General features: G+C 41.9%; 3 protein-coding genes across 3 annotated transcripts; all 3 read left to right on the top strand.

Annotated features, from left to right (window-relative positions):
* The first annotated feature begins 16,460 nt into the window (after nucleotides 1–16,460).
* Nucleotides 16,461–75,260, top strand: LPGAT1 (lysophosphatidylglycerol acyltransferase 1). Its single transcript, XM_058021222.1, has 8 exons — nucleotides 16,461–16,518; nucleotides 17,110–17,368; nucleotides 44,056–44,174; nucleotides 49,273–49,368; nucleotides 51,454–51,727; nucleotides 60,330–60,456; nucleotides 67,663–67,769; nucleotides 71,217–75,260. The coding sequence occupies exons 2-8, from the start codon at nucleotides 17,131–17,133 to the stop codon at nucleotides 71,366–71,368; spliced, it is 1,113 nt and encodes a 370-aa protein (XP_057877205.1). The 5' UTR covers nucleotides 16,461–16,518; nucleotides 17,110–17,130; the 3' UTR covers nucleotides 71,369–75,260.
* A 30,103-nt stretch (nucleotides 75,261–105,363) lies between these two features.
* On the top strand, nucleotides 105,364–113,461 carry NEK2 (NIMA related kinase 2). Its single transcript, XM_058020981.1, has 9 exons — nucleotides 105,364–105,459; nucleotides 105,614–105,831; nucleotides 106,864–107,101; nucleotides 107,791–107,873; nucleotides 108,132–108,258; nucleotides 109,029–109,248; nucleotides 110,200–110,254; nucleotides 110,337–110,410; nucleotides 112,846–113,461. Exons 1-9 carry the CDS (start codon nucleotides 105,364–105,366, stop codon nucleotides 113,067–113,069), a joined length of 1,335 nt encoding a protein of 444 aa, XP_057876964.1. The 3' UTR covers nucleotides 113,070–113,461.
* Nucleotides 113,462–131,147: 17,686 nt separating this feature from the next.
* SLC30A1 (solute carrier family 30 member 1) lies at nucleotides 131,148–139,525 on the top strand. The gene is made up of 2 exons (XM_058021266.1): nucleotides 131,148–131,781; nucleotides 135,190–139,525. The coding sequence occupies exons 1-2, from the start codon at nucleotides 131,148–131,150 to the stop codon at nucleotides 136,098–136,100; spliced, it is 1,545 nt and encodes a 514-aa protein (XP_057877249.1). The 3' UTR covers nucleotides 136,101–139,525.
* The last annotated feature ends 4,216 nt before the right edge of the window (nucleotides 139,526–143,741 follow it).

Genomic DNA, 143,741 nt, shown 5'->3' on the forward strand with positions numbered 1-143,741 from the left:
AAGGAAGGAATGCCCTTTGGAGCAGTGTGAGTGTCAGTCCCTGCTCTGCAGCAGCTGAGGATGCTTGAGTGTGTCCTGATGTGCCAGCAGTGCATGAGGGCAGCAGCTCTCAGTGAGGAGCCATGACGGTTTCTGCCTCTCCTTGTTTCACAAAGTCCCATGGTGTGCAAAGGTCTGATTGCTGTTTATACCCATGATATTCCTACAGGAACACTTAGAAATCCTGGCTAAAGCTAGGCTTTTATCCCTTAGCCTGAAATCCACTATTTCCATAGGGACGTGTTTGCAGAAATTGGTCTGTGCAAATGACAGTGTCCAAACCAGATCAATTGTATTTGGAGGGAGGATCAGCTCACTGCTTACATACATCAGCTTCACTGATGAGTAGCAATAATTAGCTGTTTGTGGAGGGCTCCACTGTTCCGTGGAGGGCTATTTTTTTGTTTTCAGAAATTGGTCTGTGCAAATGACAGTGTGCAAACCAGATCACTGAGTGAAGTGGATGCAGACCTCTCAGAGCTGGTCACCCCCTGCAGACACAGGGGAAATTTCAGCAGTTGTAATAATTGACAAATGTCTGACCTCTTCAGCAGGTCTCTCCCTCATTCCACAAGGGAGGAGCAAAAGCAATTGTAATTAATTAGGCTCATTACTGCTACTTATCAGTGAAGCTGATGTATGTAAGCAGCGAGCTGATCCTCCCTCCAAAGTACAAACTCTAAAAGCTAATTTCCTTTATCTGTCTGTCACCTGTAGTGAACTGAGGTGCATTTTCACCCTTGCAGAGGAAAAGGTTTTCCTGACAGCAGTCTGTGCCATGTGAGAGAGATGCAGGAGGTTTCCTTGATTCTCCTCGTTGTAAGGGCTTAAGTTTTAGAGTGGACCAAGTCTTTGAGTTGGGTAGGAATTTCTGAGAGTATTAATCCTGACTACATCTGGGTAGTACTAGCCACATCACAGATCCACTGGAGAGATTGGTATTTCTGTTAGTGTGTGTAAATTAGGTCAAGAACAAAAATAAACACTGATTTTCATTTTTGGGGGGAGTGGGGCAATAAAGATCACCCAGAAGAACAGCTTGAAGGCTGTTAATTTAGTTGAATTTCGGCCTGACCCTAAAAGAAAGCTCCCAATTGTGTTGGTTTTCCTATTTTAAACAAAACAAAACCATATAATGGCAATAACAAGAGTCCTCAAACCCCCAGTTTTGTTTTGCTATTCAGAGTTTTAGGAATTGACTATAGTCATGGAAAATACTGTTCTGTTTTGTGGAGGGATATTTTTTCTTTTTGTATAGGAAAAAGGAGAACACAACCCCCATGACTCTTAATGCCTCCAGTAGTTCAATTTGGCAAGATAACAATACCAGTGCAGGACTTAAAAGGTAATTAATGAGAAAAAAAATTTTAAATGCCATGCTGATTAATATTTTTTTTTTTTTTTTTTTTTTTTTTTTTTTTGTAATTGAACCTTTTTTCAACAAAACCCAGGGTTGCAGATCAGGTACTCATGTTCAGGTCTGCCCTTCAGTGATGTGAGTGTACTAAATGGCAGATGGGAATGTTGATGATTCACTGAGTATATTTATGTGTCAACACTACCTCACCAGAAAACAGCTTACCCAGAGGGATATGGAACTTAAAATTTGTTTTCAGTGCAGCCTGCTCTGTAGTACAAATACAGGGAGCTCTTGCTGTGAGAGGACAGATGGGAGAGCCCTCTGTGATGCCTGTCTGAGCACCTGAGAGGGTGATCTTTGCCTTTCTGCTGCTCTCTGTGCATTCTGCCCTTGCAGCCATGGCTAATAACAGCACCCACAGGCTGTGCTGGTTTTGGACATCCACTGCCAAGTCAGCCTCTGTTCTCTGTGATGTGGTTTGTCTGACCTGGGAGTTCTCACCTGTGTGTGGCCACTTCCCTCCTCCTGGCAGAGATGAAAATATTCTCTGCTATGGAAAACTGCTGGGAGCTTGACATCCTCTTCCTGCTGTAAATCTTTGACCACTTCCAGCAGCTCCAAGGCAGCCCAGGGAGAAGTTGGCATTGACCACCTCAAATACTCTGCTATGCAATCTGAATAAATTTGAAAAATGCCACTTTTAATCTCTTGAGCTTTTCCTTTCAGCTGCTTCTCTGCAATCATGATGGCCATAAATCATGTTTAGCCTAATCTCATTCCTCATTTTTATTTTTAGTATATGACTCCAGGAAGTGTGGCTTAAAAAAATAATTTTAAAAAGAGCCAAATGCTCAGTAAAATCTGTCCTTCCAAAAAAACATCTAAAAATCTGTCTTTCCAACAGTATTGTTTAGCAATTCAATTAGTTTTGGTTGACCTTCAAATGCCCAGTCTTGCTGGGCTGTGCCTGACATTTTGCCATTCAAGGAGTAAAGGATTATCAGCACAGGAATTTAACGATGGCTTTGCAAGCCAAGTGGCTGCCACTTCATCCTATGGGTGGGACTGGGGCAGCACTTGTGTGACTTGCAGTCAGCAAAAGTTGATGGCAAATTACCAATTTAAAATTTTATCACTGTAATTATCACCTATTTTATTTCCTCATCTCCTCCCTTTAGAAGAGATAAAAAACCCAGCATTCTTGTTGTGCTCACAGAAATGATTACAAGTAATAATGTTATTTACTTAGTACAGTAGATTATGTAAATAGTGAGATGCATGTGAACAAAAACAGAACTCATTTTGTCCTTTATCTTTCCTTCAGGAAGACTTTGACCTGTAAGTTGTAAAGAAGCTGTGGAGCAGCCTGGGTCAGTCCCAGCAGCTCAGCTGTTGGAGCAGTGATTCATTTGTACCCATTCTCAGTTCCAGCTGTGGTGCTGATAATGAAAAGCTGACAGCTGAAGGGCAGAGGTGGAAAGGACTTTGTCCAGCAAGACAGCAGCAATCTGCAGCTGGGCTGGGCTGCTTGAGATGTAATTTGTTCACCAGTGATTTGATTACACAACAGTCTGCATGGAATCACAAGCCATTCACAGGACTTGAATTTCTAAACAGAATGTAGACAAAAGTTTCCTTTAATGTGAGACAAATCCCTGTAATGCTGTAGTAGGGGTGACACAGGGCACAGGATCTCTGCCACAGCTCTGTGTTGGGCTGCTGTTAAAATCAGGTGCATAATTCATGCTCAGCACAGGCAGTTGAGACCATGACTCATTTGTGCCTCTCTAAAATATTAAACTTCCAGGCCACTTCAATTACAAGCCTGGCAAGACATACAACCTGATACAGTAAAATATTTATCTGTGTTACCCAGGTAATGGCAAAAGAATCCAGCCATTACAAAGAATGCTACTTGTGATTAATTATTTAATTAGTTTCTTTAATCATTTTGGGCTGCCTAGGAGTAGAAAGAGCTGCAGTTGCATGGACATTTCACTTACTAAAGTATTTTGGAGATGGACAAAAGCTTTGCATCTTCAGGAATATAAACCTTTAAGGTATTTGTGCATGTGTAAGCAAGTGTTAGTCTGAAGGAGGGTGAAAGTTAAAGGAAACTGGACAAATTTAAACTTCTGTAATGCAAAGATTAAAGATGAATTCTCAAAGAGAATTTGAAAAAGATCTCAAGGTATTTTGAGTTTTGAGGAGGGGGAAATACTAACAGGGCATTTAATAAATGCACTCAAATGTTAAGCACATGTTAAGTAATGAAGATCTCCTGATGAGAGACTAATTTAAATGTTCTTGATGATTAGGTGTAATGTAACAGAATTAGTGCTTCCAAACGGCTAAAATGAGAACCTGGTCCATGAGCTTTCTTTTTAATCTAGATTGTAGCAAGAGCTAGATTTCACATCCATTGTATCACAGGTTCAAAATTCAATTTTTAGTGTTTATCTACGCAGCCCTGTAGAGCTCTGTGTGCAGACAACAGATGTACTTAGCAGTGGACTTTGCCTGGAACTGCATCCATGCAAATGTCTCTAAATGTGAAACTGTAGAGTGCACTGAAAAATCTGAGTATTCCAGCTCATGTTTCCCTGCATAATGAAGTCACTGACTAGCATGATCAGATTATAAAAAGTCATCTTTGGTGTTTATATAATTCCTAGGTTCAGCTGAACTATTTTTAATCAGGAATTCAATTGTTTATCTTGTATGTTCTTTTATATCCTTTCATCCTGCATTTACATACATTGTGATGACCTTTTGTGGAAACCCTGCAGGATTTTTATAACAGTTCAGCTGAAATTCAATGTGAACTCCATCAGCTGTTCCAGGCTGGGTAGGATCTCAGCAACACAGCTCACAGGGTGAAGAGCTTCTGTGAACAAGGGTACAGAGAGTTTTTCTGTGATACTCATTGCTTTTCTACTGGAACAGAATGTTCATCCATTTCTTTTGGAAGGATATTTCATTTTTCATCTGTTTTTAAAGATGGTGACCAGAGACTGTAGGGTTTTGGCAGCTGCTGATCTCTGAGCTGCAGCATTGCAAAACTAAAATTGCAAGATTTATCTTTTTGTTTTGAACATAAAGTCAAGTAGTGTTTTCTAAGGCCTCTGGCAAGTACTGTTGAGGAATGACTGCTCCTGGGTGTGTTGGTTACAGCAGAGGTTTGCAAATCTTCCTGATGTTCTGCAATGATTGAGGCTTCTACAGAGTGTATTTGAGCAAGCTTGATCAACTTTTCCCCCTGCAATCTATTGCCTTGATTTTGCAAATTCACCAGTGGATTCTACTCAGTTATGTCTTCACTCAGCTGCTAGCTTGCATTTTTTCATCCATCTCCTCAAGACATAATCCACAGCTTCTAACAGGTCATCCTGCACAGCAGTGCTTGTACCCAGTCCTTCCAAACGCCCCCTTGGATTCTTTCTGTAACTCCCTGAAGTTACCTTTGCAAAAGCTGTGATGGTCTGAGTTTCTGTCAGAGGAAGAGGAGCAGAATGAGCTGGGCAGTGCTGTTCCTGTGTCCAGTGCAGATCACCCTGGCTGCTTTACACTCAGAGGCAGCCTCAGCCTGACCATGTGTCAGGGCTGTTCCCTTCCCTCCTCACCTCTCACCTGGAAGACTTGGTGGCCAGGAGCAAGTGTGAAGGTGTCTGGCAGCATAATGAGTGGCAGAGATTCCTCACCTGGAATGTGAGCCTTTCTGCTGTAGATTTGGACACGTGTAATTAATGTTTGCTCACAGCCCCAGCTGCTGCCATCTAGGAGAGGGAGCCCAGGGAATGTTTTTGTGCACTCCTCTAACGACTGATGTTGGTCTAGGTTTGGGGTTGGTTGGCTGGGGGTGTTGTTTGTTTGTTTTTTATGTGCACCACATCCTTAGGGGAGAGATGATCAATATTTGAGGAATGTAACAACTCCTATATTACCTCCAGTTGGAGACAGAAGTTACCACAATAAGAGTGTGTGTTGTAGGGAGTGGAATGTGCAATATAATTTACATAGTCCAAATTACTGGCCTCCACCCCAACCTGAGACAGCAATAGCTGCTGTGGAACAAGAAGGTGTCAAGCCTCTGCTTCCATTCCTCCCTGCCTTCAGGAACAGAAAGAGCTTATCACTGGGCATGGTAGATACTCCTGGAATATCGGAGACATTGCCCTGGCCAGGGCTGCTCCCTGCCAGGTTGGCAGCTGGTAATCTCAGGCACCAAGATAGTCTGGAATTCAAATACCACCCCATGGTATGTCCTGTTTCTTCACCAGTCAAGCCTGAGAACCCTTACTAACAAGCTCTCACAAATGCAACATAATTTGTTCTTCAACTGTTGTTTATTTTTGAACTGGTGTTCATCTTTGGTAGCTTTGCCTTGAAAGAAAGAATCTAACTCAGTCATCACTAAGTATTAACAGTGGAAAAGAGGATGCAAGGCTGGGTTTGGGGGGCAAATTCCTTGGAATACACAAGAACAGAGAATAGAACATGAAAGAGTAGGTTAAATACTCAAGCCTACACTGCTGTATTGAGCTCTTTCTCCAGCATATCACTGCTTTGATCCACACTTACAGTTTGCCAATCAAGACACATTTTATGACAAGATAACATTTTGCTTACTTTTGCACATTCTTGGTCTGGCTGGGACTTTCTGCTTCTCTGTAAATGTTTGGCCTAAAAGGTTTGAATTAATGTCTTCACTTTAGACAGATGCTGCCATTTAGAAGTGTTATCTGAAAGACATGCAATTAATTCTTGACCTCTATTAACTCAGTACACCATTCTCAGAGCTGAGTATGATAAGCAGTTATGGTCCTATGATACTGAATTTGCTGTGATGTATCATTCAGCACTACCACAAGGCACATCTTGTTTGATAATTTTTCACAGCCTCAACACATCAGCCTGTTCTTTATTCTCCTTCCTCCTGGCTTCCAAAATTTGTAGTGGCTTCCACTGATGTCTCAGTCTTGACAATTTGAAGTGGAAGCAAGTGGGAAGATCTGAGTTCTGCCAATAATGAGACTTCATTTATCAATCTCACAGCTGAATTTAATGCCATTTTTCAAGCCCCAAAGCTGGGGATGGATCCCCACCTGAACAACATGGTGAGTGTCTTGCTCAGGGCCTCCAGTTTCCCTTGGAAACCTTGGGGCTGGAGAGCAGGGAGGTGACAGCTGGGACTTAAGAGAAACTGGCATTTCAGACAGTGTGGAATGAGGCACAAAACACTGTAGGTTGGTCAGCCTCAGCCTGGGCCACACTGGATTGACAAGGGGCAGCAGGGCTCCAGAGGAGCTCAGTGGAACTGGGACTACTGATACTTCCATATGGAGAAAAAGGAGTAAGAGTTGAGCAGATAGTTGAAAGGGTTTTTATCTTCCACTTGCATCACTTCTGTTTGACAATGGGAGTTTCTGTTATGCTTTTACTTTCCTCAATATTTTTTTTTAAATACATAACCTTACAAAAATAGTATTACAGTTACAGCTATCATTAGGAAACTGTATGATTTTGAAACCTTACTTTAGTTTCTTTGTTCCTTTTTGTTGATTTAGGCTGAACAAATCAAACTATGTAATCCCTTGTGGATTAATCCATGCCATTAGGATTGCTTTTCTTAGCCACAGTTAACAATGGTGTAATGGGTTTTACAACATTTTATTAAGTTGAAATGCATCAATAACACTAATGATAAATATTTGTGGTATTTCAGGAAGAACAATTTCCAGCTCTTACTGCACATGCCAACCTATGGAGCTTTTGGGCAGCACATGACTGTGTGGCATGAAAATAGGAAGTAATTGTCCCTTACAAACACGTTAGTGCTGTGGCACAGATTAAGGGAACTGGTCTTGGATGTCTGTGGTAAAAAATACATAACAGCATTTCTATCATCCAAATAAGAGCTCCTCTTTGACTGATGACTGTTGCCCAAGTCTGTGCTGCTGGCTGGTGTAAATCAGGATAAAGTGGTTTGGATTGGCTGTAGGGAGGACAGGAATGGGCTTTATTGTTGATGCCAGTCATAGGACAGGGTGTGGTGCCTCCTCCCTTCCTCTCCTGCTGAGCACATTGGGCCTGGCCAAGGCTTAGGGTGAAAAACTTAATATGAAACTACAGCTAAGGTGTATAAGGTTTTTCTGGAATCCAACCTTCTCCTGCATCCATGGAAAAAAGAAGACTTCAGTTAGGACCTAACTGTGGCCTTGCAGTACCTGAAGGGAGCCTGTGAGAAAGATGGACAGGGACTCTTCACAAGGGCATGCAGTGACAGGACAAGAGGGAATGGATTCAAACTAAAGACAGCAGGTTTAGATTGGATATTAGGAGGAAATTCTTTCCTGTGAGGGTGCTGAGGCTCTGGCACAGGCTGCCCAGAGAAGCTGGGGATGCCCCATACCTGGGAGTGCTCAAGGCCAGGTTGGATGGGGCTCTGAGCAACCTGGTCTAGTGGGAGGTGTCTCTGCACAGAGCAGAGGGGTTGGACTAAATGGTCTTTAAGGTCCCTTCCAACCCAGGCCATTCTGTGGTTCTATGATCTTTCCCTGTAGGGAAAAAAAACCACACAAAAACCCCCAAAACAGGTCACCTTTTAATGCTTAACTGATAGTGCTGTCTACCTTAATTAATGATTACTCATTAACTAGTGCCAAGAGTATCTTTAACTGAAGTTTTCCCAAAGAAATGATTAATTGCTGTTAACAGTGGACATCAGTATTCTGCGTTCAGCAGAGAGTCTGCAACTGTGTTTTTCAGGCAGGTAGCAAGGCTGCAGAGGATGTGGGCAGCTTGAATGCAAATCATGGTGTGACTTCTCCTTTTGGATTTCCGTGAGCTTGTGCAAAAACTGTATAAGCAGCTTGCACCATGGAAGTGTTCATGACCTTCTTTGGGTAACCAAGTTAAACATAGTCTTGAGGAAGCTCAGCAAAACAGTTGCAAAGCTGCATATGGCATCATAAGACAAGGAGGTTGCATGCTGTGCTAAACTGGGGGAGGGAAGATGAGGAGTATTTCAATAGATCTCTGTCCTAATCAGATTTCAGAGATGGTATTTATTTTACAATACTGGCTTCCTGGAAATGTACAGTGGACCTTGGATCAGACCTATTAGTTTGTCCCCAGGTCTTCAGTCTGCTCAAATAGGATGGATCTTTGTACTTTGACCAGTGCTGTTTGAAATCACTGGAATTCAGCACTTGGACAAACAGACTCCCCCACAAAGGCAGCTGTTGTTGTTACACTGAACTCCCTACTTTCTTTTTCAACTCAAAAATCACCACTTTCCTGAAACATCAATATTAATTTTAGATTGTACTGATATAGAATTCAACAAATGTAAGAAGGATAAAGTAGTGTGAATAACTCTTTTATTTTGTAACAAGCTGTTCACTAGGGATTGAAGTGTGATAATCACATTTAATAACAGCGATAAGTATTTATTTAGTTCTCTTGTATTTATGGTTTGATCTACAAACACTGACTTTCTATTAAGAGTTTACCAAACCCAAGTAGGTCCGTCTGGTAAATGCTGACTTGAAGTGAACTTGAGTGACAATAAGAGCCTCATCTGATCTTTATGCAACATATGAACTTTATGATCAGGACCATACAGCATAGTGCTTAGTTTGCCAGTACAGATGGAGAGAAATATTAGAGATTAATTCAGGGCTGTCAAATTCCTGTTTTTTCTATATATATATTTTTAAAATGGCTAATCACAAAACAGTGTGATAACTAGAAAATGTTAGGAGTCCCATCTGCCTAAAAACAGGTTGGCTTCATCTCTGTGTTTGTAGCAGGCTTCCTTATGCAAACTTAATGGGCTTACAAAAAAATCTTGCAAAGTGCAAGCTTATATATAATCAGCATGTTATCATTGCCTGAAGTAGTGAGATTCTGTAGATGGGATTGAATTAAATCCATGTTATGGACAAAAGATTTCATAACCAAGCAAACAAAGAGGTTAAAGATTAATTAGTTGGAGTAACTCTAGAGCTCCTTTCTTTCAAAAATGCCAACAAACCAACCCAAAACAAGATGCCACAAAATCAAAAGCAAACCCTCAGCTCAAACCTACCTTGGTGACAGCAGTGTCAATGGGGTGAAGAAAACACCCATGGAACTGAGATGAGGACCCAGCTTTGTTGTCAAAGCTGCCCACTGACTGACACACACGGAGCAAGGTTAAAAACATTCCACAGAGCAGCAAAGGGAGTGCTGCTCACTGACCACCTGGCTGCATTGTGCTGTATCTGTTACCCATCTTTAATAAGAGGCCTCTGTCAAAGTCTTCAGTTTTGCTTTAATGTGAAATCAGACACCTCAAAACACCTGTATTATTCAGCTCACAATTACAGGGGCTGCTATGGAGACTTTATTACAGTATGAAAAGGCATTGCAATAGCAGGAACAGCCTCTCTGGTTTTTAAGATTATATTGATTTGGCCAACTGTGAAATACATTGAGTAACCTTACCAGGTCTGCATATGAGTTACAGAACATGTAGCTGCAATATGAGGCCCTATATTAATCATATGCTGGACCAAGAGTAACCCCAAAAATGATAAATATGATGTGTACATCTTATGTAAAACAGATTGAAATGGAAAATCCAAGAGTGGCATTGTGTGAAGGTTAACAAGCTCTGCCTAAGAGGAAAATTATGAAATTTGCACAGAGCTGGTAGAAGAAAGGGAGCAATGGCTACATCTGCCTCACCTTCTGCTAGTCTTGACTAGCTGGCAAGTTGTTCCAATGGGATATATTCTGGGTTTTGCTGTCTTACAAATGGTGAAGGTTATGAACAAGATGACTGCACTGTTCTTAACAGCTCCAAAATTCCTTGATTTGCTCCTGTTATACTGCAGAAAGAATAAGTACATTCAGATATTAATGTGCCAAAACTCTTTTGGGAGATCAAGATAGCCTTCACTGAAACATCATCTGGCTTTGTCCCCCTCAGCAGCTTATCCTTAAGAGTGTCTTTAGATCCTCTGTGGTGGCAGTAGTACAGATGCTGGTTATCACACACAAAGGAAATAAATGCATCCAAAACCAGTTAAAAACAAACCCTTGACAAACATCCTAAATAACAGAGTACTTTTAAATATTAGAACATAATCTACACCTGAAAAGTTTATGAACTATCACTTTTTTATGTGTCCATACCCAGTAAATCTATTTTGACACTGCCTTGGACTCAGCAAACAATTGGAAAGCATGTGATAAATAAAAATTAGGTATTAAATGGGACAAAAATACCTTCCCATAGAGAATGCCCAACTATGCTGGCCAATTAAATTGAGCAGCAGCAATCCACCAGATGAGCTCCCTCTGAAATGCAGAGCAGGGAGGATGCAGTCCACGTTCTTGACAATCTCACTATATAAAGACCCAGTTTGATGCAGGGCTCAGTAGATGGAGTGATGGGACCACAGCCAGCCCCAGCATTAGACACAAGCAGTCTCTTCTCTTCACCAGCATTTTTGTACACTGGTATTTTTACATCCTGATTTTGTGTAGCTGTGTCTTCCATGTTGCATGGTGTCCTTGGCTTGGTTTGCTCTGAGAACACCCCAGAAGCTGTATGTCAACTTTAATTTTTACTTTATGTTGGACAGAGCTTCAAGCATTGCACTAGAGTTGCCTCACTGGAGCCAGAGTTTCTTCTTCTGTCTGTGTCTAACTGTATAAAATTCCCTTGGGCAAAATTACAAATGCAATAATGCCTGGTTATAAAATGTTTACTTGGTCTCATTTAGGCTTACAAAATTTTTTGAATGAAATATTAACTTAAAGAGCCATGTAACAATCCAACTTGCATCATATTTAATGATTCCTGGTTAAAAAAAAAAAAACAGCCAAACAAACAACATCCAAAACCCATTTCAGGTCAAATGCTGCTACTTCAATGCTTCAACTTTTTATTCACTCAGGAAAAAATACATTTTGTTTAGTCTGTCTTACACTAGAGATAAAAAATGGCCTTAAAACAACTCAAGACCTTTACCTGGCATCCTGCAGTCTTGTTAAATGAGCACTGTCTAAGATCTGATGTCAGCTGAAGCTAGTAGAAGGGAGAAGAAAAGTGTGCATTTATCAGGAGCCTGGAAGTTTTGGTCATGTTTGTGATGTTTCCTCTGAGGCCTATAATTTTTTTAACATGAAAAACTTAGCCTTTCACCCAAAGGTTTAAATATTAGAGAAAATGAGCAAAAATGACAACTCTGTGTGCTAGAGCCAGGGGAACTGGCAAGGCTGCAGCTGGCTCATCTTGGTGCAGGGATCTGGAAGTGCAAGCAAGGGAAGGGAACTTAGCAGGGGGCTGAGGTTCAGTTAAAGCCTTTTTGCATAAATTCAGGAATGTGAAATGTGGTAAAGTCATTGCCACAATTTACTTCCTTTTTAACTGCTGCTTCGTGTTACTCTGAAGTGTCCTTAAAAGAATTAGAGTACAAACAAAAAGCATCTTTGACTAAAAGGTCAAATAGGCTGATAACATTTACTTCCTGGAGAGAAATGACAAAAGGCGAGTGGCCTGGGTTTTATGTTTGTGTGTGATAAATGAAGGTGAGCCTTCAAAGGAACTTGTGTGTCTGAAAGATTACTGAAAATAGATCTTGTAAGAAGCATGGCTGCTGTTGGGTGACTGCAGGAAAGAACATGGGATCAGCTTGCCACTGAAGTTCAAGGGACTTGGACAAGCAGAGCTCCTCCTGAGGTGCAGCTGGTGGAGATGGAGTAACTGATACTGCCCTTTAAATCTGAGAATCTCCTTGGAGAATGGAAGGATCTTGCCTTTCTCACAGAGGTTGCAGTAGAAACTACTGTTACAGAGTATTTTGGAAGGTTTAACTGTTGTAATGAAAATGTTAAATGTTTTGAAGACAGTAATGCTAAAAATCCTTCACACTGGGGTATTTGACACTGCAAAGCAGCTCAGAATTGAAGGTTAAATGTAATTTATTTTTTTCCATATCCTAAAACTTCCTCCCTTTTGTGCTTTTGTGTGGCTTTATCTTTTTTCCCCTTTGTTCATTGCAGATTATAGAAAACATAGGTTCTTGATGCTTCTTTAAACCGTGACTTTTCCAAACCTAATGCTAACTACTTAATTCACTTGAGATACTTTCTGTATTTATGTTCCCTTGAGAATATTCCGTATTTCATATTATGCATCTTCCAGCAGCCTGTGCCCTGCATGTTCCCATCTCTGTAGTTCCTCATGGCAATTTAGTCTTCTTCCATGTTTTCTATCATGCTCTCTTTTTAAAATAAAATTTTAGCTAATTCCCCAAGTAGCCAGCTGTTTTTTTCTGAGAGGCTGGAAGCAGTAGCTGTTTTCTGCTCTGTAGAATTTCTGAGATTTCTCAGAAAATTTATTTTCTTGTCCTTGCTGTCTGTATGAGAGAGATTATGATTTGTAAAAGGCCATTTTGTTTTTACAGTTGTCAGCATGTGAGTGCACCCTCCTAACCCTTTCTGCTCCAACCACATGGCATCTGCAGCTTCAGTTTGCTGCAAAGAGAGCCAGCAGGGAGAGCTGATTGAATTTGGTCGTGACAAATGAGCAGCTTTTGATTTGCTCAGTCACTTCTGGAAGGGCACCCAGACATGAGACATGTTACCTTCTTCAAAGGCCTCTGAGGAGTTTGTGGCTGGCACCTGACTGGAATCAGAGCCAGAGCTCAGGGCCAGCCTGTGCAGTAAGCTGAGTGCTCCTCTGGACAATTGTTAAAGCAGCCAAACACAACAGATGTTTGTTTGTTTATTACTGTGTCACATCCACACCTCTAACATGTGCTCAAGCCCAGCCTTCTTCTGTGTTTGTGGCCTGTGGGTTTTTTAGAAAGGTAAGTGGGAGACAACTCCAATATTTATTTATCTGCTCCAGCAATTGTTGACATTGGTTAATGACCTAATTTAACCAATGTTCATATCCGTAGCACATTAAAATGTATTTTTACAATGATCAATAGTGACATCCCTGTCAGTATTTCTGTGAGGCTGAAAAGAGACGTTATAGGCAGGGTATTCAGTCAAAAAACATGTAAACTTTAGAGAAATTATTAAAAAGGCCATAAAGTGAGAGCTGCTTATATTAATACTTTGCCCTTTTTTTTGCATTTATAGTAGTAAAAAGACAAACTATATATAATGAAAGCTCAGAGATTGAGGAATGACTTCCAGAAAATAGAATTTATTTTTCTTAAAATCGAAACCAAAAATCACTTGTGATACTTCTGGGCTTCAGAGTTACTGACCAAATAAAAATTTGCTGCTTTTAGTTGTCTCCTTTTTGTTTGCAGTAATGGCACACATGTAACTTGGTACTAGAAAGGATTCTCCAGAGGCTCAGACTGGGTGGCACAGCTGCTTGTCCAGAGCAGTGGGGTTATTTCATTGTGCACACTTCCTAGGACTGGGCTGTCCATGGGAAGGCCAGGAAATGAGGAATAGGGGTGGGTCTCTGCTAGGAGCTCATTCAGCAGAATGCTAAACCACAGCTTCCTAAGCTCCAAGGCAGTCACTGACAAAGAATGAATGCTTTGTACAGCTGCTTCCCCATGTGCAATTCCTTTCTGCAGGATAAATTGCCTAATTCATTACTTGTCTAACATCATTTCTGCAGTCCCTCATTGGATGCATCAGGCTTCAGAATAGTGTTCCCAACTGTGCAGTGGGAATAAAATTAAGAGACTTTAAATTTTCTAAAAATTTATTATCATAAATATTTTTAATCTTGGAATGATACATAAACTAAGCTTCATTTTGCTGTTTGATGTAAGAAACCTAAAATGTATCCTTAATAAAAGCCTAAAAATTGTCCTTTTTTCTATCTGAGAATTTTGGAGCAAAATTTTGCTGAGAATAACCTCAAGTGTATGCCCAGAGTTGTTTGTATGAGATATATGGAAAAAAAAAAACCAAACCAACATAAAACTCAAGTTCTACTGATGCTGGTAGCACTTCAGAACAGCTCAAGCTGACTGCATAATGATTACTGAGCACAACTGTCAGGTTTAACCTAGGAATAAAAATAAGACAGGCAAAAAAACGCCCAGACTTGGAAACACTTATGCAAGATGTGTTCTTTTTGTCAAAAGGTCAGAAGTTTAGTGTTGTTTTGTTTTTCTCAAATAGAATATGATGGTATTATTTGGTTGTTTGCATTTTTAAGTTCTCAAATTAAATTTATCTGCAATAACAACTTTATTTGCTTCCTGGAATAGAGGTTGGGATTTAATTTTGTTGATGGTACAGTCATCTCTGAAGCCTCATTGTCTATGAAACAGTAGACTAGCTTTACACATAGTATGGGAAACTGATATGTTTTTCAGTCCACATATTACAATTTGAACTTTTTTTTTCTTTTTTCAGCACAAGAGACCTTCTAGCATATCTCCTTGTTAAGGTGTTTTCAGCTGCTGCTCTTCCTTAGAAACGCAAGCAGAGTTAAAATCACTTGCAAAGCCATTCTGCTCAGTGTTTTAACAGCTCAAGGAAGAAGGGGGAGCAGCCTGGTCAGGCCAGAGAGTTGATGGAAGTCTGTGCTCTTCCATGGCCTCTTCAGGGGTTACAGAGAGGACAGGAGCAGAGCTGTGTCTGACAGGCACAGCGAACAGACAAGAGGCACAGTCCTGTATCACCACAAGGGAAGATGCAGTTACACAGAAGGCAAAACAGCCTCACCCTGGAGTGGTTTTGTAAAGGTGCAGGTTCTCTGCATGGGGCTGTCAAGTCTCTGCCCTCAGCTGCTTCTGTGCTGGCATCAGGTGTCTCTGTAGGCTGGAGACCATCACAGAGTTGGTTTGGAGGTAGATGATGTTTGTGGCTGCTGGGCAGGGATGAGAGAGAAGGAAGAAGACTGGAGAAGTAGAGCTATAAAAAGCACACACAAGGCACTCAGGACAAGACAAAATGCACTGTTGCTGTCTGGGCCCAAAGGGCTTTTCTGGTGGTGCTGAGGGAACCTGTGGAGCATCCTCTTCTACCTTCCCCGATTGCCCAACTTTAACCAAACACCGAGGGTGGGGGGGAGTGGTGGGGCCCAGCCATGCTGCTGCCTGCTCACACAACCACAGTTATCCGGGATGCACAGCACTGGTTATCCCATCCAGCTCCCTGCCCTGCCCAGGACACCGCCGGGAGTCACCCCGTGTGCCTGCCTGGGAGTGTGCTCCGAACTCTGCTTGAGCTCTGCCAGGCTGGGTGCCGTGACCACTGCCCTGGGGAGCTGTTCCAGTGCCCAAACACCCTCTGGGTGCAGAGCCTTGTCCTGACATCCATCCTAAACCTGCCCTGACACAGCTTCAGGCCATTCCTCGGCTCGTCCCCGTGTCTCCCCGCCCGGCCCGGGACGGGCGCTGAGGGCAGCCGCTGCCTGTGCCCCCTCCGCGGAACGCGGGCCGGCCCGGGATGCGCTGCGGCATCCGTCCCGATGTCTGTGTGTCTGTCTGTCTGTGTGTCTGTGTGTGCGTCGGTGTGTGAGTGAGAGCGGGACGGCGCGGGGGGTGTGCGCTGCCCGGCGGGGGCGGCGCTCGCTGCAGCGCCAGCCCCGCTCCCGGGCGGTCAGGGCGGACGCGGCGGGGGCGGGGAGCGCGGCCGCAGCGCCCGGCATGAGCCCGCGGCGGGGGCTCGGAGGCGGCGGCGGTGCCGAGGTACGAACCCCCGCCCCCGGCAGGTGCAGGGTCCTCCCCCCGCCCGCGGCACCGCCTGCCCTTGCGGGGCCGGGGCTCGGCGCGGTCCCGCCCGCGGAGCGCCGAGCCGGCAGGGAGGGGAAGGGTAAGCGAGGGGAGGGGAAGGGAACGCAAAGCGAAGCAGAGCGAAGCGTGCCAGGCCCGGCCGCGGGCGCGGGAGAACCGAGGTGAACCCGCGGTCTGCGCCTGCCCGCCCGGCCCGGCGCTCCCGCCTCCCCCGCGCTCACGCCGCCCGCCCCCCTCTCCCTCCGCAGGGAGCCGCAGGGCGAGCAGCGCTGCCGCGGCCGGGCCAGCCTCCGCCGGGTCCATGAGCCGCCGCCAGCCGCCGCCGCCAGCCCACACCGCCGCCGGGCCCAGCTCCCCCAGCCCCGCCGCTTCCGCCGCCGCTCCGCCGCCCCGCCGGAGGTGAGTCCCGGGGCCGGGCCGCCGCCTCCCCGCCCCGCGGGCCCGGGCTCCTGTCAGCCGCGCCGGGGCGGGGGAGAGGCCGCCGGAGCGCCCGCCGCCTTTGCGGGGAGGGGGAGCTGGAGGGCGGCCGGGAGCACGCGTGAGTGCCCCGGGCCGGGAGTGCGGGCTGGGCTGCCCCGGAGCCCGGGCACGGAGGCGGCGCCGGCCGGAGGTCGCGCCGGAGCGTCCGTGCCTACCCCCGGGGCGGGGGTCGCTGCCTGCCCGGGGACCCACGGCCGGAGCGGGAGCGGGTTAGGGCCGGGGCCGGGCCGGGGACACCCGCGCCTCGCCCCCTCGGGCTCCGCTCCCCTGGCACCGTGTTGTGCTGTCCCCACTCAGGGAGAGCTCCCTGTGCCACCGTGGTTTTGCTGTCCCCTCTCAGGGAGAGCTCCCTGTGCCACCGTGGATTTGCTGTCCTCACTCGGGCAGCCCTTCCTGTGCCACCGTGTTTTTGCTGTCTCCACTCGAGGAGCGCTCCCCGTGCCACCTTGGTTTTGGTGTCACCACTCGAGGAGCCCTCCTGGTGCCACCTTGCTGTCCCTCTCTCCGCAGGACGGTCCCGCTGTGAAGAGCATGGCCGTGACTGTAGAGAAGGCCCAGAAGTTGGGCTACACCTGCCTCAAAGCACTCCTCAGGTTTGCTTTTATGGTCGCCAATAACCTGGTTGCTATTCCGTCCTACGTCTTGTATTTAATTGTGCTGCAGCCTCTCCGAATATTGGACAGCAAAAGCTTCTGGTATATCGAAGGAGTGTTATTTAAATGGCTTTTAGCTATGGTGGCTTCCTGGGGCTGGTGGGCAGGATACACAGGTAAGAATGTCTTATTAATTAAAACATACTAATGTGTTAAAAGACTGTTTTGATAAGGGGATGTATAGGGGAATATCTGAATGTAGTAAATATGCAGGATGTTCTTCTTTCAGTTGTCTTACAGATGTGTTTCTGGGTTGAGATGCTGTGTACTGAAACATTTTTTAAGTCATAGCTAGAAACTTTATATGTTTGAAGAGGTTTGCAGTCAGTATTTTGTGCTAGTGAAATGGGAAATATGCCTTCTCCTTAGTATCTTGATCACGTTATTTTACTGTTTCACGAAAAAGATACATCTCCTCAGAAGAGAGTTGGTTCGTACTATGCGTGTAGCTAGTAGAACTTTTCTTATATTAAGTGGGTGCATCTCTAAATCATCTCCCCTTAGAAACATCAGGAGCCAAGGCTGAGAAGTTGGACACAAAGCTCCTGTCAGAAGAGTAGGTCTTCTGCTCCTTGCAGCAGCGACTGTCTTTTGTGCCGTCTCAGAAGGGAGGGAAGCAGAGGGAACCTCTTTCATTCGAGTAGTGATACGGAATATTTCCCAACCCTATGACTCTTCATTTACTGTTAGCAGAGCTAATTACAGTATCTGTAGGGGTTTTCCCTCTGCATGCTTGCTTTGTGGTTATTTCTGAACTTGTTTTTGCTCGTTTAGTATTCATAGGCTCATCAAGGTGATGGACTGAACTGAAATATTAAGGAAGGCTCTGGTCTTGTCCTCGAATGCACTGATTTTCATCCTGGCTACTGCACTTCATGAAAAAACCAGCCATCAGTTCTTTGTACGAGCTTTGGAAAGGGAAGAAATGAATCTATTGAGTGCAAAGTGTGAGCAGCCCTCCTAAAATTCTTTCCTTCTCTTCTGCCCAGGCTGCGTCTGCAGGTCTTGTGTAAACAAGAAAAACAAGGAATGGCAGCAGCCAGCTCTGGAGTCTGGTCAGACTCCTGATTAGTCAGAAAGTCAGTGTTGGCCCAGACGGAGGCTTGTTAGGCAACGAGAGCTGACGCCTCAGTGCCACTGTGGCTTTTGGTGCCCTGTCCTGTGCCTTTCCAAGATGCACAGAGGTTCTGTGGATACTCTAGGTGAGCTTCCCATGCTTTTTAAGGACATGGTGGCAGCAGCAGCAAGCTGGACTCTGATCTGTCGGGCCAGAGCTGTTGCAGCATTGCACTGCTTCAAAATGCCTTGCCTGGTACGGCTCAAGCTTATCCAGAGATGCTGTTTAAAGGCCTTTTTATATGTTTGCTCATTAAAAGAAGTCCACATGGTGTTTGCAGTGGCAGGTACACTTGTAAAAGTCTGCTTTATGTCATAAAGCACACAGGCCTTCCAGCAGGAAGGACTGACTTTCAAGGTGTCTTGTGTACTATTAATTGGAAATGGGAAAGTTTATGGCCATAATGGTGATGTTAAAGTCATGCAGCTCCTGACCTCGAGGATCCACTATGTGTACTGAAGGTGCTGGTTAAAATTCATTGTCCCATGACAATTTTTGAAAGCCATTTCCTCAGGGTAGTTTCACTGCTGACTGCAGAACTGTGTGGTTTCTTTTGCCTTTTGCTTGGAGGGTGGTCTTAGCATGATTTGCATATCCTAGAATCTTCCTGAAGCATCTGTTGGTTGGTGTTACTGATTTGAAATCACTTATTTTATGGTCTTGAAATGTCTTAGTATATTTGTTTGAAGTATTTACAGACTGCTATGCAGAAGTGTTTTAAGGGATGGTGTACGGGTAAGGAGGCCCTTCTTTTTGCTTTTCACTATGAAGCATGGCTTTTGGGGAGGATTTTGAGCAAATGCTTGTATGAGAGTTTAGTTTAAATGCATTTTATTTGTCATTAGTGTGTTTTATACTGAAATTATATGAATTAGCAAGAACAGCTTCTTTCTTTGTCCTTTCTTTCACCTCATCAGTGCTCTCTACCACTTGCAGAACGGGCCTGGAAAGTGTATCTTTCTGGCTTCAAAATATGCAGACAGAGTAATCTGTGTCTTTTTCCAGATTAATGGTTTCATAAAAACCTGCCACTAGGTCCCCTGTTATTTATACAGTATGACATAACTAACTCAGAACTGAAATACTGTTTTATTGGAGTTGGTGTCCAAGACTTGCAGTGGTGCATCTGAAAGGGATATTGCTCCAGAATTCTTCTGTTCTAAATTCCAAAAAACTAAGTCAAAGGTAGGCTTCAGTATGTCCTATCTTTGCAAAAGTAAATACAAGACAGTAGATATGCATGGGTTCATTGAAAAGATTGAAGTTTTTGTCTTTTAGTAGTTGGTGAACGTTTTTTGTTGGTTTATTTGTCTTTAATAGGGTAACCAGATAAATAAGTTTACTTGTCTTTTAGTTGGAGGGCGTAGTCTGCTTCAGTTGTGTTGCAAGTATATTTTAGTTCTTTTGTTTTATTTATTTTTTCCCTTTCCAAGCTTGGGTCATCTCTTGGGTAAGAAGCGACATAAATAATTTGTAATTAAGGACTTAAACTGAGCCTGCAGAATAGATTCAGGGCAGACTTTTTTTGCTCCCGTAATTTGTGTGTAATGTGTAGGAGAAAGCTCGACACCAAATGAAGAGAATATGGTGAGTGCTAGCTTACCCTTCTGGGCTTTGCTGCTGTTGCATAATTGTTGGTATATTTTATTGAATATAGCTGGAAGAGCTGAGAAAGAACTCCTGAATCATGTCTGCCCTTCTCTTTTTCTGTCTAAACCTGGGGGTTTCTGTTAGGAACATAGAGGATTTATGATCACAGAAATTACCTGATCTGTGTCTGTATCAGTAGCTCTAATCTGTGCTTTTTGATAAAGGTAGGTGTTTCTGTTTGCAGATGCACTTGGTATTATGTAAAGAAATAGCATATGACTGGACAAGCAAATTAAAGAAGGGACTGGAAAAGAAATTGTAAAGGTCACTGTCATCTCCCTGATCTTTTTCTTCTTAAGATGCAAGTATGAGAGAGAACTTGTACATAATTGGTTTACTTTGATTTTTAAAGGGCAGAGTATGATAAATATCTCTGTTGTTCTCTTGAGCTCCATAGCGTTTCTTACAAAAATGAGAACTGGATATCTTTTTATGAAGAGTGTACAGACAGTCTAGCAATGTTATTTTATTTTTATATTATTTCATAAAGGCCTTCTTATAACTCTTCTAAATCTCCTTTTTAAAGGCATTTTTAATAAATGTATTGCTCTTGTAGGAGCTGTTCGGCCAGGGCACTTGGAATCTGCATATTAGTGTGATTTGAAAGGCACCTTTGAATAATACTTCTAAATATTTTCCTGCATTTGTTGGAAGATGCATTCTAAAAAAAGCAAACTCAAGAGTGCTTGATCCTTTGTTGGCAAGTACGTTTTCCCCCTGTACTATAATTTGTCATTTAATATATGAGTACACCAGATAGCACTAAATAGTGTGGTAGATGGGAGGGAGATGGAGCATATCTGTGGTGGTGAGTTCTGGCGATCTTTTGCTCGCCTACAAAACTAGTTTTAAAGCAGTCATCTTAGAGATTTCATCTTCATTGGTCAAGTATTGCAGACTAAGTGTAATATCCATGCACTTCATCGAATCACCAAAAATAGGACTGCCAGAGAGAAGCTTGCTCAATTAATTACACACAGAGGAACTGTGTTGTTGCCTCTGTGCAGTCAGAATGCAGGAGTCGGTCAGAGCCCGTGATGGTGGTGTTGCAGTGTTGCAGTGTGGAGTCTCTGGGACTCAGAGCACTCAGCTGGCAGTGCAGCCCTGGCACTGGGGATGCTGATGTTCTGCTCCAGTGTGCTCCACGCAGTTCATCCCACCGCGGGAGCGGGGCTGCTGCCTCTGGCTGTGGCTGGGGAGGGGCTGGCAGGGTGAGTTGTAGCTATGATATCTTCTGAAAAATCTTTTCTTTAAGATTTTTTTCTCTTGAGAAGCTGAGAAGCCTCAAGAACAAAATGTAAACAATGATTATCTGCTGCTGTGGAATGCAACAGGTGGATCTATGGTTGGTCTCATGTGGTTGTTTCTAATTAATGGCCAATCACGGCCCAGCTGTCCGGACTGTCTCAGTCAGTGACAAGCTTTTGTTATCATTCTTTTTCTATTCTGATGAAATATTTTCTTCTATTCTTTTAGTATAGTTTGAATATAATATATATCATAAAATAATAAATCAAGCCTTCTGAAACATAAAATCAACATTCTCGTCTCTTGCCTCACGCCAAGACTCCTGCGAACACCATCACAGTGAGTGACCTCTGGCTGCAGCAATCATCAGCTCTTCTGTCAGCACCAGGGGAGAAGCTGTGGGCTCTGCAGGCTTGTGTGCACCTGGGCAGGGGGTTTCTTCAGAACTGTGCCTGGGGTATTTCATACTCCAGCAGCAAAGAGGAGACCTTGACAAAACCTTGTGTTTCGGCCTCTCGGTGACACACAGAGCAGTATTGGATAGGTCAGTGCTGTGGGCAGGGGGAAGGGAGTAATACACCTGTTAATTCACACTAAAAACTATGAGTGCAGTGACTGTGCTGCTGGTATAATGATGCAGTGCTTAATTAAAAGTGGACCCATCCTGTGGTGTTACTGTTCTTTGTCAGCCAGGATGGTGACTAATTTTAAAGAGTGTCTGTAAGAATTGTCAGGTTTTGTCAAGTGAGGAGAATTTCTCTTTCTGTCTCTGTTCAGCCAAGTAAAGAAAAGCTGAGATTGAGATTTTGATTTTTAGTTGTCCCCATCTCTTCTCCTCCCAAGAGATTTAGCTTTTATTGGCTGATTTATACATGTGATTAGAATGAGACCACTCTATAATTTTTTCAGCAGTCATACTTTTTTTTTTCCTTCTAATGCAAAATCTTGTTTCCGTTTTATCAGTCAACAGTCTTAATTCCTCTAATCGTCTAAGAATGCAAATATTTTTGTCTTCCAGAGCTGTAAAAGACACAGGTGGAGTTGCTGTGACAACACTTCCTTGGTGCAGACAACATGTGCTGTCTGTGCTGCTTCTTGTGACAGGTTGGCCCCTCTCCTCGGGCAGGAAGTGCAGCAGAAGCTGAAGGACAGCAGATGAGATAAAGTAAATTTTTTGTCCCATACAAGGCAGGCAGTGTTATTTCAGGAGACCTGCCTCTAACCCTGCCATTGGTTCTGCTCTCCTCAGTTCCTAGGGTGTGATTTTTCACTGGCAGTGTTTTGCTTTTGGGTCTGGTCACTACTCTGAGGACTGGGCAGGGAGAGGCACAGGGGAACAACTTCTGGTTTGAGGTCAGGCAGTGTGAGAAATGGAGAAGGAAAATGGTTCTTGATAACATTTTCATAGAATGTGCAGAAGTACCTGATTTGACTCAGTAGATTTGGGTAGCAGAGTACTGCAGATAAACTTCTGGTTTATGCTCGGGGTGTGTGTTGAGTTTCTAGGCAATCTCTGACTTAAATTAAGCTTTTCCTTGATGTGTAGGTTATGCTGAGATCAAGCAGGAGTTTTTGCATTCATTTTGCTGTTTGTAAGAGGAAGTTTGTGTTTACCTTTGGAGCTGACTGGATAGGAAAAGGTCGGAGTTGGATGAGCTGGGGACATTGGAGCCGTTTCCACTGTGGCCTCGGAGCAAAGGCCCGTCCCAAAGGCAGCTTTGCGTAAGCGGAGGGAAGGTGTGCACTGAACTTGGTGCCATCTTCTTTGGGCTTGTCATGTGTCTGTGCAGAGTGCTGCACAAAGGCCCTTGTCCTTTTCTAATGGCATGAGAAATCACATCAGAAACTCCCCATATCTCCTTCTGGGGACATGGGTTACAGTTACCATACTTCTTTGTACTTCATCTAATGCCAGCAAATGTAATCTAATGTGTCAGAAGCAGTAAAGCTTGTAATTCATTTTTCTATTGTATCATTTCACTGTAAAGGGTCATTCCAAAAGATTAGATAATGAAATATTCTCTGAGTTGATTTTTTTTTTCAGGAAGCTGCTGCCTCCTGGCACAAAGCTTAGAGTAAAAGCTCACACTATTGTTTTTGTTGTTTGTTACTATTTAAGTACTTTTAAAATGTCTTGTCTGGGTTTTTTTTCCCCCTTTTTTTCCCCTTTTTTACAGCAGGTTAGTCTCTGTTCCTGTTTCACCTACTGTGGATAATACAAGAACTATTGCAAGCCTACCAAAGCATAGTAAAGATGAAATTATTGATGAATACATACACAAAAAGGTGTGATTCTATAATTTCAAGTCCAATGGCTGTGGAATGCTTCTAAATTAGCTCATATGCTCACAGCCAAAGGAAAGTGAAGTTTTAGCAATTCTGGCTTCCATTCCTCCTTATAGCTGAGTTTGCTTTTTTTAGCATGTGTTTTTATCTCCCCTAGTTCATCTGGGCCTTTGTTTTTAGCATATCTATTCACATTAGTCTTCCTATTTCTCCCTTCATTACTGAAGGGGTATGACTAAGAATACCTGAGAGATGTGTCTCTGTTCTCTTTAACTTTTGCTGTTCTTTTCCTTGATGGTAGGCTTTTAGGAATCATGTGAAATAATTACAGGAAAGCTTTTGTCCAGCTCTGATTTGGATAATCTTAGAGAGTTAAATATTTTGTCCACAAATTCTTTGCTGTCACTTTTTTTTTTGCACTTGAACAGTGTCATCATGTGTATTGAAACATGTGAGAAACGATGCCTTTATGTCAAAGATGCAATTTCTCACTCTCATTTAATGTAACTAAAGCATGGAAGTTTTGGAGGTTTTCAAGAAAGCTGGAGGAAAATAAAATTGAATTTTTCATGTGGAGAAGAAAACTCTTTTTCTCTAAAGTTTTATTCTGGGAAATTACTTTTTTAGAATGAGTAGCAGAATACATCACTTTCCCTTTTTCTGTCATGTGTGTGAGAGGGACAGAAAAGTCTTGCCAAAGGTTAGTTTGGCAAGGTTTGAAGGTGCTGAAAAATGGAAGAGTTGTGCAACTCTAATTAGACAGGGTAGTTAGTAAATCCTTTATGGGATATAATCATACTGCTGTAACTCTGCAGGGTGAGCTGAGCCCAAGTACAGCTCCAAGATATGCAATCTGCTGTGTGTGTTGGAGTGGGACACCAGCTCTGCTGCTGGGGATGACACGTCAGATGTGGGCTTGTGTAGGCACAGAACTGCCCTGCTCTTGCAGCCACACAGCTCAGTCCAGCCACTTATCTCAGTGCACTCACTGAGATAAATAAAGCTAGTATGTTTGCATTCCCCAAAATGTTCCATGACACCAGTGAGGGGTTCTGTGTATGAGGCTGTTCTGGGTTTTTCCTCTCCCTCCACAAAGCATTTCGAGCAGGGAGTGCCACAGAAGAAGGGCAGTCCCAGCCTTTCAGACTCATCCAACCACTGCTTCAGTTGTATTGGCCAAATATTTAATGATGTGTGGTGGTCTGGATCACAGCCAGCTCTGGCCTGTGCTAACACTACCCATCCTCCCCTTTTTTTGCTGGGTGACATAGAAGACACAGGCCCTAACCCAGTTCCTTTTGTGGGTGTGGTGAGAGAAAGTAGGTACAAACAGTGGAGAGAAAGGGGAAGGAAATGCGTCTTTTGGTGGCAGCAGCAGCTGTAGTGTAGTTTTTAAACTAGTGCTTATGGCCTCAATTCAAGAGAGCAGTCCCATGCAGGTCAGGGCTTTAGTATGTGAATGTCACTGAAGTAGATTTCTTCATATTTTCTTACTATTTTCTTAACTGGTTGATGTTGTTTAGACTGGAAGAGTGCCTTCTGCCAAATTCTTTTAGAGAAGAAAACTAAGCCTAGGGTGAGAACAAAGGGCTAGGATAAACTGAAAACTAGTTCATAAAGAAATAAGTTCTGGTGGTGGTTCTGGTGCAAACAGCAAGGGGGTTTCTCTAACGTTTTGTATGTGTACTATTTGAATTTGTCAGCTACAGAGACAGTTGTAGAAAACTTTAAAAGTACTTAAGCTGCATGAATAGCCAACACAATGCAGAAGTTGTTTGGTGTTGAACAATATAAAGAAATAAACATTTAAGTAAAGTAGCAGTTTAGGAAATAGATGAGTATCATGGTGGAGAGCTTAGGGAAACTTTTATCCCAGTAAACAACTATACCTTCTGTTACAAAACTTGTACAGAGCAGAATGGAGAATAATACTAAAAAAATATCAGTGGTTCACCTTCACAGTTCAGTAGTTTCATCTCAGTTGTTCTAAAGGTATTGAAAAATTAAGACCTCTGTAAGAGGGTCACCAGCCTCATTAGTGCAGGCTGAAATCAAACCAGAACCATTTCACTCACAGCTAAACTCAAGGCAGAACCAAATTGGACAACTCAGTGATTCTGCTTCCTGGGCAGAATGGAAAAGATTCAGTCTCCTTGACTCTGTGTAAAGGAGAAGGTAATTTTTAGTGACCCCATTAAAAGGTAGAACATTGCAAGTCTATGAGATTTAATAAGACAGCAGTACCTGGAGCTTATGTTTAATTTTTTCTTAAATACTTCCATTATACCTTTTCATAAATGCTTTTCCAGGTAATGCCAGTGGTGTTACTTCTTTTGATTTGTACAACATAACCGTAAAACTACTAGTTCAAATGTTACAGTTCTAAAAGTAAGGAATTGTCCTTTTTTAAGGAGTGTAATAGTTCATAGCTTAGAGGCTCACCTCAGTTTTGTAATTTAAGTAAAGGAGGAGAGGAAAGATTAATAGCTTTATTACTGCTTCTCACTTGTGTGGAACTAAAAATAGAAGTGGTGTGCTAAGAGCAAGGAGCAGAGCTGCTGCTGTTTGGGAGGACATGGCTTCAGGAAAATTGACTCTTTAGGACAGTGGCATGAGTGCTTGTGGATTTGGGGCTGTTTTGGTGGCAAAAGGGAGGACTTTGTCTGACTTTTCTTAAAATTTAGTTTAATTTGTTTTCTAGCATCCCATAGTTACAAGCATGTGGAGTTTCTGTGAAAGTCCATAGTGTCTATGTATGTTTGCCAGAAATGGGGGAGAAAAAACCCCATCAATATTAAGAACACATACTTTTGGTTAATTTAAGCACCAGTTATGTTTGAGTGTGGTGTTTAAGGTGGGCCATCAAACATCATTTTAATGTAATTTTCTGACTTGGGTGTTTATTACCCATGTAGATAAATGTGACCATGTTTAAGTATTGTTTCCTGATGAGATTCAGCTACTACTTGTTTAACAGCTATCCTTTCTCTCAGCTCTCCCACACTTCTGATTTGCTTCCTTCCAAATCTGTCTGCAATTGACCAGATGGTTCGGATTTCAGGCATAATTGTGTTCTCATGAGTTTTGTGAAAATTGACAGCTGAGCAGAGGGGAGAGACCCAAGTTTGTGCCTCAGCTGAGGGTGCTGCAGGCAGACTCAGCCACTGTATGTCTTGTTTGACATCTGCTGCTTGTTCAAACAGTGCATCAGTGATTCAGGGTCTGCCACAGTGCCAGCATATCTTGTCCACCCTGTTGGGAGAAGGAGGTTAGACAGTGGGTTTTTGGGAAATCAGCATTTGTTACTTCTGCTTCTGGAGCAACACATGAACCTGGCAGTGGCAGATGGTGCTGGGAGCAGCATCCTTTCCTGTGGGACCTTGCTTATCATAGTATTTTAGATCCAAAAGGCATATGCAGAAAACTCTTTACTCCTAATATTAGGAAAAAGGCTAACTGCTAAAAGAACTTAATATATTGAGGTTTTAATAGCTTGTACTCTGTATAAAACAGAAGTTCATGTAGCCTCCTAAAAAGAGGACTGGAAGGACATCAACCTCACTGAAACTCCATCCTGATTTTGGCTAGGATGGTGTTAATTTTCCTCTTAAAACCACATCAAGCTCTCAAGAAAGAGCAGTGATGCTCAGATTCCTGTAGGCAGGTCAGAGTCAAAGAGAAAGTCAGTTGTGAATCTGACCCAGGGACATGTAGAAACATGAAGGTCAAGGCATATTTGAGTATATTTGGGAAAACCAGGGAGAGAGCAATGGTGTGGGTTGTAAGGAGCATGAGAGTCTGTCAGGAGGGGTTCTGTGCCACCGTTGCACCACTCTTGAAGGCATCACATTAAAAGTGTGGCCTCTTGAGTTATGTTCCTGAGCCTGTCCTATTTTGATATGCATAAATATATATAGATGGCCTGGCAAATCTCCAACTCCAATAGCTGCCAGTTTGCTTTCCAAATGCATTCTTCTTTCTTACCCATTTTTATTTCTTGTGGTTGTCTCTGGCATGAAATTCAGTTGTTGTTGCTCCTGTCAACAGCATTACTTGGAAATAAATAGAACCATAGTCTGTGTATACATTAATAGAGAATGAAGGACCTGTGAGGTTCAGTTTACATTTGTAAAAATGTTTCCAGATGCAGGCATGGTTAATATAAATGTCTGTTAAACATCTTGCATGGAGTGGGTGATGTGAAAATGAACAGATGATTTTTTGTGTTTGGAACTCTTCTGTTTGTATTATCAGACCTAATACTTTGCTCTTCTAATGTAGTAACAGAGGAAGGGAATGGGACAACAGCAAGGCCTTTGCCCAGATAATTCTGTTGTCTTGGTTAACACATCTCAAAACTCTTAAGATCATTTGATGCCTATCTTGGGCTTCTCCAGTTTGACGAGATTTTTGCAGGCTGGAGGAGCCCTTCTGTTCCTCCTCTCCTTCAAAGGGAGCAAATACTGAAACATACCTTTTGTTTTCCTTTGTTGCTCACCTTCTCTGGTTTGTTTTAACATCCTACTGAACTTTAAAAGCTAAAATGCACTACTGAGTTCATGTAGCCATGAGTGGTGTCACTGTAGGAAGGCAAAGGGTTATCTTGGGTGGCTGCTGTGGGAAGGAACCCTAGCAGGTGGCCTTCTCCCTTCTTTTCCAGTCCCATTCCCACCCTTTCCTGATACTTTGCAAGAACTGTGTGGTAAATGCAAATCTGGCTGTCTGGTCACTCACTGTGTTTGATCTGAGACATTTTCTTTGTGCAGAGTATGGAGGATTTGGTTGGGTAGGTAGAATTCTGTCTTTGAATGGTACTGACCAAAGTTCTTACTCTGTGGGAGTGCTAGACTTGTGTAGCCTAATTTTTTTTTTCCTAGCTTTCTTTTTGTTTGAAGAAAAAGTCATTTGTAAGACTTCTGGCAAGAGTTTCAGGAGTAGGATAAGCCAAGGCACTAGTAGCCACATGTCATAAAAAGGTGCATTTAAAGTGCTTACAGTGCCCATTGCTACCCACAGACTTAAAAATATTCACATCAATAATTTAACTGTAAAGCAAAAGTTTGAGAGTCCTCATATCTTCTTTCATTTGTGGCACCCTTCTATATTTGAAATGGAAAAGCTTATTTCCACAGTCTCTTTCACAGCTCTGTTGTTCAACCCCTTTATGGGTGCCCTCCAGAGAAACTGCTCTGCACTAAAGTAGTTTTTAACTGAACTACTCTAAAGTCTGTTCTTTTTCTTTTTTTGTTCCCTAACATTTTTTCTGCTGTCATTTCCACCATTTGTTCTAAATCTATTGAAACTTTTTTTTTATTTGAGCTGTGAATTCTTCTTTAATGTGAGGAGTGAAAAGAGAAAAGAAGAGAAGCCTCAATTACTGTCATTGCAGTAGCATATTTCACAATTTGAGCCTGAGTATTTCATTGAAACGTGCATTCAGTACTGGTCTGTGCACCAAGCATGAAGGTGAGGTCTTGGAATCATCCACTCAGAATGTTTCAATAAATTTGTTTCTAGGAATTGACCATTTCATGTTAGTAAAAAGTATTGCTGAAGTACTTCCAAGTAGTGGCCACAAATCCAAGGTACTTCTTGCAGTTGTCAGCAGGTGTAAGAGGATTATTTGTTTTGTAATAGTAACATATGCTAGAGAGCCAAACTTTTTGTAAAATTAGGAGCAGTAAACTTTCTGCTGCTGCTTTGATGTACATCAGCAAGAATAATATAATGAGAGAGGCTGTTTTTTCCTGCTCATTGCTTAATTTGTGATAGCCTGACTATGCCATCAAAGGTATTACTTCTGATGTTATGGTGGGCTTCTGCTTACTGTCAACCTGAAACCTGGCCACACACTTAATTCTTAAAAGTCACTGAACTGGTATAGGATAACCTGGGGCAAATTTAATGAGAGGTTTTGTTCTCTTGAATCATTTGTTGTGTCATACCAACAAAAGTAATACTTAAGTTCCCAGCTAGAATTGGTATCATACACATTCCAGCATGCTTTTCAAACTTACTGTGGCCTCTTGCTTTAACAATGGGATTTGCATAAACAGAAACATAAAACTAAATATAGGAATTTGCTATTATATTCATTTGCATCATTAGCTTCTAATTGGTTTGTGATCAAATTATTTCATTAAATTTGTGGTAACTGAGCATCATTTACCGCAGCCTTTATAAAATCCATTATTTGGAAAAAATTACCCTGGTATCTAACAGGTCCAAGGAACAGTGTTTTCACAGTTCATGTTACAACTTCCTGGTTGTAAAGACTATTTTTAGATGAGAAGTTTTTTAACGTTCTTGAAACATAATGATGGAAACATTTAACACTTCTCTTGAAAGGTTTATCCTTTTTTCTTGCATTTGAATCTAGTTATTTTGTGATTCTTTGCAGGCCTTTCATTTTGAAGTGTGCCCCTCCGTGCTGCAGGCTGAGCATGTCCAGTGCCTGGCTGTGTTCTGTGGCACATGGCCACACTGTCCTGGTGGGGCTGGACGGTGGCACAGAGGTGTGTGGGTGGAGAGGAGAGTAATGCTGCAGCTGCTGATTGGCAGCCAGTTTTATGGCTTGGGGATATTGATTTTCAGATTATGCTACATCTGCATTCTCAGTGTTCTTGTGCTCATTCAGGTGCTCAGTAGCCATTTTTATTGTCCAGACAAAGTTGAAAAGATTTAAATGGTCAATGTCCTTCAAGTGGAGACAAGCTCCTCAGTTCTGAGGTCACTGTAAGGAGACAACACATAAATGCAGATAAGGGCCTTTTGCCTTTCACGTGTAGGCTGTTTGACCAAAGTAATCTAAAAGTACAGGATTTTCCTGGCACTGCTTTTGTGTGGTGATTATTTGTACTGGACAGTGAGCTGGGCTGAAAAACATTGGCTGTATAACAAGACATCATCATGTCTTGTTGTGGTAACTCAGGCAAGAACTGAAGAATATGAAGAGGTAACTGCAAGGTGTCAGCTTGGTTTAGGCAAACAGAAGGTAATGATCAGAGCTGGGATATAGGGTGGGCTTACCTCAGGTAGAATCTTGACTTCCACTAATAGTATTGTTCTCTTGACTTGAACCTTCAGCCAGTGATTAAAGTCATGCAATTTGCTTCCCTGAGGAAATGGTTTCCTTTCTTAGCAGTGTAATTAGATTTTTTAAAATGTAGTTTATATTTTGAAAAGCACAGTCCTTAGCTGTTGTCACTCTGGCAGCTTTTCTTGCTGTGTGCCCTCTTGCTGTAACCCTTGCCTGCCCCTGGTCCCAGTGGTGCAGTTCAGAGCTAAGCAGTTGAATGCTTGGGGCTGATCAGGCCTTTGCACCATGCTGTTAATTAGGGTTTCTATGTAGGGAGAGATTAATGCAAACTCTCACTTGGACTTCAGGCAAGTTGCACATCTTGTATAAAGAAAAAGCAATGTTTGCTCACTTCCAGTCTGATTGCAGTTTTCTGGTTCCTGTGTTTCATAAACCTCAAGGCACTTCAGAGATTTTCATGTCTACCAGAAAACCCTTCATGAGTTACCTCTCTAACTATTATGTAAGTGCTCTAGAATAGCTGTGTTTTATCAGTTTCCTGTGAGAAACTGGGTTGCAAGAAAGGAGAAAGCAATGACAGCTTCCTGCATTCTGCATGCCTTTTACCTCAAAGAGCCTCTTGGGTAGTGCTCTGAAAAGTTTGTAGTCCCACATCATACAGTAACTTAAAACTTCCAGTGAAAAATGTGAATGAGACTTACAACAAGTGTCTTTTCATTGCTGGCCACCCTCTTCAGTCCCCATGCAGGATGGAATAACTAAATTTGGCTGAGTTCTTCTGCTGTCCCCAGAAAGACTTGGTATAGCATGGCCTTGGGATATTTGTTGGAAAATTGCTGCATATGTCATGTCATTTCTACAGCTGTGTTTTTTGGGAAAAACATCTGAAAAGCTTCAAGATGCCCTGGTTTCCTTGTTATTATATTGGAAGCTTGCAATCTGCAAATCTGAAAAGGAGAGGAAGTGGCCATCTCTTCCTGGGCAGGTTCATTGCTATCTGCCACCAGTTACTTGTTCTTTAAAGCCCTACTTTTAACTGGGCTTACTGGAGGATCTGGACTAAGTGAGAGCAGAGTTTTCTGTATGGCTGGAACTGTGGCTTTCAAAATACCTCAACACTTTTTTTTTTATCCCCCAAGAGTAAAACAGCAATTTTTGCAGAACTTTGCAGTGGTAGAGCTTGCTTCTTCTTAAGTAACAATGAAAATCTTGTGCAGTCTTTATCAGGATTTGTTTTGAGCACCTCAGCAGTTATCAGCAGAATATACTTAAATTTCTGTAATAAATTCTTTCAAGTCTTATGTATTGCTCTCAGAAGCAACCAGGACTTGAATCTGTCCACTTCAAAAGCAGAAAAATCAAGTGTGGATTGCATCCACCTATTTACCTATCTATGATAATAGATGATTCTTATCTTTATTTCTTTATAGCCATCCGACTTTATAGCCATAAAACAGCTCATGTTTTATTTTCTTCTTGGAGCAGCATTACAGATTTTTTCCCAATTATTTATTTAAAGCCTTGTTTTTGCCTTGCCAAGTGCATTTTATTGCAATGAGTCTTTATCCAGTTTCCCCGTTATTTACATTATTCTGGACTACACAGTGCAGGCCCTGTTCTGTCATATAAAGAAGAGAATTTGATCCCAAACAGCATGCACCTCTGGATATGCAGCTGAACAGCTGAATGGGAGCAGTGGGAGTGTGCTGTCTTCCTGTACAGTGACTTGTTGGTTATTAGTTTTGGCCAGCTTGTTCTAGGCTGGCCAGTTTACATCAGGATTCCCAGAGTGAAGAGCTGAGGTTGCAAAGCAGGTTTCAGCCTTTCCCCCGCTTTGAAAGAGAGAGTTCTCTGTCTGGAGGAGACAGGCCTGCAATTTCACAAATTGTTTGTTATGCATAGACCATTTTTCACACAGATTTTTTGCACGTTTGGGTTAGATATACTGTTTTTTGGTGTTGATGGCACAATCTGAGGTGTATTCCTTTGCTCTAGGGCCGAAAACCTTGGCTCTCTTTTCTGGGCATTGTCTCCCCAGGCCCTGACTGGGTTTTGTCTGACTGCTTTATCCCTTATCTATTACCTTGTTAAGGCTGTATGATGTGTGGGCTGTGCTTTCTGAGCCACCTCAGCAGCTGAGGCAAGTGCAGTACCTTATGAATGAGTCTTTTTGGCATCAGGGGAGTTTCACATCTGGAAAGACAAGCAGCAGTATCAGATTAGTAATGCATACCATTGCTAGTGACTCAAAAGGAAACCGTAGTAATGGTGCTGTAGTTTTTGGTACTGCCTCTGGGTGATTTCTGCTGCCTAGTCTTTGCTGCTGCAAAGACAGCTCAGGTTATTGCTGGGATGCAGTGCTTTAACTGTGACAGAGGGTGTGCTTTCAGACTGCTCTCTTTGGGAGAAAATTTTTTCTTTGTTTTGCTTTCCCCAAACAAATCCAAAGCCCACTAAAAATTAAGCAGCCGTCACCCTGTCCCTGCCTTCTAAGTAGTGGCTCTGTATCTCTGCGACATATGGCTACAAAAATTTTGTACCAAGGATGTTTATCTTGTACATCAGCCTGCAAAAATGAGTGAGGAGGATGCAGGTTTTCAGCATGTTCTTTAAAAGAACAAAACTCTACACTTGCTATACTTTAGAGACCACAACATGCCTAACAAGTTTGTTTCAGAAGGAAATTCACAGCAATTTTGAAGGTAACCTGGGTGACTCGTCCTGATTGTGCTTTTCTTGTTGGGCCAACCAGACTTGCCCAGCAGGTCTTCCAGCGTGGCAAACCACAGTTCTGTAAGGATTCATCCTGGTTCAACAGGTGCTTGCTGCCCCATCATGCCATCTTCTGATAGCCCTGATTGTGCTGGCTTGCCCCTTCTGGTTTTGTTTATTTTTCCACCAGCACAGATTGTTCTGTGATGTTGCAGTGACTCTCTTCTGCTTCTCAAGTATAAGAGCAGCTTAGGTAACTATTTTAGATAAATATCTTGGATAAAGATAATGTGGGAAATAATTGGGGCCTTCTCACTTTACATGTTGGGGTTTTTTGTTTACTTGTTATTACTCTTAAGTTTTGTGTTTGAGTAGGTGTCACTAGCTGTATCTGAGTATTAAATAGTAATTTGAGTATCTTTAAGTTCAAGTAACTTAAGGTAGTTCAGTTTCAGTCTCGCTGCTTTCATGTGTAATGTTTGTCATGCAGACAAAACAGTCTCCATAGAGGAGTTCACTTTTCCATAAAGAGAAAAATACCTAAATGAAGATCTTCAGATGAAATTATCAAGACTTCCTAGCAGTGAACACAATAGCTTATTCTGAATGGCTAAAATGCATTGTTGCCTCCAGCTCCTGGGGTTGGTCCCACCTTTTTTCCTTTTTTCCTGAGTCTGATGATCCCAGATGAATAATATTCTGCTTCTTTCATATTAAGATTTGCACTATCTTTCAGATTTATATTTGCTGCAGTTCTGCAGCAGTAAGACAGAAAAATGCTGCTAGTTTTTATTTGCAATATGTGCTTTGTGATTGTAAAGGCTGTTCCTTCTCATGCTGCAAGGATGAAGCTGTAGGTTTTGTTGTAGCTGTGCATATCCACTAAGAGAGAGTTCTCTTAACACTGTGTTTTCCTCCTGGTATCAGGCTGTTAGAACTGTTTAGGTTGGAAAGGACTTCTGAGGATCATACAGCTCAAAGCCAGGTTAGTTGCAGAGGTTGCACAGGTTCATGTCCTGCCAGGGTTTGAACAGCTCCAAGGATGGACGTTTCACAACCTCACTGTGCAACCTGGAAACGTACTATAGTAAAGATGCTTTGGTGGTGTGGTTGTTGTGGGTTTTTTTTTTTTTTGCTTTGTGTTGAAGTGGGGTATCCTTTATTTTTTTATTTGTCCCTGTTACCTCTCAGCCTGTCACTGGACACTGCAGGGAAGAGTCTGCATAAGCCATCTTTACACTTCTCTCTGGGCCTGTGTCAGGTACTGACACATGGGTACAATTTTCCCTCTGAAGCCTTTTCTTCTTCAGGCTGAACAGTCCCAGCTCCCTCAGTCTCTTCTCCTGTGAAGATGCTCGGATCCCTTCATCATCTCAGTGGCTCTTTGTTGTGGTTTAACCCCAGCCAGCCCCCAGGCCCCACACAGCTGCTGGGTCACTCCCTTGCTAGCAGGATCTGCAGAGAATTGAAAGTGAAAGTGAGAAAACCCATGGGTTGAAGCCAAGTTTAATGGGGAAGGCAAAAGCTGGGCACACAAGCAAAGTAAAGCAAGGAAGTCTTTCTGCAGTTCCCATGGCAGGCAGGTGTTCAGCCATCCCTGGGAAAGCAGGGCTCCATCACACAAGTGTTTGCTGGGGAAGACAAGCACCATCCCTGCAAACATCCTGCTTCTTCCCTCTTCCCCCCACTTCATCTACTGAGCACGAAGTCATAGGGTATTTTCTGACTTGAACCCAGGAGGGAACAAGTTCTCCACTCATGCAGCAGATGGGTATTTTTTATAAGATAGCAGTAGTTTTTAAAGGGAAAATAAAGAGACCAGTGCCATAGCACTTATATTCCTGTCGGTGTTTGCTGAGTCAGAGCCTGTTTGTCAGCTCTGTTCCTGCTTGCTTAGTGGCACAGCAGTGATGGGGCAGATGAGCATGGGTAAAGTACTATGGCAACCTGCTGGGTTCGGGTCATTAAAAATACAGAGCCTCAGCCAACTGCTATTTGCTTGAAAGGGTGATGAGGGTAACAATAATACTTTGTATTTGTAGCCTATTTTCCTTACCCAGCAGCACTGGTATGTTGTTTTACCAGAGAAGACCAACACTGTTTTCTTCTCTCTTGCTCCTCTGTAGTACTTAACCTTTTGCAAAAAAGTGTGCTGGGAATGTTGTAGTGGTGTTGTATTACAGAATTGCTGCTTTCAAGGTAACTTTTATTTTTAATTCTAGAAAAGCCAGGCTGTTCTTCATAAAGCAGCTTTACAGATAGAGTTTTCTTTGCAATTAGGATATGGTTTGCATTGTAACCATAGTCAAATTACTGTCATTTCAATATACAGTACACTGAAAAGGACTTCTAAGGTATCCACTTAGGGTAGTCCAGCATCAAATTTGCCTCTTGTTAAAAGTAGACATCAGTGTTGCAGGTGAAACCCTGGAATGTTGACTCTTGCATTTTAAAACAATGGAAAAGTATTATATGGATTCAGTATTTAAACCCATGTGCTTAATTGGTGAGAATCCTTTTTCACTTGGAGAAATTATTCCTGTGGATAAAGAGACCAACATACAGGACCCACAGCCTTGTCTGACAACCAGGTCTAGTTAAGTAAGTGCTGACCTGTGTGATGGGAGGTAGTCTGTGCTGTTTCCATCATCTTCTCTGACCTTGGACTTGAATCACAAAGTGCTGAGTGGTAAAAAAAATTGTATGTCTTGACTGTCTCTTAAAATTTTCAAATCCATACTCTCTGTTTAAGGAGGAGTAAAACATCTCTGGACCGAAATTCCATGGGACCTTTTTTTCATAAGATAGGTCTTGTGATTAGTGATTGTCAAATGAGGTTACTTCCATTGTGCAGTCTTAGTAAGCTGCAAATCTTATCTTTGCACTGTGTAACAACTTAGCTGAGATCCTTCTATTCAGAACCTCTTGATATTTGTTTTTTTAAATGTGATTCTTTGCTTCCGTCACTTACAGCATTACAGCTTTTTGGTCATCCCCAGTATTTAGAGGCTTTTGACCAGGAAAAGGCAAAAGTTCTTCTTTAGCTTACATCCTTTTTTTGTTTTATGGTAATCTTAAAGACAGTCCTGTAAATTTAGTCTTTATTTCATGTTGGAAATAGGTTTTGAACATAGGTTGACATTATTTCTTTCCACACGGTAACTGGGAATGACCAGAATGGTGCAGGATTTCAGCTTTGCACATAAACTGAAGTGGTGGCAGTTAATCTAAACTGTGTTTACTCTTGGCTCAGGTTCATCTGCCTTTTTAGGGCCTTGGTGACAGTGTGCTTCTAACTAGGTAATTTTTGTATGCGTACTTTAAAACTTGTCAGGATCATTTTCAACTTTAAGGCCTAATCATTTGATTGCAGTATCCCTTAATAATCTTTACTTGTGCTGATTTTTTTATTTTGAAATATTCTTTAATGGTGAGAAAACTTGCTAGACTACCCCACTGTTTCGCTTCTCCTTCTAGACTTCAAACAAAACTATTTTTTTTCTCCTGGCCATTAAACCATCTGCAGTATGTAAGGTATTAAAGCTTTAGGATATTAGTTCATGAATGCATTGATGTTCTTGTGAGTGGTTAATGTATTTTATCTGTCACTGGGGAGGAATGTGCTGCTCAGCTCGCTCCTGGTGCGAGTGCTGTGACTCATGAGCGCGAGGTGCTTCAAAAGGATTTCAGCACTCCATCTCCTTCTTCAGTCTTGCAGTTGCTTTTCTAAGAATAGAAGCAGCAAAACAGACAGCGGGGTTCCTTCTCAGCTGCTACAGTTCATTACTGCTGTAGTCATGAAAGCTGACATTCCATCTTCACATCTCACGGTTCCTGTTTACCTGTGGGGCTGCAAACACTGTGACTTGTACTGCTGCTTGGGAGCAGACGCCACATCTACAGCTGGGCTTCCAGTGTGGATGATCAAAACTATGAGATACAGGAATTGGGTGCCTCTATGTGTCAGGCAGTTTTATGGGAGCAGCATGAGACCTCCAGAAAATGTGGGGGGTATGTCCAGTGCAAGACGTGTTCTTGTAATACTTAAGATAGATTGGAAATCTTCTTTAGATACCTGCTGCGGTCATAGCTTGTGTATTCTGACAGGATTTTTAATTTTAAAAGTTTTCTCATAATGTAAACTCCTTGCCTAATACAACTGCAAAGTGCTGAAGCTCTTGAAATGGTATTGGCAGAATTTAAGTCAGTGGAAGGTTTGCTTCCTTGAAGGTGAGCTAAGGTTTTGCTGTTTATTGATTCTCATTCACATATGGGTAAAAGGAGCCCTCTCTTCAGCCACAAGCGTCATCTCTTGTGCCAGTGAATTATAGAACTCAAGTAAACTGTACCCTTGAGGTCTTGAATGTGCACTCCAGGAAAATTAAGTCAATCTTCAAAAGCAGTCATTGCTAGAGCCTGTTTCCAAAAGGAGCTGCTGTGCTTTAGGAAAAACCTGGTTCTTGGCTTGGTTAGAAATGTGAGAGAGCCAGGGAATCCCTGTTGTAATTGTCTCCTGTTTTTAACCCTTTGGATTGTTGGTTAATTGAAGTAAGAGGGCGGGATGACTTAGGGTGACTACTGAAGTGTTCTTGTCCACAAAGCACATCTGACTTTAAACTGCAGGAGGGGGAGCGGAACAGAAGCTAAGAAGAACTGAGAGCAAAAAGAAATTTGTGTTGTTTCATACAATGAAGCATAGAGGTGTGCAAAATGGTTGGTCACAAAAAACCAAAGATGGTGACTGGGACATCTTAAACCCAGCCTTGGCTTATTAACATATATTGTAGGAATAACCTCCCTTTATTTGCAGCCTTCCCTTCCCTAGCTTCTGTTCCTACTGTGAATTTTCTATTTCAAGTATTTTTCTTCATTGAAATAAAGGGAAAAATTGTCACTGCGGTCAGTTTATCATCATAAAAATCTGAATCAAGTTATCTGTAAAGGATGCTCTTTTTGTTAGCAAAATCTGGTTTGAAATTGCATGTTTACGACCTAAAGATATGGAAATTGTGGTAGTCTTGAAATAAAAAAATCTTCTGTTAGGAAGAATACATTCTTTAATAGAAGAAGGATAGTATATGAAGTGAAGATATGTTTAATGAGATATGATATTGTATGTATGTTCTTTTCTTCCTTTCTGTGCTGTATTTTTATTCATGATCTGTACCTCTTATATGTGCTATTAAAAACATGATATGAAGCCTTCCTTGGCAGTAGGAATTTTGGAAGGAATGGGTGGGATAAGAAGAGCTATTTTTCTCTTTCAAGTAGTATAGGTCTGATTTTATGTAGGTGTTTTAAAATATATTCTGACCCTAAAATACATGCTTAGTAAGTGTAAAAGACTAACTGTGTGATAATTAGCTTAGTCCATTTTTTGTTTTCCTTTTTTTCACTGTAGACAAACAGTTCTCAGAGATAAATACCTTAACCTTTTTGTGAAGGGCAAAAAACCTCTAAGTAGTATTTAACCTTTGGCATCATTTCTGGGATTTCATAATGCTAGCTATCAAAGAATCCCATCTATTAAGGAGAGACAAATGAGTTGAACAACTGTACATGGTTAGTCCAGTTGAAACATGCTTTGTTTGTGAATAACAGTAAAGCAGGATTGCAACTTGCCAGACATAAATGCTTGACTAAGAGGGGAAATGTTTAAAACATAGAAACCTGGTTGTCAGGCATTAGTCACTGCTCAATACCTAACAATAACATTCTTTCTGCTAGATAGCTGTTGAGGAAGGCTGTTCCTCAATAATGCTATTTGTTTGTTGCTGAAGGTTTCCAAGTGATTGACTAAAGGTGGCTCTGTTCAGTTCTAACAGTTGCCAGTCTGCACCTTCTTGGAACAAGTTTTCATGAAGTCTTGTGACATGGATGCAAGTGATCAGAAGGGAAAATAAACTATGGATGGGTCTAAAAAGGCAGGGTCCTGTACCTGGGGAGGAGTAACCCTGTGCACCAGCAGCACAGTCTGGGAGCTGGCCTGCTGGAGAGGAGCTCTGTGAAGAAGAACCTGGAAGTCCTGGTGGACAGGAAGCTGTCCCTGAGCCAGCAGCACCTTATGCCAAGAAAGCCAGTGGTGTCCTGGGGTGCATTGGGGACAGCATTGCCAGCAGGTCAGGGGAGGTGACCCTGTCCCTCAGCTCTGCTCTAGTGAGGCCACATGTGGAGTGCTGTGTCCAGTTCTGGGCTCCTCAGTACCAGAGAGACGTGGAGCTATTGGAGCTGGTCCAGTGGAGGCCTGCAAAGATGATGCAGGGACTGGAACATGTGTCTTAGGAGGAAAAGATGAGAGAGGTGACTTGAGAGGTCACCTCAGAATCTCATCAACCAGATTCTTAGGTGTCTGAAGGGAGATGTCAGAGGATGGACCAGGCTCTGCTCAGTGGTATCAGGCAATAGGACAAGGACAATGTGCAGAAACTGATGCATAGGAATTTCCACCTGAATATGAGGAAGAACTGTACTGTACAGTGACCAAGCACTGGAACAGGTTGTCCAGAGAGGTTGTGCAGAGTCTCTCTCACTGGAGATGTTCAAGAGCTGTGTGGATGCAATCCTGTGCCGTGTGCTCTGGGATGGCCTGCTTGAGCAGGGAGGTTGGGCTGCATGATCCACTGTGGTTCCTTCCAGCCTTACCCATTCTGTGATTCTGCGCAAAGTTCTGGAGTGGAAGTTCTTAACTTCTTGCAGTTTCTAGAGAAAGTTGTGAATATTGTGTGGACTCAAGCCTAAGTAGCACATAAAGTGGATATCCAAATCAGTGACATGTTTACGTATATTGTAACATGTAGGTGATTTGTGTTTCAGTAGTGATGACTAGAATGCTTAAGGTGACTTCCCTGACCTTGCCATAAAATGTCAGTCTTTAAAACTCAGTGCCTTTTGAAATAATAAGTTAGGACTTAAGTTGTTATGAGGCCAAGGAGATCTATGCCAATTCTTAGGGGACACTGTAGTGAAGCTACTGACTATAACAAAGAAGAGATGCTGAAAGTTTCAGAGCATTTTTTAAGTTTTAAAATACAGTATGCAGAATGAAGTTGTTCATATTAATGTCTGGGCAGTTGCACAAATCAGTAGAGTGCCATTCTTCCAGATATATTCAAAACTATAAAATAAATCTAGTGAATGGTTAGTTAGGTTAGCAGTTCTTTGCTCAGCCTCCTGACATACTGTAATTGAAGTGCTTGAATATTTATTCATAGCATCACTTGCATGCAGACAGTTACATTAAGGACATGATTACAAAGTAGCCAAGTGTTCTGAGAACTTGAAATAACAAGTAATAGTTCAGTAAAAATATGGAAAAATTGTATTACTTTTGTTCTCTTCTTGGAGCTCTATAAGGATTAGGTCATAAAAAGCTAAGTCTGCAGCTCATTAAATGAAATATTTTCTTGATGTTGTACATCTTGTGCTTCTTTTTATGAGAGAAGGATAAATATTTCTGTCATGGGGCTCATGTAATTGCAAGTAGATTTGTCTTCATTTCTGGTGTAGCCTTTTGCTCACAACCTGAGGTCACAAGTGAAGTCTCTCTTTAAGCTAAATCACTTCTGTCTTGCCACATTAAAATGATTTCCTGCTCTTTACTCCCTTTATATTATTTTACTATGTTAAACTGCATTTGCAGAAATCTAACTATTGTCAGGCTGTAGACGCAGAACTGCTGTCTTTAAAAAATGTGCTCTGGCAGTAGAATGAAGCTGTGGAGGAAAGTTTGCTGGATCTCAGGACCTCAAGTAACAAATATTTGCCTTTGAGCTGTTTTTTGTCTTCTTACAGTGGAGCAAAGCAGTGTTGTTGATTCTGCTGCCATGCAGCTGAGGTTTTGATTTCAGTGTTTTCAGCTGCAGTGGAGGAATGTAATAGTTCAAGTATTTCTTAAAGCAAAATGTTCTCCTTTGTGTGGGGAGAAAATTGAAGATGAGCATTTATTCCCCCCACTGAATTTAAAGGCACACAGTGAACTTTAAACTCTAGAGATCTGAGGGTTTGGTTTTTTCTTCTTTATAAGACTGTAGTAATGACAGTGGTTTTTCTGCACACTTCTGTGGTTTGCTGTTCTCTTTTCAATCCAGTGAAGGATGTGGACAAAGTGATTCTGTTCTCCTCGATAATCAGGTCAATCAATTGACTATAGAGCGTGATGAAGCACAAGAGACAGCCTGGTTGCCTGAGGAGGAGTGACAGAGAGGGAAGAAGCAAGAGGGAGGCCAGCTGGAACCCTGGGATTTAATAACCCACTACCTGTCAGCTGAGCTCTTGGCTGGGCTGCTTGATAGGTGCAGTGAGTGGAGTCAATCAGCTTGAAGAATTAAATCAAACTTCATTTTACTTCACCTTGTGTTTGGAGTGGGATCACAGAGCTCACCTTTTTGTTACTTCTCAGCTGAAACCTGTTAGTGCATTGTGAGCTGCTTGTTTGTTTTATACCCTCTTGTATTTAACAACAGTAGGTAAAATTGGTAATGAGAGGTTTTTCCCCCTCTATTTCTTTGACTGGGCCTATCTGAAGTTTCAAAATCAGACATTAGTCTTCACCTAGTATGTTAAAAGTGTACTTTTTTATAGCAAATTGAGCTTCATAATAAGCTTCATAATAATAATAACAGCCTCCTCTTTAGCTGTTTTCAACTGTATGCTGCTTCTCATGGCTTGTATTTTTCAGTCATGACCTTCAGTTTAATCCATTGTGAAGTTAGATTTCTGAATCATTTTTGGAGAGGTTAATTTTAAACTGTTCTGCAATTCAAATTATTAGTATTAAATTGCTATGTTCCAGGGAAATATTTATAGTAAAGAAATGCATTTATTTTCTCTGAGTGATCTAGAAATTAAATAGTTTTATTTGGAAACAATTAGCTACTTGTGAGAAATGTGATTTTGTAGATACTTGATATATTTAGTACTTAATTTTTATTACTTTTAGAAAGCGACAGTTCAATAAGACTATTGTATATTAGCTACTTAATAGAAAAACTGAAGTAATAATTTCAAAGTTGGTATGTGGTTGATTCATTTCCCTTTAAAACAATTCTCTTTCATCTTAATTTCTTGCTCTGTGGGGTACTGCCATGGTGAGATATGTGGAACACTTGATAAGGAAGGAGCACATCGACTCCAGCTGCCGTGGCCAGGCATTTTCCAGCGTTCATGGAGTGAGAGAGGGCATTGCAGGGAATGTGCACACAGTGGGGAGGAGGGACAAAGGGGCTCTTCCAAGTTCATGGTGAGACAAACAAGGAAAGATCTCTGCTTAGCTTTCCCAGGGAAAGAAAAGGAGATTGAACATTATGGAATGAATAGTCCTCTTCACCCTCATGTCTCTACCCTGATTTTACCTATTTGTGACCAAACACAGCATTTTCTTTTTTTATTTTGTGGTCAAGTCTCAATTCAGTACTAATTTTGGAGCTGTAATAAAGTGGCAATTTTCAAAAGTGTGATACTAATTGATCTCTTCAAGGACGTGGAAGCTATGCATGGATTATTGCTTCTTGTCTTCAGTGCGCAGCCTATACCTTTGCATCAGTTAAACCATCTTTTAGAAGACAGTAATTAGCCTGTGCTGAGAGTTTTTCACTGCCTGAAGAACTTTTAACTATACAAAAGAGTCAGTAGTGCAGGTGAAATATTTCCTTTGTTGTCAGAACTGAAAATAATAGCCAGTAGGAACCTCTCAAGGTACAGAGCAAACACAGAAGAAGTTATGTCCTACATGCATGGGCAATGCATCTTAGTTTTCTTTTTGAACTTCACAGAGCTCCTCTGCCTGTCTCCATCATTTCCCTTAACCCTGCACTGCAGTGTCCATTATTGCAGTGTCCATCCCTCTCACTGAAGAAAGACAGACTCTACGCACTTGTCTCTTTGCCCCAGTAGCAGCATTAGACATATTCTGGTCTTTAGTTTACAGCACACATTTCCTGGTTCCCCATCCTGTTTTCTTTGGGAGGCAGTCTTCTCTTTCTCCACTTACTTCATGATGATGGGACTATCAATTTTAACCCCTCTTCCTTATCTCAGCATGGTTTTCATAGTCAGGTTAAGTGTTGGGTGATAATCAACTGTATCTTCCTTCTGACATCATTCTTGCCACTGGAGCATCTGGTCTGTAAAGTATTAACTAATAGATTCTGTCATCTGAGCAGCATTTTCTGAACCGCTTCCTTGCCTTTAGCTAACTTGTTTAGATTTGAATGAATGAGTTTGTTTAACGTAGCCTTTTAAACCTAGTGATCCAAATACAGATTTTTTTGGCTAGCTTTTACTGGAGTAGAATAATAATAGTGAGTGTGGAAATTAAAAGAACTTGCTAAATTTAAAAAAAAAACAAACAAGCCCAGCCAGCAAAACCCACAGCTGACAATATAATTTTCTTTTTAATCTAATGAGGTGAGATAGATGAATATGAAAGCTGGGTCAAAAAGCTTATGTAATTTTCAGACCCTAAATATAGAATGGTGTAATGACACAAAAAGATCAATCTCTGTGCACATGTTCTGGTAGAGTATTTTTGTTTTGTTGTTATTCTGCGCATGCAGTTTCAAACGAAGCTGGATACCCCGTGCTTGGATAAACACTCTTGCTAATATTCCTGCCCTATGCTATATGCCAATATAAATTGACATGTAGCATGTAAGTTTCTTTATGATTGTAGTCTGGGTGTGGGGTCGTTTTGTTGATAGAAAAATGTCCATGTTCTCATTGTTAAATTTACCTTTTTTTTTTTTTTAATATAGTAGTGGAATGGGGTGATGATGTCAAAGCAGTGTCAGAAGATGAAGCCATGGTGCTGGTGAACCACCAAGCGACGGGTGACGTGTGCACGCTGATGATGTGCCTGCAGGACAAAGGCACGGTAGGCTACAGCCGGGGCAGGGGTGGTGCTGGGTTCCCTGCTCTCATCCCTGTGCAGCCCTGATAACCCACCAGGGCACCTCAGCAGGGAGCTTTTTGTTTGGATTTGGTCCAGTGTGACAGCCAGGAGCTTGGAGCAGGTATAGACCCTGGACATTGTTTGGAGAAGGTGAGCTGTGAGCTGAGTCACTGTGCATGCAGTCAAGGTTAACACGGAGGGAAGCAGATCTCCTCACAAGCAATCCTGTGCTTGACTTTTCCCTCTCACCTCGTGCCTTTGTGCAGCTCAAGCCAAATCTGCTCACACCAGCACAGGTCAGGCTTCTTGCTTATGACTTTATTGCAGCATGGAATTTTTCTTAAAGTTAGAGCAAGCAGTGTATGGGATTTTGGTAGGATGAGGGCATGCCCAAGCTAAGCTACCTAGCTAAGGTCCAAATTGCTTGAGCTCTTATTTCACGAGCCCTTAAGGATTTCTTGGTGAGAAGTTTTAACTAATGTTAATTGTTCCATGCATTGCTGTTCAGAAAATTCACATCTGAGGAGTGAAAACAGAGTAGAGGATCTAAACAGGAGATGAGATTTCTGTACAAATCAGGAAGAAGGGCATGTGTGCATGATTAGGCTACAAAGAGTAGGAGGCATACCTGTCAAGCTGTAAAAATGCAGCAGCTGTATCTGTCTTAGTGTTATCTTCTTTCTTGAAGTGTCTTAGTGTTGATTCCTTCTTCAAACCCTGAAGAAACAAGGAAACAAGAACTGTTTTTTGTTGCATCTGCACAATTTGTACCTGGTACTGTTTTTCTTAGTGCAGATTAATAGAGTTATGGGTACACTTACCTTTATCAATGATGTAACATTATTTAAAAAGTTTTCCAGATCTTGCTTATGACAGCAAAGCTGATGAGAAAAAAAACCAAACCACAACTTTTAAACAACCCCACCTCACAAAGTATGAAAATGGTACTCAAGATGGAGCAGAGACCTTTCTTTCTTTCTACTCTAGGCTAGAGCAGGCTGTTGTAAAAGTACTTTTGATTGCTTTCATTTCTTTTGGAATTGAGGACATTTGGTATAGATGGTATTCTGTGCTGTACCCAGACGAGTAGAATTAGAGAATAAACTCTTTAATTTCCCTCATCAAAATCGTACCTAGGACAATCTTGTGGTAAAGATGTGACTGTGAGGGTGTAGTCCTGTGGGTATGTATGGCATATGATCTTAACCACTGGTTTATAGATATAAATCTAAGTCATGCTTATTCTGTTTGACCCCATAGCTCAAACATTTCAGTCAAGGCAGAGTAAGTTTCAGTGAATGTAGGAGATGCTAAAAATGAAGGAAGGCATTGAGATCACAAATAATCTTCACCATGGAAATTATTATGTTTGCATTTTTTCAGAAAAGCAGAAAATCCCTAAAATCCCTATTTTTTCCCTGAAGTAGTTGTAGTCATTGCTCTTGGAATGTGCATGTCCCCAGCTTAGTATGACTTTGATGTTTTTAGCTAATTAAGAAGAAAAACAATATGAGCTTCAATACATGCTTAAAATACAGCATGAGTAATACAAGTGGCTGAAAATAATGAGAAAGATCAGGATAGTTTATGTTTGCTAGAACTTGCTGGATCAGGTGCTTTTAAATAGCATGCTTTGTATTTCTAAAGAGAATTGTCTTTACTTAGTGTGACTTTGGAAGTACTGGAGGAAAAAAAAATAAACCTACCTGTCCAGAAATAGTCATTGTACAGTATGTAAATGCCTAAATTAGTCACCTTCCCTTAAAGCCTGTTTAAACTTAACATGGAGTCCTTCACAAGCTTGATACTAATCTATCAGCAAGACTGTAATTTTCAAGAATTTTTTTTGTTTAGGATGGTTAAGCTTGTGCTAGTCCAGAACTTCTTTTGCTTGCTTTAACTGCGAGTACAGACCAAAACCAGATGTAATCTGCAAGTACTTAGAGTTGAATGCTGTTTTTAAAAAAATGTTCATGCAAGACATCAGAAGTGTTCAGTTTAAAGTTCTGGATTTTTCTATGTAGTGAGGCAAATGCATGAGACAGTCTTGTAACTTGACAGTGTTTCCCAAGGGTGGTGTCAGGTAATTTTTTCCAGTATTTTATAAATCCTCATATACCAATCAGAGTGTAGCCTATCTGTTTTAAGTAAAATCAATCTCACAAAGCAGTAAGATAAAATACATGTGCTGAGATATTTCTGGTTTTTTAGATTCACTTGCATGAATAAGAAAAGAATGATCTTTAATCAGAGAAGTGGAACTTCATCTAAAAATTAGAATTTTAGTAGAAGGACACTGGATTGGCATTATTTGATTAATACATTATACCATAATATAAGCCAAACAGCAACATTTCAGGTGAACCAGAAGTGATCTAATTGCACTTTAATAAAAGTTTGAGAAATTGTTCCAATTTCTTTGTGAAAGTAAGAGTTAAAAAAATTAAGTAAGTTGTGGTCTCATAAATATTGAAGGTTATTTTTTATTACTATTATTATATTTATTATATATATATAATATATTATATTTATTGCTATTATTATATATTATATATTATATATTATATTAATTTTATTATAATATTATTTATTATTTTATTGAAGGTTATTTTATTTTTATTTATATTACCCTACAAAGAAGTAGGGTAAAATTCTGCTATTACTGTTTTCTGTCAGGATTAGGACTGATAAATGTGGGGGTTTTTTCTGATTTGGAACAGAAAGCAGTGCCAGGAAGGGGACAAAAGTGCAGCTTGCAGTGGTTTGTGTGCAGATTTCAAGTTGTGCTTTCTCAGGTTTCATTTTTAAGTTACAGGTGCTTGAAAGATGAAAGTCAGTCTGTCCAGGTTGCTTTGTTATGAAATCTGTGTAGGCTGAAGCAGGCCTGTGAATAGAAGGCACATAGATATTTTTTTATATAGTTGGAAAAAGCTTTTGCTAGCTTCTGAACTTACTTAACCAGGAAGCATTTAAGAAACAGGGCCTGAAGTGGCATCCAAAAATTCTTTGAAGCCATCAACAACTATTAATTTGTGTTCAGAATACTTCTGAATGTCTTTGTTTAAACCTCCTTGAAATGCAAGTGATAAGAGGCTCATCTCATAAGTGTTGTTTTATTCCTGAGGATGCCAAATAGAGGAGTCACTACATAGAAGAGTTACCAGCAAAATTTTGCAGTGTCCTCTATTCTGTCCTTGCTAGCAAAATAAAAGGAATATCTATTAATCTCATTTGCCTTTTGAATAGCAGACAAGAGAACTGTGTCCTATTATTTGAACTGCTTTTTGATTTGGTATGTTAGTATGTGTATATATATTGCTTCATACATAAAAATACTTTCTCTTTGTACTTCTTACCATTGCCTAGGCTCACAGGCAGATTTATGATCACTGGGCTCTGAAGTTTGTCTCTTTGTAGCCCACACACTGCAGACTGTGAGTGTCTCAGTTGTAATTTGTGTGTCACACTTACCTTTGGCAAAATCTCATCCCTCAGAAAGACTGGGGAGGCTCAGGGATGCTAGTTATAGAAGCCCTGTGGCACCTGAAACAAGGTGAGATGGACTTCAGACTTTGAAAAGCAGTGATCAACTTGCAGGATAAATCTAAATTAAAAGACAGGATCAGATGGTATGGTAGGGGAGAAGCTGTAGCACTGCTGAGCAAGGGTTCCTCATCCAGGATTGCCATGGAACATCTGGGACCAGTGCTGACTCCTCAAAAAACACATTTTCTTTCCAGCAAAGCAGAGTATTAAGCTTGCTTATCTCCTCCAGTAAAATAGATTGTGTTGGTTTAACTTCTGCTTGAGACAATAGAAGGTAGTTGTCAGAATGCCAGAGTAGTAGATGAACACTGGCAGGCCTGAGTACTGCTGCAGGCTAAATCATCATTAGTGAAATTTTGGTGGTGTTTCTATCAAAGGATGTGGTTCCCTACAGCAGCCTGTCCCCTCTGGGTGATGCATGGGCATGAGCTTATTGTGGTGCCTTGATGAGCAGTAACACCTCTGGTGATGCTTTTTTTGACTCTTGTCCTTAGGGCACACCCTTCTTTCTTGGTTTTTATTTTTTTTTTTGCATAAAGCTTTTTAGTTTACTGAAATGGAAAGAATGTTAATGTCTGCAGAGAAGAATTTTGGCTCACTTTAATTTAACACAGCCCAGAGATCACTGTAGGATAAACGATTTCACCAATATGAGTCTCAAGTAAGGATCTAGGAACTAATTTTTCTTTTGTCACTCACAAATACATAGTGTGCCTTTGGTCCTTTGGATGCATCTAGTAAGGAATACCACTGGCAGACAGGAAGGGATAGTAGCATGTTATCTTTATTTCTTAGGCTGCTTTCTTCTGTGTTTGCCTCAAAGTGCATGAGAAAGATGCAAAGCAGAAGGTGCTTGCATGATCCTCTGACCACCAGAAAAATGTCACAGTGCTTAATATTCTTTGTTGATAGTGGTAAATGGAAGAGTACAGGCTTACATGACTTCAGGCTCACTGAACTTGTGCCAACTGTGATGTGGGCTCCTTACCCAGGGAAGAGAAAAGGCAGCCCATGATTGAGAGCATGTAAGAGACACTGGGTGTTCCAGTTTGGGGAACCACTTCCTACCCCTCTCAAAAGCTACGTGTAGGAGAGATAGAGGAAAAAGATCTTGTAAGAAAAGAAGCTTTTTCCTTGCTGTTGTTTACTTTGTTGGGAGTAATTCTCCTAAGAAGCGATGGCCAAGTGAATTGATCTGCTCAACCTTGCTGGTTTTGCCTTCCCTGTGCTGCTTGACTGGGACAAGCAGCAGGCTTTGATTAAATTCTCAGGCATGCAAGTGGCTGCTCTGCCATGGCTAATGCTGTACAACTGTGTATTACATAACAAAAAGGCAACTATTTAATCCTACTCTCGAGGGAGAAGCATAGCACCTGTGCTGCTTTATATTTTGGGCATAAAGGACCTTATTCTATTTATTTGCCAGTTTTATTGCTGTTGAAAGAGTGACAAGAATGTGACCAGTATATACATAACTCATCATTCTCTGCACTTGATAATTCACTCATTTTTAAAATTTCTTTTTACTTTTCAGGTTGTCCGTCAGATGATGTGGCTGATGGACCATATTTTTAAGTATACAAACTTTGGCATTGTGTCTCTAATCCATGGAGACTTCTTTATAAGACAGGTAAATGGAAACACACAATACTGCTTTGATTTATCCTTATATTTGGAACATCATGGTGTTATGGGACTTACTTATCACCTTGTGGCTGGTTTGCATGATAAAATAGCTTTGCTGTGATGTGTATATTTGAGGAGGTCTTTGTTCTGAAGCTACTTTATTTTCCAAGCTGTTTTTATTATTTGCATAGACACAAATGATGATGGAATCCAGTTGTGAATGGAGCCTATTATGAGAGAGGTGTACAAGCAAAATACCTGGGCAGTCCTTTTTATCTCTGTTTCTGAGCACGCCTCTCATCTTTCCTTAGTGACCTTGAAGCCATGCAGGGAGTCTGTCTGGTTAGGTCACTCTTCTGGCTGCAGAGTTTCAAATTAGGACTGTCCCTTTTGATGGTGACATAGTAGTGGATCAATTTAAGGGGGTGATGGACCTGTGTAAATAATAATTAATTGGTTCTTGAAGGGTAATTATTATTTGAGCATTAGGAAAGAATGTCTGTTGAGCTCAACATCTGAAATATTAATGAATGAGACATTCAGATTATTTCATACAGCTTGGGTAAGGTTTTTTGTTGTGTGGTGGCTGTTGATCAAACTGCACTCTCCAAGTAGTACCTCCGGAGGCCAATGAAAAGCATGAACCTGTTTCCAGTTACATGAACTGCAACATCCATCATACATGTTTCTTTGCTCTCCTTATTCCTTTGTCTGAACATAAAATGTGCAGAGAGCCAGAGAGAATTAATGAATTTTCACATTGCAGAGAAGTTAATTTACCCAAAATGAAATAGAGAGATGCCTAATCACAGCAGGACACAGCTGAAGTGAGATTCACTAACACTACAGGCATGGTTAGAAAACAAAGGTCTCTAGAGGCACACAGCTGTGTATTGTGAGAGGATGGATGGAAGGAACAGGGTTGGATGCTGTGTAAAATATAAATCTGTTCCAATAGGTAGAATTTACAGTATGCACATTTTGAGGTACACAAGTCTGTCACCTTGTTAGTTAAAATTTCTAAGTGTGGAGTTGCAATTCCAGTCACGAAACCAAACCAGTTTTTTGCACTGAGCTGCAAAAACAAAGGCTTTTCCTCATTTTTGTAAAGTGGCTGACATAGACAGCATCACAGATACAATGATGTCATTGTGAGTCTAAAGATAAGCCAATTGAAAATATAATGTTTCTAGGCTGTCAGCCTTTGGGTGTGGCAAAATACTTCATTTGAGTGAGTAATGGTCCTTTGCCTAACTCTAGTAATATTTGGATTATTACTGTTCACTGCTCTTTTCTTAACTACTGTGCTATCCTGGAGTCCTGTGGTCTGATATAAGAAAGGACTGGTTTAACTGAGGACTTTTATGTTGCTTTATAATTGCATTAATATGAGCAGGCGAAGCCTTTTCCTTCCCTCTCGTGCTAAGTTGGAAGTAATTGCAGTGGGGAGACTTAAATGTAGAAGAAGCACTTTCACAAAACTCACTTTCAGTAAAATACTTTCATTGAACCCCACATGTTCCCTCTTCCTTCCTCTGACCAAAAAACCCAGCTAACCACCAAACAGTGCAATGTTTGTGGCAGTGTAGTTGACATTTCAGAGAGTTGAAATCACCTCTGCTGAGGAGAGCTTTAATTTTTCCCTCCTGTGTCTTTTGAGTGATTTGACAAGGTCACTTTGAAACACTCAAAAATGCTAATTAATGTAAAGAGATTCCACTGAAAATTTGGATAGCTTGGTGCATGCAGAGATGGGAAGAGGAAAGATTGTTCCTGAAGATATTTGTGCAGTAATTAAGGCTGTATCTTACTGTTCTTGAATGAAGAAGTTGTCCTAATGCACCAAAGAGGAGAAATGAGTGGGTCTTTGGAGCAGGGCAGATCTGAGTGAGGTCTGTGGTTCTGCTGGGCTAACCCAGCTGAGGTCCATAGGCCTCCAGCAGGTACTCCAAGGAGAACATTGCTTTTTATTGTCTCAGGGGCTTAATTTTATCTCTGAAAAGAGAGGAACCTTAGAAGTATAATAATTATGTCTGATGTTACCTCTTTAAAGCAATCATTTTATTTGGATAATGTTTTACCCTTTCAGGGGAGAACACACCGTGACCAGCAGCTCGTGTTACTCAAAGATCATCTAGAAAAATATTACAGGAGCCGCAATAGGAAATGGATTGTTTTATTTCCAGAGGGTGGCTTTCTTAGGAAAAGAAGAGAAACAAGCCAGGCATTTGCCAAGAAAAACAATTTGCCATTTCTTAAGCATGTCACCCTGCCACGTCTTGGGGCAACACAAGTAATTCTGAAGACGCTTGTAGCGCCACAAGAAAATGGAACTCCACCAGCTGGAGATGGTGTGAGAAGAGGTAAAGATCACTTCACTCTATGGGTATAAAGCAAATTAAATGTCAGAGACTTGAGTTAAAAAAGCATTGTGTAGAATTGGTCCCTGTAAATATCAAATACATTGTAAAAATATTTTCATAATTAGTTTTAGTTCACTGACTTTAGTTTTGATGTTGAGACAAAAGAAACCACCTTAGTTTTAATTTGATTTAGTTTGTGGTATGGCTGCATGACTGCTTGGCTTGGCTCACATGATGGGTGAAGCAGATACTGGAATAAGCACCCAGAGTGAGCAAGAAGGTGATCTACTCCTTTGGGTAAGATTGATGGTTTGCACTGGTTTGTGACAGCGTGGAACTATAGTAAAAGTATTTCTGGAATAGGCTAGCTGTGTTCATATTTTTATTCCAGGCTTTAGGAGTTTCTTTGCATCCACTGCTGTATACATTATTCCTCTTCTTGAACTCTTTTCCACTGAGTTCAGGTCCTTCTGTTCTGTACAGATCTTTGTGTTGCCTGTGCCCATTGTTTCTGGAGTTAACTGTCACTGGTCACTAGATTTGAAGGATTGTTTTGGCTGTCATGTCAGAACAGTTACGAGGGAATAAGAATATTCCTGCAACATTATTGTTCTGGGTGCCTGGGCTATAGGGGCGGGTATAGTTGGGATATAAATAATGCCTGTAGTTAACAGACATGGTGCTTTTGTCTCTTGGTTTTTAAAATTAACTTCTTGGCATGTTCAAGAGCAGGGTTAGATCTTTCTTAATTTCCTTGTGGATTTCTGTTACTTATTAAAGAAACAATGGATTGAGGGGTTGTGGTAGTTTCTTATTGATGGGTGGGGCTGGTGTTTCACAGCCAAATTCTGATAATCATTTAGCAATTTGAAACAAAGATCATTACTAATGAAGCCACATAGGCAAAAGACTTTGGATTATTTTCTGTCTGAAGTTCAACTCTTAGGGTTACCAAGAACCCTTGTACAGAAATTGCTTCCATGTTTTTAGTTTTGAAGTTATTCTTGTCAACATAGGAAATAAATTGAGATGATGTTCTTGGAGAAGTGAAGGTAGGATTTAAAATGAGATGAAAAATCAAGCTGTGGAATGCACCAGAGTGTTTCCTGTCAGGCTACATTCAGCAAAGAAAGGCTGAAGAAAGCTCTTGTCATAAAATACCTTAGGTTTAAAAGAGAAACTGAATACCCGGGTCCTTGTTAAAAAGTTTGGGTTTTTCTGAGGAGAAAAGTTTGGCCTGTTCCTGTTCTATTTCTTGCTGTCTTAAAAAGATATGGAGAGTAAGAATTTCCTCAAATTAATTATAAGTTGTCTGGTTCTGGAGGGAGGCCAAAAGTGCTTGTTAAATACCAATTTTATATTTCCCTATTCTTAGGTTGCTATCAACTTAGCTGAACATTGGACTTGGCTTCCTTTTTTTTCCCTCTGAGTGGCATCATTCAGACTCTAGAGAAATGAGCATTTGATAGTAGTGGACCTAACTGGGTACTAAAATAAAGGAATTCTCTCAGAAATAAAATGGAACCATATTGTCCATCCTACTCAAGAAAAGATAATTGGACAAAAATAGGAATGAAATGTGTGGGTTTAGCTGTCACTCTTTCATAGTAATGGACTTGAAAATGTACTAAAAGGGATGAAAAAGAAAAGTGAAAGTAAATTTTGTAGTACTAAAAGGGATGAAAAAGAAAATTGAAAGTAAATTTTGTATGCTAGGGAAAAGTAGTATTTGATAGATAGTGACACTGAGATTTTTTTGTCCTCTCCTCTTTTAAGCTCACAAAAATATTTCCAGCATTGTAAAAACTTCCCTTTCAGAGATGTATGAAATATTAGTTCTTGATTGTATCTTGTATAAAAGAGTCTTCCTCTGATCTGTTGCTTTCTGAATGCTTTTATTGGTCTCTTGCCACGTCAGAAAATGTTTGTTCAGTTGAATGAAATATAGTTCTGTAAATTGCTATGTTTATATTATAAAGTTAGAAGTCTGACAAAGTTAGTGAATATCTTTACTTTTAATCTCTTCTGTCTTTTCCCTTTTTTTAATCCCATGAAGCACCCGTGTTAGTGCAATCAAGCTTCCCTCCTATTCAGGTGGCCCTTGTTGAGCTGTGGGTGCCAGAGCCAGGTGTAGTGCACAGAGTAAAGGCTTTGCCAGGGGCTGCCGTAGAGAGACTGCCTGTAAACCTTTTAAAAGTACATGGTAACTCTTCTCCTTTGCTTGGGAAGGGGTTTCTCTATCTGAAGCATCACACTTGAGCTTCATGGTGTGCTGGACACATTTTTCATATGCAACACTTCTTGTGCTCTGTACTATCTTAACAGTGTTCCTGGAGTCCTGGCTTGCCAATTTATTCAGTTTACTATAATAAGCTTTCTACTCCATCTTTTATTATTCTCCCTGTCCTTTTGTTTCCACCAAGCTTTATTGATAGTCATGGTAATTCACCTTCCTCTCCCACATGATTTTAGTTCAACTGGTTTATAGATTAAGAGTTTTCCTCATCAAAAATTATGTTCCCTTCCTGTTGAGTTTCCTTGGTAGCTATTTTAATGTTGAGTCATGATACACAGTTCTGTTCTTGACTGCTAACATTTCATTAGTACTTAATTCATTTTAAATGATCCTTGTAGCTTTTATACTGTTGTAAATTTGATACCATTCTACTTTCTGAGCTGGAGAGATGTGTAAAACTGGGTGAAAGAAGAAAAGATGAAAAGGAAACTAGAATAAAAGGTGGTTTGTCCTTAGTGCCCTGCTATCACAGTTTGACACAAGCCAAGTCAGATACAGTTGTTTGATTGTGTCACAGCCCAGCTCCTCAGCCCAGCTGGCTTTTGTATGTCACATGTCACCAAAGCTGTGGCCTTCAAGTTGTAGTTCAAGAATTGAGCTAATTGTAGCTCAGTGCTACATCATCTGTCCTGCTCCAAGGTCTCTAATCTGATTTATGGCATCCCTTTGGTAGAGGTGGGTTCATGTTGAGAAGTGCAAGGTTCAGTAACCTCCCCAAAAATTCATTAGTCTTAATTATGATCTTAATATCCAATCTCCTTTTCAATTTATTTTTATGCTAGTAATGAACTTCTCACAGTTTAGGAGCTGATTCTTCCTCTGTAAAGTGACAGGAAGAAGAAATGTTCCTGAGCTAGACAATTATTGCTGTTTGATAATTTTTGTACTTAAAGTGATCAGTTCTTTATCAGGGGCTTTTCCAGAACAAGAAGTCTCTATTGTCTTAATTTTTTCTTCTTATCAGTTTTCTTTCATATTTAAAAGAAGTACCATCTTCATTGGAGTGAATTTTAACTTATTGCTGGTAAATACTAAATTAAGTTACTGAAATGCTTATTGCTTTTGCTGCCTTTTGAAACTCGTGTTTAGTTTAAAAATGCTGTAATTTAGTTTAAAAATGCTGTAATTGTATTCCTAAATTATTAGAAGGATGGAAAAACATAGGAAAGGTAGTGCAGTCATTTGATAGCATGAGCACTGTTGAAGCTGAGTAATGCAGAGAATGCAGGTAAGTGATGTCTGTCCCTGAAAAGAGAGTTTAAGATACTCCTGATGTCTGATGAAAGCCTCCAGATGGGACAGATGGGCCAGCCCTGCATCCCAGAAGAAGGTTTTAGTGCAGAATAGAAAATGGGCAGTGTAAAAACACTTAATGAGCAGCCATCATCACCCTTACTTACCCAGTAGTGACCCAGGGGTGTGTTCACAGGGGTATTTTACAGCTTTTTGAATTTTTTTTAGCACAACACTTACTCTTTGACATGGTTGCAAATACATTGTTTCTTCACTTGATAAGAATTGATTTTGTGAGTTTCAGAACTATCAAAATGTTCTAAATGCCAAAAGCTGACAATTCAAAGGAGTATGGAGCTATTGTTCTTCAAAGATGCACATTCCAGAGCTTATTTTTGATCAAACTTGCTCTAGTGTGTTTTTTAAAGTCTGTTTTATTTTACCATGCAGCAGTTTTTTGTCTGATAAGAGGTTACTATAGTTAGAGCCATACTGAAATCTTACCTTACTGTTTTCAAATGCAGCAGAGTACATTCAGTTCTGATGCTGATTCTCTTGGAGAAATTAAATTTTCACTTCTGCAGGGTTGTAAATTGAACTACATAATCGATTTTTTAAAAAATCAAACTTTTTCATTCACTGTTACCTGAGGAACGTGACTTGAATAACATGTGAGAAAGCTTTTGATTGTTGTTTTTCTTCCCCCTGGAAAAAAAGGCTTCTTGTTTTGTTCCGGGTGGTTTGTTGCATCAAAATCTTGGAATGATGAGTAATATGTTCAGTCTGAGAGTTAATCTTTGGAGAAAAAATTTAATTCTGGGGCCAGTGATCCAGCTGATCACACAAGGACAAGCAGAGAACAAGGGACAAGCTACAAGAACAGATTGCTGTGCAGGGAGAGCCAGCAGCCTCTTGGGCTGCATTCAGAGTGGTGCAAGTGTTCAGGAAACCACACCTGGATACTGGTGAATGCTAACAAATACTTTCTTTTCCAAGTGCAGGCTGCAGTCCTCAGGTGCACACCTGGCTGGTGCATTCCTTCCACTCTGAATCCAGTGTGGCAGTGTGACACCATCCAGAGCTCAGCTGGAGGCAAGCTTTCCTGCTGAAATATGTCTGTGATTTATTCTTTTTCTCAGTGGCAAACACTGACAGCCTGCTGGTGGGTTTGAGGGGCTCTGTGCATTGTCTGATCTGGTGTTTAGCATGAGCTGACCCCAGGAAACAGCAACCCCAGGAAGGACAAAGAGGGGGAATGTGGAGGACCTCCGAACCCCCATAAATTTGTGATTGTAGACAGTCAAGTTGTGAAAGGATTTCAGAGAATGACAGCTCGAGTGCCTTGAAGACTGATGTTGAGTTGCTTCTAAGTAGATAGGGAGCAACTTAATACCTTTGAATCCACAGTGAAGAAAATGATTGTGAAGATTTGCCTCTGCTGATGATTTGGAAAAAAGCCCAAAACCCCAAACAACAAACAAGTTAGGAAGCTGTTTAAATTTTTTGATTTTTTTTGTCTAGGCCAGAAAGCTGCTGTTCCATTGATTGTTCAGTTTTGTCTTAGCACTCATAAGACAAGTATGTACCATTCACACTAAGGTACCTCACTGCTGCAGGGTTTGGGTGCTGCTGTGCAGGCAGGTGCTTGTGGGCATATTCAGAAGATTTATGTGGTATTTAAAAAGAATCAGACTGTTAACATTTTCAAGGAGTTTGAAAAATCTGTATCTTGTGCTGGAAGTGACAAGCAGACTGACACTGCAGCAGAAAATCCAGTGCTTGCAGAGATCAGCTGAAGTATGGTCTGTGCAGCAGCTTCTTCTGCTGGAGCCTCTGACAGCCAGGCCGCTCAGGCTTTCAGCAGGTACTAGAAATGGAAGATAAGAGTGTCTTTCAGTGGTAGGCAGAAAGTTGGAAGAGTTTGGCTGTCAGAAGGTGTGGCTGAGTTGGCCAAGGCAAGCTGGCTGAGAGGAGTTCTTTAGCACAGGTATGTGCAGCTCCCTGATTTCTCAGGTGCAAATGCCAGACCCGAGATTCACACCACGTTATAACTAATGCAGCAGGCTTTGGTTTGAGCTCCTGTTAATGTGCTCCATTTAAGAAATAATAGGGTTTATTCTGGCTCAGAGGTCTGCTTAGACCTGAAAACAGAATCCTTGGAGATATTTAGGTACCACTCCATTGTGTTTCGTGTCAGTTTCTTTTCCAGTTTCAGGATCTGTCAGAGCTCCTGGGCTTTAAAATAAACTCGCTTATGAGCAGGTTGCAACACAGTATAACCCCTCCCTCCCCCCCCAAAAAAATTACAAGATGTATTTCAAAATTAATTTTCCTAAATCCTTGGTGATGTAGGTTTTTTTGGCAGTCATGTATCTTGGATGATTATGTAAGGCTTATTTTAAAGCAGAGCATGCACCAATACAGTGATTTGAGAGCACGTGAAGGTAGCTGCACTAACACCTGCTTGCTCTAAAAGGAGGTCTCTAGAGGCTGATGTTGCTGACAGAACTTTTTTTTCCTGGCCTGGGGTTTCTGGTGGGCTGTCTGGTTTTTTCCCTCACCCTGCCCTGACAAGGGTTGGAGGTGAGTTTGGAGCTGGACTGAAGAATCCAGTGCTGCAGCAGCTCTCTCCACAAAAGCAGAAGGTAGGAAATCAGCACAGCAGAGAACTGCAGGAGTCTTCCCTTAATGAAGTGCAAACCATTATCCACTGGAAGAACAGCTTTAAATATAGCTAAATATTGAATAAATTATTTTGAAACACTTTACTGTAAATAATTAGAAAATGTGCCCATATTCATCTGGCAGTTTTTCGAGGCAATTAATGATCTTTGTTGCTTACTCACTTAGGCAATTTAACTTTGGCAATTTACTTGCCTTTATCCATTCTTGCTTTACATCTGGGAAAATAATAACTTGAATGACTTTGTTTCAAAATCTGTTTCTAAATTAATACTTCTGTTGATTTAATATTAATTTCATATTGGCTCTTCTCTGATTCATTGCTACTTTTAAAATGAAGCACTCTGTAGTTAGTGCTTTTCTTAAGAGAGACTTGACAAGCACTCTGTCATGATGCTGGCAAGCCTGCAGCCTGCAGTTCTCATTTCATGTGTCTGCCAGGGCTCTAAAATACTGTATTTCCAGAAGGTAACGCTGAAACATTCAGTGTTACCTATGCAGCTTGCCCTGGGTCAAGTTTTGGAATAGTATGTTGCGTGCTGCTGAGAACTCATAATCGAAATTTTAGGAAATGCTGTCTAGCCCTGTTGGAGTAGTGCATTTGTAATGAAGCAGTGCAACTCCACTGATGAGCAGACAGCAAGAAAACACTGTCTGCTTGTTAAAATAATTGATAGATAGATGTGACAGCATTGCTGTAATTTTCACACTTAATTAAATTAAATGCAAATGAAATGAAATGAAGTGCAGGTAGAAACTCACAAGCCAGTCCTTGCATGCACATTCCAGCTGGAGTCAGGAACTGTGGCTCAGGGTGCTGCTCAGACCCAGTGCTGCAGATTTCTTCAGGTGTGTGGTAGGTCTGTAAAATCAGAGTGGCCACTCTGGGCAAGGCCACACTCTAGCCCAACATCTTGTCCATGACTCCAGGTGGATTACAGAGTGAGAACACAGCAAGCAGCCCTCACACTTCTCCCACATATTCTCCAAGTTTCTGGCAGTTTCCTGTGTGGTGGGTTTCCCAAGCCAGGTTGGAATTTCTGCCTGGTTAGTTAACCCTCCATGGTTATTTAGTTCCCTCTTGTTCCCAGCTCCTGGCATCCTTGACACCCTTTACAAGAGATTCCCAAAATTTTTTTCCCCCCTCTGCACAGTGAATCATTTTTCTGTTTTCTATGAAAACTTTTCCCCTTGGCTGAATTTTGAGTGTCTGTCCTTGTATAGGGAAGGATGGTGAACAGTCAATACCCATACATGTTCTTGGTGCTGACAATGTTCTTGTCAACCTCTGTTACATTTCTCTTGTAGCTTTCTCAGCTGCAGGCTTGAAGAGTATTGTGCTTTGTACTAAAAGCTAACACTTCTTACATGCTCTTGCCCTTGGGTGGCTGTTTGTGATAGTCAGCTTTTTAAATCCTTAGAGATACTGCCTGGTGTGGTGTGAGCATGTTGTACTGGTGTGTCAGGCAGTAAGTGAGCATTACTCTGCTGGCCTGGGCAGAGTGTGACCTCAAACACAGGACAGCTCCAGAACAGAGAGAAAATTCACAGGCTAAACTCCAAGTGCCATCTTGGCAATGTGGCCTTCCTTCTTCGTTTGCTCTACAGATCTGCTGCTCTCCTCTTAGCAAACCTGGGAATGGAAGACGTGCCAGAGAGGGGTTCTTGATTTCTGACCTGGACTGTTGGTGGTTCTAACTTATGTTCAGATTTTAATTGAGTAATGGAATATTCTTAGTTGGAAGGGACCCACAGGTTTGATTCTCTTTACTCATCTTAATAGCAAATATTTTCACCTCCTTTGATCCTTTTTCCAGTTTCTAAATGAGCTCTATATGAGCATGTGGGTCAGCCTCTCCTGGAACCTTGTGGGTGCAGTATCTTCCCCACTGTGAAATCTGACCAGCTTCTGTTCCTTGCTTTCTTACCCTGAGCACACCCTGAAAGTGATGCTTTTCCTCTTCATCCTGCAACTCACATTTTTAAGAGCCTTTGAGGGATCTGAATGGCTGCTGTTCCATCAGTGATCTTTTAGAAAGGCCCAGGTGCACATGTGCTTGAAGTGCAGACCAAGAAGCTTGGATGTTTATTTTGGGATTTTTCCTTTTGGTGAATGGGGGGAAGCACCTGACCTTGGGGCCAAGATGTCTGTGACTGTACTCAAACCTGGTGAGTGAACTTGTTCTGTGTACCACAGTATCTAAGAACAACAGAAGTAACCATGAAATAAAATCTAGGTCCAGCTGAAGTTTGTAAGGGTGTTTCTGTGCCCTGTAATGAAATCTGGATTTGATTTTTGATGGTTTTATTTGTGCCTCATACATCATGAAGTGATACAAAAATTGCATAACTCTCAAATAAGTGATGTGAAATTTTCTTTTTTGTTCCTAGAGAGCAAATCCAAAGGCCTCCAGTGGGTGATAGATACAACCATTGCATATCCCAAAGGTGAACCTATAGACATCCAGACCTGGATTCTTGGCTACCGACAACCAGCAGTGACACACGTACATTACAGGTGGGAAATGAGGCTGCTCCTCCTGCACTGAGCTCAAGGATTCACAAATCCCTTGTGGCATTTCAGGATAGGGGAAATCAGGAGTAGTGGGAGTGGGTGTTTGTGTCTCATACAGGTGGGCAACTCATGTCATTTAAACACAATCAATCTTTTTTTTTAAGTTTAGTGGCTATTCTGTATCTTAGGACAGACATTTAAGTTTTGAACTAATGTCCTGTGGTTGAATAGAGTTGTGGGGAATATATCTAAAGACTAGGTCATCTTTAGTGTTAAGGTGCTGCTAAACCCGACTTTTTAAAATTTTGTTTTTAGTAATGACAACTAAATAAAAATCACTGTTGTTAAGTAAACAGATTTCCTAATAAAATATTCTATTTAACTTTCTGACAAAGAAATGCCAGCTTTTTCACTCAAAGAATAATTTTAGTAGTTGAGAATGATTTTTTTCACTCAAATAATGATTTTAGTAGTTGAGCAAAGCAACTGGAAAAAGCAGCTTGTAAAAGTTACAACTCTCATTGACAGCTGGGATGGGAGACTATTAAAACTTTTCTCCTCAGCAGTTCTTTGTCTCAAGACCTAAACTGATGGAGAGAAGTTGAATTTTGCTTTTAGTTTACAGTAAGTTCCAAGTCACTCCATGAGTATTTTAACACTTTTCCTATACTAAAGTGTTGAATTTTATCCCAAAATCACATTATTTTGTCTTACTCCCTCTTGATGATTTGGAGAGCTTTTTTTACAGAAAGCTTTCAAGTATTCTTGTGTGGATCCCCTGGGTGGCAGTTTAAGTGGGAATGACCTTCTCCATCATCACAGCTGTGGCAGTGTTGTGTGATGCAGAGTACAGGAGCTGTGTTTAAATCTGTCCTTACTTTTTATAGAAAGCTGCCTTCCAAGTTTCCCTGAAGGTGAACATACTTACACCCTAATTTATGTAAGATAGCATTATATCTGTAGTCCTTTATTCAGGTCACCTTAGTACTCTCTCAGATCTCTGGGATAATTGCAAGTTGAATGTATTTAGAATTCTTCTGAAAAATATTTCCAAAAATACATTCTTTGAAAACAACAGTAAGTTAATGTAAGTTGAATTAATTTCCTGCTTCTAAATGTATATTCAGACCTATCTTTGATCACAAGCATAAATATGATGCAACCTTTTTTGCATTGAACTTGAATGTTCAAATTCTTGTAGTACTGAAATTCTAAGAAAAATGTAATTTTTTTTTTGGAGTGTAAGTTTGTTATTTTCTAAGTCTAAGTCACTGGGTTAGGCAGGGGCAAGCCTCTCTGTTTGACTGCTTTCTGTATGTTTTTAATAAGCTCTGTTTGTCATGGCTGACCCTGTAAGAACAGTTGAAGTGTGTCCCAGATGGAAAGCCATGCAGTATCTCTCCCTGGCCAAACACAGGGTATGGTGGCTCTGAAAGGAGCCCAGAATGTCTTGGGTTTGCCTGGAGCTCATTCTGTCCTCCAGTCCTGGTAGTTCTTGGGGCACATGGCCCCTGCACTCTGAGGTGGGTGCAGGTGGGCACATGGATGTCCTCTGAAATTTTCTTTAAATGTACATCTAGTCTGTCTGTACTGGTGTTACACTTTCCTGCATTTTGTGAAATAAAACCTTGCTCATTTTTTTAATTTGGAATGTCTTGGGAGATAACATTTGAAATAAATTTTAAGGGTAATTTGGAAATAACTGGGAAGAGAGCACAATAGTTTCTCATGTAGTTTCTTGTAACTGAGTTATAGTGGGGAAAAAAGCACCCCTTTGGAAAAAGTGAAGAATAGTTTTGTCCAAATGCCATCTGTGTTGTATGGAAGAAGAATCAGGATTTAAACATGCTTATTCCCTTTTAGAGTAGTCCAGAGTGAGGTATTGATGTCTGACAGCAGTGGGGAAAAAAGGAGCATTTTCTGTGCCACTCCAACTGGAGCAGAAGAGACTGCAGAGCTGCTTTTGTTCTGGTGGCTCAGTCAGTCCCTTCTGCTGTGCCCCTGGATCACCACCTGTCTCTTTCTGCTTTACAGACTGTAAAATCTGGTGGTTGCCTTTTCTCCTAGCCTGGGCCTTTGCTGCAGGATTACTTCTTTTTCATCCTGCTCAGGGAGCAACAGAAAAGAACACAGCAAGGAGCCTTATGTTATAATTTTTAGGTGCTGTTCTGGCTGGTGGAAATGGCAGAGAAGGCTTGGTTTAATCCAGTAATCTTTTATTTTTAAAAGCTCAGTTTTGATAATGAGTTGAACCTTGCTTTTCAAACTTCAATTTTCAGTACAAATGACACAATTTTCAGAAGTTCATAATTAGACTAAGCTGTGGCCTGATTTTCCTCAGAATGTCAAAAGAAACCTCCCTAGAAAAAAGAACAGTTACCACTTTGGATCTAACAACACAAGGTGTGAGAACTTTACCCATCTATTGAATAGCTTTTTGGCCCTGACTGACTTTTCTCATAACTTACTGGAAAGTGCTGCAAAACTCAGTTTGCTCTCTAAAATACTCAAGAAAATATCTAATGAACTTCCTCCAGGCCAAATGGCACTGGGATTTTTGTGGGAGATGTCAATGCATGCTAAGCATGTCAAACTAGAGGCATCACTGTAAGACCTGCCTTGTAATGAGTCTGTTGGAAAGGTTTGTTTGCTCTTCTCACAGAGTTCAGGTTTATGCTTGGGTCCTTGTGTGCTGTGTGTTGCCTGTAAATCCAGGCTCACTGCAATTGCTCTCAGCAGAAATAAGCTGAGTGCTTTGGTGACCATTGTAGCAAGGCCACGGACTGGCTGCCCTTCTCAGCTCCCACCATTTCTGTGCCATGAGTCGAGTTTGGGCTTTGTTTCTTTTCATTTCACACCAGGCACTTGTTTAGTTTGATTGATTTGGTGTTTCTTAGCTGAACACCAGCTTTCTCCAGCAGTGATTTCTTGTGTGCTGCAGTTCTGTTGGCAGAACCTGAGACCTGCAAATATAAACCCCCTGGCTGTGAAGCTGGCTCAGTGCTCAGCGTCCCCTCGGTCAGGGATGGTTTTTTTGCCTTGGTTTCCTGCAGGGTGGTGCCCTTGGCTGCTCCCATGCCACGTCTGGGCTGTGTGACAGTGGCTGTGTGCCGCAGCCCTGACGTCAGAGCCAGCCTGAGTCAGCTGTGACGCAGGGCTGGCCGTGCATGGCAGTCACACACGCTGCTCCACTCTGTCCCCTTTCCTCCCCTGCCAGCCTTTGTGCTGTGCCACTGCTGAAACAAGCTGTCAGCTGCTGAGCAAGTTCTATTTTTGTGTCTGCATTGATACAGAGCTATTGAAATAAGCCAGGCTCCGAGCTATAAATAAGATGAAGTGCATTGTGGTTGCTGAATGAATGTTGCAGAAGGGCATCCCGTTTGGCAGTGTATTTTAATGCACTTTTATACGCAAGTAACTTATTTTTGGTCATGCCTGACATCTACCAACAGCCTCCACTGTCCTGGGTTTATTTAGAGCCATTGAAGCAGCAAATAATATCATACTTGTATGGAGTAGCAAGTAATACAGGACTTCAGGGTAGGACAGGTGATAAAAGGCAGTTCATAGTTAAAGTGGTAGCCATGAATTTCAGAATTTAAATACAGAATCAGAGGTTGTTTCTCCGGTAAGAACAACTTAAAAGAGATAAATGTTTCTAAATATTTCTAAAAATCCTTTGGTGTCTTCTGAGAAACAGCCTATCAGTAGCTAATTCTCCACAATTCTCACATATACCAGCATGTCTTTGGCAGTTAGATCTCCTGGTTTTAAAAATCTTTTTTTTTTCCTGGACTGTCATTTATTGTAATAGAATCTGGTTTGGGACATGGACACAAATGTGTGTAGCAGTTTAAGAAGTGGCCATCCCTCAGTCAGGTACCCACTCTGTCCCTGCAGCTGCTGCCACCTCCAGCTGCAGGGTGATGCTTACTGGAAGAAGATTCTTTGCAGATTCCCATTGAAATGTGTCTTTATTTCCACCACCACTTTTCACTTCCCAGGGTGCAGCCTATGCTGCCACTGCTTTTAGCCCCTTCCCCACTTTTCCTGGGGACAGAAAATCAGCTGTTCCTGTGATGAGGAGCAAAAAAAGGTATTTCCATTCTGCTTGAATTTTCTGGTCAAGTTCTTATCCAGTCCTATTAAATTCCTTGTTTGCCACACCAGGAATAAAGATGCTCTTATTTTAATGAATGTGAAGTTAGTTTTACCCAAAAGCTAGAAAGATCCAAGTGCCCCAGAGACTCCAGGAGCTCCAGATGTTGATGTTATTCCTTGCCTTGGCAGTTCTGTGCAATGATATTTTATTCCCCTGAGGAGATAAGCAAGCTGTTTGCTTCCAATGGCATTCCTGATGCTGCATACCCAGAGGTGGGGTGGAGCCAAGCTGATGCTCATGCCTGACCACATGGACACCTGTTTCCCTATCTCACTGAAAATAGGGAACTTTCTTCTGCATCTTTTAACGCTGGACCTGGCAGATGCCAGCTCCTGTCAGAGCAGTGGCTCTCTGCTGTTCTTTTGGATTGCCTGTGTGGGGAGTTCTGTAACAGTAGACTTGCTCACTCACCTTCCTGAACCCAGTCTCCTTCAAGAGAGTGTTCTTGTAAGATACAGATGCCAGCTGAGCCATCTGATGGGCAGAGAACCATGGCATTAGCAGTATGTTTAGTTTAAATATAGGAGGGTTTAACTTTGCCTTATCAAGTACAGAAAGGGCTTCTTTCCAGAGTTTGAGGATTTTTTTTTAATATTTAATCTCTAATTTAGATCAGTCATTAGTAAGAATGTTCTGCTGGTAAAAATAACTCTGGATAATCTAAAAATACATTTGAAAATGCTTCTAAATACACCAGCACTTACCATTGCCGAGTGTGGCAGCCAGTGTAGCATTACTGGAAAACAAGTTGTTTTTCAGTCTGTTAATGTTTGTTCAGTCTAGGTGTAGCAGTGGCTGCTTCTCAGACTTCAGAGCAGCAGAGTTTATCTCCAGAGATTGAAGCATTCTGGCAGCATTATTGATCCACACAAGAGCCTGGATGGATTCAAGCAGGGAATTGGTGTGCAGTGCTTCCATTAGTCTCTCACAGAGCTGCTATCACCTGTGCTACTGCGCTGCTCCATTAAAGTGCCAGCCCAGAAATTGTTGTAGCAGGTATCTTTCAAGATCCTGTGATGTTTCCAGATTAGGAGGAATCTTCTTGACAAAACAGAGTTGTTACCCATTAGGTCAGGGAGAAATGAAGGCAGAGGTGAGGAATATCTTACAGTCTAGAATGGAGACTGCATGTGAAGCCAGGTAACCCTGCACTTCTGTCCTGAGGCAACACACGTTCTCTTAGTTGTGAGCCCTCTTAAAACCTGTGTAAGCAAGCATCTGTCCTTCAGAAATACTCTGTGAAACACAATATTCAGTTGCTGAGCCTTTTATCTCTTCACAGCAGCTTGGCAGAAGAGAGTAAAAATAGTGCTTGGCAGCCCAGTTGTGTTTGGGGACACAGAGTAAGTCTTTCTTAGTGTTCTGCCCTCAACAAAATAGTTCTTACTCTGTGGGTGTGTTTTTTACTTGCTGCTAGGTGGTTTAATTTTAACCTGCTGTACAGCATCTGGGCCTCAAGATAAAATAGTTCTTTATTGTTTGTCTTTGTTCCTAATATGCAGACTGAATACTTGAGCTGATTACTGAAGCGCCATTTCATAACATTTGTCTTTGGGCAAAGACTTTCCTTCAAACTCTGAGATAAACTGTTATCTGAGATAACAGTTGCTAATTTCTGGTTACCAAGACTGGCTTTACTGGAGCATAGAGAGCTCCACAGTGCCAGGAGGGTGTAGGTAGAGTTACTCCAAAGGCTACAGAGATAGCTGAGTTCATGGTGATACCATGGTGTGTAAATAAAGTGGTTCATCTCCTTATATTGAAGTTGTCTTTGTATGCCAAAGCACTGTGGTTTGTAATTCACTCCTTAGAGCAATGCTTGCTGCTTGACTCCCCCACTTCCAGCTTATTCTTCCATGCATCAGACTGAAAGGAGGAAGGACAGATGACAAATGAACAAAGCTGGCAAAGATGTTGAAATTATAACAGCAACAAAGCATTCTTCAGAAGTGCCTTATTTTCTTATTCTGAAATTCCCATATCTGTCCAGAGACTTCCCAGATGATTTTGGTGTTACTTCCAATTCTTTGCAGTATGGTCAGTTGAGAAAGACTGTGTTGAAAATGAAATGGAAATTCACTAATGAAAATAGAAGCATGGTGTAAATGAGAAGCTCAGTGGGAGCTCACCTGGAAAGAGAAACCTACAGTAAAGGCCTTGCATTTCAGAGTGTGAATTTTCCAGGTTAGCCTGGTACACAAATCTCTCCTGCCTTGTCCTGCCAGTACAGCACTGTGGATGTGTAAGTTCTTGTATATATCAGAAGGCACTGAGGGTCTGCTGAGGAGCTTTCACACTTACTGTGAGATTGGAAATTGTATTTTGAAATAATCCAGTGAGGTGTGGTGGGTAATTTGGGAGTTTCAGGGTGTGTGTACCCCAGTGAATTCTGCTCCGGGTGTCTGTTTGTCTAAGCCACCTAATAGTCAGCACAGAAGTACCAAAACACTAGCAATTCTCTCATTGGTGTTTTTAAAACAGAGCAGCAATATTTGAGTACAGGGTCAGTTTTCAGTGTTAAATGTGCCTTGTGAATTTCAGAGAAAGCTGCCAGCATCCTTTGAAAAGCACAGAGAGCTTGTTTTCTGGGATGTGGAAGAGCTGTTGGTACTTAGTGATGTCATTATGTGGCTTCTGCCTGCTCAATTGTTTCTTCAAAGCTGTGAATTAACTTTCTCATTTTTTTATTTCTTTCATTCCCCTTGGTTTGTATTCTTCTTAGGGAATAATAATATAGTGTGGTGGTATTCTGTTAAAAAAATAACAAACCAGTGCCTTAGTAGTTTTTATCAAAAGCTGTAGTGCAGCATTTGGTGGAGACTGGTGCCAGTGTCTTCTGTGTGGTTCTGGATGGCAGCCTGGAGTTTCCCACTCTTGTACCCTTCATGCCTCTGTGATCTGTGAGTTGGAGAGAGTGCAAATCATGCAGCTAGATTTATATAAAAGTCTTGTTCTGTCTGGTTTGTGGTGGGCTGGGGCAGAAGAGTTTTGTTCTCCACCTGCAGAAAACATTTGCTAGGTTTAATTTGTGTTTGTTTCTTTGATAGGATTTTTCCAGTGAAGGATGTACCTTTAGAGCCTGAAGCTCTCACAAACTGGCTGTATCAACGATTCATTGAAAAGGAGAACCTCTTGACACATTTCTATGAAACAGGTAGGATGCTACCTAGCAGAGAGAACTGTGCTTTGCTAATGGCTTTCCTTACAAGGATCTCAGAATGGTTCAGGAATGTGTAATTCCTTCACATGTGTGATACAATTATTGCTATTACAATTACTGCTATTATTACTGCTTTTTATGTGGCAAAAAGTATGATTAAAGAATTATCTAGGAAAGGTAAATTACCTGGGCAACACTAGAAGCTGGGTAGCATTTGGGAGCTGTCAAAAAAGTAACACACAGCTCAGCTGTGGAATGTGCTGCTCTGGGACTTCATGGCAAAGCTCCATGATTGAAGTATGATTGGAAGGGCCTGTGAGAATTACATGGCTCACATTCTGGAGCTGTGATCTGCAGCCCTGTTCATCACAGTTGTTGATGGGAAGTGTTCACTGTCTCAAATCAGCTGAGTTTAGTATTCCTGGGTGACTGTGTTAAATGAAGATGCTTCTTCTGTGAGATGATTTATTGCAAAGTCTGCTTTAATTTAGTTTTGAGTACCTAATTTATCAATCCAAGTGCTTAAAGAGATTAATAGAATTCTTTAACAACCCACAGTTGTATTCTGTTTTATGAAATGTTGCTGTCACTCAGCCACCATTGATGGCAGAGTTCAGACCCTGCTATATAAATCACATCCAAATGTATATATTGGACTTTATTACACAAATAACTTTGTGAATATATTTTAAAATACATGTGTAGCAAATACATTGTAAAGAATTCTTGGTTTTGTGACATTATTTTATGCTATTGAAATAAGTCATACCCAGAAAATCTAACTAGTCCAGAATTTCTGAGAGTATAATTAATATAATCAGGTTTATTCATTAAAATGCATTTCAAAAATAGCATAATTGGTAATAATTTGCCAGTGCAATCAGTATGAATTAATAAACACATGTTTTAAATGTAAATGCTGTGACATAGGACCTTATTAGGCATAAATTAGTATAATTTAGAGTTACTGCCATTTATACTTTTTGAGAACTTGCTTGCATTGCTTTAGTTGGCCTATTGAAAAAGTGCGGCTGCAGTTTTTGGGAACCCCTTGGAAAGGTCCTGAGGTTGACTCTGAGAGGAGTCCCTGAGGCTGCTCAAGAGCCAGCTTTGTACTCACCTGGCACATGGTCACAGGAGGGGGTGGTTTTAAGACTTAGGGCTGTTTCTGTTAGAATCAATCATTATTATTGTTATCATTATATTATTCTACAATACACACTGCTTGGGAACTACTCTCTCTTAATAAAGCTTACTTCAAAAAGCTGGAGTAACATTTAATGCTCTGTGAAACTTTAAAAGGTTGCATTGACTAAGCCAAGAATTCATTTCTTGGCTTATTTTTATTTGGGAAGAGAAAGAAACAAAACCCAGAGCACCTTTCTCCATTTTGCTGTACTCTTAAGTGTCAAGAACTTAAATCATCTGTAATATTAGACCTCTGGAAATCCAAACCAGAAGAAAAAGTATGCCTACAATTTGACATTAAGCTAATCCCATAATTTTTTACAGGTGCATTTTGCACATTTCATTTATAAAATTAGAACCATTTCAAGTTAATAGCTGCAGTAACAGACTCCTGTTTTAGGCAGTTAGTGGAAAACTTGTATTGGCAAGTTCTTGATTTCTCTGAACTCTTCAGCAAGACAACCTTGAAGCCTGCAGTAACACAAGTGAGATTTCATTTAGCAGGACAAAAACCCTTGGGGACCAATTAAGGAAAAAACCCCAACCATAGGCTAGGAGCAGTTGGAAAAGTGATGGTGTACTGAAATCATTGTGCTCCTCATTCCCTGTGCTCAGAAGCCAAGTGGCGTGAGGTGATGAAAAGAGTAAGGAATGGCTTCCCTAATGCTATGGAAACACTCCTTGTTGTGCCAGATTGGAAACCTCATCTGGAAATCTGCATGCTGTCCGTTCTCCCTGTCAAGGAATATAAATGGAACTGGGAAGAGGGACAGCTAATCAGAGCTGAGATTAAGGGAAGGGGGAGTCGTTTCTGTGAAGGACAACTAAAAGTACTTGGCTTGTCTCAGCTGGGAAAGGGAAGGGGCAGAGCTGCCTTGGGAGGGAGAGGGGGAGACAGCTCTCTGTACCTACCGGGGAAAAAGAAAAGGTATTTAAAGCAGAGGTCAAAGTTGGTACAGAAAAACAAATGGGCCATGGAAGAACAAATCTAGCCTAGAGTGGACAGATAGAAAGAAGCTTAGCTGTGAGTTATTGGGGAATAATGATGTAGCAAATCTGCCCAAGTGTGAAATATCTGTCAGGGAGAGGTGGATGGGACTCATCAAGGATGTTTTTAGGCTTTTTCCTTGTTTACTTTTTTTTTTTAATTAAGAGCATTCATGCAGGAAGAAAAGCTTTGTCTCAAATACTTGATTGCAGTTCCTCCAGTGATTGCAAATGTGAAGCACAGAGATAAGCTGCTGATGGTATCTAATTGCCCAAATTGTGTGGTTCCCAAGATTAAAAATTGACATTGCTGCATCTTTACTCTTTGAATCATTAATTTCATTTTCTTCTTAGAGAAGCTGAGACTCCATAATGCTGCAGCAAGTACATCATCTTCTCTGGTGTAATTCAGAGTTTTCTATCCCCTGTTCGGGATTAACAGCAATAAAAGTACTTTGTGTCATCAAGTCTTTGTGCATCTGAGTACAATGTAACACAGATGATTTAATATGCTGATGTAAATATATGCAGATAGCTTGCTTACAGTCATAAAGCTCTGATGTATTCAGGCACATTTAATTTGGTGTTGCAAGTGAGAAAAAGTCAAAGTATGGAAAAAACAAATTTTATTGTCAGATGAATCTCTTCCAGTCTTTCCCATCTAAGCAAGGATTTCAGTAAAGAATTTCTGGAAAGCTCCATTGCAAATGATAATGTTTCCTTAGTCAGTATGGCTGAGTGTTCAAACAATATATGGGAGCTGTTCTTTAAAGAAGGGGGTGTTGTGTGTGTATTTACATTTTCAAGAGGAACCTCAAGAACATATGTGTGTTGCTTCTTCACAGTATACAGCATCACCACCAAACAGCTGTAGAGTTTAATATGGAATCCATTCAATTTGATCATGGAGGTACTAACAGAACTTCAAAAATAACACAAAACTTAGTTGACAGTTGGATTTCTCTGCAAAGGTTGAGTACAGTGATAGCAGCTTCTAAGGAATGCTTTCAGGTTTATGCTTACAGTTTATAAGGAAATGAAAATTACTCTTATTTATTAAGGGATTGTGTTTTGGTTTGGGGTTTTTTATTTTCTTGAAGGCTTCTGGAGAATCTTTCATAAATTTGATGGCATTAGAGCATAGAGCAGTACCCAGTTAATTGTGTGTGGGCACCATTGCTGGGACAAGCAGTAGAGAAGCTATAAAGTGCATTAAGGCTGTCATCCCTGGGCAAAGCATTAAATGTGTTTTCTTTTCTCTTGCAGGAGCTTTTCCACCACCCCAGGGTCAGACAAAAGCGATTTCTCGGGAGATGACCCTCAGTAACCTGTGGCTGGTTGCCATACAATCATTTGCATTTTTGTCAGGAGGGATGTGGTACTGCCTCTTTCAGTATTTGTACCATTGCCTATTTTAAAAGTGGAATGGGACCTGAGGACACAATGGGAATCCAGGCTCTTGCAAATGAGTATCATGTTGTATGTGCAAATGTGAATATTCAAGAGTAAAGGAAAATACTGGATGGACTTTTACCTCTCTTTGGGGGAATTTTAAACTCCACTAAAAGTGAAGATCAGTAACATAGTGACCTGATGATGTATTATTTTAAGAATTGTCTGTATTTTTAAAAATGTATACTCTCACCCACACTTAAGCAAATTCAGCATTTGGACAAAAGGTGCAATCGTACAACCACCGTAGAAGAATGTCTGTGACAAGAAAGCTTTGTCACCACAAGTATTTCTTGGCATTGTAGTTAGAGCTCAGAAAATTCAGCAACTTGTCTCTTCAGTAGTGTGTACAGCATTGGTGTGGTAGAGATTCCTCATTTGCACAACGTGTACTTTACTGCAGCTCATTGTGCTGGAGTCAGAATCCTCAGCAGAGCTGTGGAGGTGTCCTTGTGGCTACGCAGTCAGCAGTTGTTGTAGCAGACACATCGATCTGAGCCCAACACCCAAATAAGATCTGGTGTCAGGTCTGTCCTCTGAGGCCCTGGTCCTCACACAAGCATTGCAGCATCACAGTGTGATTAAAAGCTGTCCACGGGGGATGAATCAGCCCATCCCTGCTGTGGTCTTGCCATCAGCTCTCCGAGTTCCATGTGCTACCAGTGTCTCGTGTTATAGGGAAACTTGGAAAATACAAAGTCACTCGGTTCAATTCCCTTTTTGCTCAGAATGCAGCTAAACCCTCACCACCAGTTTTGAAAATGCACTTTCCAAGGTGAAAAGTCAGTGAAGGAAAGACATAAAACGTAGGGAACAGAGGGAAGCTTTGTTTGTCACACATTGGAAGGCAGAGCAATTCTAGCTGTTTCTGAAGGTCTGCTGGTGCTGCTGGTGATTTTTAGCCACATTTGTATTTTGTATACTGCAGTCCAACCAAGGTGACCTTGGAGTGGTTTATAGAGGCCTTTTTCTCCCCGCTAGTTGCAACAGTGCTAAATATACTTGTGGGAGAGTTTCAATAATTAAATGCCAACCATCTTAATGTTTTGCTAAGGAGAAATAGAAGAAAAACTAGTTTCATAAAAAGAAAAAAAATAGGTAAAATTGCTATCATAAATCTGTAGGAAGATACTACTGAAAAAATAAGTATGGTAAATATTCTGAATAACTACATGGAAGGCAGTATTAATTAGCTCACCACTAAAATCTTACTGGAATAAGGAGGGGTTGAACTGAAGGGCAGATGGGAACAGAGGACACTTTCAGATGTGTAGTGCAGGATCCTTTTGAAAGGATGTCAGTGATGTACAGCCTTACTTCTGGCAGGTCTGGTTGGCATTGTGTTTATGTGATTATGCACAGATTTGCGAGACCGGTTCCTAAAATAAAACTAATCTCTCTAAATACAGGCAGGGTAGCCAGAACTTCAGATGTTGGCCTGCTGCCTTCTACAGAGTAATTTTGTTGAGAACAAAGTAAGCCCTCAGTAGTTTTGGCTCTGAGCTAGCAATATTGATTCCCCTTCTGTCTCCCTCTGCTGCTACATGAATCACAGGAGGTGGTGTGCAGAATACAAAACCTTGCCAGTGTTCTCTTTCTGTGGGGGGGGCAAAGAGCATACCAAAACACGAGGCAGTGCCAATTTCCCCTGGCTTTGTGGAAAAATACTTTGTCAGATATGCCATCCCTGCCCCTCCCCATGCAGCAGTGGTTGCTCAGTGGGGATGGATGCAAAATGACACCACAGTGAGGTCCCCTAAAGTGTGTGTTCCCTGCCTGACTCCATAGGAGGCTGGAGGAAAAGTACAGTGGTTGCCAATAGCTTCGTGTTTGAGGCAGGATGCTGTTTATAAATACCATCTCTGCACCTGAATTCTGGTGTAACCATTAAAAAGAGGTAGCTGTGCCATGATAGGGAAGGGAGTCTGTGGAGTTTGTTGTTTCATGTTGTTCTTGCTGAAGTTCAGCTGATGGAATGAATGTATTTAATCTGCCATTTGACAGGGGGGTGTTGGGGCAGCCCAGCACTGCTGTGTGTAAGTGGTTATTTCTGCTGCCCATGGGACTGACTCAACTCCAAAAGGCAGGTGGCGAGCTACTCACTCGCTGTCCTCCCCCATGTAGTTCGATCAGAGCCACAGAGATGCCCTGAGTACAGCTCATTTTATTTTGAGCTAGGACAGACTGGACAGATGCAAAAAGGGAAGTTTATATAAGCAGAATGCACAGCAGTTACTCCCATCAGGAGATTGTTCCTTATAGACCCTGTGAACTCCATGTAAGAGCATCTTGTTTTGTCAAATGCAGTATTTTTATTTTCCCAGTGGGTTGCAGTCAATAGCAAGTGTTCACGTGCTGCCTCAAGAAATTAGCACTGCGCAGTCATGTTTCAGACAAGCGTTTGATTGATCTGGTCCTGTTCATTTTCACTTTGTTCCTCTATAGTTCTTACTCTTACAAGAGGTTTGTTTCCAAGCACTGGTTGTTGTTTCAGTAGGGTGTGGAAGCAGTGTCAGTCCCAGGCTTCTCTCGTGCCTGCACTGGGAATTGTGAAGAGCGCCTGACACACAGCTCTGTACAGCCAAGTTGTGGGTGACACCAGAATGAAACTGTGGGAAAGCAACACCAGAGGAGCCCCCCAGCATGATCCTGGATGCTGCTTCGTGAAAGATAATAAATTGGATAAAATAAGTTTTGCTATGAAGGGAAGAATGTAAAATGGATACAATATGTAGGAAATTCAGTGCTAAAAATACTGAGCTGCTCCAGACTGTCTGGAGCTTAGCAGGTGAGTCTGTAAAACACAAATTTCTGTCTGCTGCAGTTTGGGCATTTTGCTGCACCATCCATGGGTTGCCTCCTCTGGAGAGTTCACAATGTGTTTTGCCACAAATATGAATGAACTGTACAGTTGATCACAAATTAATATCACATTGAATTTACATTAGAGGAAAAATAATGGAAAAAATGTGTAAAATTATCAAAAACGAAAAATTCACAGAAAAAATTCCAACTGAAAGCTGTTGCACACAGAAGTGAGAACAGAGCAATTTGAGTGCATTGCAGATAATAAGAATAAAGATGGTTCTCTGCCAGGGTTGCCCACAAAACATCTCCACGTTTCTATGTTTAATTGTTCATAAAGAAGTTGTTAGAGTTGAAGTTGTGTCAGTCCTCATGGTTTAGCTTTGCTGCACTGTGAATCCCATGATGTGAAGAGCACCTGTCCATCCACACCAAGCAGTTTCCTCAGTGCCCTGGGGTGAGTGCGCCGTCATTTCAGTCTCACTTGGGTTCCACGTGTGGTTCTGTTGAATCTTGCCACAGTTGTGTTTCTTTTTCTTCTTCTTTTTTTTCCTTTTTTAAAGTTGATATCACCAGATGTTGAAAAGTGAAATTTCAGTTTACCTTGATTTCCTGGAAAATGAAAAGCTTCCCTCTCCCTCCTCCCCCATGTCACAAATAAGGTGCATCTTCTTGCAGTAAAAATAAAGCGATCACTGTGGTACTGTTCTTGTTCACTTGGCTTGCAGATGGTAGAACTTTTCTTTGTGTGACACTGCCATAAAGTGCTGTTAACTTTTCTCACCTGTTTGTACAAGATAATAACAGATACCGATCACTGTGTGTGACAGGATTCAACTGCTCCGCTTTGCCTTGACGTAAATTTTGGGACCAAAGGTACCTAAAACTGGGATTTCCAAACTACGAGCCCAGGCTTGGATGCATTCTCTTGACAGTCAGCTGAAGATTTTGTGGTGATCTGATACAATCACACAAAATAGTTATACATCTGGGGTTCTGTATTTTTTCGAAATAATGGAGCCATATGAAATAAAGGGTTATTTTGCAAAATTGCATACTTGATAGTTTTTACACTTCTTTTAAAAAATAAATGGGAAGAGCAAAATGGAAACCATACTCTGGTTCAAAATGTCTGCATACATTAGAAATGCTTCTGAGCAGCTCTGCTTTTTCTCTAAGAGCTGTAGACTGCCTGGCTCTGATAGAAGTCGTCATTGGAAGGACTTTATGCATTTTAAAGTTAGACCTTTTATTTTATCATGAGATAATGAAGTAATTATTCACTGAACAACTGTCCTATTAAAATGAGCTAGTTACTTAAAATTACTCCACCATGATGTTCATACCGTATGATGAAAAGGGGTTTTTTTATAGCAGTTATCTTCACCTCCAGTTTTCTCCTTCCCTTCTCTGTTACCTGCATTTTTGTTTCGTGTGATAAAATGTGGAAACCTGGAGTGACTGTCAATGGTTTTGCAAAGGGCTGGTGATGTTTGGAATTATTTTGCTGAATTTATTTCATTGGGTATTTTTTTATAAAATCTTTCCAGTAGCCAAGATGTCTTTCAGAAGTGTAGAAAGATACCAGAAGCAGCATTTCTCTTTCTTTTCCCTGGGCTGGGGTTTTTTTTGTTTCATTTTGGTTTGGTTTTTTTCTTGTTTTGGTTTTTTGTTTGTTTGGTTTTTATTTGTTTGTTTTTGGGAGTTTGGGGTTTTTTGGGGGGGGGTTGTTTTTTGGGGTTGTTTTTTTGACTTTTTGTTTTGGTTTTTTGGAGTTTTGTTTTTGTGGGGAGTTTTTTGTTTGGTTTTTTGTTTGTTTGGGGGTTTTTTTGTTTGTTTTTTGTTTTGACTTTTTTGCTGTGGCAAAAATACAGTTGATTTTTTTTCAAGACTATTTCATGTGCTTCTGATCCTTAATAGACGAGAAGATTTTCTTTGATGGTTGTATTTATTGTGCTTTTAACTAATGGATATACAACTTTTACTGTGCTTACTATAAACACAACAAATAGTAAAATAACTCTTTGGTTCACTGTACAGCTGCAGTGTTAATTTGGGACAGATAACATTGCTCATTAGGAAGGACACAGAGACAAATGTTTCAGTGCCAGAGGTGACAAGGGGAGGAGTGGAGCACTAGGGGAGAGAGGGGGCAGCAGCTTCTGCAGCCCTCACTCACTGCAGCACCCGCTAGAAGCTGTGCCAGTGCCCAGCTGCAGAGTTCCTTTGGAAGTCACTGTAGCCATGAGTCTTCTTAAAGTTTCTGAGAGCTGAGGGCATGCCAAGAGCAGAACCTGAGCCCCCTTGAGCCTGGTTTGCCTCCTAGAAGGATGTGACTCCAGCCTTGTTGGGGAGAGGCTGTTGTCATTGTGAGATCCGTAGTTTCAAAGAGGGATCTGATTTTTAAGCAACTCCAGCTGGGCAGAGCAATGCCAGGTGGGACAGCCCCACTCATTCTGCAGCCCTGGCACCTCTGGAGTTCAGTGCTGGGGCCCAGTTCTGCAATGTCTGATGAAGGGAAAAGGAACTCCTTGGAGCACGGTGAGACATCTTGCACAATTTCCAAACAGCGCCGTAGTTGTAGTGATGTCTACCTCTTTGTTTCCCATCTGGGTTTTGTCTTGTTTTTCTGTGTGGTGTTTTTCTGTGTGGGGTGGGGGGAACTGGGGAGTGGGAGGGAAAACTTGAAATCTGAATATTAAGACACTGGTGGGGTATCCAGTGCTTACCAGCCGTGTTGTCATATTGAAAAAGCCATTGTTTTTAATTCCTGCCTAGTATGAAATGTTTGTTTTTAAAAAATCCTTCCTGCTGGAAAGAAAAATGTATTTTTAAAAAGAAAAAACATCCCTCTTGGCTATAAGAATGTCAGCTGTATGAGTTGTGACCATATCATGACATGCTGATCAGATAAATAAATTTTTATCTCTCAGGACTCTATTGTCATTTTTGCTGTTCTTGTAACTATCAGCTTTTCTGAAAGGATGCTCTTCATTCTTAAAGACCACTAATTTCAGCAGAAACAGCAAATTTAAAAGGTATGTGAATGTCTCGAGTGCCTACTCTGGTTTACAAAAAAACCATTTTTGTCTTGATTTAACAAAAAAAAAAATCATCCTGTGAAAAATAATGAAAGGTTACAGGTAACAAAGGTTACAGGCCCCTGAGGTGCTCAGGTGTTACATGCTGCAGTTACTTTGATCTCAAAGGCAAAGAAAAGGTGTCTCCTGGGGGAGAAAAAAAGAGGTTTTCTGGTCAGTACCTTTCTGTAGCTAAAATCTGTTAACTTAAACTTCCCATATGTCCTTGGGCTCTCTGTGGAATAAGGAAGAAGTCTTTTGGGTCAATTGTCCTTTCTAATGTCAATCTGGTTTTGTGCCAGGTCTGACTAAAGACTTCTCCATGGGCTTGGAGAAGTGGTGCATCAGGAATTTCAGAGCAGCTGGTGCTGGGATCTGGTACAGCTGAATAAAGGCTGCCAATATTTTTGCTTAAAAATAAATCATCAAGTTTGTTGTAAATGGTGTTATTGTGTAAGTATTAAAGGCTGCTAAGAACAGATAAGTACTGTGGCATGCAGATTTTTAAGTTTGTCTTGGGAAACTGGAAGTTCCAAAAAAGTGGATGTTGTGAAAGGGATCAATAAGATCAAACTCTGGGTCTATACAAAGAGTAAATAATAAGGTAACCTCAGTAGAGCTCTTCTGTGTGGCTTTGGGAAAAAGCAACACTGGTCTTGCTCAATAGAACTACAAGACTAAATCAGATGGCAAATGTGGCTCATTATTATATGCCACAATAGAGCTGGTGTTTTATAATCTCACGAGAACCTGAAGGAAAAAAATGAAAAGGTCAATTTATACTGAATTACTTTTGAAGAGAAGATTTTTTCATTTGCAGTTAGCTAGTACAATTCTGCAGATCTGTTGAACTATGTACAATATTTTCATAAATTCTATTAAATAAAGCACTTTTTATTACTGATTGTTATTAAGGAGAACATGTTGCTGAATGGTCTGAGTCACTTAGTGCAGTGTATGTTTGATGCTGAGCAAAAGGAAGGTCATCTAGCCACTAGGAACAGATGTCTTCCAGGAAGAGAAATTAACCAGAAACACAAGAGTTGAGAAGTTCTGGCAACTGAGGGCTGCATGGCATTTCCACTATAAATACATGGAAGTAAATAAAAGGGAAGATTTGACCCTTTGAGCAGACAGACCAAGTAGGAGCAGAGGGTAGCAGGATTTCCCTCTGCAACATTAGTGAGACCATGTATTGAATATTGACTCAAAGTGGCAAGACAAGACAGAAAAGAAGAGCCTGTCAATGTTTTCCCCTTAAGTGAAACTGTTGGGTTTTTTACTCCTTCTGTGCTTTTGGCAACACTGAAGATGCTTCTGATACTGTTCTGCTGTTCCCTTCTCTCTGCATTTCTCTTAGGCAGACACACTGGGTCTTCCTCATCAGCAAGGATTTGAAGGGGAGAAACCCAGAGATGTTAGACAGGGGCTGTCCTGCATTTCTGCCTTGAGTGCACAAGATGTCAGAAAGATGCCTGACAAAAAGAGATGAGAAAAAGCTCCCTTCACTGGATGAGACTGACATTTTCCTGCAATGAAAATGCCAAATTTAGAATCTGTTAGAACAGAACTGATGGTTTGGTTTGCTTTTTGGTTTTGGGTTTGGTTTGGTTTTGTTTTGTTCTGGATTTTGCCACTGCTCTGACTAAATACTCTCTTGCAGCTGGCAAAACCAGTGGAACATTTTATGTGCAGTGCTCTGCTCTGTTACACCATGGCCAAACAATTTACAGGACCTTGTGGACAAGCAATTTTAAGAGCCTTCAGAGCTGAACCTTGTATCCTGTAAGGTGGGTGGGGTTGCTTTTTCAGGAGATTCCTTATCCAAAGCTGATGACAAAAACAGACGTGAATAATATTTAACATTTAGTAGAGTCCTAAAACTAAGGTCTGTTAAATGCCCACAGGCCTGCAGTAATATTTGCTGAAGCAATGTTGCTTAGGTGGCACTAGATTAATTTCTGTCAAAAAAAATTTTCTCCCACTTCTGTTTATTCCAATATTAAGTCTTGATTGCACTGTCGCTTAAGGCAGTAACTGATGGTTTTGCTTACTCCAGCCAAACCTCATGGGAAATACTCACAAGATGCAGTTTGATGTTCCATGTTTGTACCACAGCTGATCCCTGAAGTTCAGAACAGGCAGCTAAGGATTTGCTAAGAGGCAGAAGCACCTGTAGGTGAGAGCAGTCACCAAAGGTTGCCTCTGACACCTGCTCCTGTGAGGCCCTTACCCACGTGTGTGTCTGCTGAGAGAAGGATCTAGGTCAAGATTGATTTTTAGCATTAATCATTGAATAAGCCTTACACACATGAAGTGAAGCTGTACCAACACAACCCCTAAAAGACCTCAGGCAGAGGCAATTAAAGCCACAAAGTTAATCTGCAAAATCTTAGAGAAAGAAGGAAGCCTTGTCTGCTTAGCTTATCCAAGGGTTAAGTAAAATACCACTTTGCTATGTACAAGTACTCAGCAGGTGTTGTCGGTCATGGACTCCAGGCTGGAAAAAAAAGGATGAGGAGGCAGCACTTCCATGCAGAATATAATGAGCTGAGCTCAGCATGAGGAAGGGAGGGAAAGCCCCAGCTTGGGCATGTTTTTAGTTCTCCATCCTTCAAGCCCTGAAATCAGAACTGTTACCTTAAATGTTTTATTACAGAGCTGAAATAGAAGTAGGTACTGTTTAGCCTAATTACAGAGGGAGGTTGTGACCTACATTATGCAGGTAACAAGGCTAAATAATTCATGGGCTTTGGCCCAAACGTCTGTGAAGCTTAGAATTTCATTAGCAGCTAGATGGCAAATTCTTTTTTTATGCTTTTACCTCCTCAATGCAACATTTCTGTTCTCTGCTCCAGGCTTACAAACCCCAATTCTGCAAGAAGTAGCAATAAATACAATGCTAATTTTTCAGATTAATCATTTGCATCTCTGGAGTAACTATTAAAATATCTTCCTTTCTTACATAAGCACAGATGCATAGAGAGCATAGAGAGCTGCATAGAGAATCAGGCCCCAGATATGTCTGAGCCATTATCCACATACCAGAATAGTTAGGACAAGTGCCTCAGAGAAAATTGTAAGGATCCCTGGAGTGGACAAGCACCAAATAACCTTGCTATATATAGGAATTTTCTTCCTAATCCTTCCACTAGAAGTTGCTTTATATCCTGGCCCACTGAAATTTACACCCTCTTTTGTTTTACTTTCTGTTTACCTCCTTCCTGTCAGGTTTTGGTTTTATTTTGTTGACCTGATGATTTTTGAGCTTGGGAAGGTTAATGAGTCCTGCAGGCCACTTGGAAACACTATCAGAAGTGCACTTTTTTCAGAAAAAGTTTCATCCCTTATAAATCTTCTTGGTTTGCATTGGTTCTTTCTCTCCTCTTGTGTTATGAGAGGTTTAAAAGAAAAAACCAAACCCTGATGCAGCTTTTCCCCTCTACCTTTCCTGCTTTTATATCCCCTGTCAGTCTACCACAGCTGAGCATTTCTCTGAACTATTTAAATTTCTGTTCTCATTGTGGTAGATCCATCACCTGCATAGTTAAGTTCCTTCTGCTTTTTATTACAACATTCAGAGAATTGATTGTCCTATCAGTATAATTTATTTAAATACTTATCCATACAGCTTGGTGGTGAGAGGATTAGATTGATTAATGGATTAGTAATTTCCTGACTCCAGTGACACATCTAAATCAAACAATACATAAGTCAGCAGCTGCAGAACAAAAATTTGCTGCCAACAGTTTTTAATTTCCTACACAAAAGTATCCACATTTAATTTTATTGCATAGTGAAGGCTAAAAAGATAAAGCTGTTCCCTAAGGTGAAGGGAGAACAGGGAAGTTGCTTCCTTCATACTAATCTGTCCTTCTTTCTAAAATTAAAAAAAAAAAATAGTCAAATGGGGTCAAGTTTAATAAGTTTGTTCTGCTATTTCCCTGAAATTTTTGAGATCCCAGGAGCTGATACAGAAACCAACAAACTGCTAACCTGAACCAGAGCTGCCCTGTCTCCTAAGGGATCTATGAAAAGTTGGCTCCTGATTTTTATTTGTGAATTTCTAATTTGTTATATGGAAATAAATACAGAAATATTCAATGAGGCCAAAGGATAAGGATGTGGAGAAACTCCATACAGTCTCCTGACCTTTATTTTCTGGTTTGCATTTCTCTCTGCAGCACTTTGTTGTGAAAGGAGGTGTTATATATCCTGGGTATGTTAATGCAGGCAGCACAGCCAACCTGGGTGTATATTAAGGGTAGAAATCACAAGGTCAGAAGTGCCAGTTGCACTAATTAGTGCAATCCTGACTAAGAACAGTTACATGACTTTATTTTTAATGAGCACAAGGATTATGGGAATTTAGATAGAACAATAATCTATTTTTATCTGGTATTTAGTAAGCTCAGAAGATGAAACAGGAATAAGCTGCATAGTAAGACAGGCCAGAGCTGCAGCTAAATTATCAAAACTGCAGGAGCAAAACATTCCTTCCTTACAGCACTGCATGGAAGTCTCCAGGTTAGGGCAATAACCCTTACTTGGTACCAAAAGTATGTGTTACAGTGACAAGGTGAAGTACAAGCATGGCACCCACCTCAGAAGTTAGTATTACAAAAGTTGTCAGTTGTTTTTTTATCTCCTTGGTGTTTGCAAGTCAGGAGGAAGAGAAAATACATTTTGCTAGTGGTTGGTTAATCATACTTATTTCTTCTAATTACTGCATCATCTGCTATTGAAGGCTAAGAAGGCTAAAACTGTTAAAAGGGGGCAAAAATAACAGCAAAAAGGAGCTCTTGGGGAGGGGTTTCCATAAGGAGTAGGACTTGACTTACATGCATATGTAAAATATATGTTCTCTGTATGCAAAGTCTCTGCACTGGGATTTGCTTACTCTCTTTCCTGCCTTGTGCACTGGCTGCTGGTAATTAAACATCAAAGGTGGGGTCTCCTTTTGCCAGGAACACATCTGCATTGCTGCAGAGCTGGAGGCAAACAAAACCAAATCAGTGGGAAAGTCAAACCAACTTTCTACATCTTGGGACACAGGGCACTTAAAGGATCATTAAATCAGAAAAGGATGGGGATAGAAAGCCAGCTTGTTTCTCCCACTGGGCTCTCTCTAAATGCAGCCTAGCCTGCAGGAACCTGCAACCCACTCAGGTTAAGTGGGTAGGCACTTAAGTGCATTTGCACTTTGGCAGCTTTACACCTGCTCTTGAAAGTGTCCAGGATTGGGGTCAGAAGAGTAAAGTGTGACTCTTTCTCCTGTCCTGCCAAACCATAGTAAAACTCTTCACGCTTTGTGTAACTGCATTTATCTCCACCTGATCAAAACCACGTGTATTTTTATGATGACCAGATCTCATGAGTGTACCATCTCCCTGGATATATACTTCAACAAACTCGCACACTCTGGTAGGGCTTTGTATTCCAGCACATTTTCCAGAGAGCTGAAAAGATAATGAAGTGCACCCCACTATCCTACATGAGCTGTTTGAACAATTTGAAATACAAACATTGCTGTGGACACAATATTTTCTGGTGATTCACCTTATTTGGGAAGGTAGGGTGAGTCACGGTATCCTGTTGGAATTTGTATTAACAGTTGATAATTTAGAATTTTTCAGATAGAACATAGAACAGGATTTTTCCTGTAGCAGAATTTAGCATTAATGTCAGAAAAACTTAACTTGGGTGTCTGATTTAAACTGTGCTGCTCTTAGTTGAGTAAAGTCCCATGGTACTAAAAATCACTCGGTGATTTAACTTTTGGATTGCTATTTCATGCCCAGGATCCGGTTTTAGGTTGAAACTGAGTTTAAGAACACCTAGAGAAACTAAAGTTTAATGTAAAGGATAAAATGAATGTTTCAGCTTGTACAAGGCTTTGGGCTGCTCACTTTTTTTTGTACTTTGTAGTTTAAGGATTTGCCACAAACAATTGCACAGGCCATCCTATCTTGACCTTGAGCAAAGCCCGGTTTCCTTAAGATGATAAATCTCTGCTGAACACATCCCAAATGCAAAATCCTTCCAGAAATTACCTGCCACAGCTAGAGAGAAATGTGCTGTTCTATCTAACTTGCTCTTGAAGGCTGGAGAACATTTCCCAAAGAACATCCCATAGGCACGAGCTGCACCTGGATTGCTCAGTGCCTTTTTGTCTGGCAGTGCAGCCTGACAGTGTTACCTGTCCTGCTGTGGTTCTCCAGAGGCTCAGCTACTCAGTCCTTCAGGACACTCACTTTCTTCCAACTTGCACCACCAGGGGAAGTTTCCAGTACTGAAATGTTAAGAGTCCTTCATCCCCTCCAAAAGGAGATATATAAATAAGAAGATTATTATATCTGTGCTGAGAGTTTTGGACCCCACTTGTTTGTTATATAAGATCTGTCAAACTGGTTGCTGTCCTCAGTTTTCTCTGGTGATGCAGCAGGTTACTAATCATGTTGCATCCCCCTGATCCCTGGCAGGTATCAGGTGTTTGATAAACTGACCATCAAAGAGATTAACCAGGAAAGCTTGGGCTTCTGTGGCATTGGCTTAGCATTGGTACCACCTCTTGGGCTGTGCTGGCCCAGGTAGGAATTTCTCAGGGCAAGATCTGTGGAATCATGAGCTTCTGCTCAAGCAGTGACTGAGGTATTTTACAAGAAATGTTTCAGCTAAATAGACAGTGAGATGCTGCTCTCTTCTCAGTCTTTCTTCCTGCTCACCTGTTGTCCCAGAGCTGGGTAAGAACTCTGCTGACAACATTCCATCTGGATATTTAGCTGAGTAATGGCTCACACTTAAGCCTCAAATGATGAGAAAGCTCACTTACTTATCTCTCAGGACTGCACCCTAAAACACAGAAAATAAAGAGGCTGGAAGGTGCTTCTATTCAGCTGAGTCACAGACCTACAAAAAAGACTTAGAAAGATATTTTAAAATTGAAATTTGCTTTAACATTCAGACAAAAGTGGAAATAAAAGGCAGTAAGTGCATATGTGTCAAAATGAAAAAGAGAAGTGACATTTATAATGATAAGTAGACAAGATGAGAGGGATGCACTACATTTTTTCACTGTACTAGAAAGTCTTTTCTTCCAGCTTTATAAAACATGAATTCTTATCTTTTTATTGGAGGGAGTGAATTACAAAGTGAATGCCTGAGGCTGCATCTGGACCAGATGATTGGCTCACTGAGGTGAGATACCCTGTGGAAGAGAACTGCTCAAGCACAATCTCTCAAACCCAGTCACATAGACATTGCTGGGTACTGTTCAAAACACAACCTACAGTCAGTGCTGCATGCAGTCCATGAAAAGCAGCCTCTGGAGCTGCCTCCTCACAGCAGTGTCTCTCCTATCTGCAGCACTGGCTCTCCCAGGCTTCCCAAAGGATGGGAGCACTGGGGGTCTTAATTCATGGTCATTGACTGATTTATTTGTGGCAGATGCAGAGCTTGCCTCCTACACCTCTCAGTTTCTCTGCCAGTGGTGACCACTACATTAAAAAGTGTAGGTGGCTGTTCTGCCTTCAGATGTTCCATCCAGAGTGTGGCTTATTGGTTTGGGCAGGCTTTGATTCCAGTCTGTGTGAACACACCAGGCCAAGAACCAAGGCAGCAGAGGGCTGGCTAACAGTGCTCATTAGATCTCATGGCACTGCTCCGGGAGGTTTCCAAACAGACACAGAGGAGGGGGAGGAAAGTTCAGTGAAAGAAACAAATTTTAGGATGAGGGTCTGGTGAGCTCACCACTGAAGATGAATTCATGGGACAAGTACTCAGCATTCACCCTGATGGGGGTTGGTGGCACATTTAGCAGCAATTAAATGCCCCACCCTGCTCTCTTTTGAACCATTCCTTGTTAGGGGACCCAGTATTTTTATTCAATTACAATCTCTTCCTGCCTTTTATTCTTTTCTGATATAAGCACCTTACTTCTCGGTTGTTCTTTCCAGAAAGCTGAAGAATTACTTGGCTGAAGCAATTTTGAATGTTAGACATAGGAAGCAGCTTTGTAGAGTAATTATCATAGAATCATTAGGGCTGGAAAAGATCTTGTGTACTTACATACAGGCTTGCCATGGTTTAGTTAATTGGCTCAGGCATGTGCAAGCATATTTAGTTAGCTTCCTCCTAGGTCCTCAAGTGCACCAGTTGTAGTGTTGTAAGCACTGCCATGAACTGGAGCTGCTGTGTAGCTCTGTGTGTGGGCCAATTTCTCCCTTTTCTCTACTAAAGCCATTGCTGCAGGAGCAGCACCCTGAGTTCAGAATTTTTTTAATGGTGAAATAGCCTGTTCTGACAAATTGTGTCAACCTTTGAAAACAGATTAGCATGACCAAGCAGAGATGATTTTGTTCTTACTTTCAGGAAGAATGAGAACAATGTCTTAAGAAACCCAGGCTACCTGCTCCTGGATCCATTTCCATGGGGGTGGCTGCTCATCCCTCTGATGCAATGTGTTAACAGGAACATTGATCCCTCTAAGCATATGCTCTCGTCCTTGTTGACAAATGCACAGCAATAGATGCTGTGGGTGATGCATCATTATGTAATTGTGCTTGTGGTGCAGACACTGAACCTCCTGTGACATTACAGATCCTGTATTAAAGACAGAAGCAGCTTTATCCTAAGTATTATTGCTGATGGGAACAGACCTAAACACAGACAGATGCACTGCTACTACATGCAATGTTAGGCAACTGTGACATTAATAATTTTAATTTTAAAAACTGTGTCTTGTTTAATTTGTTCACAAAAAGAACCCAAATATTTGGGTTCTGAAGATTTTGTAGATTAACATCTGTGGTGTATAGAGTTGGAATTAGAGAACTCTAAGATGTACATTAAGAAACATATTTTGACCTTGACTACTCAGGCTTTGATTATTCAACCCTTCCAGTTATTATAAAAAGGGTCAGGTCCTCTTGTGTCTACTAATTAAAATTAAAAGCTAAAATGTTCCAAATTTGTCTGAAACCTCAAAACAAATTTAGTATACCAGCAGAGAGAAAGAGATTAAAAATATGGGAAGGGGGGAGGGGAAAGAAAATGAATGTCCCAATTCATCAGAATGCTATTGATTTTGACACTGAAATGTTGGAGGCATTTCAGTATTTTAAGCAACACATGAAGCCTTGTGGTCTCTCCACTGGACTGGCCTTGGAAAAGCATTGGAAGTCATTCCCCTCTGGCCTGCCAAGTCACTTTGCCTCCCTGTGCTTTTGTGTTCTGCACTGAATGGCACTGACACAAACTTAAGGCCCACCCAAACCAAAGCTAGCTATTCTCTGTCAGCACAATATGCTAAATTAGCTTGTGCTGGGATCAAAGAGACACCAGATTCTGTGATTGTCTAATGTGAAACTACAGAGGTCAGGTAATGGGTCAGCATTTCCCACTGGGTGTGACCAGCATGACTTTCACCTCAGAAACAAAGGACTAACAACTCCATTTCAAATGAGGTTTAAATTGGGGTCCTGCACCTTGTGGTATGTCTTCTAAGCTTCCTCTTTTCTTCTGGATGTCTCACAAACCACAAACTGTGTCCTCAGATCATCTAATCACAGAGACCTTATTTGCAGCCAACATTACAATTGATTTTACTTTGATTATCATTCCAGTACACCAGCACTATTCAAACAATGAATATTAGAAGACATTGCTATTTTTCACAGTCAGTTGAATCACAGACAGCAGCAATCTTCATCTGAATTTTTCATTTAAAAAATGAAACCCTTCATGGAGCTGACTAAGTTGTCTGTGTGAGCCACCAGGAGACAGAATTGATGGGAATCACAGTGCAAAGTCAGTGATCTGAACCACTGAGAAGCACAGAGCACATGGTCACACCCTTACTGAACATACTGAGTTAAAGCTGTCAGTTTAGAACTGTGCAGGCCAGAATATCTTAAACAAGAATTCAGAGCCAGCTCTTGCTAATTAGGAGTCACATAATTATGTAGTATGTTTTTCCATTAAAGAACTTAGGGAGGGCTTTTTGGGAAAAGAACTGTATTTTCTGGACTGAATAAGAAAAGTCTCCTCATCCAATCTTGGTAGAGTCATATCCATGTAGCTGCAATATAGTTGGTGTCCTTACAGCTGTGAGCTTTCCTGGGTGCTCCTGCTAGCTTAGGTAAAGCCACATTCAAATAAAAAACTGAGCTTACCAACGACCTTGCTAGTGCTAGTGCTGTAAGCACAAATGCACAATACTGTAACACCCCTAACGGAGTAAGATGTATTAAAATAACTATTTGGACTGTCTGCAGTTAGCCAGGCCAAAGAACAGGCTGCTGCTTCTCCTATTACCTACACATCTTCAGCCTGTGACTTAATTGAATACTGATCTTAAGGCCAGAAAGTTGAATTCCATTGTAAAAAGGTCAGGTTTAGGATTAGGCTCAATACTTTATATTTTCAAGGTATTATAAATGTCTATAATAAACTCTCCATATGTGACATTTTCCCTTACGAAATTTTAGACAAAATTACAGTCTCTATTCACTCCATCATACTAGCAATTTTCAATAAAATATGATATAAGAATTGTCCCCAAACCAAGAGGTTTGAAAATCTATAATGATTATATTAAGATGTAAGATTGTTAAATGCTTATCTAGAACATTAAAAAGGATTTAACCCTATCATGACAACATATGGAAATTATCTTAAAAACATGAAAATGCCCTAAGCTGATTGCATTGCATCTTATTGCCATAAAACAGAGGGTTGTCTGGGAGTCTTGATATTGCATTTCCATCCCACACATAAGGGGTGGGAGAAACGTCCCCAGTTTCCAAAAAGGAGAAGATTTTTGTGGTTGATTAATCTGTTGTTACTCTGCCTCACAGATTTCAGACATACTGGCCATCCTTGGGTTCTTTTAAATCCTGCAAGTGTGATCCTAAGAGGGCTTTTTACTGAAAAAAAATAAGAGCTACACAGAGGGCAGACTCCCCAGCTGAACAGCTCCCATGTGAGGAAAAAAGTGGGCAGAATACAGGCATTTTATTTAACCTGGTCAGCTGGCCAGTCTGTGATGGCTGTGGTGACTGCAGCATGTGGCTGTTGCAGGGAACATTGCAGCAGAGCTGCTATGAAGGGAGGAGGGAGTTCAGGAGACAAAGAACTCAAATCTGCAGGAATCCAGCATTCCCTGGTTCTGTCACTCATAGAACAGCTTGAGAGGATTTATCCTCTACACTTCTTTGAGGAATAATTCTTGGCTTGTGCAATAAATTACTACAGGATAAATGTATGAGAATATTAATAATGAAAGCATCTTGCTCTTCTATGCTGCAGCTTATCAAAAGATCAAAATCATGATCATTATCTGTGAAGGTAGCAGAGCTCATTTCATTCCAGAGAAGCAGAAGTGACACACAGGCCCTGTGCCTGCCCTGCCCATGGCCACTCAGGAAACCAGCAGGGAGGGTTTCAGTAAAAACAAACCACCCCATTTTTATCAGCAGCATGTGGGATAACTCATGTTCCTGTTGTCTGTGTTTAAAACAAAGGAAGAACTTACTTGACTGTGTTCTGTTTGAGTCTACTTGAGATATTTGCTACCTGGAACTGGCAAACATTATTAGATTAGACCAAGTAGGCGGTGTTGTTATTCTTGTAGAAATTACATTTACAGAGCTCTCCTGCAATCATCTTGTTTCCTGAAGTTTTCCAAGTATCATACTGATAAAAATCATAAAACCAATTGTTATACGTGATATCTTATGATAGTTGTTGTGGTACAGGGCTAGTCACTAAAATAAACCTACACCAGCTATTCAGAGTGAAGTCAGAGAAGAGGCTCCTATTGACTTGAATGGAGCTGACACTTTGTGTTAATACCTTAGTAGAACATTAAGTTCTGATTTTACAAATTTAGCTGCTGAGACATTAAAAGTTAAGGAAATTTCTTTCATCAGCTGGATAGGAACCTGTCCTTGCTTTCAATGCCTGTCCTCACACATCTTGGCATTTTTGCCATGTTGGGTTTCTTCAGTGACCAGCTCCAGCATCTGTCTTTAGCCTGGCTGTCCCCAAGCAGGGCACAAACTCATTATGTCCAGCAGGTTGGGATCAAGGAGAGGCCATGTCCGAGTCCCTGGCAGTGAGCCTGGAGCAGCTCTGTGCCGTGCTTCCTGTGCTAAGTGCTGCAGCCTGGGGGCAATGCAGCCTCTGCTGAGCAGGGATATCCGGCATGGCAGGAGCCAAGCTCCCACAAGGCACCTTGGAATCACATTTCATTTGAGAAATGGAAAGAGAAGTCCAAGGGAAGTGAAGTGCTTTTGAGTGCAGTATAAAGAGTCTGCTGCTCAGATATTTTCACCCTATGCCATTCATTATTTCAGGACTTTGCCCTCATTCTCAGAGTTGCAAGACCCAAATTACAATGTGGGTGATAATACATCAAATCATTGCAGATAGGGAGAGGAACCACTCTGATATTGTGTAATGATTGTAGCCAGTTGTGTCTGTTTTTATAATTATATTGGTCTCAGTGCTATTCATTCTGCACTGATACCTGTGTTAGAAAGAAAGGAACTGCACATATTTTAAATTAAACCTGCATTGTTTTTCTAGTCATGTTCCCAGAATGCATCCTCCCACCACCAGTTTCTTTTGGGCATTTTAATTAGAAAGAGAGACAGAAAGAAAACAATAAGAATTTTTGCCTAAGATATTCTCTGATTTTAGCAAGGTGTTGGACCACACGAGCTCCAAAAATTAATTCCAGCCAAAATTAGTTTATGATTCTAGGCCTGACTCCTGTTTAGAAGGAATTGCCCCTTCCCATGGACCTGTGTGTGTCATGTACATTGAAGCCCCTTGCTGATGGGGCTGTTTTGTACCTCCAGCTGCTGTATCCAAAGAAGCCAAGTCCAAAGTTGCTGCTGTGCCTGGACAGCAGGGTATATGTGTATGCATTAGGGCTGTCTGCTGCTCAGAGATTCCAAAACTTGGGGGGGGGAGGGATGTGGGGTATGTGTGAAATGAGGACAGGATGACAATGTTCATAGCAGAAATACCTCACAGTAATAGTTGTCAACTCCATTACTGTCAAATTAATTCTGAATTGTTGCCCATCATACACTGTTTAGCTTGAAGGCAGTGAAATGGTGGCTTTGCCTCCATGGCAGAAATAACAGTAGCTCAGCCCTCCGAGGAGCCTTGCAAAGTGGCAAAGGAAATGTCAAATATCATTTGGTCAGAGAGCATTTCTAAAGTCCTCCAAGGAAGAGTCCAAGGAGGATACACTTTATCTCCACTAGATATATGAAACAGAGTGAGCTCTTTATTTAGGAAGTATCAGCTTTCAGACAAAGCTGGGGATACTTAGAATTGAGGTTATGTTTGGACTGAGACAATGTAATTTGATTTTACAGGTCAAATCTGCACCTCCAAGCAGCTAAACTTCTGCCTTGAGAGCAGCAAAGAACAGTAGATGGAAAACCAGACTGATATTCAGCCTTAGCAGGCTCAGTCTCTGGATCCACAATTAACTTGGCATGTGACACTGGGCCAAGGTCCATGGCATTATCAGTACTCCTCCTCTGATCTGGCACAGTGAGAATCAATGCAGCAGACCTTCCAGTCCAAACCAGCTATCTCAATATTTGAACTTTTAGGCAATATCTCCACATGTTTACACACTTTGGTAACTGAGATTGCATGACATTGAGTGTTAAGGACCTGAATAAATTAAATATTATCTATTTAGATGCCTAGTTAGAATTTAAATCCCCAAAGAATATTGTTTCTACCTTTGTAGTGCATGTACTGTGTCTAGAGAAAGGAAAAGATAAGGACAGGCTGAAACAAGGGAAACTGATCCCTCAGTGCACCTGAATAATTCCCTGGATGCTTTTCTGTTGGGCTGCTGGTTCATTTAAGGTTTTTTCCTTCCCTCACAAGAAAAGATCTATAGGAGCTTTTCTTGAATCTCCAGGCTTACCAAATTGAAATTTTGTGGAAACACATTGAGGAAGACACTGGGAAGGTGCAGTGCAAGTCTGTCTCTGAGAGCCAGGTAGAGATCTTGAGAAAGAAGCTGAGCGTGCTGAGGGAGCTGAATGTGATGCTCTTGTCTAGGAAGCACAATGAATCTGAGTGCTACCAGACCTGTACATTAATTCCAGAACTATCCTAGATGTATGGAGCGTGAAATAATGACCAGGCCTTCTGATCTGTGGTGTTACTGATGAGAATGCTACTGGTACAGAGAGAATTAGATGTTTAAGAGTCATATACTTGGGGTGATCACACAAAATCTGGATTATTCTCTGGGGTCAAGCAACTGCTGCTGTTACTTAGGGCTTCACAGATTAATGGTCGTTCTCCATCTTGCAAAGTGACCTTAAAATTGCAGTCAAAAATGAACTTGATATTACTACAACAGTCTGCACTAATTACTCTGTTTGTGTGCAAGTATTTTGCTATCCATGCACTCTGTGTGCCAGACTAACAACAGTGCAAGGTCCCAGCAGGTGCTGGTGAGAAAGCAGGTGTAACTGGTGGGTTAATCTCAAGGAGAGAACAACCCCTGCTGCAAACTCCTCTGGCAGGGACCTTACAGACTCGACAAATTTTGCCTTCTCCCTTGCTTTCTTCCCTGGGCTCACAGCGGTGGCCGTGTGGCTCCCTGTGGCCAGAGGGGGAATTGCTTTTCCTGAGCAATCCCAGTGAAGATTTTATTTGTGGGGTCACTTTGACATAATTCTGGGAGGTGGCATTGTAACTTTTGACTTTTAAATGCTTCAGTCTCATCCATATAAAGCTTTGGAGCGTGACTAATTAATACAATAATCACCTCTTGCAGAGAACACATTACCTCCCTGCACTCAGGACTTACAGGATCAGAGAGAATGCTGAAAGTCACTGAGAAATTGAATTAGCAGATTCTCAGGATGGCAGCCAGTGAGGGGCTTCATGCACTCATGTGTGCTGAGGGATGAGCACCATGCCCCAGGGACCCAGACAAAGCTGCTGTCTTCACTAGGATTACACCATGTGGGTACTTCCCTAAGGACAAAAGGGAATGAGCTCCAGAGAGCTCTGGAGCCCTGTATTTATTCAAACTAATATTCTGTGAATCAAATGATCTAATTAGCTAAACATGCATTTGACCACAAAAATGTTATTTTTAGCTGGCATTGCAAACCTACATCAGGGTTGCATCTTTTTCTCACTGAAACTCTGCATCTATTTTCTACAAAATTCTCCTATTTCTTCTGCTTTAATTCATCAGTGATCCGAGTGACTGCTCTTGAATTTCGATTCTCAGAGCTTGTTATGCCTCTTCATCCTTTTTATTGATGAGATAAGCTTCTAACAGAAAGACAGACAGAAGTAATCAGGGTGTTTGAAATGAGTTTTACCCAACAATACAAGTAATGTTTTCTTTCTGTTTTTAAATAGAAAAAGAGAGGGCAATTACAGATCAGTGTGATCCGTAAAATTCATTCCAATCTGAATTTTTATTACACATTTCCAGGCTTCAAGGTAAATTCAAGATGATACTGAAATCACCAAGATGGAAGCAAAATAGTCTCAGATCCTCAGATCCTCTGAGACCTTCAGCCTCTCCGAAACTGAATGAAGTAGCACAGAAATCAGATTTCACATTCTGAAAGAGCAGTTCTCCATGGATTTAAGCATTTGTTTGTCACATACCACAGTAATTGTTATCACCCTAATTGTGCAGACCGGGGGGCTGTGGACTGCCTGAGGTGTCAGCAGCCATTACCCCAAACTGTCTCATGTATACCTTAGCTACTCACAATGTATCACCCTGTTGTAGCATCACTGTAACATTTTGTCCCTTTCTCTCTTTCCAGAAGCATAGGAGCAATCTGGAAGAAAAAAAAAAAAAAAACAAAAAACATAATCAAAAGCTGCACAGATGGTTGTGTAACAGCTGATAGGTAGCTGCACTTGCTGATGAGTATTTTGGAGGGGGCAGACAGCAAGGGCAATGAAGAATTACTGCTGGCATTTAAAGGGACTCTGCCAGGACATGAAATAATCCTGATAAAAGAAATACATGTCAATTTTTCCAGCAATAAGACTACTTAAATGGGAAGAAATTCCCCCAAGGACAGGGACTTCCTTCCTTCCTTCCTTCCTTCCTTCCTTCCTTCCTTCCTTCCTTCCTTCCTTCCTTCCTTCCTTCCTTCCTTCCTTCCTTCCTTCCTTCCTTCCTTCCTTCCTTCCTTCCTTCCTTCCTTCCTTCCTTCCTTCCTTCCTTCCTTCCTCCCTTCCTCCCTTCCTCCCTCCCTCCCTCCCTCCCTCCCTCCCTCCCTCCTTCCCTTCCCTCCCTCCCTTCCCTTCCTCCTTCCCTTCCCTTCCCTTCCCTTCCCTTCCCTTCCCTTCCCTTCCCTTCCCTTCCCTTCCCTTCCCTTCCCTTCCCTTCCCTTCCCTTCCCTTCCCTTCCCTTCCCTTCCCTTCCCTTCCCTTCCCTTCCCTTCCCTTCCCTTCCCTTCCCTTCCCTTCCCTTCCCTTCCCTTCCCTTCCCTTCCCTTCCCTTCCCTTCCCTTCCCTTCCCTTCCCTTCCCTTCCCTTCCCTTCCCTTCCCTTCCCTTCCCTTCCCTTCCCTTCCCTTCCCTTCCCTTCCCTTCCCTTCCCTTCCCTTCCCTTCCCTTCCCTTCCCTTCCCTTCCCTTCCCTTCCCTTCCCTCCATTCTTCCTTCTGTCCTTCCTTCCTTCCCACCCTCTCTTTCCCACTTTTTGAAGACCATTTTAAACTGTGCTTTGCAGAAGTTTTCAGCAATTATTACCCTGGAAATAGAAATGTCTTAGGTGTCTTGCAAAAGCATTTTGGAGTGCCCCACTTACTCTTTCTTGTGGGAAAGAGTTTGGATTGTGACAATAACCACAGATCCCATCAAGCCAACTTCTGATGGAGTGCCAGTCATGCAAACTGCAGAAGGGGCCTACAGTGCAGTTTGTCTGACTCAGGAAGGAGATCTGCAGATCTTTTAGGAAAAGCCTTGGCAAGCGCCATGAGACCAAAACCATCAGCAAGTGGCTGTTCATGCCCCAGAGTGCTGCTGGCTCAAGGCACAGTCAGCCAGACCAGAACTGCTTTTCATGTTTCCCAGTCATCCTTAGCAGTGGGTTTGGAATGTGTGTAACAATCAGATATGATTCTGACATAATGCTCTCTCAAACATTAAGCCCTGAATGATAAAGACTGGTGTTGGTTTAGGCTGCTGTGTTAGGAGCTCATCCTCACTCAAAATTCAGAGTCATTCCCGATGCATTTAGGCCCTTTAGTCCTGCTCATTTTATAGGTGCCCTTGCTTTGTTTGAGGGTCCACTCTGTGCACAGACAAGTGAAGCACAGCCATAACCTGTAACTGAGTTCTGTCCCTATTGAGCATTTTCCTTAAGCACTCTGAGGTGCCTTTAATTTCTGACAGTGCAGTCCAGCCTTTCCAGGAAAGCCTGACAAAAGATAGCCAGATAAAAATATAGAACTACTCTCTATTGCAGTGACTTTTTTACCCTCTATGAGATGTCACAGAGGGCAAATAATCCAACTGACAGGTAATTCCCCTGGAAAATCCTGAGTAGAGATCTTCCATGCAGCAAGTTCTCCCTCTGGTCCCAGATATTTCGAGGTAGCTTCTGACATTTTCTGTTGCTGGATTCGCTGAGTGCCAGAATAACTCCCCTTTGAACATGACAGGAACAGCTTCAGTGACCTGTAAAATCATGATCTGTTTCTTCTCTTCCACTTGGAAGATCAGCCTTGAACTTCCTGTGCTGCCACCAGCAGCTGAGTCTCAGAGTTTGGCATGTTGTGACAGGCACCGTGGCACAGTGCTGTGACCTTAGTGCTGAGCCTGCCTGGTGCCTGTGGCTGCACAGGAACTGCAAAGGTTCCCCATCTCTATCAGAGGTGTCCTTAGCTCACTCACTGAAGTGTTCTGAGCCTTCTTTCCCAGCTCCAGCCTCACACCTCTCCTCTGCAGTGAGGGTAATGTGTGTCTAGTCAGCACACATCCCCTCCAAAGGGGCTCTGAGGGGATAAATCAGGCTGTGCTACAGGATGGCATTCAGGATCATGGGTGAAATACAGAACAGGCAAATACACTGTGACTACTGGAGACTGTGCTAGATTTAAGAAACAGTCTAAAGGACTCCCACTAAATGTACGTACATGTGTATGTATGTGTGGAAGTTTGCATGTATGTATTCTATATGAACAAAATGTGAAGCAAAGGACAAGCTTTCACAATCATTGGCTGTACCAGTCCTGCAATTGCTGGCTCCCTGCTTTCTCCGATTAACCTGAATTCCATAATGAGTTCCCCTCAGAAGCTGGTGCTGCCCAGGCAAGAGGTTATATTGATGTCATGAAGTGTCTTCCTGGAAGCCTCTTACAGAAATAAAGCTCAAAAACTGTGAGAAAAAAGAAGTAAGGTGGCCACCTTGCTCTTTAAATACTTATGTCTACCCACAGTGTTTGTTGATAGTTTCAAATCAGGACAGCTGAAAATATCTAAACATATATGAACATGAAAGCAAAATTTGCTAAAATGTACCTGTTAAGTGGAAATGTTCTAGAGGCATAGATGGATCCTGCCTTACAGAAGGGATGAGATGAGGCAGTGAGTTCCCTAAAGAGTTAAATGCCCTTCCCTTCTATTATTTCCATTGATGACAATGTCCCTACAAGCCTCACTGCCCACCTCTTGCTTGCTCATAAAGTTTAAACCACACCTGAAACACGTATTCCACTTGTAACAGATAAGTGCCATTTTCTCTTCTCCTTTTGCTGCTAAGTAAGCAAAATGTAGGACTGATGAGGACTGAACTTGGACATTGTTCAAACGATAGGAATAGGGGTCACACTGTGTCTCTGCTGGCAGCTGTTTTTTTAAAAAATATATGACCAATCCTTGAGCTGAAAGATGGTAGTCATCCTGTGTGAAGAGAAATAAGTTTCATTTGATGCTCTCTTCTGGTGTGTGCAGGTAGCACAGGTTGTAAGACATTTTATGTTCTGCTTCACAACATCCTCCCTTGACAGCAGTGCATGTGAAACTTTGAAAGTTAGATTACAGACAGAACGACATGGAATGAGCCAAACCATGGTCTTCATAAGCATCATGTGGTGGCCAGCTATTTCCATCTCTGCTGAAAAATCTTCATGCTTCATTACATATAGAAGGTAGACCTGACCATTAAAGATCATCAGAGCACTTCCCTTAAAGACAAGAATTTCCAGTTGCTCTCCAATAAGACTAAGAGATGAAAGTATTAATATATTCTTATAATCCTTATTTTTGGTATTGGTGAGTGATTTCAAAATCTCTGAAACAACACTCTTAGATGACTTTACAATAAGAGGAGAGGATCTTGCTGTCTTTATGTCTGTCTCTTCTTGTGCAGCCTCTTTCATTGGGCTTATTTGGGAACATTTCTCATCTTCAGGTACATCAGGACTAGAACCGTGTCTTGTTAAATTTGGGCCACTTTGTATCAAAGATTTTGGAAAATTGTGCCAAATGGAGCTGGAACTCTCTTCCATTGTTATTTAATGGCCATACATAAATTACAGATTGTGTTTCTGTAGCTTACCTTACTTCAGAGACACTTCTTGCTGCGTCTAACAGTACTTGCTGTCATTTAAATGGGAAAAAGAATAATGGTATTGATGTGATTTGGGCTTGATGTGGTATCTCTAGATAACACTTTAAAATTTGTGTCTGAGGTTCTTCAGTAACTTGAAGAGGATGAGAGATTTCACAAATGGATGCTCTGTCCTCTTGGTTAGCATGAGTTAGTGAGCAGCCTCGTGGCAGAAAGTGCTTTCCAGCTGAAGTATCATTGCTCTGAGCACTAAAGTTCGCTGTGCTAGACAATCATAAGAACACAGCTGAATTTACTGTAGAAAGAAATGTCAAATTCAAATGTGTGTCATGACAGAAAGGCAAAGACTCAGATGGATTAAAAACAAACTAACTTTGAATTAACTGCTGCTTCTCCAATAATTACATTCTCCTAGGAATAACCTACTCATATTAACACTACAGGCTTGATTTTGTATAAAGGAAACACACAATCACATTACTTGCATGTCAATCACGCAACTCTAAGGTACTTTTTAGCCTTCCTAAATATTAAAAAACCAGTGAATTTTGCCTCCATAACCGCAGAGGTTCTACCACTTAACTTACCAAAAGAAATGTAATAAAGATAAGTTCAGTGAACCTCTGTTTAGGATCATGAAAATTAGACTTTGTGAATTTTTTAACTAGTAAAAATGAATAAATTGAAAAATAAAATGACATTTCCTCCTCATCTAGGCTGTACCTTCTGCATTTATAATGCATGCATCTAGATGTAATCACATAATTAGGACTCTAACCAAGAATAATTAGAAATAATTATATCAATTTTCAACAAGTTATTCTAATAATTAATTGCACATATAGGATTAATGAGGCCTTCTGCAGAAGCAGATTGTAAATCAATTTTTTTTCCTTTGCTTTACCTGATGAGTGGGGTTTTTTTGTTTTGTTTTTTCACTTATGGTTTTAGGGATTTTTACCACACCCAGCATTGCGGTGTGATAAAGCTGGGACTGGTCTTCTGACCCAGAAAGTCTCTAAGTGTCTTCAAATTCATAAAGTCTTAGAAACTCAGTGTCACGAAAAAAGTTTTGAGATAGAGAAATCCTGGTTAACTGTGAAGCCAGCTTAAAAAGCAGCAAATATAGCTGCAGAAGAGTAAGTCTCCTTCATTCTCAGAAGCCACAGCTCTTCTGTGAAGGCTCTGAACTTAATGACGTACTGATGTGGCTCATTTGCCATAGTCTCCAACTTTGCTCCAAGATCCTATGCACCACTTTAAGACTTCCTAGACAGCTGTCATTGTCAAATGACTCTCGCAGAAAGCATAAAAAAATTTTAAAAATATATGTTTTGACAAAGAGACCAGCAAAACAGAATCAGAACTATTATGTCACTGTGGTAGGAAGGTTTCCTGAGATCCCACAGATTGAAGGTGGCTCAGAGAGGGGCAGGCTGCCCCATTCCTCTGGCAGGTGACTGGAAGCCCTGTGAGTATCAGCACTGTTGAAGCACTTCAGTTTTTCTTGCCAGCAGACACAGGGATGCACACTTGGTGCCACTGCCACCAGCTTATGCAGAGGACATACTTTCTGCTCTGTTCATCAGAGGTGCCAAGGTCCCTTTGGGGATTTCCCCTGAGAGATCAGGGAATGTACCTGAGAGCTCTGACCAAACATCCCTGTACTGATGGTGCTGAACTTGTGGCTTGGGAGCTCGGTGTGACTCACCCAAACAATCCTGTCAGAATCACAGAACAGTTTGAGTTGGAAGGGGGCTTAAAGATCATCCAGTTCCAACTCCCCTGCCATGGGCAGGGACACCTTTCACTAGATTAGGTCACTTAGATCTCCATCCATCCTGGCCTTGAACATTTCCAGGGATGAGGCATCCCCAGCTTTTCTGGGCAACCAGTGCCCCACCACTGCCACAGGACAGAATTTCTTCCCAACAGCTAATCTAAACATGACTTCTTTCAGTTTGAAGCCACTTCCCCTTGTCCTGTCCCTGAGTTTTGAGAGAGAGTCCCTTGTGTCACGGATCTCAAAGTCCTCAACACAACAGAAAAAAGAATTACTATATTCACATACATTAAAATGTCCTTATTTATACAGTCAAAAAAAAATCTGTAAGAAATCCTTCTTTCTTCTCCCAGCTCAAAACTCACTGACTGCAAAGCAGGACCAGATTCCCCTGTGACTTTGAGTCCATGGATATAAATCTTTGCCATCTGAAGAGGTCTCAGGATCTGATTGTCATGACTGTGGCTTACCCTTTCCTGAGTGCAAGACAAGGCAAGGCACATCCTTGCAGGGCTCCTCTGCCTCCTTTGTGGACACTGGCCTTCCATAGCACAGTTTTCTGCACACTACTGAGGCACATGACAGATTTTTGATTTAACATCATTTTGGTTTAGGAAACCCACAGAGTTTGTGTGGATTTTATGCAGTGTAAGTCTTCATTTACTATGTACTTTCCTGAAAACATAGGTTGTCAACAAAAAAGTGCTAGAAAGCTTTTTTCAGTTTTTGTTCCTCCTACTCTTGTAATTCTCTCTTTTATTGATGCATACAACAGTTTATTTGGAAGCTTAATAACAGAAACAGCACAGTGGAAAAGACTCTAACTAGAGGATTCTGAGAGAGAGAAGAGAGTAACAGAAGGATGAATATCAGTCTTTGTTTACTGGAAACAAAACCCTGATGACAGTCTCCCCGACACTGCTCTGCCACTTATGGAAGCAAGGAGAATAGTCCTTAGCTAAGTACACATTTTTGTAAAAATGTAAAAGACAAAATACTGTGTAGAGTGCATAAAATGTCAGTGATTTTCCCAAGCTGTCAAATTCCTAACATTTCCCTGGCTACAATCTATCTCAGAATTTGGGTGACAGGATAATCAGCACATTTCAAACTTTCAAAAAATATTTCACAATCTCAAGCCACTTTTTCTTTTTTCCAATATTTTTTTATGTCACTATTTTCAACTTTATCATCGTATGATTGAGAATGAAGGCCTCTTGCCCCCAGGATGGTTGTTAGAGCTCCCAGCAAAGGTAGGTGACTACATTTGCCATCAGCTCCTGTGTGTTACCTGTTCCCAGAGGCTCTGCACACTCCCTCACTGCCTTGGAACCATCCCTTCCAGGTGTACAGAAAGGTGCTGCATTCAGGGAAAGCTGGAGCTGCACCACATTTTGCAGAACCTGGAAGAGATTCGGCCATCACTGCTCATGATGTAACTTTAACGTGAATTCTGTGCATTTTCTCCCGCAGGAGAAACAAGGCAGGGAGGAATCTTATTATTGGGATTATATCATGGGTTTGTAGACATTGGGAGTTAGAGAAATAGTGACTGACCTCATAATGAAAATATCTGTGACAATAATGGTGCATGGAATTCTGGTGATGGTTGAAAAACTTTCTTGAAATATATTGGAAAAACTTTTTCCCAACATATCTGAAGGGACTATAAGTACAAATAAATTCATGGAAAAACATTTGAGACTAGCTGTTCCACAATAAGAAACTCTAATGTTGTTGCTTTAAAAAAATTAAGCGGCTTTACTTACTTACTGTATCACTTAATGCAAAATATTTACTTACTGTATCACTTAAAGCCTTTTTGGAGCATTTTGAGAGCTCCTAGATATGAATTTTAATGAGAAAAGTTTCCCTTTCAAAAGAGACTAAATTTAGGCACAGATCCTAAACTTTTCTGCTTTCTTAGGAATGACTTGGTAAGCAAACCAACAGAAATCATGGATGATCACACTGGAATCCTTCCTTAGAGACAATCCCAATACTTTAAATTTTGACTTATTAAGGATTTAAGGAGACTGTAATTTCACTTTTGAAGTTCTATACACATCAAATAATCAGTCTTTTAATCAGTTTAAATTGTGGTCCTAAAGATAATTCAAGTACTTTCTGTTCTGAAGGTTAATGAATACTATTTTGAAAATTAGCATATATATGAAGACATATATAACATATAGGGCTATTAGTTTCATTACAAGAAAGAGAGTAAGTAATTACATACTTTCAAAATGTCCAGCTGAGCACTGTATTTAAATATTACTTTACAGAACATAAGGAATGGATAATAAAAACCTGGAGTTAGTAGAATTCATATGCTCCCCTCTCTGAATGCAAAAATGTGTATTTTCTCCTCAGTCTCCTCCTCATTGCTTCCCATCCTCTCAGCTTGTCAATTTTACAGTCCTTCGTGCAAAAACTTGACCTGCTGCTGAATTTATTTCACGGGGGTTTTCCCATCTGAAGGGTTTGTAATGCAAAACTTTCAAGGTACAGCAGCTGCAACAAACTCCCTCACTGGAGCCTGCCTTGCTGCACACATTGCTCTTGGAGTCTCAGCTGCCTTTGAATCCAAGCATTACAGAAGATGAAAAATAACATGGTCTCAAGTACTAGAATTAATGCTGCTCAATTTTGTTCCTTTGCTGTCCTGTCCACAGCTGTGTTGTGCAGAATTTATTCAATCAACATGTTCTTTGCTTCCCTCATAAATCAATAGAGGGAAATTTTATCCTCTGGTACCTTTTATAGTGTTTCTCTCTAATATGCCAATATTTTATATGTTTTTGTTGATCCTGTGGATTATTTTTGTTGTGAAAGTCAGTAAACATAACGTTACCAAAAAATTATGTAATCTGTGTACAACAGTCCTGGGTAAATGTAAAATGTCTGGGCACGGACAGAGGTGAGAGAAAGGGAGGGGGAAAAACCCAAGTAAGGACAAAAGCAACTGAATGTGAAAAATCTCAGACTACTTCTGTGGTGAAAATGAACTCAAATAAAACACTCATTGTCTCAGTCACTCCAGTATTTATAAATCCTCTTGCTGTCATGTAAAAATATTTCTAAGACCTCTTACCTATCTAATATTGAATACTCAACTCCTTCTTTTTTGCTAGAAGACTTTGGCACATTTCTGAGATCCTGGACTGTGACTTTACATGTCTTTCACCTCTCTGAAAAGAAAAAAACCAACATTTATCTCAGTTGTTCTTTCTAATTATTTTTATAAAGTGCATTTATTTTTCATTATAAACAATTATTATGGTTTCATTTTCAGTACTTTTCCTATTGAGCTTATTTTCACTTTCTGAACCTGTGCAATCTTCTCTGATTGGAAAACAAACAAACAAAAAAAAAAGCTTCCAGAAACATAATTTAATTTCCTTCAGTATTTTACCACACTTTTTTTTTGCTATCAATCTGTATAATTATATTGTGTTGGACTTTCACAGCAAAGCGTTACACATTTATTTGTACCCATTTCCACGTGCAAAAAAAAATCTTTAGAGAAATATCAAATTGCCTACCATACTATTTATCTTCAACACTTAGTATTTTGTCAGACAACTAGGTCCTGGAAGAAGAGAAAATGTACTCCTTATAGCACAAAGGACAGATGTCATCAAAACCGAAAAACTTTGGTGGGCAACTACCAAAGAGTACTTTTATTTTGTTTAAGTTTTGGGAACTAACTTGTGAAATTTGATGTTAAAAAATTAAAAAGCAGAATATAATATTAGAAGCAACACTATAAATATGCTATTGAGAACTATTTGGTGGCTTTTGAGGGCCTGGATTTTTGAGCACATGTATTTTCAGGAGTAGAAATCTGAGATTTGCTCCTGAACTAGAGACCAGAACTGAAAATACATGACAAAAGAGGCCCCCATTTCAAACTTGAGACATAGTTTTGGAATTACTCTGTGTCTGGGCTCACTTGTCCATATATAAAAAGGAAAAAAATCTTATTTTTATAAGTGTGAAAATCAGAAAGAAAGAAAATTGAGTGCCTGTCAAAAATTCTAATAACCACTTTCAGAAATGCATTTTTCTCAAAATTAGCCAGCCCTTAATAATATAATAAAAAGTAAAATTACTCTGCTGCTGGCTTTTGAAGCATGACATTCTGACATTTCTCTGATTCAAACCAACATTTCTAAAGAAACTTTTAAGATAGTGCCTAGACAAAACACAGTATTGAAATCCTGCTCCATTTCTTTTGAAATATAAATAGACAGGCTCCCATTGATACCAGTGGGAATGCACAATGACCTTTTCCTAATTTGAACACACAGAAGTTGGAAATGGAGATATTTGAAACCAGTAATGAAGCTTACAGCCTGAATAATACACCCTGCACTGCTTGTCACTCTTATTGTGCAATGCCATCATTTATTCACTATGCTAATGGTGCAGGTGAGGATTTTCTTTCAAGGCAATTTAAATCAGTAATAAACACGAACCCTTTTGATCACCCTGTTACTCATTAATTACAAAACCAAAATATCTTCACACTGTAGAATTCATTTGCTCATTTTCTCCTGGAATGACCATACATTCTGTACAGATGGAAGTCTATACAATTTTTATAATGGCCAGCAGGAGTTTTTGTGCCTCCTGATGATATAAGTAAAGGTTTTGATTTTTCTAAAGACTAATAGAAGAATATTTCATAAATATTCAGTCATAGCATGACACCTACTCAAACCTATTTCAAAGCTGAAAGAAAATTGGGAAATAATTGAGACCACTTGGAGATGCAAAATGAGGAATTACTCTGTCCTGTTGCTGAATTTCTAGGTCAGGACATACAACTGTTCCTTTCCCACCTGATTCAGGAAAGGTGTCCCTGCCCATGGCAGGGAGCTGGAACAAGATGATCTTCAGGGTCCCCTCCAGCCCAGGCCACGATGATTCTGTATTGTTACAATGCTGTGCTGAAGGAGTTCTTGTTCCAGTCACAGCTACTGCCACATGGATAGAGATTACATTGCATCCAGAACTGCACCTTGGTGTCATTCTTATCATAAATGATGCTAGAAAAAACACTACATTCTTCTTAATATGTAAATAATGCCATTAGTAGATTGTGGTGTTACTCAGTACCATTTAATGCAACCACAGTATTTGCTGGCTCTGTGTCTGGATGTGGACCCACAGTTTGAGTTTTCCAAATGTTATGTTTTAAGCCATTGCATGCTTTGGTTTGTTTTCAGCAGGTGGTTTGTGTATGATGTAGCATGGCTGTTCATATGTGGTGGGACAGGAGAGCTGCCATGACTTTGGTAGTTGTTAACCTGTGAATTTTTTGAAAAGTTTTTGAGGAAATTTCCCACACTAGTTTTAAAGGATTATTTTACAGAACATACTGAGTTGGAAGGGACCCACAAGGATCTTCGAGTCCAGCTCCTGGCCCTGCACAGGACAACCCAAAAGTCACACCATGTGCCTGAGAGCTTTGCCCAAACACTTCTTGGGCTCCATCACACTGGCGATGTGACCACTTCCCTTGGGAGCCTATTCCAGTGGCCAGCCACCCTCTGGGTGAAGAACCTTTCTCTAATGCCCATCCTAAACCTACCCTGACACAGCTTCAAGTCATTCCCTCCAGGTCCTGTCACTGGCACCACAGAGCAGAGATCAGTGCCTGCCCCTGCTCTTCCCCTCAGAAAGAAGTTGTAGACTGCAATAAACCCAGACTAGATTTACATTATTTTAAAAAGCTTGAGGGCTTTTTTAAGCATTTCTGAATATTGAAATTATCTATCCAAGAGATGTAAGCATTTTAGGAAAGGTGATGATTTGCTGTTATTTTTGACGGAAAAAACCCGCCCTTTCCTGAGGAGCTATGAATATGTGACTTATTGATACCTGCAGGCCCGGTGATTTGTCTAACCAGGAAGAACAGAAGGAAAAGAAAGGAAAAGGAAGAAAAATGGAAAAGGGAAAAAGTCGGGGAAAGGAAAGGGAAGCAGCCGGCAAAGCAGCCGAGGGCATTCCCTCCAGGTCCTGTCACTGTCACCAGAGCACAGATCAGTGCCTGCCCCTCCTCTTCCCCTCACGAAGAAGCTGTAGACTGCAATAAATCAGTAAATAACGTAAATCAGACTAGATTTACATTATTTTAAACAGCTTGGGGGTTTTTTTAGCATTTCTGAATAGTGAAATTATCTCTCATTATCTGTTCACCAGATGGAAGCATTTTAGGAAAGGTGATGATTTGCTGTTATTTTTGATGGAAAAAACCCGCCCCTTCTTGAGGAGCTAGGAATATGTGACTTATTGATACCTGCAGGCCCGGTGATTTGTCTAACCAGGAAGAAGGAAAGGAAAGGAAAAGAAAGGAAAGGGAAGAAAAGTGGAAAAGGGGAAAAGTCGGGGAAACGAAAGGGAAGTAGCCGGCAAAGCAGCCGTGGGCGTCTCCCTCCGCCGGTGGGCGGGGCCAGGGGCGGTCCGGCCCCGCCCCGGTCTCGCGATGGGCGCTGGCCCCGCCCCCAGGGGTAACGGCCGTACCCGCCGGGCCTCGCGGGCGCTGTTTACGGCGGCGCAGCCAATGGGCGTGCGCGGCGCGCGGGCGGCGCGGCCAATGGGCCGGCGGGGCGGTGCGTTTGAACGGCGCGGCGCGAGCGCAGGGGCCCGCGCGGCCCGGCGCGGTCCGTGCGCTCCCCGCCATGCCCGGCCGCCCCGACGACTACGAGGTGCTGCTCACCATCGGCGCCGGCTCCTACGGGAAGTGCCGCAAGGTCCGCCGCAAGGCCGACGGCAAGGTGAGCGGCAGGGGAACCGGCGGCAGCGCAGCTTTGCCGCTGCCGTGCGTCCCTGCCCGGTGCTGGCGGCTCTCCGCGACACTCGAGCGGCTCTGGCAGCCGCGCGGCCCGGCCGCTGTCGCGGTCACTCCCCAGGGTGTTTGTGCCTCCGCAGATCTTGGTATGGAAGGAACTGGACTATGGCGCGATGACGGAGTCGGAGAAGCAGATGCTCGTGTCGGAGGTGAACCTGCTGAGGGAGCTGCGGCACCCGAACATCGTGCGCTACTACGATCGCATCATCGACAGGAGCAGCACCACGCTGTACATCGTCATGGAGTACTGCGACGGGGGAGACCTGGCCAGCCTCATCGCCAAGTGCGCCAAAGAAAGGCATGTGGAGCGTGTTTGGAGTGTCTGGCGCGGGGCTTGGGCAGCCCGGGGAGAAGGGAAAGTTACTTTGTAACTTCTGAGCAGTTTCGAGTTTAAACCTCTGGGCCCGACAACTCTTCTCAAACGTGAAAGGTTTTGTACAAAGTTACAACAGCGATGGGAACTGTGCTATTGGCTGCATCACCCGATTGGATGTTGGTGCTGAAGTATAAGAAACCCCGAGCTCACCTGGGAGGCAGATGCTGTTGAGGGGTTTCTGGCTATGAATGGGGTTAGGAACAGAAACCAGGAGGTTACAGCTCTTTTTGACAGGCAACATGGTCTTCCCCTTGAGTAAAACTCCCGGGGTTTATGAGGACGCCAAAGTGTGTGGAAGGGAGGAGTGGTTTTGAATGCAATGTGAAAAGCTGTTTTACCTGCCTATATATAAAGTTTGGAGAGACATCAAGTTGATAAGTCTTCATCTTGGTCTAATCTCCTACTTAAGTATAGTGTCAGTTTTCACATTCTTAGGTCAAAACAAGTACATGACTCCACCTCTTTGTGAGGATAGCCTAAAACAGTTGTGCAGCTGCCTGCCAGCATCATTGTTTTCATTTAAGGAAGTTTGTATTAAAAAAATCAGCCCTGTTTTGGCTGTTACTATATGTATGCTCATTATTAATAAGTGGCAACATATTGTTATCTTAAGTGATCAAAGGGTCAGATCTCATCACAAAAACATCAAATTGACGTTTGTAAATAATGAAAATGCTATGTGTTTGTTAGATGGTTTGGGAGCGGGAGGAAATACTGCAGTTATTCTGCAATGAAAGCCTCAATGTCATCTAACATATTTGCAGTGATTTTTAAAAACAATTAGTTTTAAAGGTTGAATATGTAGATGCCTGTTGCTGATAGTGCTTGAGTGGTGTTTTATGACAGTACCATGAAAAAAGAACTAATGGAACTTTTATGGAACTAAAACTGGCAGTGACTTATCGAACTGATGTGTGTTCAGAAAATCCATTAAACAATGTGTTCGTTTTGCAGGCATTTCTTGGATGAAAGCTTTGTTCTCCGAGTGCTGACCCAGTTAACGTTGGCCCTGAAGGAGTGTCACAGACGGAGCGATGGTGCAGTCGCTGTGCACCGGGACCTGAAACCAGCAAATGTCTTTCTAGATGGCAAACAGAACGTGAAACTTGGAGACTTTGGGCTGGCCAGGATATTGCGCCATAACACCAGCTTTGCCACAACGTTTGTCGGCACTCCATATTACATGTCTCCAGTAAGGCCTCCTTCTATACCTTATCTTCCCTTCTGCCCCTCCAAGGTGTGCTCTGTTGGTCTCAGAGTCCATGAATGTTTGGGAGGTTTTAATGAAGCCTTATTGGTCTTAAATGCAGGTGACTTTTTCATAAAGTATGTGTGCTCTGGAGACAAGGTTATCCTGCAGTTATTTTCATCTCCTTTCTTCCCCACACAATCAACTTCCTTCTAATAACAGTTGCTCTTTGCTGTATAAGTTTTGTTATATTCTTGGGACACTAGAGGTGTTGGAGTATATTGTTCCTGAAAAGGAATAGGGAAGTTAGAGACCTTTTATGCTTCATACTGTTAAGGTAAAGACCTTATTAAATTACCTTCTAATGGTAGGATTTTAAATTATAGTGGAAATGAGCAGGAATTACTTATTTCCCTGATACAGGGCACTTTGTGTGGGAAAAATTAATGTTGACTGAAATAGAGTTGCATCAATTAAAGATTGCTGCAACCACTTCAGTCTTCTACAGTGTAGTACTGCTACAAATAGTTAAAATCCTTCTAGTAAGAGTAGATATGGATATTAGTTAAGATGGAATATTAGAAGTTGCTCCAGTATATAATGGTTTATTTCAGGTTTGAATGGTAGCTGATTATCCTGCAATAGTGGAACCATGTCTTTGTAATAAACCTAAGATTGTTCTCTTTCTTTAGGAACAAATGAACTACTTGTCATACAATGAGAAATCTGACATCTGGTCGCTGGGATGTATCGTGTATGAATTATGTGCTCTCTCGTAAGTAGGGTGGTGTGGTAACAAATGTGGAAACATAACTGCTAATGCAGGTGTGCTTGTAATTTGTGTAGATGAAAGCTTAAAGGTTTCAGAGACTAGTCCTAGATTCTTATTTCTCTATTGGTCTTGACATTAGATAGTCAAAACAAACCTTGACTGCAGCTTTTTTTTTCATAGTCTGATACGTTTTTGTTTTTTTTCCTGAAAATAAGTCCTGTAAAACTAGTGAAAGAATCCAAGAAAACTTTTCTTCTTCAGGCCTCCATTTACAGCTTTCAACCAAAAGGAGCTGGCAGAAAAGATAAGGGAAGGGAGGGTCAGGCGAATACCATATCGTTACTCAGATGATCTGAACAACCTTCTCAGGGACATGCTGAATGTAAAGGTAAGAGCCAATTACTAATTTCTCCACCTGTGATTTGAGCTAGTACTGAAATACTAGCTTTTCTTCTCAATTATGAAACAAACCTACCTGAAATAGTGGTTGTTATCACCTTGTCACTGGCAGTGTCACTTGTAGAGGGAGGAGTTTGCTCTGAGTCCATCAGAGGCAGCAGTTCAAGTGTCATGCCAGGGTCACAGGGTGCCAAAAGGTGGCCTCAATATTGGCTTACATGGGGTTTCCTGATTGCATGCTTATTGAGGCCTTATAACTTCAGGGTTAAAATGGTTCTAGTGTGTTTAGGAGCTGGAAGGGGCTGTTTTTTCTTCATTTTAGGGTTGGCTTTATATGGCTAATGTATATCTTGCTCCCCTACACCTGGTGAGGAGATATTGAGGAGAATACGGCAGGGGCAATAAAGTTGTAACAAGTGCCAAGCCTCCAGCAGGCATGGACTGTTCAGCAGAGTGTTAGCTGAGCAACGTGCTGGCAGCTGCCTCTACAGGCTCACTCACCCCCTCTGACTCTGCAGGGAGGGGGTCCCTGGGCTGGGAGACACAGTCATGCAGCTCTAGAGCTGAAGGCTGGTAACAGCCTTCTCCCTTAGCTTTTATCATCCTGCTGTGCTACAGCTTCCCAACTCCAGTTTTCTCCAATCTCTCCTTTGCTTTGTAACACCTTAGCTGATCTTGCTTGGAAATGTCTGACCTCGCTGTTTCTCTTTACAGATGGAACCTGTTGCTAATGCCTTTCCATTTCCTAATTTCCTTTAGGATTATTGCCGACCTTCTGTTGAAGATATTCTGCGGCACCCCTTGATAGAAGATATGGCAACAGAAGAACAAAAACAGAATTCTGAAAGAAGATGCCTCAAACTGTGGGAGCCAGAAAGGCTGCAGTTCTCAGATGTTGTAGTAAATGAGCTGAAACGAAAGGAGCAACAGTTACAGGAGCGAGAGCAAGCCATTAAAGAGAGAGAACAGCGTCTGGAGCGTATGCTATTCCATTTTGGGAAGGGGGTGGCAATGGGATTCTGATTCAGTCAGAGGAAGAAAAAGTAGACAGTTTTCACAACCCTCATTTTAATGCACTAAGATACTGTAGTACTTCATTCACCACTAGAATTGGGTCTAAAGACCAAACCAAGAATGCTAGGGGCTTACTCTGCTATACTAGCTTCTTTTTTAAGTTACTAAGACTTGGTAGTTTGGATACGGAAATCTGGTTTATGAAGATTGTTAAACCTGAGTGGCAATTAGGAAAGTATACAGAAATGTAGGGTCTGCACTGTGCAGTGTAGGTTGCTTTTTCACCTACTGTGTAAGTAAACATTGCTTATTCTAACATGTAGCCTAAGACGAGCCTCATGCTGGAAAAAAAAAATCTTTGAGTAAACTGTCAATTGCTTTTATAAAAGCTGCTCCCCACAGGTAGCTTACCTGTGAGTCTATAGATGGCTGGTCCTCAAGTGTTGGTATTTCCTCCACATGAAATATCTCTCTGCATATGCAGTAAGCTCTGTAATGCAGTTTTTAACCATGTGGATTTTTTTGTCTGAGCCTGAATAACAGCTGCTGCTGTTGTAAGCAGGGTGTTAAATCATAGCTGGATTATAATATCTGATATATAAATATTTAAACCTGGTGTCATGTGCGCCATGAGTTAATGTGCAGAATAGAAAGTTGCTGTCTCTTTGTTGCATACGTGTCAGAGTTTGGGACAGAAGCGTGCCTGGCATTTCAGAGTACTTGTCAGTGCTTTATTAGTGCATTGATAAAGGTGTATCTACACAGCAGTAACCTTTGTTTAGAGCCATCGAATCAGAAGTGTGGGTGCACCTGACTGGCTATTACTGCTGTCTTTCCCTGTAAGAGAAGCCCACCATGCACAGTCACTCTAACATTTACATGTTCAAGCTGCATACTGCCGTATTTCTGCTTCCAGAGAGAGAACGGGAGCTCAGTGTTCGGGAGAGACTGGCAGAGGACAAACTTGCTAGGTATCTTACTAACCTATAATAGTCTATATTAGAAGCTCTACAGTCTTACAACAAAAAGCTTAAACTTCTCTTCCCACACCAGAGCTGAAAGCCTGCTGAAGAGGTGCAGTCTCCAGAAGCAGCAGCAGCAGGAGGTAACGTGTGCGGAAGGCCCAGGTATGCAAATACTCCGGCAGGCGCTTGCACGGGTCGATGTAGTCTGGTGTGAGCAGAAGAAAGCCCCTGGTGCTCAGCGTGCTCACCACAGTCCCCTTGGGGAAAGGCAAAGCCCACTTATGGCTGCAAGGTTGAGAAGAGACTTTTGATTTTTCTGCTTTGCAAAAGGACTTAATGAGTGATGCTCAACCATAAGCCTGAGTTAGCACTGTTTGCACTGCAGTTTGGTGCTGTCTGAGAAATGAGGTTCTTGTGGTGACCCAAACCTTTCTCAGAGTTGCACTTATTTTATGTGTGGATGTCTTTTTACAGACCTTTGATTTGGTTAATTTAAATAAAATTGTACATGTTGAATAAATTCAGTTTTCATTAAACTTCCAAAAGCTTCAGCATGGGAAGTACTATTTTTTTGCAAGGGACCCAGCTGTGACTGGTGGATGCATCATATAAACTATGAAGAATACACATTGCTATTATAGAAAGAAAAACTCATATTTGAAAATGTACTAAAACACTTCCTGACTACCTCTAGTCCAATCTGTTTTATGGTAGTATTTTATACTCACTTTGCCCTTGGTTGAACATTCTTTGCTATCGTAAGGGTATCATCTGTTAATTGCTCCCATCTGTTATTATTAAAAATAATATTCAAGTATCTAAATGCCTTTTTAAATAGTGGTAGGGATAGTGAAGGGCTGGGTCAGAAGTAGTACTCTAGAACAAAGATGTGTGAACACTCTTTAACGTGCAGTAACCCTCTCTTCATTTAGTTTTGGTCTGATAAAGCAAGATAAGCATGTCACTGCCTCCAAAGCAAATAAAACTGAAGTAGCTTTTTCTTTTTTTCCAAGAAATGCCTATCAGAGCAGAAAAGGACACAAGTAAAATGCCCCTAGCAAGGGAGTGCTTGAGCTGTACCTAACATTTCTGTCAACTTTGGGAATTCCACCTGTCTCAACATCTTGTCTGACATCGACACATTAAAGAATTTGAGAACAAACTTGCTTTTGGCTTTCTGATGTTGCATCTAAAACTGGATGACTGAAGGCAAATGAGCTTCAGCTCTTACTTCTGTTCTCTTCTGCATTTCCCACCCCTTTACATGATATTTGACCTTACCAGGCATATTAGTTTTTGAGGATAGGCAAAACCTGTTTGTGTTAATACCTCAAGCTGGATAATGCAGCAAAGTGAACCTAGTTATTATAAAACTGACCAAATTTTTCACTATCTGTAGAGCATGTGATTTGCTGCCCTTCTATTTCATTCCATGGTGCTCTTGTAACAGTGTTTCTAAAATTATGCCCATTCTCATACAAATGGACCAAGTGTTTCTCCAATAGTGGTACTAAGATTGCTTGCTTGTGTTTTCAGTTGCTCAAATATTGCTGTATTTTTCACAACTGGGTTGCATCTCACACATATCTTAGATCCCTAATTTCTCCTAGAAGTCCATTGGGTGGTTCACTTGACAATAAATTGGAATACCAAAAATCCAGGGTTTTTAAGACTGTGTCCTAGACACTGCCCTATTTTTACAGGGATGTTCTGATTCTTAGTGAACCATTTAATGTTAAAACAGACCTGACTTACATTGATGAAGCTAAAAAATGCTGAAATATTTACTGGCTTTTAAAATTCATTCTTGCTCTTTTGTGCTTATTGCATGTTTGCTGTAGCCTCATAAATTGACAATTAAGGCTTCAGTGTTGAGATTAGAATAGTGAGACCTCTGATTGAGTAAAAATCATGCTTTAAGTTGGGCCTTGTGAAGTTGTCTCTTATGTGAGGCAACTCAGCTGTTACAGTAGTTTTTGATGGCAGTTTTTCTACTCTTAAATCATTGACTGCCTTTTGATGGTGGCATGCTATAGGATATTCTATGAAAATTCCTGTTCTGAAGGCTGCAGTGAAAGCAGCCTGTTAATTTTCAATTCACCTAAACTCATTACTCACCAAGTCAGAGCCTAATTTGTACCCCAGTGACTTAATACAAGGATGGAGTTGGAATGATGTGGGTGAAGTACAAAAACCACTAGCCAGGTTGAGTCTCCCCTTGCTGTGAAGCAAAGACAAGGTTTTTTCAGTAGCTGAAAATTCATTCTGCATTTTCTTTTGGAACTGGCTTATGTTACTGTTTATTTAATTCCTGTCCTTCAGAAGAAACATGTCTTCTTTCCTTAATCAACTAATCTTTCCTTAGGTATTGGGAGGTGCACCCTAAAAACTACTATGGCATATATCTTTTTACAATGATCATTTAAAAGGCTTGTTTTCAATTTTTTTCTCAAAAAATAGAAAATAATTGTTGCTATTAACAGAGATGCATTTAATTAGATGACTTAAAGCCATAGGTAGATGACAAATTGGGCATCAGGGTTAAAAGCAATAAATGCTGGAAGATGCACTAATGCAGTACTTTTTGATTTCTTAAGATAACACACTCCTGCTTCCCCTTTCTACAACCAAGAAGAACTCACACTATGATGGAACTGAAGAGAAAGCTGTACCTCATAATATGGAAAACTATTTCCTTTCCAAAGGAAAAAGCTCTGATCTCAAAAGGCGTCTCTATGCTGCAAATCTACGGGCTCAAGCACTGGCTGAACTGGAAAAAAACTATCAACTAAAGAGCAGACAAATCTTGGGCATGCGTTGAAACTGTAACAGATACATTTATCTTTGAAAAGAAGATTAAATGTATAGGCAGATACTTGTGCCTCCCTCTCTTAAGCTAGAACCTACTGAGAAATTATTTTAGCAGTTATACAAACTCTTCGTTTATGACAGGTAGTTTATGATAAATGGATAAGATGCTATATGATGAAAATAGGTACTTTTGATACCAAATAAAACAAACTGAATTAATTGTACTATTAAAGAAAAATATTTTGGTCCTCCTGTTTACCATACTTTACTCTTCTGAAAATATAAAGAATGAATATATATAAATTATTTGTTTAAAATCTGATGTGAAAAACTTTTCAGGTGAAAAATGTACAGAGAGTTTCAGTCTGTAGGTTAAAATGTTGTATGTAATGCACAGTTGTTGATAAAGGAAGTGTTTATATTCTGTATATGTGGGAAAACAGTGCCTTCTTTTCTGCACTTGTAAATATTTTTTAACCGAAGAGCACAAAGATTTTATCCATCTCTTCCTGCTAAGTAAGTGCTCTATCAAAGTAGGCTGCTTTTAACTTTATGTTTTGACTAATGTGTGGGATGGGTCAGAATAACGTAACTTCTGAGTTTATATTCCTTTCTGCCTGAGCAGCTGAATGCCTTGTCCATCCTCCTACAAGGCCTGTGCCAGGGCAGGGCAATTGAAATAGCACCTTCTTTGCCTTGCCTTGAAGCTGTGCTATAAACTGATCCCCTGAGACTGCTGTCCAGGATGAGACACCATCCAGTGTATTAGCATCTGGGTTTTGGGGTGGGGCAGTTGTCCTTTAAACAGCAAATCCTTATGTTCTTGAATAACTTGTGGAACCCAACAACAGATCTGCTCTAGCAGATTCTTAACAACCCAGCAGAACTTAACATTTGCTTGTGGAACGGTTGCTGTTTTCACCACAACCTTTGCTTAAAAGAATTAGACATGACTATTTTGTTTGCTGATCTAAAACTACCAATATTTTGGTGGTCATTCCCTAGCAGTAGGTGTGGTGGGAATGTGCCAATGTGTCTCAGTGCAGCTTTCCTCTGCATTCATTTGTATTTCTGAGGCTGCTCACACGTATGTGGAGGATAAATCCCTGCCTGGTCACCATGTTTGCACACTCAGGTTTTTCTGTTCTGTGCCTGAATTACTGCATTGCACTGCAATACAGTTCTGGCCTTCATGTGGATCTTTATGGCTTAACCCATAAAACATTAAAGGGTAGGATACAGTGGTGTCAGTACAATTGATAAAAAAAAAGGATTCAAGAATGTTTTGTCTATAAAATGCAGCTATCAGTGAAAGGAGGAAAACAGGCAGCTAAGAAAATGAATACTGATTCGTGAGAGACTATATTCAGAGTCACAGAATGGTTTGAGTTGAAAGGGACCTTACAGAACATCTGGTTCCAGCCTCACAGCCATGGACAGAGACACTTCACTAGACCAGGTTGCTCAGAACTCCATCCAGCCTGGCCTTGAACACTGCCAGGGACCATTCAAGAAACATCCATAATTTCTCTGAGCAATCTGTTCCAGTGCCTCACCCACCCTCACAGCAAGAACTTCTTCCTAGGATCTAGTCTAAACCTACTCTGGGTTAAAAGCCATTCCCCCTTGTCACAACGTGCTCTAGTGAACAGACTATCATCTTTCTTGTGGGCTCTGTCCAGGTATGGGAGGGCCACAGTTAGGTCACCCCAGAGCCTTCTCTCCCAGGCTGAACAATCCCAATATTCTTACTCTTTCCTCACAGGGGAGGAGCTCCATCCCTCTAACCCTCTTGTGAAAGGGCTGGCGTTTGCAAATGTTTTTTCCTTTAACACAACCAAGGTAAGAAAATGGCTTGAGAGCATTTTTTTTTTCTCTTGGGACACACGTTTCTCTATTTAAAAGTAAAATGCCTTGAGAGAGCACTGTCTTTGGCATTCCTCTTCCTTTAATACTCTAGTAACCTCAAGATGGCACTGTTGCCTTGTCATTCATAAGAACATCCTCTCTTATACATTCAAAATCTAATATCTTATTTACATTTATTTTTACCTAGTTTGTTTTAAGAACTTTGTTGCAAGATGCTGACTTTCTTTGGCTACGGATGCTTTAGTACTTGCTGGTGCAATTAATTATAATTATCTCTGATTTGCCATTTTGCATCTTATATGCATGCATTATAAAAATAGCTGAATCAAAGTCCTGCTTAACAACTACACTGTTATGAATCCGAAATGCTACAGAGTGTGCAACTGTATCAATCACAGTGGCAGGAATAAATGAGAACACCTTAGGTTACAACTGTAGCATTAAGCTGCTTAACTGTATTCCTTACAGCATCTTCTTGAAGTATTATCACTCTAATATGATAAATGCAGTATTTCTTGAGGTTTTTGAAATAAGAACTTCCTACCAGTACATGTCAAACATAGTAAAAGGCATCCTGGAGATGGTCTTCATTCTCTCTCAGGATTTCTGCTTTGGAATACTGAAATTCACGTTTTCCTACAAGGGCATTATTGTTTTTCCAACAGAACGTGCGCAGCATTGGAATCACACTCAGGATGCAATTTTCAAATATATTCAGGAAATAGAACATTCACAAATAGAACATTTATAGGAATGGTGACTGCTTATGGAGTGCTTTCAAAACATTGCCATCATGCTGATGGATGTACTAATGTCTTAGGGAACTGTGTACATATGGATATGGTACAGCTTAAGCCTTACAGAATGATAATAATGGTGTACACTGTGGAATGTTGTGAGAGAAATTAATTACTGTTTAATACAGGAATTTTAATAATATGATTAGTTGTGAGCACCTCTGAAATTGCAGAAGTTTTATATGCATAGAAACATCAAGGATAGCCAGGAGGGGAAGTTGCATCATCTTTGAAAAATACAGTCCAGTCTCCTGGTTTTCAACAGTTATGCCCTGTCCCCTCTGCTGCCAGCTGAACAGCACTTAAACAGTGGGAAAGTGCTGGGAGGCCCATCAAACTTCTTTGTAAAAGTGGGAGGTGCCACTTCTGAGTCTCCATCTCTTTGGTCCCTGTGGCAAATGTGGACCCTGTACTCTAGAAGTGTCTTCTCTACAGCGGTAAATCTGCATTTCTCCACCTGTGGCAGACCTTTGGCTGTTGTTCATCACCCATTTCAACAAAGGAATGAGGAAAATATGTGGGGGGACCATAATGCCATCAGTGGAGCTGATGCTGTGCCAGAGATCCAGTATCCCCTGCACAGGGTGTTAATAGAGTCTAGGTGTAATAGCATATAAAACTTCTCAAAACCACTCCTGACAGCCAGAACACACCATTCTCTGTCGTGTTCTCACCTCCAAAGAAAGTTGTAAAACACCAGTAGCAGCATTTCCAGGTTTTCACCCAGCTTTAGTGGTTATTGCTTAGGGTTGATGGTTTAGCCTTCAGTGTTTGCCACAGGTTGCCAGAAGTTTATGGCTTATCCCTGTGGTCCAGGGCCTATGGTTTATTGATCCCTGTGCTCTCACACCTCCTGCTTTTTTTGGTTTAAGATTCATAGCCTATGTTTAGTGTTTTGTGGTTTATTGGGTAAATTATAAACTCCTGAAAGATACAATTCTCAAATTCTACCCCTGAAGCAAGATTTGTAAGTTTCCTTCTTCACTGTACAGGGTTCATCTCTCTGTAGTCTGTGTTGATTGATTCTGGGACTGCTCTTAGCTTAGCTAATGAAGTCCTCAGAATGGATCAGACACAGGTGAAGGAAGGGGTGGATGGGTGGGTGGTGTCAGGTGTCATGCCAGGGTAGGCATTTCTCTTCATGAGGAGCTCCTGGGGACAGAAAGGAGAGGCAAGAAGAGACTTCCATATCTGCCACAATTCCCTTCTTCCTCCAGTATCCATTTTCCTATCAATGCACACTATAGTTTATTTGATCACTTTCATGCCAGGGGGCACTAAGCATTCTAAATTGAACCTTACCAGCTCTGCCTGGCCATTTTGCAGGGGCCTACAGGTGGAAGATGAACAATTTGGGCAGGGGTTGAGCTGAAATGGCATTTTGCCACTTCTGATTTCCTCCCAGCTTTCACAGGGGGCGAGACCCCTGTCCCTGCAACCCACTTGCTTTTCACATTCACACGTGTGCCTGGTTGGCAGTTCAGGGTCACTGAAGTGGCTGCTGCAGTTTGAAACAGGGGCTCTTGTTTCCTTCTTTGGGTTTCCTAACCCCCTCCTAAAAGTTGGTGAGAAAGGACACAAAAATATTGCCTTGGAGGAAGGGGCTCAAAAGCATAAAGTTTATTTTTAACCATGAATAAAGTGTTTCATCCTCACAAAAAGTGTTTTCTCCTGACCCCCTTCCTTCAAACTCACAGGCTGAGTGATGATGTCTTGATGTGGTGAAGTTCCGGCACTCTGGGGAGAAGAAGAGAAGACAGAAACTGCTGGTCAGTGGAAGAAAACTCCTGTCCAGCCTCTCCCAGTGTCTCCAGTGCCCCCAGTGCTCAGGCCACACTGGGGCTGCTCAGAGTTGCACCCAAGCATCCTAATGGATTCTACATTTTGGAGAAGAGCAGGATGGAGGGATATATGCCACCTTCTCCATAGATGCAGGAGTGGGGTGCTTGTGTGCCACCTTGCACCCTCCCAGCACTGGTATTTGCACTGTGCCACGGAGCCAGGTACCCACCTGAGACTCCTGTGGCATGAGGAACAGCCAGGCCTGCCCTCTTTGTTGTGACAGGAAGGTCCCCACAGACCATGGCATGGAGCAGGATGTCCAGGGACTGGATCACCCCAAATGGCCATGGTAGCAGTGGAAGCAGATCTGCTTTGGGGGGCTGTACTATGGCATTCCTGTGGGACACAGGCAGAGCTCATCCAGGGGATGCTGCTCCCTCCCAGCCCCTCCTTTGCTCGTGCATCCCTGGGGATGTGAGGGTACACCCACTGCCTTCTCACCAGCACCTGGGAATCCCTGGGGATGTGAGGGTACACCCACTGCCTTCTCACCAGCACCTGCTCTTGTTCACAAACTCTGGGTTGTGAAAGAAAGCGTGTGGTGCTGCAAGAGGACAGCTGAGTAGGGAAAACCCTGAGTAGGGCAAACCCTCCCCTTACCCCCTACACCTGAGTTGGCCAAGAAAAATATCATAGGCCAAAGCTGAAAAGGGGAGTAGAACAGCCCAAATCCTTGTGCGACTGAAAACAAAGCCGGGATCCCTGCTCCTCCAGGAGTCCCGAGTGCACTCTGGATGTTCCATCACAAGCACAGAGCCCTCGGGGAGCTCGAACCTGTCCAGCAGCCTCACGACGGCTGCGGAAGCCACAGACGGACACCTTGAGGAGCAGCACCGGTTCCAGGTGAGGGGGAATGCGATGCTGTCAGCGGGGCTGATGAGGCAATGGGATGGAATAACGAGAGGAGAGCAGGCAGAAAACCGCTCGGGAGAGTCACTGCTCCTGCTGCTGATGCTGCAGATGCTTTATTGGTCACTTGCTTTTCTAAAATTTCTTGTTTTTTCAGTTTGTATTCTTCTTTCCTGGAAGTGAAGTAGCACTTGCTGCCGAGGTCAGTCTAAGCTCAGCATTATTGCCGTGATTTGCAGCGTTTGCTCGTGGCTTGCCATGTTTGCATTGCCTCAATGGCATGCGAGACTCCCTGTCAGGGAGATTGATTCTAAAGCCTTTCTGTGAGTCCTGCCCCAGCATCCCTTACCGAGCTGGTTCTCCACATCTTCAGCCTGGGAAAACTAACAACTTTCTCAAAAAAAAACCCAACACATACCAAACAAAAACCCCAAAACCAACCAACCAAACAAAACCAACCCAAACCCAAAATAAAAACCCCAACCAACAAAAAAGAGCCACCTCTCTCCCACCTCAAACCCCTCACCTTTAGAAAGTGGGATTGAAGAAATTACTATGCTGTAGTGAAGTGCTTTGAGATCTGTACATACTGAACAATACTATTTAACTCCTCCTAGTTAGTAGTAGATGATGCACTGTATGTAAATTATTGGTACAAAGTTGGAGAAATGCTGTGCATGTTTTGCATGGATTTATTGTTGTTATTATTATAAAAACATGCACTGCCAAATATGCTGCCAACTTCAGTCCTAATCCAGTATCCCACAATATTGAGCTGTGAATTAATATTTTTTTGTTATCTTACAGTAAAATCACCAATTATTCTTTAACAGAAAATCAGAAGCATAGACAAGGAAAGCACTGAATAATAATGAGTGTTTGCAGTGGTGAGGACAGTTTTCAGTATATGCAAACACAGAATTGTCTCCTACTCTCCTTGTTAGTAACCAAACACAGAACAATGGTCCTCTTCCCCCATTTACAGGCTCATTCTCCCTGGTGACTCAGCCTGGAAGAATAGGAGCTGCTCACTTCTTTAATGCCAGGAGGACTCCTTCCAATGCTGCAAATCCTCCTGTGCTGTGCCAGCTCCAGCAGTGCTGAGGAACAGGACATGAGCCCAGCCTCACACCTCATGTCCCCAAATGCATTAACACCCACGAAGTGGGGTCCCTTCCTGTCCTTGGCAAGTAATAAGTAATAATAAATGCATGAAATAAGCATGAACATCATATATAATACATAATACATAATATAATATTTTGTGTATAAATATATAACATTTACATGCAAATATTAAAATACAAAATATAGCATCTAATAAATACATGTATGTAATGTAAATATATAATATAACAAAGAATTTAAAAAATGCATGTATTAGACATTTCTCAACCTGGGAGTTATTATAAGGAAATCCCCAAATTCCCATTGAGGCCTTGCATTACCTGGCAGTGAGTTTTTGGTCTGTTTTAAGCATGTAGCTAGAAGAAATAACCCCATGCTGATAAGTTGTCTTTGCACAGCTACTGGGTCCCTCTCAACACATCAACACAGGCCACAAGGTAACCTGAAAATGTCTCTGTGGCAACATCCAACCTTCTAATTTTGTTACTTAGATTAAGCCCAGTAGCTGATGAGAGGCAATTCACCCTGAATTAACAGGATGAGCCTGTCTGGATGTGCACTCAGAGCTCTGCTTCCTCGCCTAGTTTGCTCAGAGTAGTGTTGCTCTAGCTTATGTGTTCCATGAAGTGGTTACTTCTTCAAGAAAGAGGAAGGATAATTTGAGGTAATTTTACACAGATTACTGAGTTTTATGTGTTTCATGAAGTGGTTACTTCTTCAAGAAAGAGGAAGGATAATTTGAGGTAATTTTACATAGATTACTGAGGAGGTATCAAAAGGCTATATTTGATATGTTTTCTGTTTTTAAAATCTTGTCTAAGCTAATTGTCCCTTGGTATGGGAGGGAGAGTGGTTGTTGAAACAATGGTAGTTTATTTACAGGTACTTGGGGTTTCACTGTAATTTCCTTGTAATGGTGAAAACATTAACCCTAATTCAGCATAATTGGAAGCAAAGGATTTCCATGGAACTGCCTTTTCAAGGCATGTGTTATAATTGGGTCTTCTAATTTAGTACCCATTTCACTATTACATCTTCCTCTGTGAGTTACAGAGAAACTTTTTATAAAATTTGGGCTTAACATCATAATAAAAAATCCATTGACCCCTCCAGTTGTTTATTAGGTCATCTCTTTGCAGTGTATTATTTCTGGATTTTCTCTTATATGGATCCTCATTAATGTTTTATTTATGTACTTCTGAAACATTTCCAGTGTGTGGACCTGAGTGATTGGGGCTGCTCTTGCCAGAAGACACCAGCAGCCAGGGGATAGCCAGACTGCAGGGCTGAGATACTGAGGGATGAGATGGCTTCCCCACAACCTGAAACCTTTCCATCACTGCTGGATGGATTTCAAGAAGACAGTACACAATTTAAGCAGGAGTTCCTGATGTGAGAATCTCTGAGTCAGGGTTTAAAGTTATGTCAAAGCCACAGCTCCTAATGATCAGCCTTTGAGCAATAATTTCAGGGCCAGCCTTTGAGATTTTCTGTAAATTTTCTTTCATCTCCCTTAGAGCATCTGCAAAGGATGGAGAATTCCTAAGAAAACCTGTCCTTTTTCACAAAATATAAATCCTACTAAGAACTATTGTAGTAAAAGCTGTTGACAAATGCATTTCCCCCATCCCCTGCTGGTAAGTCCTTTAAGTTTGAGGCGTGAGTGACATCAGAAGAATGACAGTGTGGGGGCTGCACACTCTGGGAGACATCTGCCATGCGTCAGACACCGATGAACTGGGATTTGCAAACTACCAAGGAAAGTTGCTGCATAGGAAAAATGAGGGCAGGATTATTGGGTTTTGTCCTTGGCTGGAAAATGCAGGAGGAGTTCTGGCCCTGTGGGAGCCATTGATGCCATTGTGGCCTGGGCTGTGCACAAAGTCCTGCCCTTTTTATTTAGAGTGTTTATTTGTTTCCAAATCTCTTTCCCCACCATCCCTCATTTCTACTCTCTCTGGGGATGATTCAGGGGAGTAAAACCACACGAGTATAACACCCATCCAGCAAAAACACTTGAGGACACACTTTAAGCTTAGCAAGTGTTTTATTACTTCCTGAAGAAGAATGTTTTTACAAAGTGGTACCTGTATGTTTACTACAAATAATACATCTTATAAACAAATAATTTTAACTAAAGGGAAACCTGTAGCAACTGCCCCTGTTGCCCAGCAATCAAATGAGGCTGGCAGAAGGAAGCAAGAACTTTGGAATCAATAGAAATAACTAATTCTGACTCTGCCAATTACTTGCTTTTGATTTTCTTTCCCCTCTTGCTGTCTTTGTTCCTTCTTGACTGTCTGCTCCATTTCCTTTGTATTTTTCAGTCACACTGTTGCTTTTTTTTTACTGAAACAAACAAAACCCAGAAAATTACATTGTTTGTTTGGCCACTCTTTAGAGGGCTGAGGAACTCTGTTCACTGAAACCATCAGGGTAAATAGATAGCAGCACAGAAATAAGTGTGCTCAATGCAGGCCAGTATTTACCTTGGGTGTCTGCATATTCTTTTGATGTGAAAGGATTATTGTGCTGTCCTCGGTGCTTTGCCACAGAAGCCTTTCTCCAGCAGAAAAACTGAGAAAGCAGGTTTAATCATTAGCTGCTTTGCACCTTGGTGGCTTCAGAAGGCTGTGTGGAGATCTTGCAGATCACGGCCCTCAGGCACACCCAAAGGCTGTGCAGGCAGTCTGGAAAGGAAGAGCTGGAGGTGACCATTCCCCTTGCAAGGCTCCAGCTGTCCCAGATAAACACTCGTGCAGGAGTGAGAAGGGGGAGCTGCAGTGGGAGGGTCCCCAAGCAGATGTGCTATCCTGCTGCCCCAGGGGGCTCCCTCGCTGCCTGGAGCAGATAAAACAGAAACATGGAACTGGGCTGCCTGCAAGTGTGGGTTACACTGGGGCCTGGCAGTCACAGGGCACAGCTCCTGTAACTGGCTGTTCAAACATGGAACTGGGCTGCCTCCAGGTTTGGGTTACACTGGGGCCTGGCAGTCACAGGGCACAGCACAGCTCCTGTAACTGGCTGTTCCCTGCCATGGGAGGCTGAGCACTGGGATTTGGTTGCCCGAGATCCATACCCATACGCTGGGATCTGTGTCACCATCTCAAGCAGCACGGGCAGGCTGTGTGACACACTTCCAGCAGGTCAGAGAGGCACCAAGGAGGCCAGGAGGACTGAGAAGGTCAGGAGGACGCTGTGGTATCTGGGGCTGGGATGAATCACCTGAGCAGAGGGAAGGCTCACTCGTGCTACACGCCCTGGTAGGAAGTGCTGGGCTCTTGCTGCCCTGACTGCTGGATCAGGCCAGAGCGATCACGTAGGATGATGGCAAATGATAATGATGGCTAAATTAAATTACAGTGATCAAGCAGCTCCTCCTGTCCCTCCTGAAACACTTGCAGCCCACACAGTGCCTGCATGTTGCCATACAGAAGATCTCAGGAGCGGCCACTGGTGCACACCCAAATCCTTGTTCACCCACACAGTGTCCTAGAGGGCAATCCACTGGGATGGCTGTCTCCCATGGAGGACTGTGTCAGCCCAGCCTGTTACAACTCCTTGGGGATATGTGAACACACAAACACTATTGGCTGACTTTCTGTGTGCTCATAGGCTGTAACCAAGTCTCCAGGAAACATTTTTTCCCACTTAGGATTAGATACAAAGGTGTTGGATATAATTATCAACAATAGAGAAGCTTTGAAGACCAATTTTAAAAATAGCTCCTAATTTATTGATTTTTAACAGTTAGTGTCTGTGTTTTGATAATGCCTATAGTGATTTTATATCACTACTGTGCTATAAAATGCATGCACTGAGCTTTAACAACAGGGGCATGCTATGCTACTGCTCCTCAAATATATATTTTGCTTATTTATACATTTCATTTTTTACAAGAAGAATATCCTTCTGAAACAGAACTCCCAAGAAAAAGATAGGTCCTGGTTTATTTAACTGGCAAAGGCACAAAGTTTGTCTATTTTATGTGGCTAATAAAAAACTGAATAAGCATATTCCTAGTACTTTAGTTGGCAGTGTTCAGGATCCTAAGGTTATACACAGTTTAACTGCAGCTTTTTACACAAGAGCTTGACAAATGACAGGAAAAAAGACCTTTAGCCCCACAGTTAACTAACTAACAGATAATATACATTGTTAGTCAATAAGGGAGATGGAACACGTATTTCACAAACAGATTACTTGGAAACTTGACTTACAAGTCCTTCCTGGGACAGCCACTGTAACTGCTGGATTTAATAACTGCTTTGTCATCTTAGCAGTGATGGAAATGGGTTCCCTTCATTGGCTCTGCAGCTACTGTAGAACATCATTTAATCCACCCATGCCAATCTGAAACCTTATTTGCCCAAACATTAAGGCAGAAACACCTAGTTAGGTATAAAGCAGGTTAACACAAATAAAGCTTGGAAGAAGCAGTGCTCACAGTCACTATTTTGCTATGCAAATAGCCATTGATAATGAACTCTATAGAATTAGCTTGTAAGATCTGGATGAAGGTGTTTTCAAAACTCATGCCCCAAGTGAGGCTCCTCCATGTTTAATCACCTACATAGATGACCTGCTTTCCAAAAGCATCCACCCCTTATGTTTGCTTCTGAGCAAACTGTCACCTGCCCAGGACTGATTAAATCAAAACACCTCCGCCGTGCCTGTGAGTTTTAATTTGGAGACCCAGCCTTGAGCATCACATTTCTGGCATATTGCTATAGCCATTGGTACTGGCAGGACAGGCCACTGGGTTCCACTCTTCCTGCTGGCATTACTCAGTTTGTGTCATTAAAGAACTCGCTTAACTCATGATCTTTAATGTAAGAATAAGAGCAAAATCCTTGTTTTATGGTGGGCAAAACTAATGGTGGGGGCAGGAGTCACTTCATTAACCATTGACCTAATCTCCAAGCAATTCACACCAGGCTGTCTCTATAACCCAGGGCAGAAATGCGCACTCTAAGGATGGAATTCATCTGATCAAGTACACAGCGTTGTAGGAGGAGATAAACCATGTTGCAGACTCCACTGACAAAGCTGATTAGATCTCTGCTGACTCTAAAGGGAGACTTGTGATCACAAGATGTTTGTGTATCAGCTACCCATTCCCAAACATGAATCCCTCCCTTCTTGTCCAGTTGAGGCTGTGGTTTCATGACCAGCATCAGTGGATGCAAGTACATGGTCACACACTTTTCCCTGTCCCAATCACATGGTCCTGTGTGTCAGCTCTAGCAATCCTGCTGCCCTAGGTAAATAGGATTAGCTTGCTGGACTGATGAAAAGCAATGAAGATGAAAAGGAATTTGGTTTTTGGTTGCACTGGCAGGCAAAGCTGATGGCCCTTATGGCATCACATACCCTAACTGCTAGATCTGAGGCCTGGTTGGGAGCAGGAATGTAGTTTCTGAAAGGGACTTGCAATGGCCCCTTTTGGCACCACCTTTTAGTTAAACCAGCTTAAGTTGAGAACAAAATGGCTTCTGTAGAAGACAGTCTGGAAAATTAATAGATGCAGTTATAGAACATAAACTTAACATGTCTCTGTTTACTGCCCTGGGATATGATTTGACAAACATCAAATATAATTGATCCTTAAAAAGAGGCCTTCATGTCTCCATCCTTATGTGAAGGGCATGTAGTGTCTGGGAAAAGCAGCAGTGTCCAGCAGGTTTCAGAGTTGGGATTGCAGCACATTCCAATTCAAAGCATCAGTATTTATTGTGTAATAAAGGCAAATTCACCCACCTAAATCTGACCCAGTAAATATCTAATCCATCAATGGTAAAATGATGAGTATGCTATAGTTCAGCCACTTGAATGGCTTTCCAGCCTTTGTGTCAGGACAGAGGGCTGCAGCTCTTGCCTGGTGTGTGCTGTGGCAGCAGGAGCAGAGTGTGGCTAGGTGAGCTGGCTGGGAGCACCAGCAGCACTTGGGCTGCCCTCCAGGTGAGACCTGGTGGCGCCAGGTCAGAGCAGGAGCCTGCCAGCGGTGCTGCCCAGGGCCCCGAGCCCGAGCATGCCCTGCACATCCTGCGCCACCAGGCTCTGTGCCACGCTGCAGGCACTGCACAAATGAGAGGATGTGCTGTATCCTGTGCTCATGGCTGTTCCAGGAAGCAGCCTGTAAACTCTGCATGTACACAGCCAGGGGGATGGCTTCCTTTCCAATCTGCCTGGGGATCTTCCTCTTCTGGAACCATGCTCTTACACAGCCTAGCTCAGTCGCTGGGACTGAGGTCTTTGCACAGTGTGCCCTTGATGCCACTGAGCTCCCAGGAGACAGAGAGATAAACCAGCACAGCTCCATTCCTCAGGGCAAAATGTGCCACCAAAGGGCATTGCTTCTTTGCAGCACTACATGGAGGTGCTCTGCAGCCTCCCACAACTCAGAGCTGCACTTGTTGAACTAGTTTTGAACTGCCTTTTCCAATGCCAGTACATGCATGTTTATGAGTTCCTACAGTATTAACTGTTCCTGCAGGGACTTACCTCAAAGGACCTGAGTGATCTTCTTCCAACAAGAGACCATCCAGAGATCCTTCACCAATGAAATCCAGCATGCTACTGTGAAAAAGGAAATTCCTGCCCCCTATTAAGCAGCTCAGGCCCCAGAAAGTACTGTGAGTTCTGAGAGGACCTGATACTGTAAATAGGTGTATCAGGCACCACTGTGATTAGCACACATCTCTCTCAGAGCCTGTCCTCAGCAATTACCCGTTGATTCCTTGACACTCATTATCATGGCTCCAACAGAATTGGCTTGTTCTCATGTTCTTCCTAAAGATAATAAAAGGCAGAGCTTAGCAGTATGATTTATTAAAAATGCCATAAGAAGGATAGTAATTTATTTCAGTAATAATTAAAAATGTTATGAACCAATCAGATGCAAAGACGTATTTTCATTCCAGAATTCCATATTTACAGAATTTTCCGATCCCTCTTGAGTCATTGTTACTCTTTCCACCAGAGAGCCACACTGTGTGCAAAAGTGAGTAACACCACAAGTTCTCCTGCCTTTTTTCCTTTAATGATTAATATGGTGGTGATTTTTCTACTTGGATCCACTCAAGCACTGGCTAAATAAGGCATTAGCTCTAACTAATGCCTTATCAGTATTAATTTCACAGCTGATTTGAGCAACTATTTTGCCTGCCTACTTGTGGATTTTAGGAAAATACTATTTGTATCATAAGCAGAAAAATTGGTAATCAAAGCAGCCAGGGAATGCTCTTTAGTCCACCAAAAAAGGCATGCCTGTTCATTAGAAATAATTACAGATTGGCCATACAGTTAATTGTGCCCAAAGTTCTGGAGCATTTACAGGAAACTGAATGCCATTGAATCAAGTGAGCAGCTTGAAAGTAAAAATGCAAAATAAAGGAAAGATCAAAACTGGACATAAGAGAGGCATATTTTAAAAATGAGCTGTTTCTTCATCAGGAAGAAAATGTTTCAGAAGGGAAAAAAAGGGTTTTTAATCTGCTTTGCAAGGTTCAGAAGAAGTATAGTGGATGACACACTGATCACCTCAACTTGCCTGGAGTTCTGCCACCAACTTCCAAAGAGCCCAGATTTCACAGACACAGTAATCAGGCAGAAGAAGAAGAAGTAGAAATCACTTTGTAGAGCAAGGTATCCTTCATTTCCTATCTCAGTGCCAATTACAGCTATAGCCTTTCTTCACAGGTCACAAACAAAAGCATGTAAGCACACGCTTAACGCTTAACTTGCCTCTGTTCAAAGAAGGCCTTTTAATTAACTGCAAACACATGTCTAAGTCCTTTCCTTGATAAAGCTGCTTTCCTGAATCAGGCATAACAGTGAATCCAACCTGCAGCTACATGAACAGAAACACTCACTTTCCATTTGTGTTGTTTTTTGTTACAAGGAACAACCTTTTTTATGCAGGTCTCTGGACAGTGAGTGCTTCTGTTGGCTTTGGTGATGCCGACTGCATCTAATTTGAAGAAACCTTGTAAGGACAGCTACCAGAGAGAGAGACACTCACTGCCTGTGAGAAACACAGCCTAAAATGAAAGCTGACAGCCTTGAAGTGGAACAGACAGATGGAGACATGTTTGCCACAGTCCCACAAAGCCCTCATTAAAAGCCGGCAGGTCTGATGACTGCACAGAAAGGGGAAGAGTTAGGTGTTAAAAGGAGGCAGTGTGCTCTGTAATATGTGCCTGCATCCATGGTTTCTAGGCAGGGTTTCACCTTTTCCAAGTGGAAAGGCACAGAGTGATGCAGAGCCCTCCGTGGTGGAGACCTCTCCACTTGCAACCCTGCGCAGAAATTCAAAGGGAAAAAGCAGTGGCTTTATTTGCTCAGCAAACACGCTGAGTAACAGCAGAACTGCCAGCCAAAGTCCTGCTCCTCACACAGGGCTCAGCCAGCTCGGGAGAGCCCAGCAGGACTCGTACAAAACGTTTTGCTGCAGGACAGGTGACAAGCAGCAGCTCTCTGTTCAGACTTGTCACCTGGCTCTGGGGGGGAGAAGCTGTGTGCCAGACATCCACGGCTAGAGCTTTTATGGTAAGTAAACAGATTTTAGATGGGTCCTTCCACATCTGTGGACCGGAAAGTGAGCTGAGAAAGAATTCTTTGAGTCATGAACAATGCCTGGAAGCCTAAAAAAAAAACCAAAACAACAAAAAATCCAGAGTCCTCCCTACTCTGAAGACAAAGTATTCTCCCTAAAAGCATAAGCAGGAACATTGTGTCTCCTGTGAAACACCATTTATGGTCTCATTAGGTACCTGTATCAGTCACTTTCCCATTAATCTTAAAATTGATGATGCTGCCAGATGGAGAGCCCTAAGTTTAGGAACTATCCTTGTTTCTCTTGGCTGCTGGTGCATGGTAATACAATAGAAAAGCCTGGAAACTGCAGCATACAGCCCTCTGGTTTACAAGAAAGAGTGTGGGGAAGAGGTAGCAGTGTGAACTCCTGTGTGGTCCAGCTGCCAGTCCATGCCTGGCACGTCCAGCAAGGGGACTGGGCTGCCACAGGGGATCATTCATCAAAGTCCCTGTGTTTGAAGCCCACAGAGACAGCAGTGGCTGGGTCAAAACTGTACGCCCAGCCCTATTCATCAGGGAGCAGTGGAAGGCCTCAGGAACCATTTTTCTTCCCTGCCTGGGAAGAAACCACGCCCTCCCATTCTCCTGGGGTATATTGTCCATGTCTTGTGGCTTTTGGCCCCAAGTAGAATTAAGCATTCAGTGTGGTAAAACAGGACAAAAAGCTATCCCTGGACATGGCCAAGGATCAACAGGATGCCATCCTCTAAGGGGAAGGCTGCAGTACACTGACCAGTGGTGTGGAGCAGATCAGGAGGTCTCATGGTGGAGAGATGTTGAAAGGATCACAACTGGATCTGGACATCATTTGCATACTAACAAAGGAGTCCAAAAAGCCCTAACTCCCCTCCTTAAATCAGTCAAAGCTCTTGACAAGTTTTTAATGAAATTTTATTCATCAGGGTTCTACTGATATTGATATCTTGTTTATTTCTCTCAGGAGGGGACTGAGTACTTTTAATCAAGAAAATTATGACACCCCAGTGGCAACCAACTAAAACCCAGTTTCACAAATTCCTGGAGCTGAGCCAATGAGAGACACCAAACTTGCTGTCCTCCCTTCCTTCCTACCTAAATTCCATTGGATTAATAGCAATCCCTGTAAAATGATGACCCACTTCACCTGCAGGAATTAAAAGAGGTTTGAGCTGTACCAGTTTCTTTGACCCATATATCCTAAATTTGGGCAATTCTTCCTTGTTAACTAATGGCCTTGTGTGGGAGTGAGGACGACACAACACGGGCATGTTGCGTTTCCATGTAATCACCGTTCAGCTTCCCGGTTATTTACTCCTCAGCGAGTGACGTTAGGGCATACGGGAAGCCAGGTGGCTGAGGAGAATGTCACAGCAATCTAATTGCTGACTCTCTTTACAATGGCCATTAAAGAGTTCTGGGCGCACTGCTACCGCTACATCCAGCGTGTAGCATACCTGGATTCTGACACAAGAAGCAGAAAACAGGGTTCAGGGTCACAGGTCAGCACAGCAGTGCCCAAGCCAGCTGTGCCATGTGAGGAAGGTTGCACGAAGGTGAGGGAATGGCATACATGGATAACAGTGTGGTATCCAGGCGCGGACTCATGGGGATGCTGCCGAGCACAGGGGAATCACTGCTCTCAGTAATTCTCATTGATAATGCTTTCCTTGTGGACATGTGAGCACCTTCTGTCATTTTACTGCCCAAACAAAGCCAGGAACTTTTGCTTGGACCCTAAATCACAATCCCTTTGAAATCTCCAAGTATAGGAAGGACATTTTGCATTCTGGCTGGCAAAATGCCCTTCCCTCTCAGGGCACCAGCTCTCCTCCTGCCCCTCTGGGCCCACACACAGCTACACCCACAGCTGCACAGCCAGGCTGCTCTCTCCCCTCACGTTCTGCTCATGGAATATTCTTTCACCCTCTTTCTCTTGCTGCCATGTTAGTTGGTTCCCTAGAACACGGTGGGCAAAGTAAGAGGTCTGCTCTGCCTTTTCGTAACTTTGTGATTTTTTTTTTTTTTAATTTTGTGGTTATGCTTCTGTGATTTTTCTGGATGTCTCCAAATACTTGCTTTCCCTTTCCTGACTACAAGCCTAACAAACAGTGTTAGCATTTACCTTTTAGCATTTACATATTTTTCCCTACATTATTACAGGAAAATCATTATAAAATTTATTAATTAGTATTTAACGTTTTAGCAATTATTATATATTTCTTTTATTAATATGTTATTATTTTATACAGCCTTTCAAAACTTCAAGCAAAACTTCTCTTCCAATTGTTTTAGCGGCCCATCAGTTATTAGTGATCGCGTCCGCACTTATCTTCCTGCCCTCAGCGGCACGAAAAGAAATAAACAGAGCCGACTCCCCGCAAAAAGTCACCGAAAACCGCAAATCCCACCCGCAATCCCGGCTCCGGACGCGTGACGTCACAGCGCCCCTCACGCCGGGCCCCGCCCCCGCGGCCCGCAGGGGGAGCCCCGCCCCCAGGCGCGCGCCGGGCAGGGGCCGTGTGAAGCGCACCTTTTGCACGAGTCCCGCTCGCCGCGGGCGGGGCCTGCGGGGGCGGGGCGGGAGGGCAAAGCCGGCGGCGTCAGCCAATGGGGATCCGTAGTTCCCCAACGCGTCACGCGTGGCCCCGCCCACTCCCCGTTTCGGGCGCGGGCGGGCGGAACGGGGAGGCCGCGGCTCGCTGGGCGTTACCGGGCGGGGGCGGGGCCCCGCTGTCGCGAGGGCGCGCGGGCCAATGGCAAGCGGTGCCGGGCGCGGGGGCGGGAGGGCACGGCCGGGCGGGCGGGGCGCGTCGGCCAATGGGGCGCGGGCGGGGGCGTGGCCGAGGCGGCGCTCGGGTTCCGTGTGAAAAGAGTGAGGGGGCTCGGGTGCAAAGTTTGCTCGCCCGGCGCCTGCGGAGGGAGCGGCGGCGGCGGCGGCGCGGGGGGAGCGGAGCGGAGCGGCCGCCCGAGCGCTCGGGGCTCCGACCGCCCGCCACGCTCCTCGCGCCTCCGCCGGGGTAGCCGCGATGTGCGGGGGGATGGCGGCGCACGGTCCGGGCGGGCCGCGGTGCTGGCAGAACCGGCGGGCGCGGCTGCTGTGCATGCTGGCGCTCACCTTCCTGTTCTTCGTGGTGGAGGTGGCGGTGAGCCGCGTCACCTCGTCGTTGGCCATGCTCTCCGACTCCTTCCACATGCTCTCCGACGTGATGGCCTTGGTCGTGGCGCTGGTGGCCGTGCGCTTCGCCCAGCGCACCCGCGCCACCAAGAAGAACACGTTCGGGTGGGTGCGGGCCGAGGTGATGGGCGCCCTCGTCAACGCCGTGTTCCTCACCGCCCTCTGCTTCACCATCCTGCTGGAGGCCATCGAGCGCTTCACGGAGCCCCACGAGATCCAGCAGCCGCTGGTGGTCATCGCCGTGGGGGTGGCGGGGCTCATCATCAACCTGCTGGGGCTCTGCCTCTTCAACCACCACGGCGTCGGGGGCCACGGGCACGCCCACGGCCACGGGCACTCGCACGGCGGCCGGCAGCAGCACCCCCGCGGCGGCCCCAAGCCCGAGCAGCCGCCCGGCGACGGCGAGGCTGCGCTCAACCGCGACGAGACCAGCACCTTGGTGGAGAACTCCAGCAGCTCCAACGGAGTCAGCCAGGAGAAGCTGGGTAAGCCCCGCGGGCAAGCGCCGCTGCCCCATCCTCGCGTAGGAAAGAGGGAGAGGGCCTTTCCCCGAGTGGGGCGGTGGCCGTCCTGGTCCCACCTGGTGCGGGCTCTGTCAGGGCTCTGTGGGGACCCTCTGTCCCCACTCCTGGGAAAGAGGCGAGAAACTTTCTCGGCAGCTCTTGGGGCACATGGCTGTTGCACCTCTTCCTCGCGCCTTTCCTTCGGATGCCCTAAGCTGCATGTTTGTCTTGCAGACTGGTCAGAGTGTAGAAGAGTTTTAGGATAAAGCAGTTTGCCCTGGGAAAAAAGTTGGTTCTGCAAGGGAAGGCACATGACAAGCGTTCCTTGCCTAGCGACACGAGCTGTCACAAGACGCTCTCCTAATGCCATCCCAACTGGCTGCGCATCAAATGGAGCGCGGCTCAGTGCCTCGGTCCCAGCAGCTGGATTGCTCCATTGGGTCGGTTATCAGCTACCTGGAAGCAACTCTCCATTAAACCAAAGATACCGACATGTATTCCACTGCAGTAACGTTGTGCTTCTTCATAGCATCAGTATTTATAGGAAGAAGTCTTGGAGATTGCCAGTCAGAACTGTGGAAGCCGGAATGTGGAGCATGCTGGTGTCAGGACACACGTGTGGTGTTCTGGAATAATTTTTGTTTAGCTTTCTAAAGCCTGCACCTTCCCACTGACCTGCATACAGGCATACGTTTAAAATCTTCCCTTCCCAACTGTGGTTAAACAGTTTCATGGGTAGGAATTTCTAGGGTTATTTTTCAGTGGATCCACAAGCCTGGATAGCTGATAATGAAGCTGTTTGGTCGAAGCCAAGTATTGCATGCTAGCGGAGTGAAAGGTGTGTGTGATTGCCACCTCTCTGTTCCTAGGGCATCCTTGTCACCAGAAGGAATGGACTTCAGGCTTTGGAACCAGTTTCTCTCCTCCTGCTTCAGGGTGACATCAGCAGACCGTTTTTTTAGCTTAAAGGGAGCTTTAATTGATCGGAGTGAACTTTGCTACAGTTTCAGGTTTTCTGTGATCACAGGTTCCAATACACATTTGAGAAACTTAGTTTCTGTTTCTCTGACTCCATGTTGGTCTTGGAAAGACAGGTTTTTCAAGAGGATAGGAAAGTTCCTCTGAAAACACTACACCATCTTCTTGACCATGTAATAAGCTCTTAATGTTGGTTTAGTTCCAGCAAGGTATCCTAATAATTAGTTTCAGACAATGTAAAATTCCCTTTACCCTTAGTCTCATACATATCTTGGCTTGGGAATGATTCTTTAATGGTGAAAAGTTGTGCTTTTAGCCAAGTTTTGGACTAGTTAGAGAAAAAAGTTATAGCATGGATTAAAATGCATATTGTTGTGAGCTAACTTGTCTGGAATGTCTCATGGATGTGCTTCTGGCAATAACAAATAATTTGTTGTGGGTGTTTAGGTGGTAATAGGTCATAATTTTGGTCACAGTGAAACTTTGAAATAAGTTTGTATTTCCTTCAGTGCCCTGTCATGATTATGTAATGGATGGAGCTACTCATAGTTTGCCTATGAAAAGTTGCACGTAGAGGTGATTGGAGGCTTAGGAGAAGATAAAAGGTGTAGAGATGATGACAGAGGTGGTCCTGTGCCTTCACTGGAAATCACAGAGTGGGGTAGTCCTGATTTCCTAAGGTGGAAGTGAAAAATAGGCATAGCCTTAGGGTCTAGTCCTGCACAGATATTTCTATGGATGCACTTTATGCAAAATAATCTTGTTTTTGTTCCATTTCAATGAACATATTTCAAATGGACGTGTTTTAACCATTTGTCATTAAAAAAAGGTTCCAAGTTAGTTCAAGAGCTTTCTGCAACTATGTGTCCTGTTACCCACTCATATAGATAGCTGTACTTTTTAGATTTCCATTCTTCCAAGTACTTGGTACAAAGTAGAGTGTTCCTCTTTCCTTGCTCTCATTGTGGACCTTGAGGTCTGAACTCTGTAACCTGAGATATTTCCCTCTAATGTATTTACTTCTCTGGAAAGTTACAGGTCCCATGTTCCATAACTCCTAGGGGTAATGTGGAAAATGTAGCTGGAGCTTCAGGGTAGAAACGTACTGGGTGAGGTAGAGAGCTGGGGCTTGGAACTGAGCCTTGGTGGGAGCCCACTCCCTCTTCAGAGAAGGAAGGACTTGAGTGCACTCTGCAACTGCAGAATGGCAGCCACAAGGACAGAACAGCAGAAGCTGCACGTCTTGTTAATGTTTACAAAGCTCTGAACTCAATAACCTCAGAGGCAGTAAGAGCTCCTTGTTTCAGTTTGTCAGGCCAGGGACCAGTGCCTGTTGCTTTTCTTTACCACTGGAAGTAGCCAAAGAAGAACTTCTGAAGAAAAGCAGGAGGTTAATCATGTACAGTTCCCTCCAATTTGAACATTGGAAGATTGCTTTCTTTCTGAAAGGATTCTTCTTTGTAGTGATGTGTATGTTTATTCCCATGTAGCTGGTTAGCTGTGTGTTGGAGTGATAAATACTGCAGACAGTTGTGGCAAAGGAGGGCACTGAAATGTTAATTTATGTACAGTCCATGGCATATGACTTTGGACATCAGAAGCTGTATGTTACTCAACAGCTATATGTCACTTGCATAAAAATATAATTTTTCTATTTATTTATTTATTCTGAAATATAAATAACAGTAATTCATATCCTCAGAGTTTCAGTGATAATTTACGCTGTCCTAGAGTAAATTCTGCTGGTAAATTCTGTGTTTTAGACCTAAAATTTCAGCTGATTGTATCTCATAGTCCTGCTAACTCCATGCACCATCTTGGAAGATCTTCCTTTTCCTTGAATTCAGAAGCCTCTTGAAAAGGCATTGGTAAACCTGAAAAGAAGCTACTACACAGCTGTATCACACAGCTTTTGAGCTTCTAGCTTCAGATTTTAATATGAAATAGCAATCCTATGGGTAAAGATGGATTTTAGCAATGTGATCAGTCTATTGGTGTTTCAAAAGAAGGAACAAATGTACCTAACTAAGCTACTTAAACCAGCTTTTTCTCATATGCTCTGTAACTCTGCATTTTGTTTAGGAAACAAGCAGTGAATAGGCAAATGGTTATATGGCTGGAAAGGTGAAAGTAGTTTTTCAGTACAGTAATTAAAATGTGGTCATCTTTATTCTGTGCCACTCTACGTCTTTAATCTCCATGTAGAAACAGTTGCCTTCTAGGTTATTTAGATCACTTATTGGGAAAACTGAGTTTTCCTCAGCCAAAGATGTTGCTAAGTGTGTGGGTTGAGCTGCTTTTCGGCTTCATACTAAGTGTGCCATGCTTACTGCTGGATATGATTTTATAAGGAATTACAGTACCATGTTGTATTATAGCTCGTGACTAACTGTTTTATTGTTTTCTTGTCAGGTGATATGAAGGATGACCTGAGTGACGTACAAGTGAATGGGAATGCTGGCCATTATCCTCTGGATGAAGAGGAAGTTGAAGAAGACTCTAGTGCACAACTTAACATGCGTGGAGTTTTTCTGCATGTTTTTGGAGATGCCTTAGGTTCAGTAATTGTGGTAGTGAATGCCTTGCTCTTCTATGGCTTGTGGAATCCATGCCCTGAAGATGGGCCTTGCTATAATCCATGTGTCAATGATCATTGCATGGAAAATGTTACTTTATTCCGAGCACTTGGCAGCACTAACAAGTCAGAGCAAGATGGCATTACGGTGGCTGGTCCTTGCTGGTTGCTATATTTAGATCCTGTCCTCTGTTTGATTATGGTCTGTATACTCCTTTACACAACTTACCCATTGCTTAGGGAGTCAGCCCTCATCCTTCTACAGACCGTTCCCAAACAAATAGACGTCCATTCTTTGAACTCAAAGCTACGCACCCTCGAAGGAGTGGAAGCGATCCACGAATTACACATTTGGCAGCTAGCAGGCAGCAGGATCATCGGCACCGCTCACATCAAGTGTCCCGACCCTTCCACGTACATGATGGTGGCCAAGCGCATCAAAGAGATCTTTCACGACGAAGGCATTCACGCAACGACCATTCAGCCCGAGTTTGCCAGCGTTGGCTCTGAGTCAGGGAGAGGGAAATGCGAGTTTCCTTGCAGGACTCAGTGTGCTTTGAAGCAGTGTTGTGGAGCAGGAGAAGCTAGTACTGCAAAGAAGACAGAAAAGTCGTCATCGCTTAGTATTTCTTGTTCAGAAGTTGTCATTGAATTTCCGAAAACGAGGAGGACTAAGTCGGAGAGCATCCCTTCAGTGAAGCTGGAGGCGAACGCCGATCAAAATGAGCAGTTTGAGTCATCTTTGTAACTCCCTGAAGGGTGCTACCTGAGCTGTGGAGACTTTGTCAACAGCTGTGTTGCAAGAGGAAGAGACAGACGTTCGAGATGCAATTTTGCCAAATAGTGTAATTGCTGAAGTCCTTGTTCTTGTCATATTGCTAAATATAGAATGCTTGTTTAAAAGAATATAATGTCACTGTCATGATACAATGCGTTTGTGTTGACTTTGTTTGACTGGGACAGACAGAAAGTGCATCCATGCTGTAACACTTCAGAAAACCAGTTTCAACATTTCAGCAGAGACACTTTTTGCTGTGCTTCAAATTAAGATACTTTTTTCCAGTGAAAAGGTATTTGAGGGATAAGCATGTAGGAACTCAATTTGTGTTACAGATTTCTTGGACCTACTTTTTCCTTTAATATTTGATTTGTAGATACCTTAATATATTGTTTATTTAGAAGCCCTAAGAAAACCAAAGTTCATAGAACATTTTTAAAGATATAACTACTAAAAACTGGAAACCACTTTGCAGTTTCACATATTTTTCTTAAAGCTATGTAATAATAATAAAAATTGTGAAGGCTTTTCTAGTGAATTTATCGCACAGCATATTTTACAGACAACATCATGTGATTGTCAGAAATTGTCCCCTCTTCTTCTGGTAAGGTAGCTAGGTAATTGAAAACAACAGAAGTGAAAGGGTTTCTTCTGTCAGAATGGCAGTTCAAGCTACTGTATACTGCTCTGTGATCCAGACATGAGACTAGTTGATAAAGTAACACAGCCTTCTCTGTTTTATGGATTTTCTGCTGTTTTCTCTTACTTTCAAGTTGTGTCTGGTCATGAAAGTCTTTGAGGTTTAAGGAACCCTTGACTCAACAGTGCTATGAATAAATACTCAGCTGATGCCAAGTTTACTAAGATAAAATAATAAGTTCTGTCAGTAAGTGCTCTGTTGGGGAAGGTCTGCCAAGCACTGACAGTGTAGCTCCAGCTTTCAAGCACAGACAGCAGCTCCCCAAAAATAATGGTGCATTTTGCTTCTAGCTGAGTGTGTCTGTAAACACTTGCAGTGACTTCAGTCCTGGTCCTCCACCATGTCCTCAGGAGCCCTCCACTGACTTTTGAGGAAGTGGTGCAGGGATCACTGTATTTCACACTTCGAGATGCTTATGGATCACATTTCACTTACTCAGTATCTGCATCTATGGTTTAAAATCTTGACTCAGTTAATTGACAACTGTCTCTAAAGAAGCTGTTACAGTGTGCTGCCAACTTACACCTTAGGAAAGGAGAAACTTGCTCTGTGGACTCCGTGAATTTGGCAGAGATGAGGTGAGAGTTGAAAGACAAAACATACAAGAAATCTATTCTAAAACCCTGGCCCTTTTGATCCACTCTCATGTCATGTATGGGAGCTAATGTCTTGTGATTAACAGATTGCTCCTGTGTGCAAAACTGGAAAACAACTCAGATCTTCCATTCTTTGCTTTATGACTCTGGACACGATAAACACTTTGCCTCAGTTTCCCTGTCTTCAAATGGGGATAATACCTACCTCACAGGGGTGTTGTGAGGCTTACCTATTGTGTGAAGAGCTCTAAGATCTGTTACTGGAAGGCACTGGAAAGAGGATAAGATATTAGATTACCTGGCCTTTACTACTTCTACAAATGCATTGCAATACCTAGGCACAACCAGAGGGAACTGAGGATAGTTTTGGCCTTATGAAATTCTTTGATGCTGTGGTTTTCAGGTTTTTAACAGTATTTAAATATAGATTTTTTTAAAAAAGAATGTTTTGTTAGTGAAGAGAATGTAGCTTTGCCTCCAGATACAGAACACCTCCCTAGTTTGCATTTCTAATTTGTGTCTTGCATCATAATTGCTCCTAAATAGTACAAAGAATAGTCCTGCTGCTCATCGGACCTGGATTGGCCAAGTCAGTCAGTGGTCTCACCCAAGCTCTCAGCAGAGCATTGCAGTCAACTCTCGATTATCCAGGGGTGGGTTACAGTGTTGTGCATTACCTGTGCAGTGAGCAGGGCCAGCACCAGCCCCGTGTGCCAAAGCACAGGGAAGCTGGAGGTGCTGCCTCTGCTGCCAGGGAGCCCCATCACAGGCTGCATTGCTGGGGTGCAGCACAGCACTGCCCAGGGTTCTGCCTCTTGGCTGCTCAGATGCATCTGCAGGAAGCTGTGGATGGGTGGGCTTGGCTTTGTCCTGGCTTGGGATGTTGGTGCCTCGGAGCCACCAGCATTGCTCACCTTTCTCTGTGTTTATGCTTGTTGTATAGTCTCATAAACTAACTTAAATGTGTTAATATAGTATTTATATATGTTTTTGTTTTTTCTGAATTATCTTGACTCTTTTTTCTGTTACCTGTATATGATCTAGAGTTGACTGTTAAAGGAGATCTTGTATGAGACTACATTTGCTGAGTATGCTACCACTGCTACTATACTACAGAGTATTAACCTAGTAAATTTTGAAATGAACAAAGTACTATTTTTTTAAATGTGTATCCTTGCTTTCTATGGTAAACTTTCACTAATTATTTTCATCACTAGCTTAAAATTTGTCTCAGTCGTTAGTATGAATTCTTGAGGTTCTGCCATATATCACTAACACACCATAGAACTACTGTTCTTTAGTTTATTTTTAAAAGTACCAACAAATCTAACCATGGTAGCACTGAGAAGTCTGATTAACCTCTTTCCTGTTGCTCTTATAAAAAGAGGGCAACTGGTAAGTCATAACAGTTATCATCATTGGTTAATAGTCTCAGTAAATGCATCTGAATAGAGGGAGTTGTAGTCACTAACTCCATTTTAAACTATTTAATCTTTTTTTTTTTTTTTGTGCCAGAAGTCATATTTTTCTATTTCTGTGTCCATTGCAGGCAATGGCTAACTAAAAAGACAGAAAGCTCTCCCCCTGGTTATTTTAAGTATCAGGAAAGGATGCAGAGGTGACAGTGATGATGGTGATGATGATGGGGGCAGGGGGGGAGTTGTGTGGCCTCTGTCATGTGCCTGTTGCACATGCAGCACCGGCTGGTGTTACCAGGGCCCTTTAGTCTCCTTAGCCCTTGATGATAAACTCCCTGAAAGTAGAGTGAGGTCAGCATGGTGGCTGTGCAGCAGCAGGAACACAATTTCTCCGTTCTGGCTGTAGGAGACCTGACTGTAGCCCACTACCTTGTGAAATAGCTCGATTTTTTTTTAACTTGCTCTGTCTGGGGTTATACAGACTTGATTTGTTCTGAAGACCACAGTTTAAGAATACTGAGAGCATTCAAAAGCACTGCACAGTCTCTCTTTATTTTATTTTTTTTCCACAAAGCATGAAACTAGTGAATCTCATGTAAGTGAACACTGCAGTGGTGGGGAGCTAATTGTATTGTGTATCACATTCCTGAATTTTTAAAATAAAAGCAATTATGGAACACTGATTTTAAGGAAAAATAAGTTTGTATTTCAGTGTCTAGATTGTTTAGACTTCTGATTAAATGTGTCAGAGATACACCAAACATCACCAGATGAAATATTTTACTCCATGCCTCATCCAGGAACATGCTATTTTAGAATCACTTCCTAGATTATATCTGCACCTAAGGTGAGATGCAGAACGAATTCAGACACTAAGTGGGCTAGCCACAGTACCATCAGTCTTCCTTTTTAGCAGAGTAAATTGTTTCTGTGCAACCCCTAGTAATTGTAGCTCATTTACTTTCAACAGCCGGCGTGGGCTTTGTTAATGTCTGCAGTTGCCACATCGCAGTGTGCGGTACGGACGTACACGGAGTTATGTAAGAGAACCAGCCCCAGCTTGTGGCTCCCCAAAAGTCATGGCAAGGGCTCACTCCTGAAAATTTCTCTATTCTTAAATAGTTTCGTCAGCCTGACGAGTGCTTACTTGCACACCAGGTATTACTTATGGGAGGGAGTCCAAAGCCTCTGCCAGTGTAGCCTAGCTTTAAAGAAAAAAGTACCTAGATTTTATGGATGTATTAAAATCAGGACTGCTATGGTGTTTCTAAATTTGCTGTAGAAATACTGTCAGTTTGGTGTAATTCCAGAATTTATTCCTTTTCCCCATTCTCTAAAAAGAAAGGGAAAAAAGCCCACTGAGTGTCCTAAGACTTGTTAGCAAGTTTAGCTAAATGGACACTGTTAGCTTCTGAAATCAGGCCATCTGAATTTATTAAACACTGCCTGGTGGAGTTTGGGGAGGAGGGATAAAGATTCCTGCCATTCCCCTTCCCCTGCCCCCTGCTTTGACTGCACTTTCTAATCTCTTCAGCTATGGAGAGACTGGGAGGGATGGAGGGGGTGAATTTTGTAACTAGATGTTCCAAGTTCCACGTGGAGGGAATGGGAAATACTGCTAACTATATTTAAAAGCATATAAATATGCTCTGACTATTTTAGCTCCATAGCATAGCATCAGTTACACCCTTTTTAGGTATGCATTTAAGTGGTTCAGGTCCACAGTATCTTTGGCTTTTCCTTTCTCTGCTAGGCAGAAAGAGGTGGATGCTCCATTTGCCTGAGCTAAAGCCAGAGTTGACAATTTTCCAAATCAAATGTAGCTTTGCTGATGACAGAAGGTCTGATTATTCCTTGTGACCTTTGCTTTGTGTGGTTAGCTGCCTGTGAGGTACAGCACCATGTTTTAGCAGGCTCACATTTATATTTTTTGCACTCACTGTGTTGTCTAACTAGTTGAAAAGCAAAACCACAAAGCTGAAAAATATCTTTCATCTGTATGTCTCCAAAAAGCACATGGGATTAATTTGGCTTCTTTCTTTTTTTTTTTTCATGTCCTGGATCCTGTTTCTGAACAATGTTAAAATATAATTGGCATAGCTTGTTCATTAATGATATTTCTTTTGGCCTTCTTTTAAAATAAAGAATATTGGTTTTTTTTCTTTTTTTTTTTTTTTTTTCCTTTTTTTTGTTTTTGTTTTTAAGTATTAAAGTGCTGAGAAAATAAATGGAGCTCTTGACTATCAAATACATTTTAGTTGGGATTTCTTTCTCAGATCAGCTCCCAGGAAGGAATCTAACTAGTAGAAATATACATTCACTATCTCCCAGAACATCAAAAAGAGATGAAAAGAGCACAAATAGAGGAGGTGGAGGTTAGTAAATAGGTTGTAAAGTCCTGGCCTCCAACTGTCTGGGTTCCAGGTGCAATTAAAAGAATAGTTGCTCAGTTCTAGTATGGTAAAGAGTTAATTATGCAAAAGGCATTTTTTTATCTCAAATGAAAACAGCTTTTGAAAATAATAAAAAAGTCATCTTGACCTGTTAATTGGCCATGGTTAAATATCTGCCATAAGGGTCAATAAGGTAGGCTTCCTAACAGGACTCTATACTGTTCTTTCAATGTGTTTGGAAGAAATCTGCTTTAGAGCAGATGCTTTGGTGCTTTTCAGTTTCATTTGTTTCAACTCAGAAAAACTGCAGTTTGCATAGTTTTTTGGGAGAAAAGGACTGGCTGCAGATGCCAGCACTAGTACTGAGGAGGGCAGGATGGTGACCAATACCTGCTTTGAGCTGTTAATAAGCTTGCAGTGATGAGTTCATTTTGGAGCCCTTCAGCAGCATCATTTTTCTGCTTCAAGAGGGAAAAGTGATTCCACATTATTAGTTATATGTGCAGGAGGGTATGTTTGGTTGTGCTGTAAACACTGCATGTGAGCTTCAGTTTTGCCATTTCCCAAAGCTGCTTCTACCTCTCCATGAAATGATGTGATTTGAACTTATTATGAACACCCTTTATGAGACATGCCGGTGTGGGAATTTTAAATTAGCAGGAAGGGAAGCTTCAGGTCTGTAGCTTACTTTTGCCATGTCATTCATGCAGATAGTTGCCTGACTGCAGATAGTTGCTTGACCTCAGGGACCACCAGATCCAGCCCCCAGAACAACTCCTTGCTGCTTTTCCATTGGAGGAGCTAGTGCCACAGAAGAGGGGTGGGATAGGAGCGTCTGACTCCACAGCCACCTTCCCAGGCTGATCTGTGCTAGCATCCCAAACCTGGCATGAAAGCCTTGCCACTGAGACTTTGGCTAGCATTTATATATATTTGTGCTTTGCTTTATCCTTTTTTTTTTTTTTTTTTAAATTTTCTTGACAATCAACACAAGTCTTAAAGTGTTGCTGAGACCAAATGGCAATCCCCACCCCCCATCACCCAAGCTCTGTTTCTAGTCACAGCATTGGTTGGCTTCCCAGCATTTTCCTCCTGCACCAGCTCCTGCAGCTAAGAATAGCCCTGGTGATGCTGTGGAACAGGATGTGCAACCTGCTGGGCTTCCTGCATTTGTGCTCGTGTTGCTGGCCTGTGCTGAAGCCTGTCCTCATCTTCCCCTGGACTCACTGCGTGGATTTGTTAGATTTAATTTCTTGGATTAGGTTTACTGTGGGTTGGCCCACAGGTGTTCCAGTTGCCTATATTCTGTGCTGTAGGCAACTGCATTCTGCAGTATAGGCAAGGCCTCAGCCGAGGGAGATACTCACTTGCTGCCAGTCTTCTGTGCTGCACAGTGTGTCTGCTGAGTGTAAGAAGATGCTGCTGGCCTGCTGCAGACCTGGATTCAAGCTTCACTGCTTGGTTTGATGTTACTGTGTGATCCCTGTAGCTGAGGGTGCAGAGTACAGCACAGGCAGTCTGCAGGTAACTGGGTCACTGCTGCTCATCTGAGCTAGGTGCTCATACCTTAGTTCAGGAGTGAACAACACTCCCACAGATAAATGCTGCACATATTGCTATACCCTCAAGATTTTTTCATTAGGCAGCACTGACTGGAGACTCAGTCCATTGTTTTATCCTGTGCTGCCATGGGCTCTCTCCCAGTCAATTGCAGACAAGCACATTTTTCCTTGAAAAACAGATTATGTGAATTAGCAAAATTGGGATGATGATTTTCACTTGTATTTGGGCATGTGGGAAGGTTCTGACCCAGATGGATGGGGCTGATTCTGCATGCTTCCAGCTGAGCTTTAGGATGGTTTGGGCTTAAGTACTAGGTAAAATCTAGGCTCAAGTAATTCATCCTAAATATCCATACTGGCAGAGGTCTTAGGTTTCAAACTGTCATCACAGTTTGAAGTGATTTTCTCTTTATATTGCTGTTTGAAAAGAAAAAAGGAAAGAACTATGTTTAATTATCACAAGAATTATTACCCAGCCCTGGTAGGTGTGTTTCCAGTTTGCTAAAAACCTCCCTGCATGCAGTAGCAGCACAGTAGAGACACTGACAAGTTAGTCGGCAAGTTACTGCTAAAAAGGAGGTGTTTGGTACATATGCTTGAGCTTGGGAGTGGAATGACACTTGGCACCATAATGTCCCAGTTATCTTTTTCTGAAGGAGTAGGAAAACTGCAGAACTAAATATTGAGTCAAGCTGCGTGGGCAGAACTCCTGTGTCAGAGCTGTGCTGATGTCACAGCCGCAGCGTGACATCACGGGCTGCATGTGAACAGCCCAGAGCATCACCCAAGCTCTGTGTGCTACTGAAAACCTCAGTAACATTTATTGAAAACTTACATGGGGGTTTTATCCCTTTTCCCATTCCCTTAATCCTGAGAAGTTTATCCACACAGCCAAGGGGAGAGTGTGCAGCTCAACTGCCTTGTAACACTGTGTGCTGTTCT

This window comes from Melospiza georgiana, chromosome 3 (assembly GCF_028018845.1).
Source record: "Melospiza georgiana isolate bMelGeo1 chromosome 3, bMelGeo1.pri, whole genome shotgun sequence".
NCBI classification, from domain to species: Eukaryota; Metazoa; Chordata; class Aves; order Passeriformes; family Passerellidae; genus Melospiza; species Melospiza georgiana.

What these genes read in the sequence shown, in the direction of transcription:
- SLC30A1 (XM_058021266.1), top strand. Translation starts at nt 131,148, where the DNA reads ATGTGCGGGGGGATGGCGGCGCACGGTCCGGGCGGGCCGCGGTGCTGG. An exon ending in AGTCAGCCAGGAGAAGCTGG is followed by an intron (nt 131,782 to 135,189) that starts GTAAGCCCCGCG and finishes TTTTCTTGTCAG; the next exon opens with GTGATATGAAGGATGACCTG.
- NEK2 (XM_058020981.1), top strand. Translation starts at nt 105,364, where the DNA reads ATGCCCGGCCGCCCCGACGACTACGAGGTGCTGCTCACCATCGGCGCC. An exon ending in GCCAAGTGCGCCAAAGAAAG is followed by an intron (nt 105,832 to 106,863) that starts GCATGTGGAGCG and finishes TTCGTTTTGCAG; the next exon opens with GCATTTCTTGGATGAAAGCT. An exon ending in GCAGAGGACAAACTTGCTAG is followed by an intron (nt 110,255 to 110,336) that starts GTATCTTACTAA and finishes TTCCCACACCAG; the next exon opens with AGCTGAAAGCCTGCTGAAGA.
- LPGAT1 (XM_058021222.1), top strand. Translation starts at nt 17,131, where the DNA reads ATGGCCGTGACTGTAGAGAAGGCCCAGAAGTTGGGCTACACCTGCCTC. An exon ending in GTGACACACGTACATTACAG is followed by an intron (nt 60,457 to 67,662) that starts GTGGGAAATGAG and finishes TTTCTTTGATAG; the next exon opens with GATTTTTCCAGTGAAGGATG. An exon ending in GACACATTTCTATGAAACAG is followed by an intron (nt 67,770 to 71,216) that starts GTAGGATGCTAC and finishes TTTCTCTTGCAG; the next exon opens with GAGCTTTTCCACCACCCCAG.